The 128,379-nt window shown below is 37.0% G+C and overlaps 1 protein-coding gene across 5 annotated transcripts; it reads right to left on the reverse strand.

Moving 5' to 3' along the window:
- Positions 1-43,442: 43,442 nt before the first annotated feature.
- RBM26 (RNA binding motif protein 26) lies at positions 43,443-91,421 on the reverse strand. 5 transcript variants are annotated; one of them, XM_041419922.1, is made up of 22 exons: positions 90,929-91,421; positions 80,266-80,384; positions 79,512-79,648; positions 78,512-78,600; positions 77,702-77,940; positions 75,615-75,875; positions 73,233-73,472; positions 71,628-71,768; positions 71,106-71,246; positions 69,981-70,092; positions 69,045-69,204; positions 67,484-67,648; positions 63,914-64,045; positions 62,862-62,933; positions 59,620-59,748; positions 57,404-57,478; positions 56,587-56,757; positions 55,124-55,228; positions 52,431-52,640; positions 50,600-50,686; positions 47,626-47,739; positions 43,443-44,277 (listed from the first exon to the last, which is right to left on the reverse strand). In XM_041419922.1, exons 1-22 carry the CDS (start codon positions 90,997-90,999, stop codon positions 44,188-44,190), a joined length of 3,060 nt encoding a protein of 1,019 aa, XP_041275856.1. In that variant the 5' UTR covers positions 91,000-91,421; the 3' UTR covers positions 43,443-44,187. The 5 variants fall into 5 exon arrangements, with proteins under 5 accessions (XP_041275856.1, XP_041275853.1, XP_041275857.1 ...); XM_041419919.1 differs by having other exon boundaries at positions 71,601-71,768; XM_041419923.1 differs by having other exon boundaries at positions 77,729-77,940; positions 90,929-91,420.
- Between the last annotated feature and the right edge of the window lie 36,958 nt (positions 91,422-128,379).

A 128,379-nucleotide genomic window follows, 5' to 3' on the forward strand; every position in this document is an offset into this window, starting at 1 on the left:
AATGAAAGCTGTGCACATTAGAGCTAACAAATACATGGCCAGAAATTTAGGAATAAGTTAGCTTAATTTGTGGCTTTGTAAAACACCAACAAAAGATGCAGTTCAATAGACAGTATAATGCCTTGTGAATTTTACAAATAGCTGTGATGCAGATAAACAGAAAAATGAGGCAGTCAGTAAATAAATTATCAAGTGACAAGTTTTTGTTTCAGTGCATTTTTGGATTAAATAGTTTGGTTTCTTAATTTGAATCTCTTCAGTGAAAAATCTTTTCAAGTCTACCTGAAAGGAAATATTTTGGTTTTATTTTTCAGCCCAAAGTAAAATAAGAGGTTTGTTATCTCTTTTTTTTTTTCCGCTGCCCACTTATTTGGCATAATAAAACCCTGTCATTCACATTTATTCCATTAATTTTGCTATGATTTTATTTTTTAAATCCCTTCTATTTTTCCCAATATTTGTATATCCAATGTTGAAACTATAATCATTGCAGCAACACGGTTATTCCAAGTAATTATGTGAGTCTGTTTCCTCATGAAAAATGACCCCTCAGGCATATGAAAGTTAACTGTGGGCCCTTAAGTTTCATTATGTACTTCTTGTCTTACTGTCAATTTGGAGGTAAAATTAAGAGCTGAAACAGATCTCCTAAATCCTAACTACAATACCAAATTCCTTTCCATAAGCAAAATACTTGATCACCCCTCTGAGTCTTAATCACGTAGATATAAAGTATGGCCTGATGAGCTAATAAGAAGCTGAGACTATTTTTTTAAATTATTGCTTCACTGCATTTGAAGACAGTTTGGTTCCTAAATCACATAGGTATCTTGGCAAAATTATCCAATTATTGCAAAATAATCCAACATATTTTTTGTGGATAATATTTAATAGAAGAAAAAAGTCCACAAAAAAGTGTTACAGTTCCAGATCATACTTTTAATGGAATTTGTTAAATGAAAGCTCTGATGTTCTGTTTATTTCAGTGTTTTCAGTCTTCCACTGAGATATTAGAAGTCAAAAAAGAATCATCCTTTACTGAGTTCCCAAAGATTAATTAGTTAAAGGTTTAGTTTGGTTGGTTTGTTTTGTTTTTTTCTTTTTCAAAATATTCTTCTGTCTTGTTTTGATTCCTGTGTATTCCAAACATATTCCAGTTGCCAGAGAGTTAAGCACCTCTTGCCCATACCTACTCAATGCAAGGTTTCAGCCTTAATAATTCTGGCTTAAGTTGTTTCTTTTCTTTATGTCTAGGTCTGGAAGACATCCATTCATGGACTTCAGCAGAAGCCAAGTGGCTGTGCAGGGATAGGCATCTGCCAGGATGAGCCCTTTGTGTCTTAGTTGCTTCAAGCTACCTTCACGGTTTGCTCAAGGCTATCTGGGTTTTATTAAAAGAAAAATCTAGGCCTTTGTCACTGATCTGTGCTTCTCTGCATGTGTTACCTAATTGCTTACTGTTCTAATACATGGAAAAAATATCCTTTCTCAGGGAAGCTTTTTATCCATCTGTTATCCAAGGATGATGGTTTTATCCATTAGGGGTCAGGACATAATCTGATACACATTTTAGAACAAAGTGCAAAAGGATCTCATCCAAAATACCACTATAAGCTTTCTGTCAGCAAACTTTTCCCGGTCACTTTTGTCCTGTACATGTACCCACTGGAAGTGGCTCAATGAAATATTAAACCCTAATATTCACGGTCTGTCTCTCAGGGACTGATATAACAAAAAGTAGATAGGAAAAGGTCTGGAGACTTTGTTTTGTCCACTGCATTGTTGCAGTATGGGATCAGCTCTGTTCACATCACTCCTGATCACATTTTCTCTAATATGCTCTGCAATGAGAAATAATCCACAACAGATGCACACAGACTATCCAAGTGCTTCAAAATCCTTTACCATTAAAAGCTTTTTCTGTTATGAATGCAATGCATCCCTTCTTTTCCTGGTCACATGAATGTGAAAACAAGTCTCTTTTTTCTCCCTGAAAAATAATTATATGAGAATAAAATTCATGTTCTTGGAAATTCCTACCATGTCCCCACTTGAACTGTTGTTCCTTAGGTGGAACAATCACAATTACAGAAGTCAAAAAGCTCTCTAAATCTCTTCTAATTATTGAAACTCACTGCACTTCTTGCCTTAACCCATATCTGTCTTGCAATACAGTATCTGGTAGCAGAAAAAGTTTACAGTAGAGGCCTTATCAAGGCTGTCAAGACCAGAAGGATGTACTGATGTGTCTTGAAAGCTGTGCTCCTATTGATATATCACATTGCAAGCTTTGTCTCTTTGAAAGATATTTTCAATCACATTTAGTTTGTGATCTATTACAAATCCTAGTTTATATGTAGTTTTCAAGACCTTACACAGAATGTTGCTCTTATTCATCAAAATAATTCTGATTCCTTACTCATTCCTGAAAGGCTTTTTCTGCAGTAGAGTCACACACAGGGTCTCATATACCAGGATACAATTTTTAATGTCCCTTGACAAGTGCAACTGCAGCGTGGGGAGTCCATGCAGTTGTGTTAAGCCTTCACAAGGCTGTCTTCTTGCTGCTCTAACTGCTTCCTTTGATGCCTGTATTGTGAGGATCTCAGCTTGATGGCACATCATCTCTGCTTTCAAACATGTTTTCAAAGGGACTTTTCCTGCTGTACCATCCTGGAAGAGACACTCTTCAGAGCTGTTGCAAAGGCTTCTTGTAAGTGTGGTCACTGTGAGAAAAGCCACACAGTTGCCTGATGTTAGTTGTGTTGAAAGGGAGTGCTGGATGAGCAAGGCTGCTGCTGAGCTTGTCTCCATTCTCTCCATCTTTGATCTGAATAAGAAGCATCAACTAAAACTCACTGGCAATCTGGAAAATAGTGAACACACACTTCACCCTGCTTCAGAGAGCAGTAAACAAGGAATGGCAGAGTCTACCTGTGCTGCTCTTCATATCAGCTGGAACAGGGTAATGTAGGTTTGGGGAAGCAGCTGCAGCATAGAAAACATATTAGCTTCCCCATTGCTTTTCTTTCAGTTTCAACTCTGCATCACAGAGGTGAAAAGTGGCTTCTGGTAATACCAGAGAAGAAGAAGGAAATAAATCCAGACAAGTACAGATTTGGGGTTTGACACAGTTTTAAAATCTACAATGCTGGACTTGCTTTAGGACAAGATAAGAGAGAATTACTGTACTCCCAGATAGTCAAAAAGTTGAGAAAATGTAAAGTTCAGTTAGAAAGTCAATGTTTCATTTCTGAACATTTTACAACTTTAAAGTTAAAATAAAAGTCAATTTTAGGGAGAAGATTGTTTCAAGTGCATGGAACTGAACATTTTAAGCTTTTAGAGACCAAGGAGGATTCCTCTCAAATTAAATCATTTTTTGAAAATGAGACACATTGCAAACAATGTTAGTATCTTCAAATTGTCCTTCATCTCCCTCACCCAAATTGCCCATCATAAAACTTCACTCACATCTTATAAAGAAGACAGTAAGTATAAGGAGTTAAACACAATAAAAAGCAAAAAATCTTCAGCAAATGGAAAGGAGAGTGATGTTTCAACTTTTGCTCCCCAAATAAGGAAGGATGTAGACTCCTTTGGGAAAATGACTAATGTAGAAGGAGCAAAAGACTCTCTTTCCTGGAATAACAAAAATACACATATATTTTAATCTCTCTTCTGGCTTTCATAATGCAACTACATGCTTTTGACTCTGTGGTGCTGTCAGCAAAAATTAATTTTAAAAGTAGTACACATGAGTGACTCCAGCCTTTGCCTTAATTTAGTTTCTCACTAAGAGCCGAGATAAGACACAGCCGCACAGAAGCAGGATGGACGGCTGTACACTATATTGTAGGAGACGATAGTGCTGAATTAATCATGTTCTAGCTGGAATTTGCAATTCTTTCAGAGATGCTCAAGACAATATAAAAAATTTAGTGGTAACAGTGAAAGTAGGTAGGAGGTTGTGAGGCAGAAAGCTTCAGAGGGCACTTTAAATGTGAAAGATGCATTACAGTTTCTCACACATGAACAAGATAGCATGCCTTACTAAAAATATAATAAATATGGAGTGTATTCTGCCAGATGCAGCTGTGAAGGGAGTGCTCTCCCAGTCAGATGTAGCGAGTGTGATTGACACCCCCTTAGCTTTGCTGTGATATGACTAAATATGAAAACGAACAGCCTTGGAATGATGTTTGCATTAGGAACAACATACATTCTATTCCTCTCAGAAGCCCAGCAAATATATCAGAAGTTTTGGTACGCATACTAGAGGAGTCAGTCTGTTCCTCAGTCAGGAGTTCACTTTTCATTTGCTTTTCTGCTTCCCCCCTTCTTTTCTTTCTCGTTGCATTGTCTCAATGCTTTCTCCTACTACAAACATCAGGGGAATTAAGGGAGACGTAAATTACTCCATTAGTGGCTCACTGCTGATCGTCTGCTGCAATTTGAATAAATCAGTACATGCCTGGCTGCAGCAGCAACAGGAGGAAGAGACAGACGTGCAGGCTCCCCCTCCATCCTTGCAAGGCTTTTCAACTCAAACACAAGCCTGCACCACTCACTACTACAAGACCCCTTACCTTGCTGAAAGTAAAATGCAAAAGAAAAACTCCACTTTAAGTTTGGAAATAAATAACTAGTGAATTTTCTTTTCCTTGCAAATACACTGCAGTCAGTGTGTCACAATCAAGTGTAGGAAGTTCCTGTGGGAGTTCTCACAGCAATCATAAACTCTTCTGAGGGAAGAAAAGATTATGAGCCACCTGATCAAAATTAGTGAACAAAGTTCCCCCTTGCTATCTGAATGCATGCTTTTGAGCCAGGGCCTCTGGTGAGAGTCTGTATAAGCTTCTGAATGGAAGGAAGGACCTTTCTCTCTCTTTCACATTGTGGGTTCAGAGATGTGGGGGAAATGACAACTTTTCACCAGGGAAACCCTGTACATAACTTTTAACCTTGACTCTAAAGTGGACTGTGGTTATAGAGGCAAATCTAAGAACTGTGGGAAAAGCAGCCAAAAATATATGAGGGAAACTTCTAGAATATAGAGGATGACTATACAGTTAATGCAAAGGAGCACTGTGAGATAGTGACAGTGACGGTGTGAGTGAGACACAGCATACAGTGTTAAGGAAACAATTTCCAAAATCATGATTTTGGAAATTCCTGAATGTCCAGTAGCATCTTCCTATTTCTGGTTGCAGGACCTTCTTTTGCAATTGAATTTTTCTGAAAGATCAAAACAGAAATTACACCTCACACTTTAGCTTGAGAGCCAGTGGTCTGGGAAACAAGCGGTGCCTTAAAGGATTCTTTTGGATCTCAAAATACCATCAACGAGCATCTGGAGTTAAAAAACACCTGTGATACTGCATTGGTGCAGTCTACCAAAAAAAGGTAATACCTCTAGTCTTCTTTTCACTCTACTATTTTTTTCTGGGAGAAAACATTCCAAAACCAGTACTCTTAGAAATGGGAGGCTGAAAAAAAATGCTAATTTTTTCACATTGACCACTTTGGGCTCTTTCTCTTTTCACCCACCTGTGCTGTTTCCGGGGAAAAATAACCTGAGAGCCCACAGGTGTCCTAAATGTGTCTTTAATTGCCAGTAGTCCTGTAAGCAGATCATTTAAAGAGCAGAAAGGTGAGAAAATGAAAGTACTGGGCAAACAAGTTGAGCCTGTGCTGAGTTTAGTAAAATATTTATATCTATGTTAATTACAAGGGAAGACAATATTTTATTGTGTTACTGCTCAAGTCTCAAAGATTCACTTTTGAGTTACCTGAATCTGGTGATTGTAACCACTTAATAGAGTGGGTATTAGTAACTGTTTCACTATAATTGGCTCATAATTTTTCAAATTCAATTTATGTATGAAATTTCATTTAACTAATGGAATTCATTTAATTATAGATTATGTGAGGCATATATGTTATTCTAAAAAATCTAACAATTTGTAACAAAGATTGATAAGATTCAAAAGATCTCGCTGGATACATTTTCATTATAGGGTTCACAAAGTAACTAATAAATCATGAAAATTATTTAAAACTCTTTCTTTTCTTGGAGTATGCACACAGTTAAGTATTGCAAAGTCAATCTTGTCTATAAGGTTTTTACCCATTCCAAAAGGGACCAATTTCTGTGGAAAATCAAGCATATTCTCAGCTTCTGAACTGTTATTTGTGTCTCAATAGCTTTGAACTCCTTTCAATGTTTAAAAATATTAATCTGCATTGGAGTATATTAGTATTGCTTTATAAGTCTTCAGATTTTAATAGACAAAATGGATGCCAACCTGGCAAATTCATTATGTAGAGCAGGTGGTGGTAGTTTAGTGAAGCAAATTTTAGCATCTTATTTTAAATGTCCTGCATATTATTATTTTCTAATTTCATACTATTGTTACTAACGATATACATTGGGGAGAATTTTTCTGGGTTTGGGTCTCTTTTTGTTTTGTAGATAGTTCACCTTGACACACGAGCTGATCCCTTTGGTTATCATGAACTGCAGAAGCAATTTTTTAAGCTGGATTCCTTAGGTCTCTCCTTGTGCAGTAAGAGAAGGTGTGATGACAGCATGAATAAGCAGCTGCTGTTTATTACAGCTTTTACCTGGTTAGTGCGGGCATGTTAAAAGGAGGAAGAAAAGCCCTGTGCAAATTGTCCTATCAACTGGTATTAAAAGGGTGAGGCGAGCTCCAAAGCCAGGCAGTTATGACAGGATGTTCTTGAAAATGCTCTATTTGAAAATAACTTTCCAATATTGCTAATGCTTATAAAGAACAGAGGTAAAGTTATCTTTATCCACTGGGGTGGCTAGGAAGGGAGAAGGATGAGGTCTTACCAAGTAGGCAATAACTCAGTGGTTTACTGTGATGGCTGATTTGTGTGTGTGTATATGAGAGAGAGATATTTAATGTTAAAATAATTGTAGAATAGAATATTCTGATGCAGTGTCAAATCTTCTGAAGAGCCATTTTGAAAAAAAATGTTCTAACTCATGAGTATTTCAATATTTCTTTGTAAGTTGCCAGAATTTTTCTTCACATAGCTAAATACCATTTCATAGGTGGTTCCATTTTTTTCCTAATCAATTCAATATTTCGAGGTTCCTTCTAAAGTGGTCAGTAGTTGAATTCACTTCTTTAGCTGAACAATCAAGTACCCCCTGGAGATCCTTCTATAAATTAGGGTCTTCTTCCCACCATTAGTGTGAGAATAAATTTTAAATTAAATGCTGCAAAGCGTGTACATGTCATCTAGGCTACAAAACTGTATCAGTGTTGATGGATATTAGTGCATTTTCAAAAACAGAAAGTAAGCATTTCCATCAATTGCTCTCAATACAATTTTGCTTACTGAGTAGTACTAGCTGTCTTCTGTGGCTAGGATAGAAAATGTTCCAAGAGGGGAAACAAATTCTTAGTACTCTTTTCTTCTGTGTGAAGGAATGCAAATCCATGACTGGTCAACGCAAGTTAAATTATTTTCAACTCTAGTAAAATATATGTTTTTTGTTTATAAAATACATTATTTGTTTGGGACAAGGTCTTAGATTCTCTTGTCTTTGAGTACACTGAGATAAATCGGCCATATTCCAAAACAGTATTATCTGCTGGTATGTGAAAATGACAAGCTCTCTTTTTTATCTTTATTAGGATTTTACATCATTCTAATTACAATATGGATGCTAAGAGAAAGTAAAAAGCAGGTGTTTGTGTTGATGCATATTAAAATTGAGATTTTTTTTTTTTGTTTTCTTGTATGAGAGAAACTGTAAGGGCTCATGCAGATCCACTACATTTTCTTTCTTCCCACTGAAACACCTTTCTGAGGAAGCAGTCCATATACATGTCCCTAAAAAATTGTATTGAGCAAAAATTATGTTAACTCTTCAGTTTGGCTGTTGCTCATGTATTATATCAACATACATTGCAAATTAAACTTTATACGATTTGGAATTAATGCCAAAATACCTTCAGCCATGGGTGAATAGATTTTAAGCCTTCAAAACCTGGGCTAGGGAAGGAAAAGGCCCCAAATACCTTTCTTGCCAATTTCAGTATTGGTGAGATACAGAGTTTCTACTACTGGATTGGACTGTGTAGCAACTGGGGACGGAGTGGATGAGGAAGAAGCCACTCTCTCCTTAAAGACATTGGCCAGAGTTTTACCCAGAATGGGGAAAAGATTTCAGCTGCAGCTGGCGTAGGCAAATCTGACAGGGTCTGAAAATTCTGTTTCCTCTCCCTCACAAAGACAATAAACAGAACTTTGAAACTGTGTTGGACTGTGTGACATCCTCCTCTCAACAGCTTATAGCTCAGCTAATTAGAGATTAATCTCTAATGGTGGTTGTACAGTAAGAGTGATTTCTATTAAAGACATCTTCTTGTTACCGCTCACCTGCTTTGGCATTTCAAAAATTTCAGATTTTCTATAAGACTGGATTCTACCGTCCATATGGTAATTATCACTTTGTCTTTGCAGAGATTATTATCTGGTAAAGATGGGTGGCATGCTCAAGGGCACACCTTGTGGAAAAATTCTTTAGCTGAATACATGAAAACATAAAATGATGGAACAGCAAAAAAGGAAATCACCCAGAGAGAATCACTAATCTAACAGTTATACATGCATATAGAAAATCTAACATGATAATGGCAAAGTTAGTTTGGTGGCAGTTTTGCCTCTTTTACTGTTGCCCAGGACTCTTTCCAACTGTTTGTGGCAGATAATATTTGTGTTTGATTTTGGTTTAAAGAGAAAGTGTTTTTTTATTAAAGTGGAACAGCCATGTTGTCAAAGGGATATATTCCAGCCTGGGAGCAGAGTTTACTTGAGAAGCTGAGGCTGTAGAGCACCTCAAAGGATGCCTCGCTCTTGTGACAGTGACAGCAATCCTTCTGTCAATTCCTGTTAGCCAATGGCAGAAAAACATTTCTCTTAATCTGAGTGGCAGAGATAGAAACTCTACTTTTTAATTAGGAAGTATCATACATGCAGACACAAGTCTGGGCAGGAGCTCTGTTTACAGCTGCTTCATTTATGCTGCTGCCCCTCATTTCCCATTCTGTTTGTGTCTACTCTCTCGTCTTGGGTTGACCCTGATTTGAGGTATGGGGGAAAGTGAGGTTCTTTGTGGAGGCAAGAATAAAAGTTTAAATTAAACTAGGCTTGAAGTTTAATTTAAGTTTTCCATTAAAGAATAGTGTAAGAACTCAATTTTATGCTGAATACAATAAAATACCTTGATTTTAGGAGCTTAGGAGAAAAACAAGGACATGAAAAGATACACTTGCAAAGAAAGAATCTGTCCTTTTTTGTGGTAACCTATTGATTAGGGCATGCATCCAGAGTGTGAGAGATCTGGACACCAGCTCCTTCTCCCATTAATATTTAATAATTATACAGAAGGAAAAAGCAGCTAAAGAGAAATTAAGAACCTGGCATGATTGCAGCGGCAAGACAGACCCTGGGGCAATGGGAGACTGACAGTCAAATATTGCCACACAGAAGAATGAGTTGAACCTAGGGCTCTTATACCCTGGCAGGTCCTAAATGTCAGGTTACTGAGTAAAGGAGGAACATTTTTTCTGCTGATATATCCTACCAAGGTTTACCAACTCTCCTCTCTTTCTTCACCCTTGTTTACTGCAAGGCAACAGGTCAGGAGAATGCTTGAAGAGTGAGACCTACACATCTGACAAAGAATTAATGAAAAATAATATACAAGGTTTATAACATTACCTCTGCCATTGCTCAGTACTGATAGAGAGAGTTTTCAGAGGTGTGTAGATATATTATAACAAAATTAACACCATTAGGATTCAAATTAGTACTGTATGTTTCATGGAAAATGAGTTTATAAGAGTTGGAAAGCTCTCAGCTAAATTGAAATAAATCTCTTTAAAAAACCCAACTAGACAGAATATCAGCAAAATAACTAAAGATAGTATTAATTCAGAATTTAGGAATGATAAGCATTCACCCATTCTTTTGTATAAATATGTGTTCCTATATGTATATATTGCTATGTTTTTTTATGGCATATATATGCTTTCAGCTATGGTTATTTTCTTTTTTCTGTTAAGTTTTTCACAAGTGGAAAATATTTTTAGTTAGAATGTCTTTCTCTTATATGCAGTATATTCTGTTCTATATTATCAAGCAGGATTGTTAATGAAAAACAAATTAATGTACATATTTAGACTTACAAATAAACAGACGTGATCGATTGGTTTGAGAGTATCCACAGCAATCCTTTTCCTCCTCTATACCTCCTTAAACTAAATTTGACTCCTTGGTCAGTTCCAGACACAGAGACTTCAAAACCAAACAGGGGCAAACTGCTCAGAACCTCACTCAGATCCTGAGGCAGAAATCACCTAGCCTTGACTTAATAGTAGGGTGCAGAGAAAGCAGTCCCCTTAAGTTAGGTAGCTGTTCCCAGCCTGCTGGAACATTAGGTGCACTGTTTCCTCAGTGGGAAGCAGTGGGTGTATTGCAAGGTCTCAAAAAGCAGAAGATTATGTCCAAATTTGGATAAATGTAAGGTTCTTTCCTTTGGGATCCTTTGAAAACATCTCCACCCTTTCACTGACATTAGTGAGAAATGAAGCTGCCATGGCTGTAGGATTAAGCCACTCATACTATGGTTTCAGGCAAAGTTAAGTGTCTATGTTAAGCAGATTCTTTTTCAGGTTTTGTCTCTACAGCTTCTGCAGGTAGAGTCTGGGATACAAATATACACAATTTTACCGCATAATTATTTAGATTTTGTGGGCTGATGCTAGAGTCAAAGCTGTCTGCATTTTGCTATCACAATACCTTTCAGAGGAGACTATAAATATGCATGAAGATGGAATGAAAATTATCTTCTTTAGGTCAAACATTCATCTAAATTACTTGATTTTGAGATTTTTTTTCTCAGAAATCCACCATGTAAATCCACTTTTTGTTTATACAACTAAGGATGCCTATGCAAAATAAAATATATGTTTCATGTATTTAAATTTTAGGGATGATCTGCCATTCTTTATGGGACTTTGCAACAGTGCTTTTACAAACTGGCAGCCTCCCCTACCTCCTCAAGGAGCAGACATTTAAAGAAATTCCAGGCAAACAGCAATAAAAGTGAAATTCTTCACGAAGTACTGCTTTATGTGCAGAAAACCAATATACATGAAGGGGTTTCTGATATCTGTAGTTTGGATTTTGCCCAAACATGGGCCAAGAGGAAGTGGACTGAAAAGCAGCCCAAAAATTTGGAGCATGGAGTACAGGATGTTACTCTTTCAGAAATACGTTCTCTATTTGGAACTACAGCTCAGAGGAGGGAATGCTTCTATTATGCTGGTTGAACTCCTAATTTACAAATCTGTAGAAATTTGGATCCTGCAAATACTTGTGCTCTTGCCTGCTTGATTTTAAGCACCAGCAGCACAGCTGAAATCAGCCTACCAGCACGCCTGGGGCTCAGGTGACAGAAGTTCTTTGCAGAGCTGGGCACACTTGCTGGCTGAGCCTTTTAAGTGAGCCAGTATATAATGGTGGTGTCAAGGGAGGACGTGGGGCACTGGCAGCAGCAAAGGCTGCAAGTAATAAAAAGTGCTTTTCTAATTGGCTGCAATAATGTTTAAATTTTCTAATAAATAACATCCACACACGTCACAAATAAGCCCTAGGTGAATGTTCCAATGGAGGTATTTATTTGGAGCACTGAACAGATTACATTTACAGAGTTATACTGCACAGCAGGGAAATCACTCTACATGGAGTGACAGGGCAATGGTCTTATAGCAGTCCCCTTCACAGCAAAGCACTTAGGCACGTGAGGATCGATTTCAGTAGCAGCTCAAGCTTAGTATTATGGATGTCTATTGTGGAGAGGTGCAGAAACCAAGCAACCTTTAGGAAAATATTTATAGGATCCAGGTGGGGTGTGATAAGCCCAAGTTCAAGTGAAAGAGGAAGACTGATTGCTTGCTTCCCTAATTTTATGCCCTTGCATTACAAGTATAACTGTACAAATAACTGAGTTTATTTTTTTAATGTGTTAACAATTGCATTCTACAGAAGAGAAAATGTGCTTTGTCAAGAGAAATATACTCACAACAATTAATTCATTTTTTAATTAAGAGGTGTTATACTATTTTGCACCTTAAGCCATGCAGCTGCTAGTGTTTACTGCATCTCCCTGTATATGTGTGTTTGGTCCTTCCATCAAAATATTCTCCTCTGAGTATTTCTTTTTTTCCTGTTCTGTGCCGGGATGCATGAGGGAACAAGATGAAACCTGACTAATATTGTTTGGTAATATGGTTGTTTGCAGTTTATTGGTTCTCTGGTGGATTTTATTATAGCTGCTGAAGTTTTACTCATTAGTTTAATGGTGGTTATTTTGCAGATTTCTGTATTCTGTATTTTTTATTGAAACCTTATTCACAATACCACAGTGACTTGACTATGCTCTTCATGATGCAAAATTTAATTAGATACTAACTAAGTAAGTGGTCCATTAAAATATTATTCAGATTGTTCAGGGAAATATTTTGGTAAACATTTTCTTTGGAAGTTGACTTTTTGGTAAGGGAAATGGAAACAGACAAATGAATGCTGCTGTTTATTTTGTCTCTCAGCATGCAAAGGGTGAGATAGTGTGCATCTGAATTACATCTCCATTTGCAGTGGGAAAAAGGACCTTGCCATTAGAGGAATCATAGCATCCATTTATTATGCAGTTCAGGTCTAGACTGCCTATACTGCAGTCCATCAAAAAGTATTTTAGGGGAAAGATGCTCATAATGAAGCAGGGAGCTCTACTGTTTGAATGATGATGATGATGATGCACTGCAGTTGCCAAAGCCACATAATACACATTGCTGGAAAATGTCCCATAAAAAAATTCGAGCTGGAAATAAAGATATACATTGTGTGTATTTAAGTATGGCTCCGTTTCACTAACAAGAGAGGCTTTAATTATACATGGGTTTTCACAAACAAGTTAGTTCAGAGAGTGTTCAATTCACAAAGGTCTCTTTCTCTATACTCTGGGCTCTCTGTTCTAAGCAGTTTTGCAGCTATTGAAACAGCTGCACAATTTTTGATTTGGTCATGGATACTTTTAATGTGCACATAAAATGAAGAGGAGAGGGAGGGAACATTTCTTTGCCAGCTCTATGCAGAAGAGTGAGCCAGCTTGGTATCTGAAGAATACTGAAGGGGTCTGTGCTGACCTGATGGAGCCAGAAATCAGACCTCCCTAAGTCACATGCACAGCTTTGATGTCAAGCAGTTTGCCAAGTGGCAGTACATTCTTTGATGGCAAAAGGGGGTGAGAGAGACTTGTTAAATACAGAGGTGAATGGGAAAAGTTCAACTGTTGGAAGGTGAGAACAGCATGTGAAGTAAAGGAATTGGCAAAAATGTCAGATATGCAAGGGTAGAAAATTTCTTTCTCTAGACAGTGTGCTGAAACCTTTCAGACAGAGATCTGTGGTCAACACTGTGCCTCATCCCCCAAATAAATTATTTATTTCAGTACCACTAATCTCCTTTCTGCCTTCAAGGACTCCCTAGTCTGAAGCACCAGCTGCTTTCTGCTGAGATGTGGCCACAGGAAAATGCAGTCAATGTTGTGGTGTTCGTACACATGCACAGTGTGGAAATATTACTATTGAGCAGGTACATTTAAACCAGTGCTACAGATAAAGGGGACACCCAAGCAGGAGGCAGAGCTCCAACATAGAATTCTACCAGGAACTAATATTCTTTGATGCTACCATTTGGCAAATTAATAACTCTGCCCTGCAAGAAGTTCATCTAAGGGTTGAACTAGGATAAGGGACAGGGACTTAGGGGAATATGGAAGGACTTCAGCATTACTGATGGGATTACTATGGAAGGACTTCAGCATTACTAATGGGATTTTTTTGTCCTATGTTAAAGGATATGTTACTAGCTCTAAAAGGAAGCCAAACCCAAGTGCCATTCAGGGTTCCGGATGGGAAAAATGGCCAGGTTCAGGAAAGACAAAATGGTCTCAAGATACCATATAGCAGAGACTTGCTTCTCAGCGAAGTGATCAGTTGGTCTTCTTGTTGGTCCAAAACCAGCAGAGTAGATGATATCTCATTTGCTAAGAATTTACATCTTCAGGTTCAACTCCTGTGTGAATTATCTGTAGTGTCAGGACTTGCATTGCAGCCTTTCAGTCCTCTGGGGAAGGATTAGAACCCCTGCAGATTTCTATAACCATTTCATTCTACAACACTTGTAAAAATACAGCAACTTATCAAACAGCATTAAAATTGGGTAGCATATTTGTAAACTATTATCATGAAGAGTGCAGATAGGTATACATACATTCCTGACAAGGTGAACATACGCAAATGATGACAGAGCACAATTGTTGCTTTGATTTTTTAAGATTTTCTAAGCCTTCTGATGTTTGTATTCTTGTAGCAAACTTTCTCACACACTTTCTGTAAACAACATATTGTTTTGCATTCTTTTATGGAGGAGAAGAAATTTGATGGACTGTTGGTTTGTCCAGTGTCATTGGAGAGGTGGCACTTTCACCCTCCAATCCACTGTCACCTTTAGAAATCTATAAATGTTGGAGTCAGAAAATAAACTTCCCTTTTTCCTGCATTGAGAGCAACAACGTGTCTGCGTCATGTTATCTCGTATCCTATAGTAACACACAATCATGTGAGTTTCATATCCTTGGGAAACCAGATGAATTATAGTATTTCATTCTAAAAAAAAAAAATTATATTTGTTGATTTGAAAGGCTGAGAGTTCTAGCTCTTTGAAAAGTAGCAATAAGGTTGTAATAAATGAAGAATTTTGGAAATTAACTAGGTATTTTAATATTTTCAGACTTTATTTTTGCCCCATATTGCTAACTTTGTATTCTCAGCCCATTCCAAAACTCCAGTGTAAAAATTAAATGTAAATCTGAAAAAACACATGCCCCAAACCCTCCCTACTGAAAAAAAAGAAGAAAAAAGAGCAAAATAATCTTATCTATGGATGCAGGTTCTAGACAATATTTTCTCTCTCCCATTCCAGTCTGTGGCACTTAGAGTCCATGGGAGATCAGGATGCCTTTCTGTCAGAGAGGTAGAATGGACAATGCAGCCTTCCAATGTATTCTCAATTAGATGGACAAGGCAGCATCATTTCTGGAGAAAGGATTTTCCCCATTTCCCTTCCCTGAAGTGAGTGTGGAGACAAACAGCATCTGTGGGAATTTGTGCCTCATAGATGTGAGAGCTGTTGAAACTGTTATGCAGATCCTAGAATGCATTCTTCCTGTGAGAACTAGATTGGATAGGGAAAGGAAAAAAAGCATTGCAAGAGATGAGAGTGGAATAGGTGACTACTAAGTCCCTGTTATATATGTCACAGTCATTTCCTCCCTCCCTCTTTCCTGCACGGAAACATGTTTAGTCAAGTGTCACTTTCACTTGCAAAGAGAGAGCATCAGTTTTCTCTTGTGTTGCACTGTTTCAGGTTTCAGCAGTGCTTGTGTTGTGCTGCTTTTAAATGTTTATATTTCATTCACAAAGCTTAACTGGGAGTTTTTCCTATCTTATTGAACCTATAGATAGGAAAGTTCAAAAATGCTAGCAAATTGCCATGAGGAAGTAATTTTTAAAGCATGAGGCACCAGAAATTGTCTTTTGAGAATCAGCAGTCAAGGACCACAATGTATGGTCAGTGATATTGTGTTTTCATTGCACTCAACATAACAGTGTCCGAGATAAGGGATACCTGACCTCATCTCACTCTCTTTTGATGGAGTTAAAGTAGGTAATATCAATCCTTTTATGTTTTTAAGAGAAATGGAGCAGTTGATGACACTAGAAACAGCGTCTATTGTAATGTGTTTTGGACAGGTTTTAAAGCATGTGTGATGCTGCAGGTCACATGCCTGAGATTCCTGCTCGTGATTCATCAATGGCTCAGACAAAACCGTAGGATCCCAATTCCTTCCTTCTCCTTTCTGCATCCCTCTTCCTTGCTGCCAAGCAAAATTCTTTGTTGAAGACACTGTTTCTGGTATCTAATGCTGCAGATGGGCATTACTCTGCCAAACTTTCATATGCTGAACTGTATGACAAAAGTGTCTTTCCTTTGAGTTATGGCTCAAAGCAAAGAGGTTCAAGAAAGGATGCAGCAATAATGATCAAATGAGAAGTTGTGGAAAACTCAAGGGTGTTTCAATTAGAACTGGGCTCCCTCCTTAATAGAGACGGCCAGGTATACCTTTCAAAACAAAAAAAATTCCAAATCCATAGTGTGTAACTCACCTTGTACCTACTACAATACACTTCACCAGTGAAACACTGGCTGTATGCTAACACGTTTTCTTCAGAGTCTGGAGATGGTTCTACCATGGGTTGGCCCAAGACACTTCTGCAGATGCCATAGCTACACAGATTATGTTGGTCCCTGCAGAGTCTGCCTGGCTCATCCTACCTGAGTAGCTTGGGATGCTATCATAAAACACGTTCCCAGTGAAGTCAGTATTAGTTAGTTACTTCCAAGGAGTAATTTTGATGCTTTTACTGTTTCAGTACTTCCCAGTAATAGCTCTTCCAAAATTTCCCGTGGAAGAAAAGAAAGAAGCAGGAATTAATTTGCAAAGTCACTGTGCTTTTTAGCCAGTTTCTTCTAAATATTTTTGATCTCAAGAGGCGGAGACATGGGAAACTTTTTCTTACCTCAGTAAGTCAGTATTTTTCTGTGGAGTCAGGGAAGTCGACACTGGCATGTAACCATTTTGGATTATGAAGCTTTGCAAGCACACGCTTGTGGCGTGCCCGTGGATCTCCTTTAACACAGTGCCACTCAGTGATAGGGATGCAGCATGGCGAGGGAGAGGAACCCAGATTCCATGAAACGGCAGACATCTGCCATAAACCAGCTCATTTATTTTCACTCTGCTGGGGGTGGGAGCACAGGGATTTGTTTTGGTTTCAACTGGATTTGGTTTGGTTTTTTACACAGACAGTTTGGAAATAACTTTTTGCTTCCAGTCATCAGAGTTTATAAGGTTATTACTCGTTGAAGTCAACATGTCTCTAAGGTTAGAGCCTTTCACTTGTATATTTACACATCCTCTTCAACGTTTCAGACATCTCTCTCTCATGCTTTGCCTGCAGTCTATTTTGTTTTTTAGTTGGACCTGAGATGTAGCTTGTTGAATCTGATCTAATAAAATGAAAATTAGCCTCAGAACTAGGGAACAAAAACTGGGCTCCTAAATTTTTCTTGGTTGTATCTTGAGTTCCAAGATACATTCTCTAAATTTTACATTTTGTGAGCTTTCCAAGAGCATGAATATCCCTTGTAGGAGGTACTGCTAGTGATAAGGTTTCCCTTGCATAATGATCTCTGACTGTAGGTTTTAGTTTCATTACAAAATTTCAGAACTCCAATATTACTGATGATGACTGGGTAGAATATATTGTCTCTGTCATGAATTTGACAAACTCTATATTAAAAATGTTCCTTCAGGAGCTTGTTCCCCATTTTTCATGTGGGAAATCTTTCTTATGGTTGCTGTAATCAATAGAAGAAACTATTGTCATCAGTCACGTACATTTATTATGAGAAAAACTTATTTTATGACATGGCTGAAACTCTGATTTCCCCCATAAGTGGCCTGATCGGCTTCTGGACCTTGCTTTACTGCCTTAATTTCCATTCTAAATGTAGGCTTAGACTGTCTAATTGACTCTTATGACAGAAAAATTATATTATCACTTAGAAGAAGATTAATATGGAAAGTTACCTAAACTAATACTACAAGTTACATTTATGTTGTCTCACTAGTGAATATAATGAAATTAGCTATCAAGTTTTTGGGTAAGTTCTGTCTTTTTTCATAGTTTTAGAAATGATAGTAGTTAAAAGATCTCTTCTACTTGTGATTGCTTTGTACTTTCTCACCATTTACAGTAATAACTGCAAAAGCAAGTGGTGGAATGTGAGGTCTTAACCCATATTTTATGGGTCACAAATGGGCTCTAAACCCACTGGAGTCTTGCAATTTCATCTAGAGATAATTATTAGATAATGCCAGCAGTAAATTATTTGCTGCTCATATACTTCCTAATAGTCACTACCCACAGGTAATTATTTCACCATTTTAAAGAGAGAGTACATTTGAAACTATTAGCTATCACTTTTAGGAGCTGTACACACAATGAGCAAGCCATTGTCCCAGCGCTGCAATCCAGAAGAATCCTTACCTGCATGGCATTGCTTCCTTATCTGTGATGCATCTCATTACATTTGCTCTGGGTTCACACAAGTGTGAAAGAGGCCAGAATTTTTGTCCTAAATGCACCTTTATCTCTATCAAATACCTGTCAGGTTTTTGGTTCATAAAACCTGTTTTGGTGCAGCTGACTTCTTCAGTCAGACTGATTCTCTTGCTTAATATGGTAAGAACGCACACAACACAAAATTTTCTGTCCTGAGGTAGAACTCAAAGGCTGAAAGACAGGCCATGAAGCCATTTTGATGGCATAAGTATACAGAGTTTAAACTCCCTATCTTTTGGAAAATATTGTGAAAATAAGGATTGTCAACTTGTTTTTTTAGAAAAACCTAACTCACTTGGTGATGGTGTTAATTTTACTGGAGGATAACTAACCATGTCATCCCCTGTAACATACATGCAGAGTAGACTGCACTTTACTTCTAATCAATTCCATATTCTATTTGCTTTTCCACTCCAGAAACCTCAAATCCACATTTTCTCATTCAAATTATAGTCAATACAGGCAACTCAAATTGTTTCCACACTACCACAGATCTGTCTGCCACATATAGAGTTGTTCTCTTATGATCAAGTAATTTAAATGGCATATTTAACATAAATTAAATTAATCCAAAACACACTCTTTACCTCCACGAAAGCAAGACTGGAAAGAAAAATACCAGGACAGCAATTTCACTGTTTATGTATTGTGCTGAAAGCTATTCATGAAGTTGTTTTTGTCTCTAACAAAATCACTTAGAAGTAGAATTTCAGGGGTGGCATTGATTGAAGCAGCCAGTATGTCTGTGAGCAAAGGTCTTTGCAGAATTTTTTTAAATATCTTATCATGTTTAGTAATGTCATCCAAAGGAGGGCTACAGAGATGGTGAAGGGCCTAGAGGGGAAGCCATATGAGGAGTGGCTGAGGTCACTTGGTCTGTTCAGCCTGGAGAAAATGAGACTGAGAGGAGACCTCATTGAAGTTACAACTTCCTTGTGAGGGGAAGAGGGGGAGCAGGCACTGATCTCTCTGTGGTGAGCAGTGACAAGACACAAAGGAATGGCCTGAAGTTGTGTCAGGAGAGGTTTAGGCTGGCTATCAGGAAAAGATTCTTTACCCAGAGAGTGGTTGGGTTCTAGCACAACTTCCCAGGAAAGTGGTCAGAGCATAAACCTGACAGAGTTTCAGAAGTGTATGGACAATGTTTTCAGGCACATGGTGTGATTCTTGGGGCAGTCATTTGGAGGGCTGGGAACTGGACTTAGTGATCCTTGCAGATACCTTTCTACTCAGGATATCCTATGATTCTATGATCCAGACACCTCTTCCAAGCAAAATTCCTTTCTGTAGATACATCCTACAGCATGATGCCTCTTATGTTTTTTGTTACGGTCTGGAATCCCTCAAAAATAAAATAAAGAATCCTCTGAAAAGTCTGTGGCATGTGTAAATCATAAAAAAAAAAAAAAAAAATTAAAAAAAAAAAAACCAAAAAAAACCCCAAAAAAAAAAAAAAAAAAAATTAAAAAAAAAAAAACCAAAAAAAACCCCAAAAAAAAAAAAAAAAAAAATTAAAAAAAAAAAAACCAAAAAAAAACCCCAGCCTCAACCCAATGAAACAACACCTGTTTCAATTCTGATTACCAGTAACATTGGCTGAGTCACATTAATAAAACTATACTCATTTCTCAAACTGAGGCTTGAGGGTCTCCCCTCTACTGAAACCACCAAAGCCAGTTCTCTGTTAAGTGGTTTTGGGAGACATGAAACAAGTAAGTCCCAAATCCAGAGGAACTCTATATCTGTATCACCTCTTGGGTTTTAATTCCCCCTTTTTCAACAAGATTCACTGCTCAAGCAGATACCTCTTACTGAAAAAGCTGCTGGCAGATAGAGGGGACTTGTTAGAGCACTGCTTGGAAGCTCACAAGGCACCCTGGCATGGTATCTGTGTTAGCATCTCTTTCATGAGTTCTTAAGTCATCCCAAATTTTTAAAAGACCTGTCATTGTTTCTCAAGTAGATTAAAGCATCATTAGATTTCAGGCTACCAATGCTGCCTTGTTCATGAGTTAGGGGATGTTAAACACCACTAAAAATTGATAACAAATCAAATCACTGCCTAATTTACAAAATACAGTCAACTGACACCACATTAAAAGGCTGATCAGCCTTCAAAATTATTGCAGTGTGTTTATTTTTTAGATCATTTTTAGTCTTTGAAATGTCAAACATAGTGATCTATCTGAGCTGCAATTGTGGATGAACATACACAGCACTGTCAAGCACTTGGAGAAGAGTTGAAAGCAATTGCACATGGATTCACTACAGAACTTACACCGTTTCTGCATAAAATACCTGAAGAACAATGTAACCAACCACCCCAGTTCTGCTACTTAATTGGTTAAACTTTTGAGAAGAATACACACGTTTTAGCTAACATTCATTCAGGTGTGCAGTAAAGCCAGGGTCATCATACCTGCCCCCTCCTGACCCTTTTGTTGCTGAAACTTTTGAACATACAACCCTTATCTCACATTTAGAATCATAGAATCATAAAAAGTTTTGCATTGGAAGGGACTCTAAAGGTCATCTAGTTCAATCCCCTTGACATAGGCAGGGATATCTTCCACTAGACCAGATTGCTCCAAGCCTCATCCAACCTGGCCTTGAACATCTCCAGGATGGGGCATCCCCAGCTTCTCTGGAAAACTTGTTTTAGTATCTCACCACCCCCACAGTAAAGAATTTCTTCCTAATATCTAATATAAACCTGCTCTCTTTCACTTTCCATTTCCTCTTGTACTGACACTACATGCTCTTGTGAAAAGACCCTCTCCAGCCTTCTTGTAAGCCACATTCAGGTACTGGAATGTGCTCCAAGGTCTCCCTGGAGACTTCTCAAGGCTGAAAAGCCCCAAGTCTCCCAGCCTGTCTTCATATGTGAAATGCTCCAGCCCTCTGATCAACTTAGCAGTTGATCTTTTCTGGACTCATTTCAGCAGGTCAATTTTTTTGTGTTACATTTCTAATACAGCTCTGAAGATTTGCATGGTAATACATTTTTAAAGCAGGGGCCTAAACTGAGTTTCCTAGAGCCATATTTGAGCTCCCTAAAAGAGCTGAGCTTCTGCAGCCAGAGAACCTGGCTTACAAATAAGGCAAGTATGCTCACCAGTTCTGTGTACACAAGTGCTGGGAAACTAATGAACTCTGGGAATATGCAGGCCAGCATATGGGCTCTGTAGAAACTGTTACTTCTAAAAGGAATTTTTTGAACTACTGATTGTTACTGATTTTCTTGCCCAGGCTTATGATGTACAGAACCCATGGTTCAGAGTTGCAAGAATGAAGCAAACTTGTTATAGTTGAAGCAGTGGTTTGGGTTTTGTGTGCTCAGTTCTGAGAATCCTCTTCCTGCTATAGCTGCCCCAGCCAAACTTGCTTCCTTCCTGTGATGCTGAATTATGTCAGGAGCAATAGACATACAAAATGTCTAATGCTGTTAAACTAGAAAAAGGAAATTTTCCCGAATTATGGAAACAGAAGAAGCACCCACAAAAAAGCTTCCTCATAGATCAGCTGAAAGTCAATCAAACACATGACACAGTTCTATTGGAAACTAAGCTTCATTAGTTCTGGTACTTATGGTACTACTTGTTTTTAATTAAATTACTAAATAAGGGATTATGCGCAGAGACTGCACTGATACTGTAATTGCTTCTAGTGATGAAATTCAAATTTCAGGCCGTGAGCTTCTGTATACAAATGGATTCTTTATCTAGCCAGAATGTAGAACTGCAGCCAGTTACAAATAAGGCAATATCTTTATTCACAGCAAAAGGGCTGTTCTGGCATTAGTGCTATGATTATTGTGTGACCTCTTCAAATAAACATGCATTTAAGGATGCACTCATATCAGTGCATGAGTAATAGAGAAACTAGAGCTAAACTTGTATAGTAATAACAGCCATCAGTTTTCTTCGGTTATTATTTGAGTATGAGACATAAGTATCCATTTTAAAAAATTCAGAGTTTGCAAAACTAGTAAGGAGTGGCATGAGCATATCTATTCTGACCTGTATAACACTACCAGACGTAGAATTTCAGTCAGTAGTTTCTGCATCGTGTATAGTAATTTATGGTTGAATTAGAGCACAGCACTTAGGAAAGAGATGCAGGAAGAGGAGGTATCCCGCCCTTTTATGTTCTCAATGCAAAACACGCAGTGAGGCAGGTTGTTCCAAAGCTGCAGGCTCAGGAGCTGAAAATGCCTGCCTGCAAGAGAGAAGCATGGACACAGACATCCACTGGACAGAGAACTGGCTCAGCCTTGTTCTTAAGAAGACATCAAATCTGAATTTAAGAATGCCATAAAACAGTGAATTATTGTCTAAATTATCCTTGTTAAAATTTACCCCAACAGTTTGAAGGGCTTTCTGTTTATGTAGAATATGTTAAGTCACTGCCTCATCTTTTTTAAAAAACTAATCTAAGAACTACTTATATATGTCCATTAGGATATATTCTTCAGTTTTGTGTTTACTTTGGCAGTATATTATATATATATATTATATGTATACATATATATATACACTGCATATGCCATATCTACTGTCGTGCAACTAAGCATCCAGCAGCTGCTCACTCACCCACTTGTCCTGCAGTGGGATGGGAGAGAGAATTGGAAAAGCAAAATCTAGAGGACAACCATGATTAAAAATAAAGATGATTTAATAAGTGAAAGAAAAAAAAAATCACAAAACAAGTGATGCAAAGGCAGTCATCTTCCACCAGCAGGTCCATGCTCAGCCAGCCTCTGAGGAACATTTAACTACTTCCCAGTTTTACTGGTAAGCATGACACTATCAAATACCCCTCTGGTTCATTGGGGTCAGCTGTTCTGGCTGTGCCTCTGATGCCTTAAGTTTTAGCTTTTATATTTATATTTTATAGCTTTTATATTTATAGGAGGTCTGTACTGCTTTAATGTATAACTCTAAAACTCCATAGCCTGTCAGCTACTGTCTTATGATTTTATTCAGACAAAACAACTTCTCTCTAGGCCCTAACTTCAAGGACACCCTGTTTTTCTAGACCCCAAAAACGTAAAAAACCAAGGATAGCAGAGAGGAGAGAGGGGGACAAACAGGAGAATGGGACTCTGCTACCTGAAGCTGCAGTTGGACAACTGGCTTCTGATATGCAGACGGACCAAGCCTATATCTGTCTGAAAAGCATGTCTTATCCATCTTGGGTGTAGTCACGGCAAGACTCTTGCATTGCCCAAGGCGTACCCTGTGAAGGCTTTTAAATAAATACCTGCCTTATTCTGTCTAGCTTCTGCTCTAGGTAGCCTTCTTCAGGCATCACCTCCTCCCATCCTCTCACCTACTCTCAGCCATCTCACTGGTGGAGAGGACAGTGAGGAACACAGAAAGCCTTTGAAGCTGTTCAAGTACTGCTCAAATCAGTGAGTTATACACACTGCTTTGGTCACCAGTGTAAAGCACAGCACTACATGAGCTGCTATGAAGAAAATTAACTCCTTCTCTTATGGAAGAAAAGGAAGCTGGGATTTGATTTCTTTGGTTCACAGGGAAATGATATCCTGATCCATGTATCTGTGGAGTAAGGCTGCAAGTTGAAGTACCTACAGCAATAATGCAACTTAAATTGCAATGGATAATACTGAAGCTGAAGAAGAACCTACCTCCAAATTTTGAGAATTATATTTCTTCTGCAACAAAGAATAAAAAAAAAAATGAAATACCACTAGTATTGGAGGAAGAGTACAGATCAAGAAAGCATCTATTCCATTACACCTCAGTAAAGGAAAAAAAAATATTAATCACTTTTCTGATTGCAACCACATTTTAAGATGGTTCTAGGAGAATTTTTGACCATTTGTCTCCTTGGTTTTTTTTTGTTTTTTTTTTTTTGGGAGGGACACCATTTTTACCTACAAGTCCTGTCTCAATCTCTGCCTGCTTCCTTAAAAACGTCTGTTCAAATTCTTTAAGTACATGGCTCATCAAGATACTAGTCTATGCTAGGTTATGTGATAAAAATCTCATCTGTACAGGCACAAAGGTGCACAAATGAGCAACAGTAAACTGGTATAACCAAACTAAAGCCCTGCCTAGCTACCTCCAGCCCCATTACAGAAGAGATGTCAGCCCCAGGGATTAAGCCCATCACAACCAGTCAGGGGAAGCAGATCTCCAGAACACCTTTTAGACTGAGGGAGATCACTTCCTGGGGACATGGGGCATGTTATGGGATGCAATAGAAGAGTGGTTTGGGATTTCTCAGGACCTGCTGTGGGATGGTTCCCAGGGTAGGAACCAGCTGGTGAGTAGGCAAAGTGGCCCAGGAGCCAGGGGGTATCTAAGGATTAGACCATGGGAAAAGCTGGCTACTGGAAGAAGCACAAGAGTCCTATCCAACTGCTGGACAGATCTTGTGGGCTGGCTGAGAGTGTGGGTGTACGTGAGACAACTGGAGAAAAGAGGATTCAGGGGCAATTTACTGGCATGTCCAAGCCCAGCTACTGGAGATCCATGTTACATACATATCTGTAATTTTCCCAGAAGCAAGCCTTCATCTTGATCAGCCAGAGAACAGGATGAAGTCACAAGTGCCATTTGTATTCACATGTGTCTGCCTGCGATGATCTGTGTTGTAGGACAGGTATGTTTGTTTATACACATGTATTGTACACACACATTTGTGCATCTGCCTACTGGGAATACATTCCAGCTTCATCACTGGTCAGAGCTGGGCTCCTGAAGTTGTGTCTCTTTGGGAACTTCATATCTGGCAACCTCTATGAACCTCTACTGACATTTTGACACACGTTTTACAAATATTGAAGACTTCTGGATTACCTTTGATTTAAAGATACTACACGCACACAAGCACAGCAGCAGTTACCATTTTGTTCATGTTGAAGGGTTCCTTTTCATTTATCCCTTTACTAATGCATGCCCTTCTGCCATATCTATGTATTTTACTTTGAAAAGCTGCCAACTTACTCTCTGAAAATAGAACTTCTTTCTCTATGTTGGTAAAGCTCATCCAAGTTCAGAGATATCTTCTGCCAGACAGGTAAGAAATTCCACTGTCACTGCTGGTGTCTCCCTTCGCAGCACAGTGATGGCACTGCATGTGGAAGGAAAGCTGTTGAAATCAGCTGTGCACAGCATACACAGATCCCACCTATTTTATTATTCATATTAACCTCAGTTCATTTTAATTTTATGTGAGAGTTTTGATTCAGGTATAAAGCAATTTTTTATTATATAATATATTTTATTATTATTCTTCCACCTTACACCCTGAAAGGTCCCAGAGGCCTCCATTTCTACCATTTGACTATTTGCAGTGTTTCAAAGTAACCATAGGGTGCCTGTCCTTTTTAGCATCTAATTACACTTTGTAAGGGCTTGATTACCAAAATGCATTAAACAATAATTAGATAAGGATAATTTACATCCAAACAATAAAGTTGAAAAGAACAATATAACTGGTAATTGGCCTTGACCAAGGTAAATAATGTCCTCTTTTTTATTTACATTTGCTTTTCCCCATAAACTGCCTACTGGGTTGTACAGAAGTAAGAGGCTAGCAAAAATCTGAATCCCCATCCATCAGTATTAATCTCACACTTTACTGAGGCCCCATCCATTTATCTTTCCGACACAAATTAGAAATTCAAGAGTTTTAACAAATGAGCCTGCAAATGTAAACTTATTAGGCCATATATTTTTACTACACACTGTGCAGTGCCCTCCACAAAGCTGTCCCTTCAGAGAGTGTTTTCCTATTTTGTGTTATTGATGGCAGCTAACTAATCACATTTTTAATGTTGTCTTTGGGGAGGGCTGTTTGAGTGAATGTGCAAACTAAACTACCCAGAATAAATCTACCTTATTAAATGCTTGAAATTATGTGTCTTTTACGATAAAGAAACTCTCGAGCATTGTTACATTTGCTAACCTTCTTTTTTGTAGAAATCAAAAGACTGGGATTAATTAAAATAATACATCAAAACATGGGTTTGTACAGAATGTGTCGGCGTGTGAGAGAAAGGCCAAGAAAAATTGGTTAATTGGTCTCTTCATCCCTTTTCTCTTTCGCTCCATTGAAAAATATATTTTAAAAATGCTTTTAAACTAACCTTTGTTAGCTAAATGTTGTCATTATTTATGCTTATGGAGAATTTAGTAGTGAACAGATCAAAATGCAAACCTTGAGACACAGCCTTTCTGCAGTTGTCACAAGAGTTTTTCAAAGCTCCTGCATAGCAAGGAGATTCTCTGAACAAAGCATTTCAGATTTTACAAAATCTGATTATTTTACTAATATTTTACTGATTATTTTACTGAATTTCTGGAGGTTTCTGTTAAGTGATACATTTAGTAATCTATCTGGTTTTCTAAGGCATACTTGCTTGTATGCCTTTAAATTTGTATAATTTTAGAGAAGACTGGAATAGGAAGGGACTGATTTGAATGGCATAGGTTTTTCTAGAAGATAATGTTTAAGATCCTTTAATACACACAGATAAACATCTTTGACCAATAGCATTCAAGCTGTTTTATCTCATCATTCTTAACATTTAACAAAATTATGTAATTACTTTGAGAGCCCTTACTGCTTTGCTAAAAGATTGGTTAAGTACTTTTAACCAATGATCAGTAGAAATGCTAATTGCTTTTTCATTACTCTCTTCCAGCAGCAAATACAATTCTTATCTTTAAAAATAAGACCTATTGTCTGTTTCAAAGATTTGAGTAATGAAGCTGGTTTGGTTTGTTGAGGACTTCTAGAACTGCTCAGTGTAGTACATTTCATTACTGAAATGATTTTTTTTTCTATTCCTACAGAAAAGGCAGAGAACATTTTCTCATTTTTCAGGTAGATAGGAAATGAAACGGAAAGCTAATAATAATAGTTTTATAAACCAAGGCAGAGAATTTAGTTCAGTTTGCTTTACGTATATAACAGTCCAGTGCCTACTTCTGCCCTACTCACCATTTGAAATCGGATTTCATTTGTAACAGACATTTTATAGAAGGGGTTCCATGAAAGTTAAAATTATGCACCACAGTTCTTGATGCCAATCCAAAGAAAAAAGATCTTCAACACAAGACAAGAGAAGCCTTGTGAAAGCTATACAAATTTAGGCTTAGTTTTCTCTGGTTTTGCTAAAATATTCCTGGATGGTGCAATGGACCAATGAGTCATTATTTTTCTTTTCTTACTGTTAGACCTCAGATTCTACAGTACTTTGCAATTAATAAATTATTTGGATTCCTTATATCAACATTGTTTTTACATTAAATATATGGTTTTGCAGCTGTTGTCACAAGCAATTTGCTTATTGGATGAGATCACATTGTTAGCAAATTGCTTGAAATTCTGTATGTTTTTTTTTTTTTTTTGTTATTAATATGTACCAACAGAGAACCCTGTAGATAACACTACAGTAGGAAAATTATCCAGCACAATTTCACAGCAATGAATATTCTGCCATTTCAATACAATATATATCCTATAAATAGCACTCTAATGGATATGAAATTACAAATACTGTTATGTTGTCGAAACCCTATGGCTTGTGCTATAGAGGAGGTCAGGCAAGATGATCATAATGGTCCCATTTGGCCTTACGATCTATGAATTTCCAAGAGTTATAGGTCTAGTTTAAGTGCACCCTCAGCATGAGTTGCCTTATTATTTAGCAGAAAGGGGGAAAAAGTAACCTTGTTCATGCTTATTCTGTAATGCAGTAGGTCAACACACATTTTACCCATAGGGTAAATAAGTTTACTTTTTTATATAAAAAGAACAGGCAATTTAATATATCTTTCCTTGTACGCACCCCAGACCACAAAGATGTGTAACCTGCTAATCATGGCTGTGTGTGCTTATTCTTTTGCATTTAGCTATGGTCAAGAGCTGAGCTCATGGGAAGAAGGTCATCCTTGTATAATAAAATATATAGGGAAAGATGGACCAGCTGTCTCTCTTACATGCTGATGAAGTTACTTGCAATCTAAAGCAAAACAAAAAGCAAGTTAATGGAAGTTTGTTTATTCCAACATCCAACCAAAGAGACTGAGCCAAGGAAAAACCTTTATTTACCCAAGCAGATCTGGGAAAATGAGAAAATCTCATTCTCGGGTACTTAGAGAAGCAGGGGAGACTGTTTCTAATCACGTATCAATAGATATCTAGCAGAAGGATAAATGAAAAGTGCACATTTTATTACAGCTGAGGGAATATGGCAAAACATTTTTCACTAGTACTTGTTCAAAATTTTAAACACATTTATTTCCCTCACTCTTTCACATTTCTCTCACTTGCCTAGAAAACATTTTATGGATAAGGATATAGATGGATATAGAACTTAAAGAAATTCTGTAAATTAGTTTCTGAAAGGATAAATGAGACATTTACATCAAGAACCAAGTTCAGAGACCTGCATATTCCCATTTACTTAGGAGACAGATTAACTTAATGAAGGAAGTTCAGAACGTAACTTCCATTTTCAGAAACTGCCTTTAAGCCCTACTGTCATAGGTATTTTGACTGTAAAACTCATCCTCAGAGATGATATTTTGTTTTCTGGCTATTTCATTTGCTCCTTTCCATTCTCTGTTTCTCACACTACTTCAGAATAAATATAATAATATACATAACTAAGTTCAGAGAAAGGCAGAGGAGGTAAAACAAGGGATGAGGATTATCTTTTTAATGAACACAAAAAACCCAGGTTTTAGCAATAAAACTTCCATGCTTCAAGAAATTACATCAGAAACAAAGCAAGACATTATTTTGTATTATTTTCTGGTTAAAATCTGAGAAAGTAATCTTATCCATATGCATACTTTTTATACTTAATTCAGTTCTACCAGTATTAACATATCTACGGAATTTTCAGATCAAATCATTGCATGGTAAGATGAGATAACAGTTTAGCAATAAACATTAGCCCTCCTGGTGAGGAATAGGGTAACAAAATTTTTTATTCTTCTCTTTATATGAAGAAAATTGATTTTTAAAACACAAACCTATTCCCTTGAATAGATAAATATTCTTCTGCCTCTTTGGTCACAAAGATATCTCAGGATATTTCAGTTATTGGGATGTGTTTTCTAAACGGGAGAAGCTGGGAGGGAATATTAGATTCACTCTGGATATCTTGTTGAAGGTTACTCAGAGTAACTTAAAAGATGTAACACCATTCTGGAAATATTTTTGTTCTGGACCAGGAGCTGCTACTTCATTGATTTTCAGAATCAAACCTGTTGGCAGCATAGTTGCAGTTTTTCAAGTACAGAATTAAGTTTTTTGTTAATTAACTTAAATTAATTTCTTGAATTTTTGCTGTTTCTCAGTTTGATGCTGTGGGCTTGATATGCTAATGAATAGTCTCTTCTAAACACCTGTATTCCTCTTTTCCAAACATTTTGTTTTGCAAATATGATTTATGTATTTAGTGTAACTCATTGGCAAACTTGAGAAGGAGGGCAGGAAAGGAGGTCAACTTTAAAAAGCTGTTAACGAGGAAGGAGATAAAGTAGTATGATGTGGAGGAAGGATGAGAAAAAGGAATCTGATAGTATTCTAGTGATCACAAGCCAAACGTAGGAGCACAGAGTACAGCACAAGTTATTTCTCCAGGTACATTTTTAATTACAATAAAATTCAGTCTCCACAATGAGGAGAAGGACAGTGTTCTCCAACATACTGATTTGTGAATGTCAATCTGATATTGCTGCAGTTAAATACACCAGGCTTTGTCAAAGGTCTTTAAGAGTTCAGTCCATTTAGCCTTGTGAAATGAAGGCTGAGACAATGTGACAGCTTTTGATGAACATCTCAAGGAAGTAAACATCAGGAAGGCAGAAAAGCCATTCAAAACAAAGGACACCTAACTACAGATAACCTGGATGAAAGTCAGTTTAGGTACAAACTTACCAGAGAAAGAATTGGGAATATATCACAGTTTTAAGATATATCTTTGATCAGTTATAGATTACATCCTACTACTACAGCTGTTTTCAGTGAAATTCACTTGACACGAAAGGCACTATAGGGACTCCTACCCTTTCACAGACACAATAAAATGAAATAAAAAAGGATTTTAAGCAAAAAAAATTTCAAATTTATTTTCTTCAACAGTATTTCAGTATAGCTGCTGATGAATCCTTTTTTCAATTGAAAGCAATTATTTTGATATTTTAGAACTTCTAGAAAAATACAGATTTTTGTTTTATATCTAAATACCAGTTTTTCCTATTAAGTTGTTTTTAGAAGCCTTCAATGGTCCTAACAGATTTATATTCACTATGCCCATGTTATCATCCACCTTCTTAAATGACAAGAGCTATGGGCATTCAGAGTACAACCAACCAATGACAATACCAAAGGGATGGATGATTCAGTTTTGTAGATGATTCTATTTTTTTAATAGATAATTGTTTGGCTGAACGTCCTCTCCCCTCACTAAAAAGCAACATGATAGTCAATTGTTTGAATTGGTGATCTCTTGGTGTGAATCATAAGAAGTGTTTACAGCTAAGCAAAGACAAAGTATTCTGAATTAGAAATTCAGCAGTTGTAGATACATTTTGAAAGCAAAGTCAAACCCCAGAATTTTGAAAAATCAAAATAATAAATAATAAATAATTTGAACAATACTTCATCCATGATCTTTCAATGGCAGTTCAAAAATGTGTCTTAATTTCAAATGAATGCAGAACCTCTGTAATAAGCTGCCACAAAGTACTCAGAAATAAGAATATAGGTTTTTTACTATTTCAATTTCAGAAGAAAATATTAGCTTTCATTTTGAAATAATATACCTCCCTCCTCTATACAATTAAAAGCAACGACATTTTCTGGGTTTACAGAAGGACAAGATAAAAATGGCAAAATGCAAAGGCATATACCAGTAATAGACTGCAAAATCAATTTAAGAAGTGCAACTGCAGTTGTCTTTCCCAGGTTTTTAATTATGTGTTTGTTTGCCATGGTGGCCTAATTTAGTCAAGTAGATGAGCCAACATTAAAAGCTGGTAGGAGAGGTAAGTAATCCCCAGGGTGGGCTGCTTGTGTAGAGAGTTTAAAAGCTACATGTACAGAAGCAGAAGCCAAGGCAAATTTGAGAAGGGGGTCCACATGATAAACAGTGAAAAGCCAGCAAATCAAATTTTTCACAATTAGTTGAACAACAACTGTGACAGGTTCAGCGCTTAGCATTTTCATTTGTGTGCTCAAATTTGGTTATCCGTCCTCTTTTATGCAAATGTGATGTGACAGGAGAAGCTGGGAGCACTCAAGCAGGCCGATCACTCACAACAGGAGCTAGGTCTGTACAGCTGAGAGGTCTGGATTAAATGGACTGAGTGCTGATGGATAAATGACATAACCTAGGCTGAAAGCCTCATGAAGTGATTTAGAACTTCCACAAGATGATGCCCAGAATATAAATTGCATCTTATTCTCAAATGTAAAAATAGAGGAAATAAAAACATCAGAGTCTGCTAGTAAATAACCATACTTATAATCTAGCTAAATCCTACATGCTTGTTGACTACTACAATAAGGAACTTGGGAAAACTCTAATAGGTATCTCTAATAATTACTTATACACCAACCTTGTAACTCTACAACTCACTGTGATGTTTTTGTGCTTGCATGGGAGACTTGGAAAGCTGATTAGGCAATTAAATAATTCAATCTACTTTGACAGATGGGAGCATGGCTGATGAAATGCATGCATAGACACAGAAAATATTTTTACAAGGTACTTGCAAGTAATTTGGCAGCAGAAATTATCAGGTCAGAGAATTCCATCCTACTGCAGAAGGTATAATACTTAAGGTGATGTATTGTGTCAAAAGTATACTTACACATGAAGGGCTAAAGGATGAATTATCTGTGTAGAGCTCCCCCTCTGCCAGTCTATAGGAAACAGAAATTCTAGAGGAAGGCATGCCAGAAAAGAATCGCAGTTTGCCCCTTCAACTACACCACTGCATTATTGTCAGGTTAATTTTCAAGACTCTTGGTAATACTCAGAGCTTGTTCAAGAGACCTTCAAACCTTAGTAATGATAGGAAAGTTTGTATAAAATCACCTATGTGAATTTCAGCTTGAAGATTGCTATAAATTTTCTTTAATAAGGTTTCTTCTAACTGTACCTCACAAGACTGCAATGTATTTTATACCTTTCATTAAATCCAGTAGTTACTATGCTCTACAAAATTTTAATTGTTAATTGCACTTGTCCATTAGCTAAAGTATTAGGATTTTTATTTTTGTAGTACCCATTCCCTCTTTCAGTTAGCGACATTTATCTCTGGAGAGGATGGATTCCTTGCAGAACATTGTTGACAACTGTCACTGCTTTTGGAAAGAACAGATTTTCCTCAGGGCCCCTTCATCTACAGCGGAAACAAATCATATTACCTACTGTTAGACTAAGCTTGGCAACTCAATCACACATGTGAATCTTGACACATCTGAATTACTGAAACAAATAGGTCCAGCATACATCATAGGCACCAGAACCCTTTTGTGGGTGCCACAACTATTATGTTGTTAGGCCACAGCACCTCAGAGACCCAGATCAGCTATCCCAAGACAGAGCTTTTCCAGCAGAGAATGTGGATACGGTTGTCCTGTTTCAAAGCCTAATAGTGTGTGTGAGACTTGTTCCATGCCAGTTGGCCTCAGCATCAGAGAATGGTCCCAGCCATGTTTAATTTACTAGTATGTATGTAGACCAGGAGGCTGAGTACCAGCATTCCAACAGGGAACAAGACACTGAAATAACCTATGTCTCTAGTGAGTTCTACTAAAAGCAAAAGCTATAAAGACATGTGATAGTGCTGGATACAAAGCAACTAAACCACAGCATTATTGCATGACATGAAATTATTTGGAAGCCACCACAGTCTACCACCTTGCAAGATCTTTAGGCAAGTTGCTATAGGCAGAAGTTGCAAGTACATTCATGGGCTTTTCTTACCATTCATGTGGCTGTTGGGGTGGAAGAAAAATTCAGAAGGTCCTAGGATACCCACATCAATCTAAAATATCATTTAAAATTCATGCAGAGGGTTCCTAACACATTGTTCCCATAACCACTAACCAATACTAAGAGAGGACAGAGAAGACCATTCTTTGTTCAGACATTTAGAGGAAAACAAACAAAATACCGAGTTCTTCAAAAGCCGATGTGTATTTTTGCAAGTAACAGTATATATGGTATTTGGGGATATTTTAGAGATTTGAATGTGGATCCATGGAGATAAAAGTAGATAATTACTCTTCATTGTGATTTTTGAACCCCAATTAAGACTGAAGATTACAGTCTACCTTTCCTTCCACATAAATATTTTAATTTTGAATGGTTTTGATTATCTGATTTTAGAAAGCAGACATCAAAGCATAGACAACCTCTGTCAGATAAGACAGTACTAGGGATGGCTCTTAACAATTTTAAGGTTCAGAACAGTTGCAAAGCAGTTCAGAGAAAGACAGTCATGACAAGACCATTTGTTCTTTGTGCAGCTGGAGAGATATCTGAAAGGAGTTAGGTACTGAAATTCTTTGCACTGCAAAAGTGTCCACTGCAAAGGTTGAATTGACACAAGCTCCCGCAAGAGTTTAGACCAGTACCTTTTGTCTTACTCTGCATTCAGGATAATGAAAGAGGATTCCCTTGTTCCATGACAATAACTCAACATCATACAATTTGTTCACTCAGCCAACAAGTTAAACAGCTTAACAAACAGGAAAGTTCCATTAACTGACTTGTTGATGCTATCCTACCTAACTTGGATGAACAGGTTTGAACACACAAACACCCACTGACTGGATAAGTAGTCTTTCGAAAGAGTAACTGACTGTTGACACAACATACTCCACAGGGACTCATAACAAGGAACACTAAATTCTGCAATCACTATGCCATGCAGAAGTAATCACTAAAGTGAGGCTTCTCTTTACTTCTAGATATCTTGGATGACACTCTAAAGTTCCAAATGAAAGCTTCTGTGAAAGTACTAGTCAGAATCAGTATTTCCTGGCCCTATTCTCTGGATTTACCAGTATTTCCCAAATCTTTTACAGCATGGCTTGTCTGCAACTAGACTACCCACAGGTGTGGCAGAGAGAGGGTAGACTGCAGGAAAGGAAACCTGCAAATAAACAATTCTTTGGCCAAGAACTTGAAACCTCAGCTTCCATCTGCCTCAGCACCTCCTTCCAGAATTTTAATATTCGTAGTTTATTTCACCAACACCCAACAAATTTAAATAAAGTCAGCCTTTCTACCATCTAACCTAATTTCAAGTCCTACAGTGCATGGTACATGCCTACACTTTTTCTTCTCACCTGCTAGGTTCCCTAACTAAGGTCCCTAAACTCTGTCAAAATTGCCTTTGTTCCCTGCCAATGGTTTAGCTTTTCTACACAGATTCATTAGAGAAAATGATCTCTTTCTGCTCCAACCTAGCCTCAAGGCTGCTTCACCCAGCTGGCACAGCTGAGTTCTAGGAAGTACAAGTGCAAGCACAGTGGTTCTGCTGCACAATGGTGAGTAGAGGAGAAAACTGTTGCTGCATTAGCACTGCACTAACATAGAGTCACACAGCATTTGACACAAAGATACCATACTCACAATAAACTAAATGAAGGTCCTAAAAATCAGACAAAAATCAAGGTTTTTCACACCTGTTTTGGAGGTGATCGTTGACTGATCCGAGACTGCCTTGCCCCACCAGAACCACTGAAGGATATGCCAAAAGGAGTCAGAGTTCCTACAGCAAAGTCCCTGTTTTTAAAGCTATTAAGAACACAAATGGGTCCAGAGAGTCAGCAGGGCTATGCAGCCTTCAATTTAGCGGGTCACGTCTGAAGCATAGCATGTTCTGTGCTTGTCCTGAGTCCTGTGCGAAGTTCAAGGTTTCTGCTCTCAACTGCTCTTCTGATCTTCTGATCTTCTGTGGAAGAACTTCAGCTTCTACATTCTGCTCACTAAAGGTTTTTTCTGGCTCCTGTGAATCAGGGGAAGAGAAGAGAAAACCAAGAGTTGAAGCCAAACACAGGTAACCAAGAAGAGCACAGTGGAGTGGGGTTTTTTTCAGTGAATGTAGCATGGCTTGAAACAGAACCATGGGATGAAGAGGTCTACTGATATCACCTCCTCACTCCTGTCCCAGCATCCCCCACCAGTAACATCTTTTCAGTCATCAGGTAGATTAGGAAGGTAATTCATTTGTACTATCCCATTTTAAATGACTACATTATCACTCAAATACTTGCTGTGTCAAGCACAGAGCATGGGCAGGAGTGACCAGCCATGGTCCTTTCTGATCCTGGCACAGAACAAGACTATTTATAAGAACGTTTTTCATAACCTAGTCCTGGCCACCAAAGAGTTAATACTGCTCTATCTAGAAAATGAATTCTTGAAAAACACTATAAAGTTCAACAGTGGGCAGAAATTATTTTACAGAAAGATTCAAACGCTAAAAACTAGCTCAGTATTTGTTAATTCAGGGTGACTCCAGAGAGTAATTCATAAGCTTCTAAATTAATATTTTTAAGGAGGTCATAAAATGTGAACTTTAGTAACTGCTACAGCCAATCAAGGTGCCATCAATCTTGCCTTAGACTACTAACACACTAGTAATTACCTACTCAAATTACTTTGAAAGTTTAACAAAAGCTTATCTACAGATAGTATTGTAGCATGATATACTGCCATCTTAAAAATGGTAGTGTACTGAATTCTCCTGGTTAATCTTTTAGTTATTTCAGATTCAAATTTCTGCAACTTATTCTCTGTTTATTCTGTGTTTTCCTGGTAAGCTGTCTTCAAAAAAATTTAATATATGGTGGATTTGCAGAGAAGAGCCAGTAAAGAGCAAAGACCTCAGTATTTTTAGAAGAGAAAGGATTACAGAAAACAAGGATGGAAAAGAAAAAGTACTTACTTTAAATTCACTTGAAAGGATGTTTGGAGACAGCTCAACACAAAAACTGAAGAAATAAATATATTTTAAATTATTTTAATATTCTAGTTATTAGAACATAAATTTAGTGAAGACATGCAAATAATATTGTGGGAGTTCAACAATACAAAACTGCACATACAGAGAGAACTAACCTACTGAAATTTAACAAGGTCTAATATGACTTACATTCCTTAATTTTTCATCATATATTGACAGGTAAAAGTGCTCTATATCATTCTGTTGTACTGCCAACATCCTTACATTACTTCTAATAGAAAACTTATTTTGTAATTCAGGTCAGGCAGTAAGTCTGCTGACCAGCACTTTGCTTATTCCACCATAAAGGCTACAGTTATTGCTTTTTGCTCTTTAATCTCACATTTTTCAGTAACAGAATACTCTCACAGATAAATTTGGCTACATCACATTAATACATCTAAATACACAATACACAGGATGTTGCTTTTGGGAACAAAGAATTCCAAATCCTAAACAAGAAAAGGTAGTTTTGCACAGTAATTGATTAAATTTTACCACTGGGGGGAACAAACAAAAACAAAACCACAAACACCCCCTCCCAATAAAAATCTAAAATCTCCACCCCCAACCCTGAAACCAAATCAAACAACAGAAAATGAACAAAGAAACAAAAACCCCCCCAAAAAAAAAAAACAAAACAAAAAAAAAAAAAACCCCAAAAAAAACCCAAAGAAAAAATCCAGCTGAAGTAGGTTGTAGGACCACCAGAGTACAAATTTCTGAATATTGGAAACAAATATTCACCAATTATTGACTTAGTATTTTAAAAAGAGGCAGATTACTCCACAGATACCAAATATGTACTTTTGGATGTAACAGCAAAATCAGATTTTTAATCTCTCTATAGAAAGATTAACCCATTTAAAATGTGTTCAAGTACATAAGCAGTTATGATTCCATATCCAGGTCCATTTCATTACTAGAGCAATGCACGGAAGCAAAGTTTTCAAGTATGAGCAGCTAACATTTGCTTCAATGTAAGAACTTGTTTGAAAGCTAGTCAAGATTTCAATTACACAGGTAAAGAAAGTCCACCTTTCTGGACATCTGTACAAAATTCTATGCTGCAGGAAAGTTTTCTAAACCTGCTTGCTTGCTGCTTACTGGATATTTCTATTTTTGTGTTCTTGACAAAAATTCTAATTCTACTTAACCTTACAAAACTTTTTTTCTCTTTGCCTAATGTGAAGGACGGTACAATAGGCAAGTTTTGAAAACAGCACCAATGAAAAAGTTGGAGATTGTAGAACTATGCAAATAAATAAATAGTATCCAAACACTCTTCTCTGTTTTCTAAGGTAAACTGTTACCACAGAGAAAGTAGACAGAAAAATATAATTAAAAACGGTATTAAAAATACTCTTTGATTTCCTATTTAATGGGTAGAAAGATCACATGGGGATGTATCACATTTTAAACATTACCTAATCCCTCTCTTAGAGCAGCAGTGGATAAATGTTCATAGTCTATCAGTTCAGAATGCAAAGAAATAATCATGATAAATAAAACCAAGTAATTTTTACAACCAGAATTCCTCTTCTCACAATCACTTCTGGTAAGTAAGGTTTCCTTCTTTAGGTGAATTCAAAGACACTGACTCCTTGGAAGTCTTGCAGCATTTTGTGATGTTCATCCACAGGTGCTGATACAGCGGCCCCCTTCAAGAAAAAAGGAGAGCATATAATAATCTCCACATAGTTGATTTTGTGAGTTAGGAAGAGTGTAAAGAAATCTGTGGTGCTTCAGCACTTTTTGACATTGCACTAATGACTGAAAGGGAATAGAAAACAACACAGAATGAGTTACATACATGTATTGCATGGTGTTGGCCTATATATGATTTTTGTGTACAGTGCACCAGTTGGAGGAGCTGCAGTAATAATTATTTGATGTATTTAAGGTGAGTCTACCATAAAGCAAATATAACTGGCTACAGTGTGGAATTCATCCAAACTATATTAGGCTGGTGATTTCTTTGGTATTTTGTATGAAAATCCAACGTTGTGTGCCATTTCTGTCCACCTCCACTTTCCAGAAATAAGTTTTACCTTTCCCTATTCCAGAGTGCAAACACGTTTAAAAGATTAATTCTTATGAAAAGCTTTGACAAACAGGACGAAGTTACCCAAAGTTTTCTATAAGTTCAAGTGTAGTCTATCAAACCTAATTCAACTCCCAGAGCAGAAAAGGCAACAGATACATGCCTATTGCAACACAGAAACATTCTTCTATTTTATTCAGATTTAAACACCTGGAGTCATGTTTTATCACTGGTAACTAAATCCAGTGAGATACTTTGTCTCAGTTCACACACACAGGATTTCTGCTGACAGAGTAGAGATGTATACAGGTTTTTGCAAGAAATGCAAATATTAGCATGAGAACTGAAACAGGAAAAATATCACTGAAGTGTTAAAATGGGAGCACTTTCCAGCTTTTGTTTCACTTGTGTAGCCATAGTGCCCTCTAGCAGCCGAAAGAGAAAATACAAGGCTTTATCCCGAGAAAAAAACCAAAAAAACCCACACAGGAAATCAGAAGTGTTTTTTAGTGGGGTTTGGGTTTTTTTTTTTTTTTTTTTAGCAGAAAAAGGACAGTTTTTAAATGAGAGGATGAACATTTCTTCATGTTAAAACAAAGTACTTTAACAGAAAGGACACTTCTCCTATCTTTTCTGCAGCAGAGCTCTGCAGAACTGGGAAGCTCTATAAAAATGAGGGGTTTTACCCTAAAGGCATTTCTGTGCTTCAGTAGATCTCAGCTACACTATACATGCACTAGCAACATGCACCTGACTTCAGCAAAAGCATATAGATTCTTACATGTGTAGATCAACACACATTTTTGTGAAGTCTTTTTTTCTCTTTGGCTCAAATATCTTTATTGCACAAAATTTTGTGCAAGACAAAGAATAAATTATGACCTTTAAAAGCTAAGAAACTTTTGTCATTTCCCTAGAGAGCAAATTATTGGTTAGAGAAGAGTTCATATGCCTTAGAGCTGGGACATTTCCTGTCTGGCCGCAGACTATCACAAAAACATTTTTGAGAAGCTAGTGTTTCTTTTCCTTTTGAATTTAAAAGAACACTAGGTTTAACAAACAGACGTCATTCTTCAGCAACTAGGAAAAGAACACCTGCACTGTTGAAGTTCTGGGGCCTGTAAACAACATTTCTGATTTCCAATTATCTTCTCAGCTTGTCAGGAAGAATTCTTAACACAATTATTTTTCTCCCTTTTCTTTGCAGATATACAGAATACACTAGATGATATCAGAAGATGATTTTTTTAAAGAAAATTTTTATCCATCAAATTATTACCAAAAAATTTATATACATCTGTAACACAGAAAAATAAAATAGTGTAAAAGAGTAAAAAGGCCATTCTACCCTCTCTGTATCCAAGAGGTCAAAATGAAACAAACAGGTCTACTGTAGAGGCCTTTCAGAAAAATGGGTTTTGAAGAGTATATGTCTCAAACTTCTTTCTTCTATTTGCTGATAAGGAAATACTAAAATCCAGTTCGTCAACTAGACCAGACAGATTTGCTAAACATGGTATTCCAATCTTCGGCAGAGAGAGGTGAGAAACTGAATTAATCCGTTCTCCTAACAAAGCAGGAAGAATATTGGAATTCAAGAATTAAAACTATAATATCAAAATTGCTACATTATACCACAGGGTCAGATGAGATGATTTTCAAAGACATCAACTGGTCTCAGGATTACAAGCTTACTGCAAGAAGAAGAAAAAAATGTTAATCTTCACTCAAACTAAGAACAAAGTACAATCATTCAGTTAAGTTTTAGCATTAACACATATAGAAGGATTTTAAAAATAATTTTCTATTAGAAAAAATAGATGGTATGGGTGGTATAGGTAGTATGTTCTTGAAATCCTTCTCATTAGAGTTCCCATTAGATCTCAAGAGAATTCAAATAAAGACTGAAATCACTGAAGTCTATTTTTGTTGTATTTTTGATGTCCTCAGAGTTAAAACATGGTTCAGAATAAAACATGCAGAGGTATATTTAAATAAAAAATACTTATTTTATAAGACTGCAGTATTTAGGTACCTGTGTAACAAGCACACTAGTGCATTTATAAAGGTCTATGATGACCTCTTTACACAAAAACTGAAGGTTCATCTTCCCCAAGGATAAGTTTACAGTTATACTGGCTCATTAGAGAAAGACGAAACTTTCTTCTTTTGTCTTGATCAAGAAATTTTACTTCATCTGACTTAACAGGTTCATTTTAAAGTAACCAAGCGCTGTAACATCAATACAGTAAGATACAGCTCCACTCAGAATAGTGTGATATGAAAATTTTTTCTAATTTCTTTTCTCAGAAACTCCTCAAATTTCTATGTTCCAGTTGCTCTAAATTTAAATATTTTCACTGTAACTTACTGTCCTAGTTGTAATAAAAGATAAGTAATACAGAATTAAATCTATTATCTTCATTAGCTGCAACATAAAAAAACCCAAAGTTGAATTAGAGTCAATGAGGTGTTTTATTGAAGGTCTCTACCCCTCTATATTACTTTGTGCGTTTGTACAATTGTAGTGTATGACTGGCCTTAAGAGAAAGAAAAATATGAACAGTACTGGCCTCAAGTATTGTTTCAAAGATTTATTCTTGTTAATCTACTGTTTTGTAGAGATTGTAATATAGTCTGAATTACTCATTGTCTTTACTTCAAATGTTTTGTAGTTCAAATGTAGTTATAAACAATACTGCCATTGAACTGCATGTCAGCTCACATCTTACTCAAGTCCTTTAGCATCCAAGAGGAAAATAACATACCTTCTTAAATGTTACGTTTTATTCCATGGAAATTTTGAAAAGCTGTACTGAAGAAAACCAAGCCAGCAGGATGTTTGGTTTGTTGACTGAAACAAGGATGCTGCTCCAGGTGACAAAAGATTTCACTGTAAGCTACGTTAATAAGGATCTGACTGAACTGAACTGACAAGCATTGGCTAAGGTAGCAGCAAAAAGATGGAGGGAAGAGCAGAACTAGACCAAGGAAGACAGAGCAAGCCAACAAGAAATCAAATGAAGGAATGATTTCACAATGACAGAAATCTGTATAGAATCCATTCAGATTGCAACTGGGACACTGTTTTCTTATCTTGAATGACATACAACCACGTACTGGTTTTGACTGGGGTTGGTTTTAAAGTGACAATAAACCGAGCCATTCTGATCCAGGTGTTTTTCAACCATTCAGAATGTCACAAGGTAATAGCAGGGAACAAAATACTCACCAGTAGAAAGTTTGCAGAAGGAAGGTGATAGAAAGAATTTTAAAAGGTTCCCTCCTTTGCAGGGTGCAAAGTTTCAATGAAGTGAATCTTGGATGGATGCATTACCAGGCTGAATTCAAAACAAGCAGGCAAACTTGGAACCCAAATTTTCAAATTATATGATACAGCAATTTCAGATGATTTGTAAGAAGCATCCATGTAATAAGCACACTTATAGTTGCCGTTAGCTTGTGTTGAGTGACTGCAGTGAAAAGGCAGGTTTGAGCAGCAAAGCACGCTGCACGAACACTTTATGGAGCATGGACAGTGTTTTACTGCGCTGTACCTGCTCTGTAAGACAACACACAAAAAATCTCCACATCATGGATTGTCAATCTGGCACTTCAATTGTACTAAATTAATTTAAAAAGTAGGAAAGCTTGTACTTAATTCAGTTAATTGGAACAGCTCATTCAGAGCACGGGATAAAAAGGTTCTTAAAATATTTTATTTTGCCTGAAATTCAGTGTAAAAGGAAATCAATTTCCCAAATACAATTCCTTATGGCAAAATTTAGAACTTAGTGTAACAAGCATGGCAGTCAATTGTGACATTTCAATGTGAAACTAGGACTGTACAAAAATTTAAGTGCATGTTTTTTGCAACAAGATATGCATACACATCAGGGCAGAGGGGAAAACCAAACCAAAAGCTCAACAAAAAAAAACAGGATCCAGTTCTTGAAATCCCTTCAAATAACTGAAAAGCACAAATAAAAATTCTACAGCTTAAGCTCTTCTCTCTAGAATGCTACTACTTCTACTTTCCTCCATTCCTACTTTGGAATTGAAGAAAAACCAAAACAACCAAACAGAGACACGACTTATACCAGTTCTCCCTCTCTTTTCAGCAAAAGACAAAAACATGGACTAAAGAAAACACCCTATTAACTGAAGTACTATCACAAAATCACAGAATATTCAAAGTTGGAAGGGACCCACAAGGATCATTGCATCCAACACTTAAGTGAATGGTGGTACAGGCTCATATCCATCTATTTGATAAGTAAGACAGTGGTTTTAGGATGCACTCGTTAATGAATTAATGGGGGGGAAATACTAAATCAAAACAACAGCCCACCCACTCCCTTCCGAACAAAAACAAAACCCAAGAATTTAATACTTAACAAAGGGGTTTCCTTTTGAAACCAGTCCAGCAAAACGCCACTAAGTAGAAATAAAACCAAGTCTTTCTGAGAGGCCCTTTACTGCAAAAGCGTAGGCAGTTTCCCTTCCTAAGAAGAAACTCATATACCAGAAAGACCAGCTAAAAAGAGCCAATGAAGATTTTCTGTAGAGTACACTAACATTTCACGCACTTTTGAATGGTGAATATGTGCTGTAGTGTGAACACAGGATTTTCCAAGTGTTACTTTTGAAAATAAAAAATGTAATCATAAAAACACAGGAATATTAAAAGGTATTAGCTGTGTACTCAATTTTTTAGACTATTACCTAGAAAGTATTCAGATTCTCTTCACATATTTTTCTAAATTATGTTTCAGTACTGCATGTTATTTTTGTGGCATCAAACTTTCTTCTAGAGATATATTTTAAAAATTCCTTATTGTTGAGAGTATTATTCTATTCAAGATTTGACTTGCATCACTTTAAATTCAGAACATCCAAAAGTTTTTATGAAGAGCACACCATGTGTTAATGTAGATAAAACACGATTGAGATTGGTTTTATATATTCAGTATTATTTTAGTGTAAGTGATAGTGATTCAAGCTCCTTTTGTGAACATGGGGGTGGGGGTTGCCATCTGGAATGGTCTTTTCTCTTTTTTTTCTTTTTTTTTTTTTTTTTTTTTTTTCTTTTTTCATCGTGAAGGACCATTGCCTTAGCTTTTTTGGTTATTGCTTTTTTTTTTTTTTCTTTTTTTTTTTTTTTAAGACCATTCCATTTCTTTATTTTTTTAACATCTTAAAGTCATAAGGACTTATATGCAAAGCAGTCATACACTTTATCATTAAAACCCATAGGTAAAATACGTACACAAATCCAACAAAAGGCTAGTACATAGTAAAGCCTAAGCATACTACTATGCAATATTATGAATACATAACTTTAGAGACTTCAGTTTAGTACTGTTATCTATTCATTTCTGAAAACATTCACAAAGATTTTAAATGCAAATTTTCATTCCGTATCTGGAATAGAACAAAAATTATCTATGTTATAACAACTTTTGGTCATTTGTGTTTGACCAATTCAGTAAATTACAAAGAACCCAAAGAATTCTGTAACTTTCTGTAGAACTATGTAATAAAAACATTGCATATGTTCCTAGTATGATGTCTTTAGCAATCATTTACTGAAATGTAACTCAAACATCAATCTCTCAAAATGTATAACCGACCAGCTGCTTTTTAATCTATATCTGAATCCAACTTCATCACAAAACCCCTTTTAATACAAAGATGCAGAAGTACATTAGGTAATACTAATGCAACACAGGTGCAGCTTTAGCATTGTCATTGATCAGTTGAATCATCTTCTCCATGAACGAGATTCATTCTCCTCTTCCTCTTCATCATCATCTTGAAGCAGTGAGTCATCCACCAAAGATTCTTCCTGAAACTTCAAGAGAAAAATATGACAACCACTATATCAAAAAATGTTAAAAATCAAAAGGCAAAATACAAATCTCTGTCACTTGCACTTTAATGCAGAAGAAAATTTGGTTGTGAATAGGTAAACATCAACGCTTTCAATAAAGTACACTGGATATGTATGTCTTATAAACATATATTACTAAATGGCAAATGAAACTTGTTTCAATAGACTTCAAGATGACCATGACACATGTACCTCATCCTTAAACAGCTCTTCTGATTCTTCAGCATATCATTCATGTCCAAGCTGCTATATTCCCATGAAACTTAATATGCTATACTGAAAACTAATGATTTTTTGCATGTTCACAGTATCTTTGCCTGTTTTCATCCAAGAGCTTAATCCACATATTCCACAGTATCAAAATTGCTGAATCTGGATTTTTTTTATTTTGAGAGCTTAATCAAGACTAAAATCAATATAAAAATTTAAACTAGGCAGGGAGACAGGTATTTAGAGAAATTCAGACAAACCGTATTAGTATATTCTCAATTCTGTTCCATAACATAGTAACTTGACAGACTACAAAGCCTTTGAATTTAAGTTGCCTTAATTTCTATCTACATATAGACACAGAGGTGTATATAAACTATCCTATCTTGGAAAGTTTTTGACGATTACATCTAACACAGCAAACTGCCACAGCTAAAGAAAGGACTAAAACACAAGGTTGTCCTTCCCTAGCAAAACTGCCCAGCTGTTAGATAGCAGCCGTGTTCTTTCTTGCCTATTCTTCGTGTCTAAGGAATTGTAGGTTTTTTGCTATAGTATTTCCAAATTCAGCAGGAGGTGTGAAGGTTGATTTGCAAAATTATGAAGTCTTCTGAGAGAGAAGAGACTCTAGGCTGAAGAAATCCTAGTACTAAGCCTTCTCTCTTTCCAGCAGGCTCTTTTACAAGAGGGAGAAACTATGTTCTTCATTACTCTTGCATACAGAAAGCAGTTTCAAAAGGAGCTCTGTTGACTCCTGACCTGTCTATCAATGCACGCCTGCATAGTCTGACCCTGACTAAAACACAGAAGCTTTCTGACAACACAGATTCTTTTCTGGTATTCAGTGAGCCAAAATACAACATTGCAACACTCAAAGAGGAGTAGTCCTGGGCAGTGCACAGTGCAGAACGCTACAGAGCACAAGACTGAGTGGTAGTAGAGATGATCAAAAAGCCAGGCTTCCACACGGGGGAACAATTACAGGGAGATAAAATAATTGAGGCGAACTATGACAGTGTCCCTGCATATTAAGTATCTTAAAGAAAGTGAAGAGAGAACATGTGGGTGGCTGATCCAATAGAACAATACTTATTCAGGACAGACACAGCTGAACACTAGCATTCCTTGTTACAGGATATTACAAATGTTACTCAGATTCTAAAGAGACCAGATAAATTAATACAATAAACACATGTCAAGGCCTTTCAACTATAAACTACAAAGACACCACATCTCTGATTCAAGAGGTCCCTCAACTGCAAACCCCTGATGATTAAAAACTTATCTCTACTTACACATTTTATATTCTTCTTAGGGATCAATTGTTCACTCAGTAGAGTCAACTCTTTTGCTAGGCACCCAGGTGTAGAACATAAGGCATCTAGGAAGACCAGATGCTTTTAGATTTAGCTGCCTACTCACCAGGGATTTTCTAAAGTGCTCAAGTCCAAAAGACTTTCCTCTTATTTACATAATGGACTGGGAACCATGTTTTGTTATTAAGAATCTCACTTGGCTGAATTATATACCTTTTTTTTCTTCTTTTGAGACAAAGTACTCACTTTCATTCAAGTCTTAAGCCTGCTACCTTCTCTAGCATAGGACTCAGCTGAACTAACATGGCATTACAGATATGGAATAATGAAGAAAAACTTTTTCATGTGCTTACAACTGCTGCTATAAAACAAATTAAGTAAGTAGCAAGCAGACAAAACCCATGAACAGCTAAGGGTTTTGATCAGAGTTCAACTCTTAGCATTTTCCATAAGAATAATTAGCTAAGGCAGTTAAAAGACAGATCTCTCTGTAGTTCACCTACCAATGAATACGTACATTCCTTCCTTTACTCTGCCGAAATGTTTGCCTATCCCTGCATGCCCCTCCTTCACTACACAAAAAGTCTCGGTAAATTGGTTACTCAATGAGACCTCTCAAAACTGCATCAAGACTCCTTGCATCAACACACTGCTGTTCATCTTCCACGGCAATACTTCCCTGAAGGAGATGCGACAAAATACCTAAGATGCTCTGAAGATTCCATAATATAGTCTCTTGTTCACTTACAGCTCATGACCATCTGACAATGCTTGAGATTTGTGTACATGAAGAAAGGAACACTCAGTAAACTGGAATGCACAAACATCTAATATGAGAGGTACCTATCTTCAACTGGCACACAGAAAATGAATGGGCATTTTTGGCAACAGGAAGCCAGCAGACAAAGTGACTTTCTTCAGGAAAAAACCAGAAAGCGAACACCACCAATGTAAGAAAACTAACCAAACTTGGTTGTATCAAATCAAACTTGTTAAGCTGCTTCTGTGGTAGATCAACCAAATGCCACAGGAAAAAGATGCGGACAAAATACTGTCATCAAGTAAGTCAAGGCGCATTTCCACTTCAACTTTTCTATGCCAATTATGTGAATACAGTTAACTGACAGTAAATAAATTTGGAAAAAGATTGCTTGACTTTATCCCCAGGTGACATTTATTTTTCTGAATTCACAAACCTAGGTATTTTGAGTGTAATGAGTTAGATTGCATCAATGCATATTGCCCCACTACTCCTACATTAACCAATTATTTAGACACGGCTTTAGTATCTCTTATGGACCAGGACGAAGTAACACTTAGAAAGGGTACTTTAGATGTTTGAGTGAAGTCCGAAAATGCTCTGAATTACTCTTTCAACCATATCTATATCTCTCTCAGCCATATCTATAATGGAAAATTAGAGTTTAAAATATGATGCTCTAAGAAATTAGGGCCAAAACGAGATGGCACAAACCCATGTTTTGGACAAAATCAACAATCTCTCTCATTCAAGTTCAAACCTGTGCCTTTCATTTTCTAGATATATCCTCTACAGTTTTTTGTTATCTAAGAAATGAAATATTTCTGCAAGCAAAAGCAAAATATCTAGACTTCCAATACCCTAAACCCCAAGAAATATACAGAAATCTACTTTCTGATATCAAAATGTTAGATTAAAAAGTAAAAGTATGAATCCACAGATTCATTTGCTTTAGCTTTGAAAAAGCTGTATTATTTAATCTTAGAAAAATTAAAATAAAAAATAAAGAAAAAGCAAGCTTACTTCTTCTTCATCAGGTTCAGCTTCTTCTGTTTCAATAGCTGACATACTAGCAACAGGCTTGTTCCATGCCAACTTTAGCTCTTGTCCTTTGAAACGAGATCCATGAATTGCAGCCTAAAACAAGTTTAACTATCTTAGTGACATGTGACTTTACAAAAGAAAGCCTAAGTTGCAATACATTCATATTGAAGTACTGTTACTAGGTTAAATGAAACAACTTCATTCACTGCACACGCAATTCAATACATCTTTTAAGGAAAATTATGAAAATACACTCAGAAGAAAACAAGCTTAGAAAACCATAAATCATTTTGGTAATGTGGGTAACATACTGAACCAACACCTTCCTGGTTTTTAACTATTATTTTGCTGAGTTCCTCACCTTTCAAAGACAGACACAAAACTGTTAATGCATAACTTAGTGGAAGAAGTAAGACATCCCTACAAATGATTTAACCTGTTTTTAAAAACCCAACAACCAAACAACTGAAAAAAAGCCCCTTTGTGATTACAATTTAATCTACTGGAAAACGTTCCACTTCCTGTAAAGCTATAACTGAAATGTAAAAATTTTTAACTTATGGGATATTCATGTCTTTCTAAGTACCAGCTGCATTAAGTGGCTGCTTTAGAAATACTACGTTCGAATTAAAGTAACATGAATGAGCATAAATCAGCATTAGCAACATTCCGAAATAACCGTCATGGTCACAAAAGATTTATAGTACAATCTGAAAGTACAGCATAATGTGAAATGTAGAAACAATTACATGTTCAATGACATCTGAACATGAATTGTGTGATATTAAAGTCCCCAGGTATAAATTTTAAATCTGTACATATAAATTTATGATAAATTTAAAAGATTCTATGCTTATTAAAATGCAGCTCAGGAGCTTTTTGTCCATGGTCTCATCACAATGTCACACAACTAGAATTTTCAGAAGTACTTATAAGTGACATTTAGGCCCAGAAATAACTTGTAATCTTTGGAAGAAATTACTACTACATAAAAATGCAATGTTTTACAACAGGGAATCTTCCTCTTCCTTCTAGGCTAGAACATATATGATCATAAAGCCTAGGCCTATTTTCACTTAAGAAGGTACAATATTAGCTGCGTTTACCTCACAATTTGACTACGCAGAGGTTTTTAATGATTACCTTCTACAACTTCTCAAATTACCAATCTTAATGCTTTAGTTGTAAACACAGGGATGCCAATGGAAATACATTTAATATGTAAAATATCCTAAAGAAAATACAAATTTTCCTAGATTTGACTGAACCCAGTTTTCATGAAATCTTCATTAAAAATGAAGGTGAAATTAGACACAAAGTCTAATCAAACACAAAGCTGACAATTACATGTTTTAATGCTCACTAAAATATGGACATCTCAAACATTGATCATGAATTCTGATCCTGATCCTTGCACTGAATCATACTCCATCTGGGAGAAGTAAAGACTTTATCTGGATAGTCCACAAAAACGGATTATTGTTCTAGGTGACCTATTTTTCTTTTCAGGGAAGCGTAACTTTCTCGCCACACTTAAGAGTATTTCTTACGTAAACTACAATGTCAAATATGAAACTGCAAAAGGAAGTGGCCAATACCAGGAAGCACCAGAACTAAAATCCCAGCTTTAATTCAATTCATTTTGAATATACTAATTGCAGCAGCTTTTATCTTTGAACAGAATTTTTGTTCACTGTTGAACTGCGTTCCTTCAACACAGCTGTACAAAACTGTTTTTCCCCTATCAGTCAGTATACACCATGTACCATTAACTGTATCTCCTTTTTTACAGAATAAATACTATCTCCATACAGTTAGTGCTCATCATTCCTATAGCTATGAGTTTCACAAACAAAACAGAATTCTGTGTTTCTGTAAAACATCTTTGGCACATGGATATCAAAATATCTAGCCATAAATGATACTCTAAGTGTTCAAAACTATTGTCCCCAGTGGTTAATGTGCATTGTAAATAGCAGTTTTTTCTATCACCTCACTGGTGTCTCAAGATGAACAAGAGAATAGTCTGGCCAGGTATGAAAACTGTGTTCAGGTAAACTCCACAAGATAAAATGTGTGCAAAATATAAACATAAACTGAAATCTTTCCATACAACCATACTGCAAATATGAATCCACTCTTTCTGTAGTCCCTACTATTTTCAGGAATATTCCATCCCAACAGTGACACAAGGATTTTAAAGAAGAAAAAAAAATTGTAGAACAACTGTGTTCATAAATTTGTTCAGGATCACATAATATACCTATATTATATGCCTATATCATGAACCAAATAAGGCAGGAGTATTGCTGAGCCAAATGTATGAAATTCTAATGATCCATATGTAATATACTGAATTATAACTTCAGTCAATTCTGGATTTTAGTTTCTGTTAGTTACTTCTGCAACTCTATGCTTCTGTAATTCCACAAATTCCTAAAAATATGCTTCCATAAATTTCCAAAAATATTCCATAAATTTCTAAAAATAAATTTCTAAAAATAAATTTCTAAAAGGGGAAAAAAAAAGAACCACATAAAATCCCATTTACACTACCACGGGTTTTCAGACAAAGGTAAACCAAACTGATCCCCAAGTAAGTATACAGGTTGACTGTGCAGGATGTCAGTGAAATTCCAGGTAGACTATGAGGGTACCAAGTCTTCAGGTGAAAAAACCTAGCAACTAAATGAAGATAAACCAAGACACCTAAATATAAATTCCTAAGTGTTTCTCTTAATTTCCCTCTAACATCCTGCACCTCGCTTTGCTATGAACTTAATTTCTTAAGTATTTCAGTACGATTCAGTTCTGACACTTTTGTTGGATTTACACTTTTGTGTCAATAGTTTTAAAATGGTTAACAGTATTACATTTAATCAAATACAGTAGTGTAACATAAACAGAAAGTATTTGAATGCCACAGTGTATTTTCAAGAAAGACTGTACTCACAGCTTCAGCTTCTGCTCTTGTTTTAAAAGTAATCACCGCATGGAGAGAAGAGTCATCTATCTGGCAATCTTCAATTTCACCATATTGCTTTTGATAAATAAACAAACAAAAAAAAAAGTTTAGTAAAATAGTTCTCCCACCCCTAAAAATTCAGTACTAAATAAAATGTCATTAAATAAAAAAAAAAAAAAAGCAGAAAACTGGAACAGTGTATACTTCACAGTCTTAATGCCTTAATGCCAGAGAACTAGTCCTAGCCAAGAATGCAGTTACTTGTACTTGCACTTCTAAACCAAAGTGCTCTTGTCTCTGGATTTCCCAATTCCTATAGGTATGAGGTAAAACTATTATAGAAATAGGCTGCTCTGCTGTAGTATTTCTCTTCTGATTAGAAAGAAGGGATCTTGAAACAATTACATTAGCCTATTATGAAACTCTTCCTCAGAAGTATTTCTACAGGAACTGCCGAAAAAGTTTGAAAACTTAACTGTGTTTCAGCATCTTAATAACATGACTTATCTGTTCCTGTAATGGCTGCGATGGTACTGCTACCTTTGACGCTGCCATCACTGTAAGCTGCTAAGACCAACCAAAAAACCACATCTGTGTAAGTGAACTGCACTGCTCATGTGCAGAGGGCTGCATCACATCACAAAACCAGAAATACAGCTCAGAGCATTTCCAATGGAATCTGAAGCAAGTTTAAAACAGCAAATTTGCAACCTGCAAAATGAAATAATTAATTTTTTTTCTCAGTGATATCCTACTAACACTGTGAATGGAATTATATTTGTTCATGTTTCTCAGGTTCTTTTTGATTAATATTTTGGCTTGTTAAAGATAGTCAATGTCCCATAAAAAGAGAGACAGGCCCTTGTTTGATTTTTTTTCTTGTTTTGTTTTTAAAGCTTCCTGCATGACTGCCTGACAGGAAATATTAAGTACACTGACTGGAGTAGAATTTAGTGGACTAACTGTCTCCTGGACTTCTCCTTTCAGAGAGGACCACGGCAATTAAATGTTGGGGAAAAAACCCCAAACAATTACAGCGGAGGGTGGCACAGATGGGAGATTCCCATTATATTCTTATCAGTTATTCCACAAAATAAAAAAATTTGCTTTTATTGTACTCTTTTTTTTTTAATGGAGGATATGGGGTTTTATAAATTTATGTTAATTTTTTACTATTATATTTGCAAAGAAAAATTTGCTAAAAATTATGTATGTCCATTTATCATTTTTTAGACTGAAAACAGAAAAAAAAGTAGAAAAATATCTGACTTCTTAAGCTTAAGTATATGATTATACAGAAATGTTTGGATGCCTTTTCAAAATGTATATATGACTGCACAATTTTTCGCTCTGACTCTTAAATTCAGAAAGTTGGGCAAAAACACTGAAAAATGTTTGAAGAAAATTTTCATTAAGCACTTGTTAAGGTACTTCAACAAAGACAGAATGACTTCAGGTACTGAAAGTTTGGCAATAAATCAAACTTTGTTCTCACCATTCCTTCAGTTATTTTATTTTTCTGTACCTAAAAAAACTGTAAAAAATTTACATTTGTCCTGAGCAAGTAAATATTACAACCTGTTTGTCTTTTTAAGAAAAAAAAAAAAAAGCCTTGTAAATGCCATGTGATTACAGCTACAACTAGTTGAAGCAACAGTGTATTTTTCCTGTTTTACCTTTTCCTAATGCATCCTCTGCATATCATGCTAAAGATTAATTCCTACATAGTATTTCCAGATGAACTGAATCAGGAGAGAACAAGTCATCCAATGGAAGGATGTCATCCAAAGGGAAAAAAAAGAGTGCAATTGTGACATACCGCAAAATGAGGCAGAAGATCTTCTCGGTCACTTTCGGTGAACGCGGAGATCTCCAGAGCCCTGGGCCGATGATCCACCACCGCGTGCACAGGAACGCCTCTGCCTCTGCCCCGGCCCCGGATTCCTCTGCCTCGGCTACGCGATGCACCCCGGCCTCTCGCGTGAACCCCTCTGCCGCGCACTGAAGAGAGAATCCCTCGCTTGGCAGCCTAAGATGTTTACACATAACAGTGACAGATTAAAATTCACCGTCTACATGTTTAGATAGAATTAACAAACACATATTCTGATGTTTCCTAAAAACACATCCCCAAGAAAGCCCCAGAAAGAGCAGTTTGCAGGTCTTAAAATAAATAATTAAAATACCAGAAGGTGAACATTTAAGTAACATTCAAAAGCTGATTATCTAAAGGTCATTTATTACCAGACCAATAATAGGACAGAACTGGGAAATCAAAACCAGGTATCAAAAGAGCCCTTATCTGTGAAGATTAACTCCTCATAGGAAAAAACAACTGCTGCATAACTGAAATTTCATTATCAAAATTTCTTGATATGGTGTCCAACTGCTTAATTAGTCTCTTTATCCGTTTGTCTCTGAAGTTTAGGCAAGACCTTTATTCTGACCAGAATTATTGCAGGCTAAGAGCTTTTGGCCACAGAATTGTGAGATGCGAACAAAGGCTTCTAAGAGGCATCTCCAAGGACAAAGTATTCAACGAACACTTGGCTCTAGGTAGTCAAAAACTGCCATTTCCACAGTATCTGTGTACACCTAAAGAACTAGCACATGATCTTCATGAACAATCAAAAGGCCGATGACAGGGACAGTCATTTAAAACATAATTTCAAAAAGTTACTTTAAGCTTTGAAAGACCACTTTCAGGTATCTAATTTCAATGTTTGCAGCAAGAAAATACATCTTTTTGAACTCAAATAGATCTGCCATAGGAATCAAATCACCACACTTTTAATAAAACCTACAGTGTTTACAAACTCAAGCAGCAATGGCACTACTTTAATCCATATCAGTGATGCCACCCATGAAGAGATAATTTTCTTATGGATTTATTCATTAAATTATTCAGATAAATTTACAACAGTATCTAGTTTGCTGTTTAGTTTTTTATAAACATAATGCTGAGGTGTTTGGGTTTTTCCAGTTTTGTTCTTTGTTTGTGGTTTTTTAATCATCTAAAAATGTTTAAATGAGTAATTCAGGGCATGCTAACTCAACAAACAAGCTGTAAACTATTTGGATTTTCTTTCAGTAAAGTCAGGGTCACCTGGAACAGAAAAACATGTTATGAGTCAAAGAAACAACACATTAAATATTGTGGGAGTCAAAGTCACAAGCACACTGTGTAAATACAAGTTTTTAAAATAATTTTTAATTCTGAAGAATCAAACAAACACCAAGGGGGAAAAAAAAACCTCATATCCCTCTTGTAATCTGTACAGGGGATATATTTCATGCTGTTCCCTGAAACATAAGTGTGCATTACTGATGACCCTGTTTTTCTTCATCTACTTCTGTTGGTATTTGCTAAAGGATTCAGAAAAGTCATTTAAATATTACTGTCCTGAAAGAGCTCTTTTTTACCTAACTCAAAATAAAAACAGACTTAGAGATGAAGAAGGATTAGTGCACTTAGCTATGATATAACTTTATCTTAAATGTGCACCTACTTCTCCTATTTTACATGTCATTCAATTCACTTATTTTCTGAGATGCAGAATTTATAAACAAGCTTTTAGTACACTTATATAGCATTACTCACTATCAGAAAATATACTGTTAACATAAGCTTTTGTATCATCTCTATTCAATTGGCTTGATTTATTAGCAAAACTATTTTCACAATTACCAAAGCTGCATAACAACTTAGTTTTAAAGTAAGGATTTAATGCAACTTGGCTGCACGTATGGGTGCTGTATTCATATGCAGTATACGTAAGACATGACCAAGCTTCAAGAGCAATTTAAGCGACACAGCAGCCCTGCTTAACAGTAAAAAGAAGTAAGATTATCAAGTGATTCAAGTACATACTGCAAGAAAGTGCAATATAACACAGAATAACTACCAGTATTCACATTTCTCAAAATTAGACACACATATGAAGAATTTTGTACAGCCATCTCAATTTTTTTTCAAATTAAATACTTAAAGAAAAAATCGTGTTTCTACATATTGAATACTTCTTCAAACACTGTATTTGCTTCTGTTAAGTTCTCCTCTTGAAACTAACACTCTGATAATATTACTTTTGGCACCTCGGGCTTTTTGATTAATCTCATTAAAAGGATGCTAACACTTAGAAACAAAAGATTAGGCAGTATTTCTTAACTTTTCTGGGTCAAACACAAAACGACCTTCAGGCAACAATTTAAAAACACTCCACATTCTCAAGAAAGCATTAATACCCACAAATCTATAAAATATCATGTCATCTAAATAGCTACAGAATTTAAACAGATTAGCAACTGCAATTAGAGACAACACTATTTCTCAATTCCACTGCAGAAGAGAAAGTGTTTTTTTAAAACATTATAGATAAATGTCTCCATCTACACGCAACTTAATAGTGCACACTGGATAAAAATAGTTCATTATACAATATGCAAGCTAATAAACATAAAGGAAAATATTTGATTAAAAGTTAATTGCTACAAAAGAAGACACAAACATACTTCCAGCTGCAGTTCTGTATATTTTCTTCTTAATTCAGTAACTTCCTCCCCAGCTTGCATCTTCTTGTATAAATCCAGTTCAGTATCAAGTAACTCCTTCTGCATCTAAAAAATTGTTATGAATATTGTTAGTTCCACAGTTCACATTCTCTACTAAGGACATAATTGTTCAATAAAAAGCTGCAACTTTGCAGGTATACTACTTATTTCACTGGGCTTCCATCTCCAAAAACATACAAAGCACAAGCTTAGGAGCCTTCATGGCAAGGTCAAACTTTCATCTGAGCTTTGTGATGTCAAACCTTTTAGACTACCAAGCAAAGCCAAAGCTAATGGAATTCTTTCTATGCATACAATAAAAATTCAAGATGTTATGGTGATGAGATGAACTAAAAAAAGATGAAAAAGGCAGTACAGCTATCAATTAATACAAAATCTATGATCAGTACTGCGATAAAGATCTAAGTTTATTACAACGTCATGATGCAAAAGCATGAATATGGTAGTTCTCTTCAGATCACAGTAAAAAAACACAGGAAGTAACAAGACCTTTGCTAACAAAAGACTGGTCTCTGATGCACTCAAAAGTTACCTTCCAGGACACAGTACCTTAAAAAAATTATTGAAGTTCAGAAAATATATATGAAGCAGAAATGTATCTCTGAACCCCAATTAGGCACCTGTTCACTGCAACCACTGAGGTGCAGGGTAAGATGTGACCATGAAAACTTAATTTGAAGTTCTGATCCAAAGTGAAACTTTTCTAATGGAAGAAGAAGGACCCAAACATTTTAGTGACATCACAAATGAAGGCTAATTATAAAAAAACTACAGAGGATTGTGAAACACTTTACATTTACACATGTTGATTCAAAACAACAGCATGAAATCTTTGCAAAGGCTGGATGTCATGAGATTAAGGTTTTGTGCTTGTGACAGTTGGAAACCAAGCATCACCACTGATAAAGAAAGGTGATTTTTTTTTTTTTCCCCCTGGAATCTTTAAAAGAAAAAAAACCCATCTTGATTATTCAACTGGCAACTTCAACCTCAAGTCCATTCACCCCCATTTACTGATTATCTACTGCAACCAGATGAAAAAATCCATTATCTGTATAATGGTTTTCCAAATTTTCAAAATTGGAACCAGTGTCTCTAAAATCCCACTGTGCTGCAATACATCAGTAACGTGACAAAAGAAGCGCTTCTGAAATTTAATGACGACCAGCAGTTAGCACTCACAGAGCAGCCAGTGACACTGGTGTAATGAAAACTTTAGAGGTTTATTATTAGTGGTCTTAATGAAGACTTCGCTGTTACAGAACTGTGCCAAGTCTGAAAAAGGAAATAACTCTTCCAGAATACACCAGTTTGGATTTTAAATACTGCTGATGGGACTACTTATTTTTATTGTTCTGAAACAAACATGTTAATTTATCAATTAATAACCAAAACCTGAGTACCTGAGTTTTAGTTTTCATGCTTTTTAAAGGAGTCCCTCCTACTGGTGATACACCTTTTAATTCATCCTTTAACTTGGTAATGCTATTAGTCAAAATTTCCAGTGTTTTCATGATTTCTGCTTTGTCTTCTGACTTCATGGCTTTATTCTTCTCCAGCTTTGAGATCAGCATCTGTCCAGTTCAGAAAAAGAAAAGTCTTTTTACTCAGCTACTAATACAGATCTGTTTTCCACTTGTCATTATAACTAATGGAAAAAAACAAATACTGCATTTCTTTTGCTTTGACCTACAAATCAACACAAAGGACTTTTAACATATTGTATAAATTAAAATCTTTGTCTGAATGTCTGATTCATTTTCAAATGAACATCTGATATTTCCAATTCATTTGGACAGATTTGTTTAACACACTTGAATTATTTCAAAATTTTATTCATCTTAAATGACACTTTGGCTTTTTTTCTCTTCCTAACCCTAAGTGCAGTCATGCATCACTTCCTACATAATTCTCTCCTGCTCTTGTCGAACAGAACTGAGGCCTTCCCTTCTCCCAAACGTATACATGTTGCTCCCAAATTAGGCAATATCAGTTAAAATTGGACATAAATTGCGTAAGTTTGTAGGGCTTTATTTAAATGAACTAACAGGATGAGTTAGATTAAAACTATAAACCTCAAATAGTATGATAATGCCATTCTAAGAGAATGCTTATTTTATAGGCCTTTTTTTTGTTCATTCTTACAAATTCTGAAATATTTTAAATTGAACTGAGATTTTATAACTGAATTGATGACTGTCTTTAATGATAGTATTTTACCTTCTGTGTTTCAATGTGCTTCTCCAAGATTTCTTGCTTCTTTTTCCTCACATCTTGTTGAAGTCGCAATGCTTCCTAGAAGCATAAAAAGATTACAGAAAGTTTCTAGACTTTGAAGCATTAATGCCAGAATAATACACTATACCTGACAACTCCACAGTAGTAACTTACAAGAACACAGAAAAAAATAGTAACAGGAAATGCAAGGTACTGATATTTCTAACTATGTTTTAGAATATAATATATCACCAAAATAAAGAAAGATCTAATTATCTTTTTTTGTTACATCTATGCTAGGAAGACTTAATTATTGCTCACATATAAACTAACACCTTATGCAACTCCACTGAAAGCTGAAAGGCAACATATTACACTACTTCAAGAGGTAAAGCATGCAAGTGTTTAAATGTGTGAGGCACAACTATTTTGAAAGCAACTGTAAATCAAGCCCATAAATTAAAACAACAGTCTGCAGAACCGTTACAAGTAGAAAACTTTTTTTTTTTCCTAAAATTGAAGTGTCATCCAAAGAAAAGCACCTCTTTTGTATGTGAGCGCTCCAACTGGGAATCAACAGTACAGCTACTCCATCTGCCAACAAAAGAACCTTGACCAGGCAATGGGCAAACCAAAATGAACTGAAACTGATCAGTAAGTGACAATACTGGACTCCGAATGAGAAGCAGGATGAGATGCCACCCCTGCTGTGCTCAGTGCCTACTAACAGTGCTTGAAAGAAAGCAGTTGCTTCTTGTTCTCAAATACAGAAGTCTTAGACAACAGAAAACCCTTAAGAGCTTTGATATCAACATATTTAATGGAGTAGTAGAGGAGAGGCAGAAGATGACCAACTGGTATCAACTGCAAGTGGAATATCCTATACAAAGATTGTAAATCCACAGCAGCCATAGAAAAAGAAATAGTAGTTAAGTTTCTGTATGTCTTCCCAAACACTGACAAATTCTGCTGCATGAAATGTTAGTTTTTCAATACAGTGTGCAATCATTTTTCTGAAGGCAAAGGGAAGGTAAGATAAGGGGATGAATGCGAAAAAAGCTAGGGAGACAGGAGGAAAGGAAGGGAGTCAATCCCACAAAATGATGTCTTCCCACAAGTACTAGTATATCACAACAGAAATCTCTGAAGGCAGGAAGGAGCACAAGATCACATGAAAAAAGAGCCAATCACTTAGACACAATTTGTCTTCTCTCAAAAAAACCTCTATAGCTCTTATGATGAGTCAACAATTTTATTACAAGGTTTTTGCCATTTTACAGGCATTTAGCATCTTAACTTGAAAGTTAAAGGCTCTAATTCTAAAAGTATGTGTTAGGGGACAAACATGAAATGAAATCTCAAAATCAGAACTGCTTTCTATAAATTCTGGACCAGTGGCAAAACTCAAATGCAGCTACAAACTGCTAGTTCAAATCACATTAGACAGAAATTAAAGAAATTTAGCAGTACTTGACCAAAATCTTTAAAAATTATACTGATTTCAACACTTACGTTTGTACGCAACCTTGCATTCATAATTTGTGGTTAAAAAACAGTAAGGCAAACAATGTCCTGTATTTAGTTTCTCCAAATGATAAGAACAAACCTGAAGAAGGAGTTTTGCTATGCTCTCCTGAAAATTCTAAGCAAGCCAAACTACAACTGAGTGACCTATTAAGTCCAAATACATTTTTGTTGCATTTCCTTTCTAACATATATAAAAAGGGAAAGCCTAGCACTATGTAAAAATAAAAGTGGGTGCAGAAGAACTATAGCTTTGAAACAAGAAAATTCAGAGTCATAAAATTCTCAGTTCTCTTGAAGAAACCATTTTGGTCACATGTACAAAATATATTGAGAATAGAGGCCAGCTCCAGAATAGTTTAAGAGAGAAGAACAGTGACTATACTATACTCCCTTTCACTCACAACAGACAATTCATACCTCAACGTGTAGATTCTGATTCCAGGAAAAAGTGTTTCACATTTTGAATTTCTACAGTTTTAAACCTGCTTACACTGCCTGAACATACACTGAAAAATAACAAAACAATGCTGAATTTTCTTGTAATATGTGGGGGGGGAAAAAAACATTATAGTGAATTTCATCTTGCAACAAGTTTCATCTACCATTCTTGAGATGAATATACATAGTGCTCTATCTCTAGGTCACAAGTTCCCAACCTAGGTCCATTTTAAAAAGAAGCATATTTAATTTACCTGTTTTTTCTTCTGTGCTTCATTAGAGTCTAGCACGGAAGTGGAAACAACAGGCAAAGATTTCTGTGCTGCCTTCAAAGCAGCAGGGTTGTACACAGTTTTTGTCAAGCCAGTAGAAGTAGATAAAACCTATAGGAGGAAATCATTTTATTTTTTTGCCAGTGAATTTCAATCTTTTAAAAAACCCGCATGAGTGCTCAAAAATATATAAGCGTCTTTTCTTTTGTCTCCTTTGATGATATGGAATATAAAAATTTGGTGTAGCAATTATATTTGGAGTTGTTGAAGTTAAACAATTTCTGAAGAGGCAGCACTACATTAGATATGTAAACTATCAACACCAGCTTACAAATCCTCTCCACTGAGATTCGGTATGCACTTCCAAGTTTCAAATACATAAATATTTACGTATTTGAGCATAACTAAGGAAACAGAAGATTGAGATTTTTACAAGAGTAACTGTTGTTTTTGTGTTTTGAAGTCCAAAATACAGTATTTCATGAATTTTCCAAGCAAAAGTTCAACATAATTTTAGAGACTAAGATCCAACGTAGAGACAACTGTTTCTTTTCATGTACAGTTGGTGCAAAGTAGAGCTTGCACAATCAGCAAGAAGTAGCTCAAGTACAAGGAAGTCTTCAACATTATACAGCACAGTAAGAGACTCCTATATCTCTCTGTTCTCTTTCCTACATTTGTAATGAAGTATGAAATTTCTCCATGACTTACTGAGAACACCGAGGACTGCTTCACCATCTCCCTAAAACATATTATGCACTTCTCCAAAATACCTGAAGTTTTGAACTATTCTGTTTTCTTAGCCTGTTCCTTAAAGAGTTTTCTTGGCATGCTAATATTGAAAACTCCACAGCTAAGTCCTAGAGATAATACAGGTACGATCTTGTCCACCTTGTTAGCAAACAGAAAAATGTATGTAATTGGTATGATTTCCAGGAGTTTAAAAATACTTCCTATGTGGAAAATTAAAAGTTGCATGCAGATTCTAGTGGTCACCATGCATTCCATAAAATAGCAAAATGCCCACCAACAGGAAGGGAAAAAAAAAAAGAGACAGACAAGAAACAGAAAGGCAGAAAAGACCAAGAACTTAGAAGAATTTACAACAGGAAAGGTTCATATAAACCCTTTGCACTTCAGTGTGATATTTATGCTATTTCTTCCCACTGTATAGTGTTTTCAAGAGTACAGAGTGCATAGGAAACAACAGCAAAAAGAAATCAACACATGTTATAGAAAGTTGGTACAAAACGCTCTAAGAAGGTCATTACAAAGATGAAGGATTTTTTTTCTAAATCTATTAAAAAACATTTAAGTATGCATATCTGAATCATACAGTTTCTATTACAAAGTAGCTTTAGCTTTAGACAGGCTACAAGACAAACAAACAGAGGATCAAGCAAAGACAAAAATATTGACACATTCCTTTCAACCTGAACTGTCTTCAGGGCAGAGTGAACCACATCTCCTCATCTCTTTTATGTAGGAGATGTAAAGAGAGAAGCCACAGCACCAACACAGAAAAGTCAAAAGCAACACTAAGGTCTTCTAAATTGCTTAATACTATTAATACTATTCAAGAGAAGCAATAGTGTGAATAGCATGAATCTCTTCACAAGTCCACAAACTTTAAGTCCCTATAGAGATCCTACAAGGTCTCACAATGACTGTTTTAGCACCTTTTCCTCCTGCTTTTTGGGAAGAACAGCTACCTTCTTTCTCACTGCAAAGTTCTTGTCAAACCGTGAACTCCATCAGATGCAAAAAATCCATCTAGGACATGACACCTCAGTTTTTTGACGGATGTCAGTAATTTTATTTCTAATGGTTACAGAATACAATAACTGCAAACTAAGCAAGGTATCTCCTTGTAAAGAGGCAGCAGTAGGTAAAAGTAAGTCAAATCAGATTTTAGAATCCTACTAAAAAGTCAAAGGAAACTGCTGTTTCACAACACATCCAGTGAACAGCCCAGCCGCTCAGCAAAATCACATCTGTACACACAACAGAGCAGAAAATCATTCTAGCATAAAATTTAATCTTTGCAGAAAAGTGTTTCAGGATAACTCAGCTCTTACACAATCAGGAAAAGAAAGTATTTCCATTCAAGCTGCAAGATGAAGCAGACTTCCTCAAGCACGTATTATGTATGTAAAATGTAGATCAGGAATACACAGCAAGGTATTTATCTTCAACTAATTTAGAGTACCAAGAATGGAACTAACCAAACTAACAGCAAAATATAGGCAAGAAGCCTTGATCAATGCATTTAGGTGGACTGCTCAGCTTGAAATGAATCAAAGATGCATTCTCTAATAAGACAACTAACATGATCAAGTATTGTTGCCTTTCTATGTCAAGCACCTCTGGAGTGAATTTTACCTGTTGGATGCCACTTAATCCATCAACCACCATAATGAAAAGGGGTGGGAGGGGATGTGTGTGGGGAAATACAGTGGATGCTTCATTTATTTCAGGTCAAGCTAACTCCCAATAGAAAAGATATACACCTAGACAGAGGATGCCTGTTAGGAGGCAAAATCCTGTCTTTCTACCACAAGTTTTCTCAAATGTTAAAACCTTTGGGAAGCCTATCCCCTGAAGTGCTAAATAGATCTGGAAACATGCATTACAAACTTTGCTACTATAGTGAACACATCAACCACTTGTATTCTGAAAATTGGAAACACTGGCCAAAATACATAGCTCATAACCACAATTCAGATGCACCTTTCCCCCCATACCTTTGTCCTTTCTATACTGATTAATTTCCACCTTTATCTTTTCACAAGTACTGCAAATTGTAAAACCAAATAAAACGGTAAATGTTTACAGCATCATCTTTTAAGGGGCACAGAAGCCCAGAAACATTTTATAGAACTGCTTTCTATACTGTCATATGTAATGTCAAAATTTATTTATTTTTAAAACTTATTTTTGTATACTTCTAAACATGTCAGGATTATGGAACATATCCAGTTCTTTTTATGACTGAATAAAAGGAACCTGATAGATTAAACAAAACCCACAAAATAGCAGCTTTTGTCCTTCTTACAATCATTTAGCCATCTGCTGAGTTTTGACTTATTATACTTCCTAAAACTAATCCTTCACAAATTGTTTTATTTATAGTTATGAAACAATATTGACACAAGGGGTTTGATAAAAAAATTAATTCTACTGAAAACATATATGAGAGGAGAGAATATGAGACATTTTCTTACCTTTTCAGTTGTTGGAGTAACTGGCTTCGACACAAAACCCAGTCTATCCTTCACAGATAATTTAGTCACATTCTAAGAAAACAAAGCATAATTATACTTCAAATGTACACTACAAGCACTAGCAATTTAGAAAAAATAATTAATAAAATCATAGACTTTTAAGCAACAATAAAAGAAAAATATTCAAACAATTGATACAATTAATTTTAGGTATTTGATTTTTCAGTTAATATACGTCTATAATTGGGTAGGACAAATACAAAGCCAAATTTGGAATCAAAGATTATCCTACATACTTTTTGCAAGAAGTTCAAGACATGCTGTCTGGCAAAGGATTATCTGCACAGGCCCTTTTAAATACACTACAGCTCTTGTGTTCTATAATCTCCTATTTGCAGATCACATCTGCATCAAATGCAGAAAGTTGTTGGAATTTGAATTACAAACGTGTTCTGATTTATGTTGGTCTTCCTTTCCAGAGGTAAAGCCAAAGCAGTGGCATAATGCTAATAAGAAAATGTTGCAAATATAATAAAACATTAAAGACTATTTCTAATGGGCGTAACACACCCAATTCTGTCATTATTCACATTATTCACTGTGGTACACTCTTCCTTTTATTAGGGGAGATGAGCAAATTGTAAAAATTCTTCTAGATACAGAACTTCATTCTCTAATGGCTTTAGGTGTTTAACAGATAAAATACATATATGTTAGAAAAAAATTAGCTTTTAGTTCTTTGGATAGAGACTCACTTTATTTTGCAATCTGACACCAGCAATATAACACAACAGTCCTCAAACAGTCTGAAAGCCTTTCAGCTTTCCTTTTTAAACTATGTAAAAAGCTACAATACTAAAAAATTAAGTACCAGGCTCAGGTAAAAAAGCCCTGAGGAAAACTGTAATAGGAAAACAACACTAACAATGTAAGCAGAAGCACTTTGAAACAGTAACTGTGTACTTGCACCATAGAAGTAACCGGTACATTCGTACACTACGGAACCTATTTCAGACAGACCAGGCAAATGAATTTCTCACTACAATACAAACCTGAGTGACTTCTGTGTTGGCACCCTGTGCTTCTGCAGGTTCAATATTACTCGCAGGCACTGGGCCGAGCCGCTCCTTCACTGACTGCTTCACTACAGGCAAAGTGGGCTGCTGCACTAAGGGCTGGATCACCTGCAACACCACCCCAGCCCCCAAAAGGCACAGCACAAGATTAACAACAGAAGGCTGCCACAGGTGTCATTCAGTTAGTACACAATGAAATTATAATGGAATTTACATTTACACTTCTTCCCTTCTATCATTCACCTGATGGGATAAACAAGCACTTCATTAAATTTATTATGTTATACTGAAAATTTGTGTAGTGTGAGTGGCAATAACATTCATTTTGTATTTACAGCTTACAGAAGTGACCAAACAACTGATTTATTTCTATTAATTACATTTACTCAGCCTAACTTAAATTCTACCTGTTAGAACAAAATAAAACGTAATAAAAAGGTCTTCTGATTCCTCTCACAACTCTTTCACCATCAGCTGTTTAGTTATGAAAAGAGAGAATACAAACTTGTATTACAAAGACTCTCACCTTTGACAGTGATACGTCACACTTTTAATCTCCTATGTGTTTAACTTGGACAAAATAGAAAAAAAAAGGATATAGAAACATGCAGTCGTGGGACTGAAGAAAAAGAAAAGAGAGCAGATCATCTTTGAATCTACAATGGATATACCCTGACAGGTAACACCTTTCCTTTTTTTTCTTTGACAAAAACATTCAACAGTTAAGACCAAAAAATATGCTTCCAAGCAAGCTTGTTGTCATATTTATAGCTCTCAGAAGGTCACCTAATCTATTTCTCTCCACTGTAGGGCAAAGTCAGTTATGCCATTACTGACAGCTTCTATCTATCTCGTTCTTACAAATCTCAGATGAAACCAGTCCTGTCACCTCTCTAGGCAAAAGTGCTTCAGTATGCTTTGGCATTAGAAAATGTTTTTTTAATATTTAACCTAAATCTCTTTGTACTGCCTTTTTAAGCCCAGAACTTCCTGTTTTATCTGCCTCAGATGTGGAGAGGATATTATTTTCTGCTTCTTGGCAGAAGCCTTTTATTTCATGATTTATTATAGTTGACTCCCATCATCTTTACCTAAGTACTTCTACCGCTCTTGGAAATTCTACAGCAAAGAATTTCCAAAGCAATCCTGCTGATAAAATAGCAATGGTTAAGCAATTGTGCTGATCAGATGCTACTGAAGGCACAATTTAAAAGTCAACTGACTTTACAGTGAAGAAAATTCAAAAGCCTGTCTTGGGGCCTGATAGACAAAATCTGGTTGGATGCCATTACAAATACAGGTGAAATTAATTAACACGTACTTAATTAACACAACGGAAAACAAAAATACAAGTATTTATAGTATAAGAAGAAGTATTAAATTTCCACACTATTCACAGATGTGATACCAAATATTAATTTCAATGAAAAGAGAAGTAAATATTCATGCTCCTGAAAGACTTATGAATACCTGTTTACTTACTTAACAATTTGTTAAATGTTGTATCTTGGTACAGAAGAACACAGAAGCATTGTACTTAAAATTTTAATTTCCTGTTAAAAGTTTTTCTTGTTACTGTGTGCCTTCTGTGGCTGATAACAGACTTCAAAATGCAGTCTCCTTACATGTGCTGAATGGCTGTTCTTGGTGAGGCAGGAACATCCAATACTGTCCCCAGGACTAAGGGGAATTCATTCTCAAAACAACAAAGTTAACTTGCTAAAAGTGGTGAGATTGGAAGCTGTTAACACCACTAAAAATTATGGGACTACTAAAAATAAGAACTATATAGATCGAATGTTTGTTTGGAAATACAGAGTTAATACTCCAATAATACTCTGAATAGCATAATCAGCAAATAAACTGATAGAAGAGAGCAAGCCATGCTTTGAGTAAGAGGGAATGTCCGTAGTAATGCAAATGATGTACTCCACTGCCCTCTTCTGGCTGAGATGAAAATCAAGCTTAGAAAATAAATACACATTTTGACCAGCACTACTTTAGACAAAGCATTAAGGATATTGATAAAATCTAAAGGATAATAACAGGGAAGATCGTGAGATAGATGTCATTAAAACCGAATTTTTGAAGACAAAAATCAGGGCATTTCTTACAAAGGAGAAAGAAAACTGTTAAAATGTTGTACATCAGGATTGCCACGGATAATCAGGTCACTGATTGTAAATGATGATGACAAACACCATCAAGAGAAAGTAGGAATTCTCAACTCAGAGCAGCAATTGAAAGAATCCTCTAACTAAAGTAATTCACATATTCAATCAGCATATATAATTAAGTGACCATTTCTTCTACAGAGCCTGTCTCATATTTTTGAAGTGCAGAATGTGCTGTTCCACACTGACAGCAAATCCAACAGAGCAGGATACACAGATATTTTGAAGGACTTGCTACACCACCCGCTCACTGAGAAGCCTCAATTCAATAATCCACAGAACCCCAATGAAGCCAAGGTTCCTCTTCTGCTTAAGTACAGCCACTACTGTACTGCTGACAAGTCTGATTTGACTTGACACAGGTTACAAATTTACCCTTCAAAACAGTAATTGCTGTTTTATTCTTTTTTATGTTCCCAAAGCTGCTACGAACACGACAACTTCCAAATATGCCTCTGCAATTCAATAAAAAAATGTAGATCAGAGTATTTCAGTTGTAAGGGACCTGCAGCAACCATCTAGTCCAACTGTCTCGTCACTTCAGGGTTGACCAAAAGTTAAAGCACATTGTTAAGGATACTGCTCAAATACCTCTTCGAGAGTGACAGGATTGGAGCCATTGGCCACCTTTCTAGAAAACTGGTTTCATTGTCTGACCACTCTCTCAGCAAATAAATGCTTCATGCCCACTCTGGATCTCTTGTGATACACCTCCAATCCATTCCCAGACATTCTATCTCTGGATATCATAGAGATCAGCAACCATCTTCCTACTTAAAAACGTCTCTGATCCCATCCTAGAAAATTAGTCTCTGTAATGCAGTTCTTCTCTTCCACTGTTGTTTGCAAACCCTTAGATCTACATGTGTATACACTGACGCACCTATGTGTAAACCAAATTCTTCTGTTACTTTGTACAATAATACGCATGCTCAGCACGAAGGGAAAGGGAAACGGAAGGAGGAAAACCAGAAGCTCATGGGAAAAAAACAGAGATGATCTTTCAGGAAAAGAAATAAAACTCTGCTGCCTTTCTTATGCTCACTCGAAGAAATAAAAAAGCCTATATTAATTAAAACAAGATAGATGTTATTCAGCAGAGTTTCATCAAATCTTGCTTGACAGGATAACGGAGTGGAATACAGCAAAAGTCATGGAAGGGCTTTCCTTAAATGCCTTTGGTCTCATCTTGCTAATCAACTTCGTATATCAGGTCAAAGAACTTACAACTGAAGAGTGACTTTTGGAAATTAATTACATGAAGTAGTCATTATTTCAAAGGAATTTAGTTTACTTGATATAAAGAGTCTCTTAAAAATGTTTTCAAGATTCTTTTCTACATAATATGCTAAAACAGACGTAGATCCTCTACCTTCTGTGTGGTAGCCTGGATTTGCGGTGCGCTGCCCTCTCGATGCCAATAAACTTTAATAAAACGATTATTTAATACTGCTTCTGTACTTGATATAGCTTTCTTCGCTTCCTCATGTGTGGCAAACTGAATAAGGGCACCTTCTGGATCACCCTGATATGCAACCTAAGATTTAAAACAGAAGAACAACACTTATCACACAGAGGATTCTCATTTGTGTCTAAATTCTCATTAAATCACTAGCTTTCAGGCTTAGAAGCTTACAATTTACACCCAATAAGTGTCATTAGATAAATACTTCCCATTCATGAGCCCATTTGAAAGGCCTGGTGTCAAAATCAACCTTTAGCTTATGCTAATAAACTTTAAGAATAGTTTAAAAAACCTCAAAGAAAGGAAAGCAAAACCCCCAGTCAACCAGTATTTCTGTCTGCAAATATGAGCAGTTGTTTGAAAGACAAAAGAAAGCATCAGCAAAGTAAAGAAAATTACTATGAAAAATGCACGGGTCAGATAGTAAATGCCCTACCTAAAATTAGAGCTAGACAGAAAGCTCATTTTGATTTCCCTCCTTTGAGCATTAACACATTATTTTAGCTTCAAAAGCCAAGACTATACCCTCTGCAAGAAGAGCATAGCTTGCAACCTCCATATACATATCTGTCTCTCCATAAACATCTGTGTTTTACTTGCCTTAATGAATAATACCACCTGCTAATGCACCCATATTCTCAGGTAAACTACAGAAAATATTAAGAAATACTTAACAACAATTTGGAGAGATTTAAAATCCCTCCACTGTTCAGACATGCACAGTGTTTATTCTGTACTGTATCAGTATGTACAAAAATATTGTTGCACTTCTTCATTCCAGCCCTCAGTGCAAACAAGAAAGGGTTTGGAAAAATGCATGGTAGCATCTGAAACTTGCTGACAATGAAGAATGGTGAAAGGTCACACTGAGTAGCTTGGACACTGGGCATGAAACAGTGACATTACACATGCAGCCTGCAATATGTAACATCAGCCTCAGTCAGGCCGTAGTTCTTTCTTTGCTTTCCTCTCTCTTCACTTGCTTATTGGGTGACTCCAATAAATCACAAAGTAATTTTAAGGGACAAACCATCATTACCATGGAAGGCAATTATGTCACAGGGACTGCTTTCTGGATGAGAAATGCAGGTTTTCTGTATTTACAATTTATCTCTGAATATACAGAGCGTTTATGACAGCAGATGCATACTTGATAAAATGGCTGAGAAAAACCCATGTGCAATCGATTTTCAGTGTTTTAAACGTCTCTTAAAAGTCTTATCTCTGAGGAACACATTTGTTCAAAATCTAAAAGATGACTAGAACATTTTAAGTTCTGCTTCTTCAATGGCAATATCATTAAAAACAATGAAATCTTATTTAAGAAACAAGTTAGGAAAGTAATAGAGTTTCAGGGGAAAAAAAAATAATAAAGAGTTTCAGTAAAAAGAAAAAAAGGCTTTCTTCTTTTAGCAAATACCACTACCTTTACATCAAAGCATACTGCTTTCTCTTTGTTGACTCTTACCTGCAAGTTGACTAAGTTTCCAAACTTACTGAAATGCTCATTAAGTTTGCTGATGTTGTTAAGTTCTGGAGGAACTTTTCTCAATTCAAGTTTTGTATTTTCATTTCCAAACTGCACTTTCTTCTGGAAACCTGGACTATTTGTTCTGTTAAAATTTTGCCTGCAACAAATAAAAAATCAAGCCAGAAATCCATAGCAAACTAGCAAACAGAATGTTAAATTGTAGATGCTTACACAGAAGCATGTATGTATGAGACATAAAGATCTGCAGACTTAAAAAATAATGCAATTTTAGAAGAGTGAAGAAGCGTACAGGACATACACCCATACAACTGCTATCTTCCCCACTGATATTCTCAGTATACCCCAGCACATAAATCTGTGAGATAATTCATATTTATTTGCTCATTTCAGTGTAATTCCTGACTTTTACATTGCTTCTCTCCAAAAACTATTTCCTAGCTATTCCATGAAACTTCCCCACTACTGTTTCAAATAACTATTACTTCAAGGCTTTCCTCACTCCCAGCAATCTCTTAAAATCCCTTCCAACCTTGCACCCTCTGTTTTTTTCTCAGTAACATACCTGGCAACTCAAATCAAAATAGTAGTGATAAAATTCACATTTCACAACTAAAATCAGTCATCTCTAACAACCATCACACTGCAGCTTCCCTGTTTCTTATATCATGCTAATTTTCAAGGAACAGATCTTAGTATCACTCAAAGCAACTTCATCTATCTGTATACTACCTTTGATAGAAGACAATCAAAAAAATACAGCTCACACTATAGTATGATTTACTTTAGTACCACCAGTGTACTCACAGTTTCACTTGCTTGCAATTTATAGAAATAAATGTATGTTTCAGATTACAGTAAAGTAGTTATTGAAATTCCAGCTCTTAAGCCAACACTGTGTTAACAGTCACTCACTTGTCAAACCAAGTCTTCTTTGTAGGAACTCCACCATCCCCTGCACCAATTGTTCTTTTCCTGGATTCAGCATCTACCACTATTCTCATACTACTTTTATTAGGAGGTTTTTCTGTAAATAGATGAGAAGATTTTACTTTTTTTAAAATTTGTTTTTTGTGCATTTGATTGTAAAAAAGTATTCTGCTCACACTGAATTTGCACTGAAAAGCACAATTGTTTATTTTGAAATTACTATGATTCTTGTTCTGACTGAATCAAACCTTGGTCACAGACTTCTTAACTATTAACAGATGTGACAGATCAAAATAGCTAATAGCACTCATTTTGTCACAGTGACATCACACATACAGATAACAAAAGAGGTGTGACAGAAGGCATCTGCCTCAAGATGACTGCGCTCTGATTCACAATGATTCACAATGTCCCATGCAATATTCTGAGGCTCATACAACTCCAGCTAACACCTCCATTCTACTATTAGATGACACACACAAAAATGGTCATGATAGGAAATGCACAGTACTCCAGGGCAGTAACACCTAGGAGCAAGATTTATGGATGGACTGGGAAAGGAGTCACTTTTGCTGAAGAACAGGAATCACACTGGGGGACTCCTCACTGAAAATACACCAACAGAAACATAGTAAGATTAAATAGAAATACATACAAATGCAAATAAAAACCACATTAAAAATGGTTTTATCCCTTTTCCATGCTTATTTTGTGTGCTGCTGCTTCTTCTCAGGACCACAGGAACTGTGAGGTTAAGATTATTCATGCATAAAACTGATACCAGATAAAAATGACTCCCTCCTCTCTAGAAGCAAAAATCATCCTGAGATTCGACTATAGAAACATTAACATTTTTCTGTACAGAAGTTATACAAAGTGACTACAGCTAAGGGTAAACTGTTCAATATTCTAGCAAGAGATTTCATTCTACCTGTAAAAATGCATACACAAAGCAATTATAGCCACAGTTCCCTAATCAACTAAACATCTCTTAATTCCAGAAGATTTTAGGAAAATGCTGTATTTTCCAGTATTCTCTGGGAAGTTCCTCAAACTGCATTAATTTCAGAAAATCAGCTAAACTAACTAAGTATAGCTTTGAGAGCATACCTCTGGGTGGAAGATCCATATCACCTGATGTGAGTCCTATCAAATTTGGTCTTTGTGCATGTACTCTATGTCTATACATAGGTCTTGAAGTATTTGTTATACTTGGAGCTTCTGGATTATAGCCATCTGTGTCATACGTTTCTGGTAACAAAGAAATTGTCTCATTAAAATAAATTGCAGTTAAAACCCTTAAGGTTTCAGATACAATATTTAATTTAATTACAAGATAGAGTTACAATAAAAGAGCTGTATAACCACTATCATAAAAAACCGTAATGCCAAGTTTCCTGCTTAAACACAATGAAAGTATTACTCTCCAGTCAAAATTCACACTTTACATACAAATTTTACTTCAGTCTTGAACTAAGTCTGGAAAGAAGAATGTTAATTTACTGTCACAATCTATACGACACAAACTTATTCTCCCAAACTATGACATTATAATCTCTATACAGTACAGTATAATATGAATCAATGTTATTCTATTTAGCAAACCTTGTGGGCAAAGCCTCAGTACTACACCTGCTGTAAAAAGAGAGGGTGGAGCAGGAGGCGGCTGGTGATGAATACCCGTGGTAACAACAGTAGGAACTGAGCTGGTTGCTGAGTTTGGGGGGGCATCCATGCCAGCAGGCTGCAATGGTGGAAGGGGAGGGGGTGGTCCTGTCAAAAACAAAGGAAAATGCTGTATTGATTTATTATCCACTACACTTTCATTACATTCCCTTCATGAGGAAACTGATCTGAATTGCTTTTAAGGTTATTTTAAAAAAAGGGGCTGAGGGGCACATCTGCAGACTTGATGCTGTACCAAAAATCCACATGAAACCACCCCCAACAGCAGATTACTCAGAACTTGGATTAGACAGAAAAGCATTTGAATCATTTAACATTTCTCCAACTACCTTCTTTCTACAAGCAAAATTTAATTGCTAGACCAGTATTCATCTTTACCAAATGAAGCATTTTAAAGCTCAATAAAAGCTGATCAAAGAAACAAATTCTATTTTTGAAGTAAAAAAGTATTTTTTAATATTACAAAAATATGCTATGATCACAATAACTAATTTGACTGAAATTATTTTTCCAAACACTCAGAAGAAACCTTCAACTCTAATGGAACACTTTTAAAATTGAGGGAGTTTTTTTGTTTGGTTGGTTTGACTTTTTTTAAAACAGGTAATGTGACTCTTTCAAAGCTAAGCAGTCAAGCCTGATCTTTAGTTTAATCATTGACGGGAGTAGGTTTAGAAAAAGTTATAAAGTGATACATCTGAACTTGTCAACCAGATCTGAAAATAGCAGGTACAGCAGAACTGACCAAACCAGAGGAAGTCACATTCTATATTAACTGAAATAAATACATTCATTCACACCTTTCTTAAATATATTATCAACAGGAAATTAAAACAGTTTAAGAAACTTCTAAGCAATATCAAATACCAATTACTCCTGAATAATTTTACTAAGTGGGACACCTTAGTTAGAAAAAAAAAGAGAGAAAGGAATAATCACATAAAACTAACATAACAACGTTTAAACCACACAAAGCAACTGAGCCTAAACTTTAACTACTTTATAAATGACAGTCAGGTACATGCTTTCATGCAATTTTTAGTGCTTCAGCTGAAGTACTTTCCAGTGAAACAGTAAACAAAGCTAAGACTTTTTCTTAGCAAATTACAAGTTTAGTTTTAAAATTAATCTCAAATTATATTTTCAGGTATAAATTTGATGTGGCCATGAATTCTCTTTACCTCTATTACTATGAATGAAACAGGAAGGATCAGCAGGATTTTCCTTTTTTTGACAGTACTCAATTTTGGACAACTTCTCCTATAACACTCAAGGAACTGAATTTTGCCATGTCATGCTTTTGCTTAAATACAATGAAAATATTATTTGATATTAAATAGTCACATTTAGTGTGCAGCATTTTACAACCAACTCTGCAACAACTATCATCAGACAGAATAATTTTGACATAAGCTATGCCATAGTAGAGCACAGTTCAACTTTACATAATACAGCTGGGATTCTTCAAAATGGCATTTTGCACTGTGTACAGTTCAAGTAAGATCCAGGCTTTTCTATTAAAAAAAATGGGGTTTACTATTTTTTAATTACCTGTTACAGGTGGAAGGCTAGGTGGTAAGGGGCCTGGTGGTGGTACTGGAGGTCTAAGGTTAACAGGAGGAGGACTGAGAATGGGTGGAGGGGGAGGAAGTCCAGGAGGAGGTGGTCCTTCGACAACAGGGGGTTGTGCTGGAAAAGGCAGAATGCCAGGAAGATTCACATCTTCTACCACTACTGGATCACTTCCATGATCAAAAGGGCACATGTCTCCTCTCATACAGAAACCCTTCTCTGAAACATCAAAAAAACCTGATGTTAGTATTCATCTGTAGCTCAATTCAGGGTAGATACAAGACATTCAATGTGTAATGTGGCAGTTTGTAAATTAAGAGCTCCATATACCAGCAGAAGTTTAGATTAGAAAATGAAATTGGCTGTTTAAATTTGTTCTTAAGAGTCAGCACACAGAGACATTGCAGAAACTTGTTAGGACGAAAGTGTTTAATTATTCTCAAAGAACTAATTCTGCACTGTATTATAAATGGTGAAAGCAAAGAATGAACTCTAGAGTCATCACATTAACAAAATCAATTTGTTTCTAAGCAAAAAAGTGCAGATGTTAAGATTGAGAAATCCCAATTATAAGTTAGAAGTTAATATTATGAAATTCCAACATGAGCAAATTCACTCATTTTTTTCCTCTTCTGCAATTATTTCAGGAAACATTATAAACATTTGCCATAGTTTCATGTGGTTACATAAGAGCATAATTTGTTATTTACATATAACATATGCATTTGTAAATATTAAATATATATAAATAAAAATTAATACACATTCACTTATTTTCTTTTACACACAAGTGAAACATAGAAGGAGGTCAGAGGAGGGTCACAAAAACTACCAAATGCCTGAAGCACCTCTCTTACAAGGAAGGGCTGATCAGACTGGAGAAAAGAAGGCTCAGAGCAGTCAATTTAAGTACTCACTCCAGCCTTTATGCTTTGAACTTTTTGGTGGAACCTGAGGTGATACGACCAGGGGTCACAGTATTAAACTAAAACATTGTAGATTCAAAGCAAATATCAGAAAAAGAAATTATTATTATTATAATGAGGGTAGTTAAACAGTGGAAGAGGTTGCTCAGAAAAGCTGTGGATGCCCCATCCCTGGAAACATTCCAAGATCATATTGGACTGGGCTCTGAGCAACAAGGTCTCATTGAAGATGACCATGCTAACTGTAGGGATGCTAGTCTAGATGACTTTAACAGGGCCTTTCTAGCCCAGTTCTATTATTATCTGTTTAGCAACAGTGTCCACAGAAACAACACCAAAACACCAGTCAGTGCAATACACGGAAAAGGCTGAAACACCTTCTGGTAAAATAGGAAGAAAGAAGAGTGCCCACTTCCTCCAAACATGATGTGGGGAAGCAGCATGTACTACCTCATCTTCAGGAAGAGTTACAGAGTGCTTTAAATTGAAATGTTAAACAAAAACAGAAGCTCAGCAGAGGGTAAAGTTGAAAATTTGAAAGTGCATATAGGAAGAGCAGTATGATGGAAACATGTAGCCACTCAAGAGAGAAAACTTCAAAACAAAATGACACATTCACAATTCCACTTGTTCCATATTGCTGTGATGTACACTGGCAAAGCTATTCTTTGCAAGTACAACTCTGCCAACACTTTAAAAGCTCAGTTTCTCATTTTTTTTACTTAAAAATTTGAATCAGAGTTCTGAATGTAAACTGGCCGAAAACTTAAACTCCTCATTGTGGTATGCAATAATAACAACAATAAAATCCCTCAGAAGCAATTTTACAGGAAGATTTCAACTCTCCTGAGCTCACAGGTTGACCGGGCTGAGTTTAGTTAAGGCACTTGCCAGCTGAAGCAGCCTCTTGTGTGTATTTTGGCACAAGACATTTAAAATGAAAGCTTCTGACAGAGATAAGTGAAAACCTAGCCAGTTTTGAGAAACACCTACACAGAAAGAAATGAGCCTGGGAAGTTTCAGCTCTAGACCTTTCTAGTTAAAAATTGTCTGTTAGGATAGAATGAAATAGGATGAGATCAGTAAAGTGCCAACCATTGCCAAAACCACCAAATACAGGATTTGGTTGGAACATGACCTAAGACAGAAAAGCTGGGTAAAACTGGATTTTTAAAATGAATTTTTAATATACTATTTTTAATTTATACAAAATAGTCCCAGCAAGTAAAAAAAATAGACAAACACTAAATGAGCAAGCTGTCTGAAGTCACTAAGAAGTGGTAACATAGTAAAATTTGCAATCAAGAAGTGTGCAATAGAAAAAACCCACTATACTAGAGAAGATCAGAAAAGGAAGGGTGAATTACCTCAATCTTTTCAGAAAGAGGACAGAACCATAGCTGCAGGAAGCAATTAAAAATTAATATGTACTTACCATCATAATCTCTACAGCGTTTCTTTGGCAGCGGAGGTCTTCCATACGAGTTGTGGTCCAGCTGCTCTTCGTGGAACTCCGACCAACTTTCAGTAGTGTTATTTCCATGATGAGCAGGAGCAATAACAGTAATAGTACTGCTCAGTGTAGGGACAGGGTAGTGGCCAGATGAAATATTTGTCACAGAAGAAACTGGAGTATAATTATTCTCTAAAGGATCTGTTCTATCCATGTCATATTTTGGCTTTCCTAAATCCCTTTCTGTAACAAAAAAATAAAAATAAAAATTATACTGGATAATTCCTTATCCACCTTTTCACCAGAAGCAGCCACTACTCTCTAAGTATCTTTACTTCACATCAACTCAATACATATACACAATAATAGAAATGTTTTACAGGTTGCCCAAAATGTCTGTGGAGTTCCCACCCTTGGAATTATTCATAACCCAGCTGATCCGTAGCAATCTGCTCCAGTTTATTTGTTTTGATAAAGGATGCTAGACTACACCACCTTCAGAGGTCTCCACTAACCTCAACTATTCCATGATTCTACATTCCAAAGGTTTAACCAGAAAAATAATAATTTGTGAAGTATATAGCCACGCCCTGGGCAATTTTAATAACAGATATACCCACAGTACAGCAGATACACTATCTAACTTCAGGCAGAGTACATCTTCTTTAGTGATGCATGTAAGAACTTCAGATGTAATATTTTTTTGAATAAAGGGAAGCAATGGCAAGAAAAGGGTAACCATGGCTTGAAAATACTATAAAAGTTACAAAGCTTTAATGTTTCAATACAATGTTATTGCTGTGTCTTCATTTTATTGATCTTCCTTTTCTGTTGCACTCAAATGCATGCATTTATTGCATGCAAAGCTTTGCCTTAAGAGGTGAAATAATAATGCTTGACAGGTATGGAACACTCCTGGGCAGATACAGCAAGTAAAATGACCTTTTATTCTGAATACATACAAACTATTCTCTTCAATTTCTAGTATTGCCGCCAAATAAAAATTAAGTATCTCAATTAAGACAGATTAGTTATGTTATGACATAAGTTAACAGACCTAAATAATTCCACATTAAAGGAACATTATGTAATATCTTAAAGATGGCTCATCATGTGGGTAAAACAGGCTTTTCTTCATGTTCTAAGAAAAAGAAACAAACCTTTCACTATGAAATATTGTCCATAAGGTACTGTCATTTCGGTTTGTGTATATAATCCTGAAATTAAGATTTAATCATGCTGTAATCTTTTAGTTAAACTGCTGCATGTTATTTAATCTGCTTGTTAAAAAGTTGTCTGGAAAATAACCGCTCTCGTATTTTCAGAAATCTGCATTTCTAGTTTTAAGGCTGGGTTACCAAGGCCTGTTTTACAGAAAAAAAAATAATACACAGGAGAGTTCCACCAGACTATTTTTCACCTGTACATTGTCTAAGACAGGACAAAGACATAAAATTACTTTCACTGCTCTTTTCCAATTTACCATTAAAAACTATTGAGGGAAAAGGCACTCTTTTCAGCTGAAAAAGCAATCCCCTTTTCAAAGAAGTTTAATTCTACAAACTACTGTACTGAAGCATTGAGTCCTACGGATATGTGCACAAATGCAAGTATCTACTGTAACGATTTCAGCCTTTCACCTATGACACTAAAGTGGGGACAAGACCAAAAGAACTGAGCTGTACTGCTCTGCTTGACCAATCATTTAGTGCCAAACAGCCAATTTCTTTGCCACTTCCACCTTTATAGATCAGTATTGATTTCTGTGTCTCCCTAAACCAGATTCTGAGTTTCTTGAAACTTAATGAAATGGAAATAACTCGTATTTTTCTGCCTCTCTCGCAACAATGCTTAGAAGTGGCCAGCACAGCCACGTCAATACAAAGATATTAAAGAAGAACAGAGGGTAAAAGAGGAAAACAAGAGCTGAGAACACAATCACAAAAGCCCGATTTCCACAGAAAACAAAGCTAAATTTGAATAAAGGAACAAGAACAATAGAGGAAATTCTAGTACATTTTGAACACAGTTTTCAAGTTTAGTTTCTAAATTTTGTAGAAAACATTCACCGTATTTTAGAGACCAACTGTTGGTACCTCTGCTTCGCGTTCTGCTCCGGCTTCTGCTCCGGTCTCGATCACGGTCCCGCAACCTCTCTTTGCTCCAACTCCTACTTCGACTCCTGCTGTAGCTGCGACTCCTCCCTCTCCGTCTGTTGTATCGATCCCTATAGGAGTCTCTTCTGGGAGGATTTCGGTCATAATCCCTCTTCCTAGAACGTTCATCTTTTTTCCTTTCATCGCGGCTTCTAAACATGACATATTAGAGGTTAATTACAAGAATTATGAAGCTGAAATTTGAAATCTTTACTTAAAAACTTTAAGAAATGTCAGTGGAAAACTAGAGAAGAGCTACAAATTGTATATAACTTATGGCTACTCCTTTCTTCTCAGAAGGATTTTAAAATTAATTTTGCTTATTAGTTTTATTTTTACCACGCCTAAGATTTTTAAAACATATATTAATTTCTGTTTCAGCCCAATGCTGCATATTTCCCAAGTTGGAAACACCAATACTCATTGAAGGGAACGCTTCTAAATCAAAATTCGAACTCAATATCAAGCAGAATAAATATTGCAATACAAATCACAAATCTAGAACCAGAATTACTCTTAATAGTCCAAGGATAATAGCTCTGCACAACGTGAGAGACAGGTTACACTTACACACACTCACCACTTAACTACATATGTGTAAAAGCAATAGAAGACTTCTTTTTAGGCTTACTAGATGACAAGACACAAAGTATTTAATTCAGTAAAAAATCCAAATTCATCTGATTACTGATATAATACAAGAGGTTAAACAAAATTTTTTACCTGGTTTCTCTGTAGCGAGAACTTGACTGAGGTGGGCTGTGATTTAATCTTCTAGAGAACTTTTTCTCTCGCTCTTCCTCTTTTACTATCTGAATTCAAAGCATATGTATTAGATCAAATTATGAGTACACTAAAATGCAGACTTCTACATAACCAAATAAAACCAAAACATCTGAACACCGAGCAATCAGCAGTAACATTAAAATTAAATATTTTAGTCTCTAACATAGTAAGAGAATCTTCATAACACGTTTGTTTCTATTTCTAGGAATATTCAAAACCCTGTTTGAGAGAAAATAAAATAATCTTTATAGTGCTACACAGAAAATACAGCTGCTTTTACTGTAGGTAGACAAAAAAACCATATTAAGGCTTTGGGAAGATTTGAGAAGGCATGGATATTCAACAACCAACACCAAAGCCTTTTTTTCATCAGCAGGTTATCTAGTTCAGTTCACACTTAAAACACTTTCACGCAGGCAAACTTGGGCTGCTATTGAAAAGCACAGACTTACTCTTCTGCTCAATGAACAACATAAACACTTGTGACAAAATGATGTTATCTGGATTGAGCAGCTGAAGGAATGAGAACTGCAATTTAGAATGGTGGCCTGGATTTATGGAGCATTAAAGAGCAGCACAACTACAACAGCATTTTTGACCAGAGAACTAATGCAGGCCATACTGCAGCTCCTGCACTACTAAATAATCTCACTGACCTTTGCCTCGGCACAACATCCTTGGATTATGTTTGAAACACACACTTGTGTTAGAAAAATCGTGCAGCAGTGCTCAATATGCCAAGCATAACTCTTGTGACTTATCGTAACACTGTCATGTGATTATTAATAATATTATTAATAAACATAAATTATTAATGATATTGATTATAATAAATTGCTAATAACTACTATTAATAAACACTATGAAATTGAACACATAAGCAAATTACATGAATGAGGAAAAAAAGATGCACGTGTAAATTAAAATCAATGCCCACCTCTTCCTTTTTTGTCTCCTTTTCTTGGTGCTGAAAAAATTCTACTTTCAGGCTTCCTGATGATGGCTGTTCTGGTGGAGGTAGGTAGCTTTTTGTATTCACAGCATCAAACAGTTTTTCCACAAATATCTGAGTTTCTAAAAGTAAAGAACATACAAATATCCATTATACAAAACCACGGTTAACACTTGCTTTAAAAATAAATAAATAAATAAATAAATAAATAAATAAATAAATAAATAAATAATAGATAAATAGATAAATGAACTTTTTCACAAAAATTTTCAATTCTTGAATTATTCAATGTCTCTTAATAAAGCATCCAGAAAAATATTTCTGGCATCTATATATACAGAGGTTCAATACTTGCCCAGAGAAGCTGTGGATGCCCTAGCCCTGGAAGCATTCAAGACCAGGTGAGACAAGGCCTGATAAACCTGGTCCAGTGTGAGATGACCCTGCCCAGGACAGGGGGCTGGAACTATAGGATCTTTATGGTCCCTTTCAACCCAATGATTGATTATTCTATGATTCTGTGCCTCTGTGAGTACTCACAAAACATATACGTAATATATGTGTGCTAACATATACACCTGGGCTTTTTAAAATTACTTTATCAAAACTGAATTACAATCTACAAAGTAACAAAGCTAATAAAGAGATCAAAGCCCAATTCTATGGTAAAAGATTGCTTGAATAAATGGAACAAGACAGAATTTTCACTCAATCTTAACTGTTATGACACAGCCCATACCTTTCTGAAGAAATACATCCAGCTGATCAACACACAATGCCTTCAGTTCTTTTTCACTTTTATCCTTCTTTACCAAAGCCAGAACATATTTAGCTAGGGCAGATGGATCTGCATCACATCTGCAAATAGATTAGTCAGAAAAAAAAAGGCAATTTAATTACAGAAATTAATGTCTGAAACTGGTATGAACAATACATATATAGGGCAAAATAATTTCCTACAAAAGCAGGTGTATTTTTCAAAACATAGTCCAGATAGGTAACATTTCTAAGTATCACTTTCTTTTTCAAGAGAACAACTGCCTAGAATATATCACAACAATACTGCACAGAGAACATCAGAGCTAACGAGAACAAACTGTTTAGTAAGAAACAGCCTCAACTACCTAACTGTTCTGTATTAAAAACAAAGACAATGAATATTTCCCTAACTCTCCAAAGATGGAATCAATAATTCTGAATGCAACACTGAGTAACTGTTATCTGGGAAAAGTCAGTCTATCCAATTACAAATTAATACAGTGATACAGTAGAAGTGATCTATACTAAAAAAAAAAAAAAAAAAAAATCAGACCCTTGAGTATTCTCTTAAACACACTTTAGAACATTCTTGTTACTACTTACATATGAACACCATGAAAACTGAAACTCATTTTTTCAGTTTCAAACTTGATTTCAAAAGCCTAAATTCATATATTGTAACAGACACTTCTGTAAGAGATACACTGAAAATTGAGGGCAATTTAAGGGATCATTATTCATTTGGCATCTGAATTCAGAATTCAACATACAATTAAATACAGAGAACCTCAATGCAGAAGTTGATGGTCTTATGGACATCAACAAAGAACTTACAATGAAGAAAGCCATGTATCCACATTCAGTAGAACATTATTTAATGTAAGTGGCAGATTTTTTTACAATGTTTCACAAAGAGGAATCTACAATGAACTTTGTGGCGGTGTTGTAAAGCCTGCCAAAGCAAGTGAGACTACTGCACAAAACCATTCATGTTTCAAAAAGAGTAACTAATTAAATAGTGAGACACTGTTCCTAAACAACTTAATCTCCTTATTTAGCATATACTAAAGGAAGACCTCAGGCCCCACAAAACAACGCAAGACTGAATGGATGCATACCATGTGATAAAGACAACTTTTTTGGGTGGTCGTCAAAGTTTTTACTAATGTTTTGAAGAACAAGAAGAAAAAAACTGCATTATTGCATCATAACTGTACATGCTTTCTAGCAAAAATAACCAATAAGAAAAATTAATCTATGGTCAGGGAGTTGCACCGAATACGAACATTACACAAATACTGCTCTAGTAGAGAGGTCCAACAGTCATAACAAAGGAGTCAACATAACATAAAAAGTTGCAAATCCCTTCCACCATGAGTAAGATACACATACTGAAGCTTGACTGTTAATCTAAATGTTGATCATTGAAATGACATTATTTTGGACACTGGGCAAAAGAACCCAAATCCCTAAACAAACATATCACACCACCTAATTCCTCTCACCAGAGAAACTTATCTCCTGCACAGCAAGCAACATCCCCCATGCAAACATATCTGCTAAGCAAAGGAAGCCAATCTGTCAGCACCTATGGATAGCCTGGGCCCAGCACAGAGAGCCCTGAAGTTAAAGGTCAGGGCTTCAAACGTAAACCAGCATCCTTTAGAAAGCAGGCAATACTACAATTTCATGCTGAAAAAGCAACTTAGGCTGCTAGTGAATGTACCACTGTATTCCATGTCAGTCTGCATTATTTATAGATACAGGAAATGGGAGTTCATAATCATTGCAAAAGAACCCATGGACACTAAATGAACAAAATGAAAATACACAGTGTTAATCAAAAACCAGGCTGCACGTTGACTGAAAATTCTTCAGAAATTTTTCACACCTAATTTGCTCCATTCAGGTCTAACAATTCTTAATCCAGAAGAAAACACAGTCCAAGCACCAAGTCAGTGCACAACCTGCCACAACCTCCTACAGTAAGAGCAGTAGGACTGCAACGCTGCAGGCACCTGAGCACATCAGCCAAGCAGATTATCTAAAAGCCCAGTGTCGAACAACACTCATCACAGGCTGTAATGAGGGTTCTCTCTCAGCCTTCAGCAGGCCCTAGGACCAGCATTTCATAATCTCTCACTCCTTGAATTTGAGAAGTTTTAAACTTTTTTTACTGTTTCTTCACACAACTTCAAGGGCACTTCAGATTTTCAGTACCTTCCCAGTTTCAAGCTGAATTGTGCCACGGAAAATTAATGTGCTGTTTTCATCATGACATGGGGAGAAGACAATTTTCACATGATTATCCTCAGTTTTCCTTTTTTCATTTTAATTTCCATAAACGTGGTTCTCATTCAATAATACATACAGTCAGCTACCACTGAAAATCTGCTACAACTTACTTAAATCACATGTGCACTCAAAATTTAGTGGAGGGAAGGAGAAAAAGGGGCTAAAAACCTACTGCTCCTAACTACTACAATGTGTTTTATTCTCCAGCTCCTACAACACTGACTGTACAACAACCTCATATTCAGTTTAAAGCAATTCCCCTTTCATAAGCAGGATAGAAACCAGAAAATCTCTGGAAAGCCACACAGACCATAACAAAATAAGCAAACCATAAACTATCCCCCCCAAAAAACAAACCAAAAAACCCACAAAACCACACAAAACCAACAAACAAGACCCCAAAACCCTAACAAACAGATGATGCTTAAAAATAATGAACAGTTAACGCTTTCATCCTCCCTGCCATGATGACTTCAGAAATCTCAGCAAACCTGTCCACCCCAGGACTTGAAGTAGTCTACCCAACTCCAAGATACACTTATGAAAATATTTTCAATGGAAATGTACTTTTAATTTGCAAAACACAGGATCACTTTCTGCTGTGCATTCATGCACGTGTTTCAACATTTGTCACCCTGTACAGCCACATATGAACAATGTAAAACAATCATACTGAATTCTACTATTATTATCATTCAGTGTACAGGGGAATTTCTACAACAGTAAGAATTTATGTACTTTCAATTTTGGCTACTTAACAAACACTATTTTTTTAAAATACTAACAGGCAAATTATTTCAAATTGACACTAATTAAGCAATAATGAATACAGTGAGTTTTGTGGCAGAGTGAGATGAAGATGCTTTTGTAAACCAACACTAGGATTTTATGTGCTTTCTTTTAATTTTTTAAAATTAAACTGCAAATGATCTCTACACAGATAGAGGGTGACATCCTTTTTTAGCTACTGACTTGAAACAGAAGTCTCTTCTACATCTGTTCTTCAAAGCTTGGGAAAAAACCCACAATTAATCTTTTCTCCACACTAATGTGAAGACTGTTTCTGTAGACAGTATCTTAAATAAATCTAACAAGTCTATAATATGATCTTTTATGGCTTTTAAAACTCTTGGAAAATGCCATTTTTTAAGATGATGCTAAAATTAAATTGCTAGCAACCTCAAGTGGTGGAAGAGAGGACTAACAGGTCTCACAAAGTAAAAAAATAATTAAAGTTTTGCCGCAAAAATTCTTTATAGCTACCAAGAGTTCTAGGTATAATCTTTAATAATTTTATTTGGAGGGAGCATTTTAAAAAAAGCAATTCCTTCCTACTTTTTCACTCAAACTTAATTCTGAAATATTCTGTATAAAATCTCCATCCACTGGTTTAGTCAAAATCCCCTGGTTTGGATTATGGGGCCTTGAGTTTTTCTGATAAACAAGATCTTATGTTCTTTAGTTTAACAGTATTTTCTCAGAGAACAGCAGCCTTTGTGTGTGAATAACACGCAATATGCTTGCTCTGTCTCTGTTGTGCTTACATGGATTTTTTTCACCAATTTTGAGCTAGCGTTGTCAGTTTTTCTAAACCCCTTTGTCTTGCATTTTATGCTCTTATAATCGACTTTGTTTTGATAACAAGTAATGTGAGAATAAAGAAAACAGTAAAGGCACCCATGCCAACGGCAGCACCCATGCCAATGGCAAATATACAGTGTAGCACAAGAATTTATCATACAATATATGTATCCTGCTATATTCTTGCAGACTGAAAGATAATAGAGAAAGATTCTTAACTGATACCTCAGAAAAATGAGAATACCATCAACACATTGCAAATACTCTAAGTTGCTCTAAAAATGAACAAAAAGTTTATATTTTCATTCTACTGCTGAATGATATACATTTTCAGTTATTAAATACAGGTTTGAATCCTTAGCTAAACTTGGATATAGTGTACTACATCAGTCCTCACCATAAACACAATTTGTGCATTACAAGTGTTACAGAACTTTATACATAACTACATTCTTATGACAACACCTGGCTACTAGAAAAATGGTCACATTCATCAAACATGTAGAAAAACATTTCTCAACTCTGATTTCCCTATCTTCATCCCCTCAACATACTGTAGGCACATGCTGCAAGCACTAATACACGTCTGTAATAACAAATTTCTCCTCCTGTTTTCACTTTTGTGTTTTCTTTAACAAACAAACACACACCAGCTGGCACAAGTACTCTGCATTCATTTCCATTGCAGCAAGTACATCCAAGTGTGCACTACCATTAAACACTACAGCATGTCTTCTTACACTCAATTTCAGTATATTATATATTCAGAAATATATATACATCATTATTTCTAGCAATGTTTGTTTTTACCTCTAGTAATACTTTTTTGCAGTCTGTACTCTTTAAGTAAGAAAATACACAGCACCTACTCCTCTCTCTTCAACAAGGGAGACTGCTCATGCAATCTTGCTTTAATAAACAGTATTGAATATACAGGCACAGATGGAAGAATTCTCTTGCTAGATCGCTACATGCTCTTCAGAGAATTATACAGATACCTCCAATTGCTACGCAACAGATAGAAGCTTCAAAAAGGAAAGCAATTCCCAACCAAGTATTTTGCTCAGTCACAGAAGGAACAGTACAATAAAGCTCACAGGAAAGTTCAAAATCCCATGTTTCTGACCTCATATAATGACTGTTGTTTTGCAGTCATTATATGAAATTACTATTTCAAATAAAGAGAAACCAGAAAAGCTGAAACTGTCAGGGTAAACTTAAGTTTTAATTCTTTTGTTGTAAATAATACTTGAAAAAGGAAAAGTAATTTGGCTGAGTCACCTCTCAGTACAGTATTTTCTTCTTATTTGAATACTCTGCAATTCATCAAACACTTTTTAACCTGCTTCCAACTCACTTTTTTTTTTAATATAAAATATGTTCTGAGAACTCACTTCTATTTTTCTAATCACACACTACTATAAGATGTAAAGGAACTACACAAAGGGATTTTTTCTTCAGTTTTAAAATTAATGTACAAACCAAAAAGATGCTGCAAATCCTGAAACTAGTTCCTTTACAAAATTTTAACTACTACAACACACTGAAACCTCAGAAGCCTGTCTGCAGTCCTCCAAGCAACAAATGGCGTTGCTCTAAAGGAAATAACATGTAGGTGCATGCCGTTTCTTGTGCTCTGATCCTGAGAGTTAATAACCTAAATTTCAGAGTCTGGTTTTGTTGCCTGAAGACCGACTGCTAAAATACTGCTCATCTCTTGACATTAACCAATGTGGACATGGCTGAGTTTGAAGGCCGAGAGAAATGCTTTCTACTTGCAGGGCTGAGTGGGTGCAGAAAGATGCACACAGCCTACTGGGCAGTGGAGCAAGCCCAATTCAGGCAGTTGCACCACTCTCTTGTTACTAAAAAAAAAAACAAACAAAAAAACTATAAAAAGCTATGGTGTAAAGTAATATGGTGTAAACTTACTTCACTAAGTAAAATGAACAACCAACTCATTCAGCAAGATCCAACTTTTACCTTGAGACACTATGGTGGCTGAGAAGCACCACTCTTACGACACTCACTTTAATGACTTCTCTAACAGTACTTAAAGCAATAGAAACACATTGAGGAACGCTGCAGCCTCCAAAGCTGCTATTCAAGCTAATGATGCCATTAAATCAGTTGTAAATTATTCTGATACCCAGATCTGACATGTTCATACAGCTGCAACCAGTAATTGGCAGCCTAGAATACCACCCTTAGATTCAAGACAGCTCTCATGAGGCAGAACAGCTGTCAGCTTGCTGGCTCTCCAACACCCATTCAATGCAGAAATGAAAACTCATCACAGTGTCTCTGTGACTCGCAATGCAGTTAAAGGGGTTTCACTTCACTGCAAGAACAGAAAAGGTTTCCTGTAACAAGGAATAGTTTTCTCCTTTTTACTTTCTGCTTCCAACTATACCTAATACCACTCTTTAAATACTAACATAATACTTTTACACAGAAGCTTAGCAGTATTGGCACTCTAGGCTAGGAACCTTGATTTCTCAAATACAGTAGCTCTCCATGAGTCAGGTGAACAGACTACCAAGTTTCATAGCAGATGCAGAAAAATAACTAGTGTTAAAAACTACCTACCACTGATGTGCATTTGTGCTTTATTTATCTTAGTTACAAACAGCTTCACACAAGGTGTTAATAAAGTAAGTGAAATGAACAGACGTGCTTACTGCTTCTGAACTTCTAAGGAAGTTTTATGGAAAATGAGAGAAATGTCATGGTGGCCCAATGAGTGTTACCGGTAGGGTGACGCACCACATGAAATAAATGACAAGGTTTTTCATTGAGCTTATTTCCATGCTTTCAATGTCCTCGCTTATCAGCATATTCCTTACACCACTGTTAAACAGTTTTTATTTGCTACCTTTTGTCAGTAACCTATGAAGCCAAAAAAAAGGGCTGAAAAGCTTGACAAACAAAGAGCAGTGAGGGCATAACACCAGAGGACACACATCAATTACCAAAAAAGATTCCAATGATATACTCAAAATATTCTTTAAACAATTTTCATTTTATTCCATCTGATGCAAGTCATTACCACATTCACTTACAGAATTCAATGAAAAATACCTTTCCATTTCAATGAGGTATGCCTAAATACTGCACAAATGTTGTAGGCATTTCATCTTTTTTTCAAGTTTGATTTAGTACAGGAACAAACCTTCACAAAAATGTAAATACAGTGAAGTGGAAAAAAATTAGATATGGGAGCCTTAATCAAACTAAACGTAAAATTCAGCAGGCCACAAATATTTCAATTTAATTTATTTTACACAAAGTAATTAAAACCAAGGAAACTTTCCAGTGTAGAGAATTAGGGCAAGGGGGAGAACATTACAATGTCTTAAAAGCGAAATTGTGAGTATTGCATTAGTACAAAAAGCTAGGTTTTTTTCACAAGTAGAGATTCAAACAAATTCAAGGAAAAAAAATTAAAGAAATCCCTACTTGGAACTTTGCCAAGCCAGATCCTGATATTCCAGCAAGAACCATATACACAGTTTATAGAGTATCTGGAATGGACTTGCAGGAAAGAAACTCATCACAATTGACAGGCTCAGTGAGTGCCTTGTTAGTATAGAAATCAGAAGTGACAGGCAGACTGTTATATTCCAAGTTTAACACTTTCCAATACTTGATAGAAACCATGCCATGAACAAGAAAGTGTGTAACACTAGAAACTTAGCTCACTGCTGTCTGCAAGCAACGAGGATGACTGGTAACAAATACCTTCTTTACAGAGCTGACTGGAGTTGAATATACAAGACAATTCCAGTCAAACACACAGTAGCCACAGCACAAAAAGCCTCTTGCCACCCTATCTGTACTGGTATTACATTTACATGGCTGCATCTGAAATGATTCTGTGTGTATATTTAGCAATTCTGCACGAAGAGTTATTTCCAAAACCACAAAAGCACCCTCTTCTTGAAGAGCTGCAGAAAGCTCCTACAGAACTATTACCCCTAAACGGAGCTGCACTGTGCAAAGGCTCCAGCATGGCAGCATTTGCAATTTCTGCCTCACTGCAACAAGACAAAACTCACATAAGGCCTTTTTGTAGGGATGATCACCAAGGCTTTGCCAAAGGCATCAGAGTAGTCCAAAACAAACAAACAAACCCAGCAACCTACCACTAACAAAATTCCAAATCTTACATCCTCCACCATCTCTCCCCTTCAAACATTCTTGTCTATGAGCAGTGTTTCCCAGAGACTCCACGTGAAAGCAGTCCAACAAACAAGCAAATCTCGTCCAGTCTATACAATTACGTAACATGCTTGTTTCATTAGATTAGGAAGTCAGCGTTTTTAGAATGTTTAAAGATAAAATGAGACAAATTTTGTGGCTATTGCTATATTTTAATTCTGAAACATTATGTTTGAGATGTACCTGCATTATGTCCCTTGGAACAAGCTATACGTCCTGATTAAAAAAGGCTAGCTCCTCGGAAAAGGCAGCTTGGGAAGTGCAGCACGTTCTAACTATTCAGCTCTAGGTAACTAGCACATAAATATAGATCTAGACATTTCTGTATAAAATTATTTCATGTTTTTTTCTTAAATGCACTTCTCCCCTTAAAACCACCAAGACACCACCTCCACAATAGCCTAATAGTGTCTTAGTGTAGTTAGCAGGTTAAGTTAACCACGTTATCTTGCAGCTAAAGGTGTGAAAGACCCATTAGACAACACTTGGCACTTTTGTTTCATTAACAGGAAAAGACAAGTCAAAAATCATTTTTGCGTACAGCAACACCTCCAGAGGCTCAGCAGTTAGCGCCTCACTGTACTAGTAGTGCAACAGTTACTTTAGAAGTAGCTGCACACTGAAATTTTCATCAAGCCAGAAGCTATGGCTGTAGGCACACACTTGAGATAGCTGACAGCAAAAGCATCTCCAGGAGTATTTGACTGCTACGAAAGGACAATACATCTCCACCAATTCTAACATCTATTCAACAGTAGGTTACACAGGACACTGCAGAAAACTGAATGACAGTCACGGCTGGTTTGTTTCCTCCCAAAGCTAAAAATGCACAGAACTCATCATCCTCCAGACCAGCATCTCCCTAGCTCTCCAGAGTCTTCCAAAACGACAACCACATTTAACCTAACAGATACACACCGGTCTTCTTAGTGGAAAAAAAGCAGAAAATTGCACTGATCACGAAAGCTGAAAATCTCAATTTCATCCTTTAATTGCTGACTATTACTAAGACAGCTCATGGTTTTTCAAACAAAGAAACATGGACCAACCTGAGTCTGTTCCAAGTCTCTAAACCAGCACACTCTAAAATACTGTCATCAAACTGCTGACTGCCATTAACAAAATAGTCATACAAGAGAGTACCCAGAAAGTAATAGTGAGAGGACTAGAGGGAAATCTATTACCCCACAACACAATATATTGCATTATACTGACCCAAGATAAAAAGTACTTCACCTTCCCCAAACTACAGTTTTACAAGATGATGCCCTTTTTTCTCCCCAAAATAAAAACCTTAAACGTCAAACCTTTTACAATAAAGACTCAGTGTAATTTGCTGCAGGCCTAATTCAAAGACCACTGAAAGTAAACTCATAGTTCATGTCTTTCTGTGTGGTCTGGATTAGACCCTATGGAAAAAAGGAGAACCACCACCTCCCCCCCACCACCTCAAAAAAAAAGCCCCAAACTAACAAAAGAACAACCCAAGTGAAGCTCTCCTAAAAATGTCCCAGCATTTTGTAACTTTTTCAAGTTATTTCAGCATAAGCCCTACAAACTGCATCTGCACATACAAATACTCAACTAATGGTTATGGAAGCAATAAAGCAATTTTTGCTCCCCCATCTGAACTCGTCAAGAGTAAAACCTACAGTGGGCAAACATCTCAGCACAAAAGTTAACACCAGACTGAATTCAGAAGTTCTAGTTCATTTAACTCAAATCAAACTCCAGCAAATTTAATTCAGACATGTTAAAATAGTGGTCCAGAATGACTAAAAAAAGTGCATGCTTTCATACACAGACACCATGCTTCCAGAAGATAAACCTTTAAAACTAAGTTCACACTTCAGCTCCACTAAAATACCATTCAGAGAAGGAAGACGCATTTGCAGAAGAGCCCCACTCACACGAATGCTATCCTTAGAGGGCACGCACGTATTCACAAACAGGCAAATTATTCTCTGGGGCTCCTACTCCCAAGTCCTCTACTGATGCAATTATTATTTGGGTGAAGGGAAACCAGACAGCGTCAAATACTCCGAATAACCAAGAATGATGTGCGACGAGTCTGTAGCAAATGCTACTGGGAATATCCCAGGATCCCGCTGGACGTCCCAGTGGCACCTGAGCTCTGTCGAAGGTCCCTGCACAGGGCGGCGGGCCGTGCTCATTGGCGTGGCCTCTCCGGGGGCTGAGCGCGGGGCACAGCGAGCTGCACACGCACACACAGCGTCTCCCGCTCTCCCTGGGCTACAAAGGGAAAAGGAACGCGGTCGCTAGGGGGGGAAGCTGCATCCTCCGGAGAGAGATGGTCCTACCTCCCTGCCGAGGACGGCGACGGGAGAGCGGGAGAGCGCAAGAACGACGCAGCCCCTCACACACGGCGGCCGGAGGAGGATAGGAGGATGCTGAGAGGGCATCTCCCGGGATGCTCTCCCGGGACTCGCCAGCACCGCGTTTCCCGCCCCTGCGGAGCCCCATCTTCTGCAAGGGGAAGGTTTATTTCGAGGGGGAGAGGGCGAGGAAGGGTCGCGGTTACTCACATGGGCTCCAAGGTTTTGCTGAGCCAGGATTTCAGCGCCTCGAAGTTTTCTATGATCATTTTAACCACCATCCAGAGCGGCCCGGGCCCCCCGCCTCCCCGCCAGCAGCAACAGCAGCAGCAGCAGCCCCGGCGGCGGGGTCCGCGCCGCTCGCCGGCCGGCACCCCGGCTCCCGCCGCGCCTCCCCGCACTCCCCGCCGCCTCCCGGTTCGGCAGAAGCCGCCCGGCACGGGCCGGAGGCCCAGCGACACGGAGGGGGCGGAACCAGTCGAGCAGCGGCTGCTTCCCGCGGGCCCCGCTCTCGCCGCTCGTCTGCCGGGGAGCGCGTCCCGGGCGCTGCGCGGGTCCCCCCCGGCGGAGGGCGGCGCGGCCGAGCGCGGCTGCGGTGCGGTGCGGTGCGGTCCGGGACGGGCGGCCCCCCCGCCGCCCTGAGCCGCAGCGCCCGACACAGCGAGCGCCCGAGCGAGCGGGTAAGATGGCGGCGCCCCGCTGTCGCGAGAGCCTAGAGTCTCGCGAGGCCGGGCGGCGCGCGGGGGCTGCCGGGAGGCGGGGCCGGGCGGGGAGGCCGCGCTGCGGGGGCGGGAGAGTTTTGTGGGGCCGGGGAGCCTTCGGAGCCTACAGGCGTGCGGGTGCCTTGGCTGGGCCGAACAGTGCTCTAGGGGCAAAAGAAATACCACTGTGTATTCCCGACTGGTGTCTGAAATGCGCATGTACTTATTTTGTTTCTTTGAAACGCTGATAGCCTTACCTAATATGATCAGAGAGCGGGTGAGGTTGGAAGGGACCACATTGGGTCACCTGGCCCAGCCTCCCTGCTCTGGCACGGCCATCCTAGGGCACATTGAACAGATCGTTCTTGAATAACTCCTTTGAGGGACACAACCTCTCTGGACAATCTGTTCTTGTCCAGGGTTGCCTGTACGGTCAAGAAGTTCTTCCTCAGATTCAGGTGGATCTTCTGTGCATCAGTTTCTGCCCATTGCCTCTTGTCCTATTGCTCAGCACCACTGAACAGAGCCTGGCTCCATCCTCTCGGCACCCTCCCTTCAGATAATTATTGATAAGATCCCTTCTCAGCTCTCTCTTCTTGAGGTTGAACAGGCCCAGCTCCCTCAGCCTTTCCTTCTAAGAGAAATGCTCCAGCCCCTTAATCTACAGCATCTGGACCTGCTCCAGGAACTCCATGTCTGTCCTGTACTGGGGAGCCCAGACCTGGACACAGCACTTCAGATTTGGCCTCACCAGGCCTGAGCAGAGGGGCAGAGCCATCTCCCACAGCCTGCTGGCAATGCTTTTCCTGATGCACCCCAGGATACCATTGGCCTTCTTGGCCACCAGGGCACACTGCTGGCCCAAGGACAACCTGTTGTCCTTCAGGAACCCCAGGTCTTCCTCAACAGAGCCGCTTTCCAGCAGGTCACCCTCAATCTGTATTGGTGCTAGGGGTTATACCTTGTAATAAGCCCACAGCTGGACACAGTTGCCTCCTGTCCCTGGCCTCCCACCGGCAGAGAGCAGCCCCCCAATCTCCGGGGCAGCCGGGACTTGCTGCAATAAGGAACCGCACCCTGGACAAGCAGGAAGGGAGGTGCAGCCTTTATTCCCTCGGCTCCCCATATGCAAATTCCCATAAATGTTTGGAACTGACATGAAAAGAAAAGCATCCAGTTTTTTTTGGTTTTTTTTTTTTTTTTTTTTTTTAAGAAGACGTAGGACCAAAACAAAAGTGCTTGAAAATATGGGAGTTGGCAACAAAGTTCCATGTCTTCCTGACACGGGGGGTTCCACCTCCTCAGGGTGCACCTGGCAGGGGAGCCCAGCCCACATCGCTGCTTGGACACCCCATGGACAGCGGTGGTGGGAGCACACAGGACAGCTCCCTGCACTCCTGTTCCCACCAGTGTGAGACCTTCCTGTGGAAAGTTATGTACGTGCTGCTTTCTCTGATACCTGGGGTTAGCCGAGCACTGAAAGAAAATGTTCAGTCAGATTGATCTGCGCTTTCCAAAGATCTGCATCCCACCTGAGCTCCTGAGCCAGGCATTCTGCACAGGCGGCTCACAGAGGCAAGTGTTTCATGGAAATCATTCACTCTGCCTTTCTTGGGGTGACTTCTGAGCTGCTTGTTTGGTGTTCTCAGAGGGAGAGGAACTTCAGGTAATTCACTGTCACCGAGACAGCGAATGAGAGCTGGAGGAGGCCAAGCCTGCCTGCACACAATTATTTGTGACTTGATTGTCAGCTTTGAAAGTTTGTTGAAGACTGGAGAGTGTGGCAAGACAACCAAATAAGCTGCCAGCTTAGTAGGTACTTTGGTGAGGACTTCCCAATTACAAGATACACTTCAGTTTCCCTGCATAGTGGAGAATGAGCAGCACATCCTGTCAGTAGACAGAAAATCACTAGAGCCTGAAATTTTCTGGAGACTGTTCTATAAATGTGAAAAATCCTCAACTCACAGTCACCAACTTGTAGGTTTATTCCCCGTGAACATGTAAAAAGCGTCACTAACCTTGGGATTCTGATGGGTCTCTGAAGGGACGGGCACATAGAGATTAGACATCGTGATAAGAATCTTAATTTGTTTTTGGATCTGTCCCCTCAATCCTTTGCAAAAGGCAGTGTCTAGTGAAAATAATTTAGACATGCACTGCATTCAGACAAGCACTGCAACTACCTTTGATCCTTGGGTATACAACAGCCAGGAAAAAAAAACAGACTCTAAGGCTTCCCCACATAAATGGATGGATATAATCACAGTTACAACTTTTCTGATATTTCATTTTCTAAACTGCTTTTTCAGCCATTTGGGAGCACAACACTGTAAATCAAAGAAATTAGTGATCACAAAAAGGTTTTCACAAATACATTTTATGCACTGGATAAGACTTGTCTGCATGTGGTAATTTCTGAACATTTTTGTGTTTACAGAAGTGTGCTGTTGTCACACTTCTGTGGTAATATTCAGGGTAACTGAAATAAATTAATTTATTAATTAATGCTGACATTCCCAGTTCTAGAGTTTGCAGATTTGTAATCTCAAAAGCCTTATAAGTATTCACATCCCACATTTTCAGAAGTGACTGTAATGTTTTGTAACATCTTTCGGGCAATGTTAATTTCGTTTCACAGCTGGAATTACAAGAATACAAAATAAAATTCTTTATTAGATCTGAGGAAACAATTTTCTCTGAGATATAAAGTGTCTTCTATGTATCAGGTGGTTTCTATTTAAGATACAAGTACAAATTCTTAATAGCAGTTTTTAAAACAAACATGGAAAAGGAATAATTTTTACTTAACTCAAATTTCATTCACATGTGAAATCAGTACTCTAACTAAAACAAAAATCATAAAGACCATGTTTCATTTAAGGCAACATGAGATTCTGTACAAAGGGTCAAAGTAATAATTAACTTCTACAGTGTCATAATTCTGTGAGACAAGTTTTTATTTCTCCTGTTGGTGTTCAATATAAAATTCACAAACTGTAAAGGCAAAAAAGGACATACTGTAAATTTCGTCCCTACCTGTACAAAAAAGCCCTGAAGGAGATAACAGGGAAAAAAAAGAACAGGCCGACCAGCTAACCTTAGGTTTCAACAATTTAACGCTTTCATTTAAGAAATCAGTTACAGCTGATACATGATAGTGATATCATGTATATGACCTATGGGTACCAAACATTTATTAGGAGCTAAGTAACTACATAATGATTTCAAAACGTTGAAAATTGACATATGTGTTCTGTGGATTAATATAAATGTTGCATTTTAACATCAATAAACCCAAAATATAAATAAACTGTTATGAAAATAAAGTAATACAAGTCTAATTCTCTTAATTCATGCATCATCGGTTCCTAACAGCTCTTTTGGCTTATGAAAACTTTTGTTAAGTTCTTCAGACTAGTATAGATGCTTTCATGTGTCATAACTCCCAAAGTTCATAGGTTTGGTGTGCATTTAGTTTGCAGTAATCTTATCTAACTCAATGAAGTGACCTTTGATGTCTAAAAACAATGGGTTGTATTTATTCACATTTTTATTGGATCACCTGCTAACATGAGAGCTGAATGTGGCCAGTGAAGTTAGGAGAGATCGATCCTTCCTGACATTTCTTGAGATTTTATTTTGGCTGACTCCTCTCCAAAGCCATTGAACTTATGCTCTTAAGCAATCTTTGTCAATGTGTAAAGCTGCAATTTTTAAGTGTTAAAGATTTTTATTTGAAAGCTGACATTTTCTTACCTGTCCGTAGATGTCTTTTTAACCCAGATTTGACCCTCTTTTTTTAAATACACAAAGCAGCTGTAGAAGAGAATAACTTTCAGGCACATCATCCATCTTTTTGCCGAACTTATACTACCTTCATTAGTCCTTGTTTCTGTCATACAGAAAAAAAAAAAGGTTAATTCTTCTTCTTTTTTATTTGTTTGTATGGTTTGGTTGTTTTGGTTTGGCTTAGGTTTTTTTGTTTATTGAGTTTATTTTCTTTTGAAGACAAGCCAGACTGGCCTATGTCATTAAAAAATTCTTCAATCTATGCTTCTAACCCGTCACCTTTTTATTTAGGAAAATGCAATTGCATTTGCAATTGTATTTAAACATTCATCTCTGACTGGAGGTTTTCTTTTAGTATTAAATGTGACTCTGGTTTTGCGTAGCAGGTATAACACACCAGGCTTGGGGCTCCTAGTGTCTGTTTTCTCCCAGAAAAAGCATTTTTATGAGAAAACAGGAGCTCCTGATTTCTCCCAGAAAAAGCATTTCAGCATAGACCTCAGGTGTATCTGACCTGATATCAAGTGTTCCTTGTCCCTGAAATTTATCACAAGTCCTAGCATCAACACACAGGCTAAAAGGTAGGGCTGCTGAAACTGGATGGCATCAAGATGGGTTGATGGAGCTAAACCATTTTCTATGTTGTTCAGATTTTTAGTTTGTACTGTCATTGAATTTTGGGGCTTGCCATTAGACATATATCTGTACTTGCACTGCCTTTAATCTCTGTAAAAGGATCAAACGATATTTCTCCTGATGTTCCTTGTCTATGGCGAGTTTCATTTCTGGAGGCATCAATATGAGTTTTGAGAATCATTGCACAGAATTGATCCAGATCTGAAGACTCCCGCTTCCATCCTTCACAAACAGAAAATGTTCATCAGTTCTTGAGCATCTGAAAGCTGAGGCACTTTTGCCTTTCCCCATGAATACTCCTACTAGTGTTTCCATAGGTATAACAAAGCAGGTCAGCTTTGTAATACTCTTACTTGATTGTGGTCCAAAAAGATCAATGTTTATAGGAATGTTTAGTCCTTTGTTTTTTTCCTATTGACTTCTGCATACTGAATTTAACCAAATAGAGCCATTGCTACTTAAAAAGCAGGGTCTGTAGAAGCTCTCAGAGCAGATGATCTGTAAGATGTAAATTAACATTTAGAACCTTGAAACCAAAATTTTAATTAATAAATAAGCTCTGGACATTAGACAACTTCCTTTTCCATAGTCTTTCTATACAACAGCTCTAAACTTTGGGATTATATACCTCTCCGGCTTTCTCTTGCTGCAGGAAGCAGATAGGTGACATTGCTGGAGAAAAAGGATCTATATGGCCCTACTGAGCAGGGGAGGATTCCAGAGGTGCTTTCCAACCTAAACCACCCTGCAATTCTATGAAAGGCTTTGTGCAGAGTGTCTCAAAGCCACAAGTGTTTGAAGTATTTGTAGCTGGTGCATGTAGCATTTAGCTTGAGATTGCAAGTCATAGGATAGAGCATTGCTTTTTTGAAATGACCTAACAGTTGTTCGACAGGTTTCCTTGAAAGCCAAGGTTGCAACAAATTGCTACCATCAGAAGTCAAACCTACAAATTTTGTGGTTTTAATTATTGTTTAAATACAGAGACCAGAAGTGGGATATTTAGTTGATATTTAGCAGAATGCATCACGCTTCTGAAGTCACACTATTCTAAGTGTGTATTGTATAACTCTGAATGGCTTTGTGTTTTGAAAAGTAGGAAGTGTTGGTTTTGTAAGTCAAGATGCTGGTGTTTTAGAACCTCGTCAACTTGTACTAATGCAGGGATAGCTTGTTGTGGGCTTGCTCATTAACTTGTACCAGCACAGAGGCAGGATTGCGCCACTTTGCCAATAGCAGCAAAATTAACCTTAGCCCTTGCTTGTGCCTGTGGAAGGATGACTGAAAAAGGGACCGGGGTGTAATTAATACCTCCTTCCTTTTCTTCCCAAGTTGCAGAGTAGCAGGAAAGGAAAAACATAGCTCATAACTCTGCCCCTATGACACCAACCAGTAGAACTTCTTCTTCCAGAAATCTTCTTAATGGAGTCTCAAGCTACTGTGTCATTCTGGTTTGCACGAGCCAATGATTACGGGGCAGAGCCACGCCTGAATTTATGCCTGCGTGTGGGCTAAGAGGCTACCCACATTCCCCAATTCCCTTGGGCAAACTGCTTGAAGAAGGGGTTGAGGCTGGAGGCAACTGTGATGCTGCTGATGGTGCTGTGGTCTCAGCTGTCATGTCATGAAGAACATATGGTTGGGATTTACTGCTAGGGAAGAGAGGCTGCCTCCCTAGTAATTAACTTGGTCCATCCCAGATGTCAATGATTCAAAGTCCTGTCTGCAGTGTGTCTTAGACGCCACCTAATGTTCTGCCCCAGTTTTGAGTCACACTACACAGTATGTGGACAGTTGATTCCTGGAGTGGCAGATTTTCGCTTAGTGCTGTCTAGTGTATTTCTTTATTTTGTCCTTCCTGCTACCCCTTATGCCCAGCTCATCTTCCTATTAAATTGAACAAGAGTAGAGGAAAATTGTTTTCCCTAGTTTTTGTGTTTTTCTCTCCACACTGGAGAGAAGGCATTCTGAGTCACAGTATGAACCTTATTGCCTCTGAGATGGCTCAGCTATCTAAGAGCATAATAAAATTGTAATGAATGAAAAAGTAATCTCAAGTGCTAGAATGTACTTTATCCATTTATTGTGAAACCACTAATTTATTTTTAATTATAAATGAATACATTTTCTTAGTTAAGACTGAAATAACCAGTCATTATTAAAGGCTGTTGAGAAGCCACATGACTAATCCAGCAAGGATGACTTCATCCTACAGATTAAAGAGCTCTGTGTTGAATGTAGTAGAACCACTCCAAAGAATTTTAAAGGATACCTTCTGTCATATTTGAGGTGGAAGTTGTATTGTTCACACCACCTGTTCTTCTTCATATTAGACTATACATAATCATGTATGGTGATGCAATAAAGTCTTGGTTCTATGAGTTCTATAGAAATATACACATAAATTGCTCCTGAGAGGATAAAGCTGTCTTCTTTTTATTTCTGGTACTGTTTGGTTTTGCGGAGCTGCTGGGTTTACAATTACACAATTAAAAAGGTTCTAATTTTAGCATGAAAAAGGTTATTTAAATCTTCTTTGTGAACAATTTATTAGATAAACTGTTATTTTAAAGATTTCAGATTGCCCACCATGGAGATCAGGATGTCTGTAACTAACTATTCTTAAAAATTACCTGCAGTATTACAAATACTGAGAAAACTGCTGTTGTCCCTTGTGCAAGGCATTTATATATTTTTTAATTATTGATCTTGGGAAAAACTTTCAAGAAACTTGGAAATAAAATGTTTTAAAAATAATTTTAGTTTCCATTCAAAGCAACTTCTAGTTTTTGTCATTGAGGAAGCTGAAACAGTGCAGTGTTTCACATTTTTGTTCTTTCTGACAGGCTTCAGGCCCTGATGTTATCCTGGTTAGCATTTGCCCAGGTCAATGTTGCTGCAGAGCCAGGAGAGGGAGCACAGACATTGCCGCTTCCTGGTTGTGCTTTTAGAGGTAATTTGGATTATGTTCAGAGGAAAATCACTAAACTTGTTTTAAGAGGAAGCATTGTGGAATCCTCTTTTTCTACTTTTTTTTCCCTCACAAGTTTTTGAATAATATTTAATTAGGGGAAATTAAAAACTGGATAGTTTTATCCTATAATCCTATAAAGAAAAAAAAAAAAAAGGAAAAAAAGAAACCACAACAAAAAAAAATTAAAACCCTGCAATTTTTTATGAATGGCTGGTATAGTATTTTAGCATTTTAGAAACTTTTAAGGAGTATTTTTTGCATTTTATTCTGCAGACACTGAGGAAGGTGAAGTTTACCGGAATCAAAATATAGGAGGAAAACTTGATTCACTGCAGCCTAATATTAGAAAGTGTCTTTCAGTGTGTTTTCATAGTTTTAGTCTACCTTCAGATCATATGTTTACTCAGTAATTTTCAGGTATTAAAAAGATTATTTTAAAGACACAAAGGATACATAAATTCTCTCCAACTTTTTAATAGCAATTGTTAGAATTTCCCGTATCTCTGCTGTCATAATTTCCTCGATTTCTCAGTTATTTCTCATACCACTTAGATATTCCTGACTTTAGAGACAAAACCATCCAAAAGTGCCTTGTTTCCCCCTAACAATAATTTCTACTAATTTATCAATTGATATAGGAGAGTAGCACTGCTTTCCTGTAGCAGAATCTGGGTGAAGCTTTTCTAAGAATTCCCTGAATAAAATAAAAATGCATAATCTGTGAGATGGCTTTGTGGTGCTGAAAAAATATTCACTCATGTCTTTGGTTTGAGATCTGTGTCCAAAGAGAATTGACAGCATTACAAGGATGACATCTTACAAGTCAGGCAATGCCCGAGTGAAGGCTGCCCATTGTCCTGATGGCCAGCTCTGTCATTCAGGGCTACAGACTCTCTATCCCAGGTGCTCAGGGAGCAGGAGACTGGCTTCTCACCCAGACTGCATGAGGCCACATGCCTGGTCACTTCATAGCTCTGTGTGTCTCCCCATGGCTGCTTAAATACTCAACAGATAAGACCTTATCACCTCTCATCTGTGTATAGAGGACTCACAGAAGAAGTGATGATAGGTGTAGTAACACAAATTATAATCATCTGGCCACACTGATTACAAAATGGTGGAGTTTAAAATTTGCAGTGTAATGAGAGAAAAGGTCAGTGAAGTCACGACCCTGGACCAGAAGAGAGCAAGCTTTTAGTTGCTGAGGGAGCAAGTTTACAGTGCCCTGCCTTTTGAGGATGCAGGGCTTTCTGTGAGAGCAGGTCGGTTTGGAAGAACCGCCTTCTGCAAGCCCAGGACAGGTAATACCATGGTATTGTAAGTCAAACAAGTGGGACAGAGGACCATTTTAGGTGAACTGGGAACTCCTTTTGCCTCTTGGGTGGAAGAAGAAATTGTATGTTCTCTGGAAGCAAGGTCAGGCTTTGCAGGAAGATCATAGAGCTGTAGTTCTCATGTGTAGGGAGAAAACACTAAAGGCTAAGAGTTGAAATTGGTCAGTGTTGTGTCAAGACAATAAAAATGGCTTTTTAAAGTATATTCATAGCAAGAAAAGGTTTAAGGAAAATACTGAACCAAAACTTGATGAAGCTGGTCACGTATCAAATGGTGATGAAGAAAAGGCAGTAGCATTGAATGCTTTTTTTGAGTCAGTCTTTAGTATTACTGATAAGCCTTGTGGTGCTGAGTCACTGAGTCACAGGGTTGCAGGAACAGTGGTTCTCCATTTGTGGACACCAGAATTTTAAGGGACCAGCTGTATCAGCAGAGTGTTCACAAATCCATGGGACCTGATGGGACTCATCCCAGAGTTCTCAAGGTGCTGCTGGATGTTATGGCAGGACCTCTCTTGACCATCTACCAAAGGTCTTGGATGTCTGGGGTGTCCCTATGACTGGAAATTGGCCAGTATTATTCCCATCCACAAAAAGAGCAAGGGAAGATAGAAGCATTTTATTCTACCCTCAGTTTCTGTAAAAAACACTGTAGAAGATTATACTGGATACCACTGAAAGGCATTTAAATAATGTAATCATCAGTCACAATCTACATGGACTCACAAATTGAAATACCTATTTAACCATAGTTTGACATTGTTCAATGACAAGGTCATCCAGCTCATGAATGAGGAGGATACAGTGGATATAGAGTTCTGCATTTTAGTAAGGCTTTGGATACTGTCCCTCACAGCATCCTTCTGGACAAGTTGTGCAGTTGTGGGATAAACAGTGCACGGTGCACTGGGTGAAGAACTGCCTGAATGACCGGGCTCAAAGCGTTGTAGTGAATAGGTGGTATAGCAATACAAAGTAAATGAAGGTTTCCCATTCTTAACAATTTTTCCAGAGTATGTTTACATTTTCTTCTGCAGCCTCTGAGGAAGGTAAAGCCTATCAAAATGGATGAAACTTACCAAAATTGACAAATCACAGTGGATGAAGGGAAGACAGTTATGTTAAATGCTGATACACAAAATTTTCTCGGAAGCTAATCTGAAACTGAACTACTTCCTAGAATAATCAATAAGTGTACAAGGATTTTCTACCTGCTGCTTATGCAAAGTTCTGATGGATTTTCAGATATATTTTTACAGAAAAAATGCTGCATTTCTGATACAAGAAATCTAGTTTTGTATGGAGTTTTTTGTTGTTTTTGTTTGATTTGGTTTTTTGTTGATTTTTTCCCCTTTAGGAAAGGCAGAAGTTGAAAATCACTATTAATACTGTTCCATAAAACACTCCGGTCTGGTCCACAATGGTTTGTTTCCTGCATCCAACTTCTGATTCTTAGCTAAATACCTTTTTTTTTTTTTTTTTTAACTTTTCCCATATTGCATCATCGACCCATCGTGTATATCTCGTGTATATGTCATGTGGTGTGACAGAAAAACACCTCTTCCAAAAACTCTCCTCTTTTCCCGCTAGAGGGAGGGCTCTCCCAAAATACTCATGGGAGACCGTTCCACTGACTGAGACTCTTCTACTCTAAACAGACGTTTTTAGGAATGTTTAAGTCTAATGGTAAGGCATACCCTGCAATGAAATGATATGTAATGAAATGTAAAGAAATGAAATTTCTGTGAGGTTTTGGGGGGCAAAAAAAGAACTGGATAATGGTATTTGCTCTTTATTTATTTTTTTTTTCTGTTATGTAGGTATGTGTTTTCTCAGGTTTAATTTAAAATGTAAAAAAACCCAACAATCCTATGCACATTCTGAGGAGTGATGCTGACAGAATTTTAGATATATAATTCTTGGAAATGTAAGAATAAACAGAATTTGTACACAAGTATTTGTGTCTTCATTATCAGCCATATTAATATGTCCACAAAATTGTTGGCTCGATAAACCTTGACTGTGTTACAAATCTGAAGCCAAGTACTTGTACCAGCACTCAGTAAATATGTTGTCCAACTAAAAATAGAAATTACTGTCACCAGCAAAGGGTATCCACGAGGGAATGATATATACTATAAATATACTAAGATAGATAGGTATTAGTTTAATCTAATGAAGTGTATGTAAACAAACCCATGGAGAGCTTCCTTTGAATGGAGGAAGTAGGATGAAAAGAAAAGGAAGTTCAAGGGAAACTGCTAGATAAACTCCTTCATATTATGCCTTGATTAAAAACAAAAAAACAACAAAAAAGTTTCTTGTAGGTTGTGCAGCTATTACATTAAAAACTTGTACATTACTGTCCCTACATAAGTCAATCAATTTTAGGAAGAATTTGAACAGTAATGGGATTTCTTCTATATTTATCTTACATCTAAAAATATCAGCCTGTGGTTTCAAGTACTTAAATTTTCCACCTGAGATAGAAAAGGGACAGATATTCAGAGGGTGATTGCTTAGTTTTCTAAATGTGGCATTTTATCTAAATTGGGCACATTTATAATTCAGGTGAGGTTCCCAAAAACCCATTCAAAATAACTGACGGCATTTTAAAATTTAGGCCATGGAGTTAGAGATATGAGAACATTTTAAAAAGAATAATTTATTTGTTTTCTATATTCATTTTATGTTTTCATGTTGATCTGTAATCAGGAAGTCATGGCTAGAAATCACTTTGGTATTCATGGTGAGGAATACATTCAGTGCCGGTAGGTCGGGGTGCAGCTGCAGTTCAAGGTGCAGGTTGAACTCTGGGTGTTGGAGCCCCAGCCAAGAGGCTGTGAACTGCTGACCCTGTGCAGAACAGAGGGCACAGGGGCCTGTGGCTCAGCCAGGTGACTGGGAGCTCAGGGACACTCAGCTGGAAACCCCAGACTTTACCATGCACCGACTGTGAGGGTATGAAAGCCCAGGAGTCCTTTGTTCAGGGTCTGTCCTCAGAGGCACCAGCTTGGCCTGCTATTCTGTGATTGCACCATGATTAAATTATTTTAGGGATCCAGATGTCTGAGATTCTGCAGTGGAAATCCAAGGGTTGAGCCAGTATGGAAACCTGGTCTGACTGTGTGAGAGTGGGGTGTGTAGGGTGTCACGACAGCTCCAACCGCTGTCAGCTCTCTGAAGCTGCCCACTGTGAAGGGACCTCCGTCCCACCAGTGACAGCCTCAGGTGGTGGGAGTGTGACTGCCAGAGTGACTCCTGGATGGTCAGACAAGGAAGTTTCCTTAATGTTCAAAGAGCTTTGGCAAAACTCATACATGAAATTCTATCAGAAGCTTTAAAAATATTGGTAATAACACAGTCACAGGTTACAACAGGACTTCTACAGAAATAATTCCTTTAAATCTATTTGCAATGAAACATAGACACAGACACACAGAAAGGGATATATTTCAGCTCCAGAATCTGACTCCTGTCAACATTTATTGCCATCTTGTTGGTTTAAAAAACAGTGCTCCTCACTATTTATTCAAGAGGGTGTTGAAAGGTGTGGATAGATACCATGTCAAATTAGGAGAAAGTAAGAGGAAGACCCAGCTCTGCTGACTGAGGAGGTCTCAGCTAAGGTATGCGAGGAAAATACCAGCTGGTTTTGAAGTCCAGTCAGATTTAAGTGGGTTAAATTAATTAATGTATGACTCTATTAAAGTAAATTTTTATATGGAGTCAGTGGGCAGTTTCAGCTAAATACATGAAATTACTTTGGAAGAGATAATCTAATTTTTCTTTGGCAAAAGTTATAAAGTTAATAATTTATGACTTAAGTGGAGTATAGTTAATCTCCCCACACATACACACATACAAAAACTATTTTAATAAGTGAAATTAAAGAAGTAACATCTTAGCATTAAAAAAAAAACCCTGCAGATATTTTCTATTGATTTTCTCAAGGTTATAGCCCAAGATTATTTGGGCTATATATAGACTAGCATCTATGTAGCCAAAATAATCCAATATATATTGCATAACTGTTCTACAGTAATAATGAACAGGATAATCAATAAGAAGAAAAGACAAAGGACTTTCATATAGTTAGACAATAAACAGGTTGTTGGCCAGATATACTGTCTATACTTGGCCTTTTTACACTGTAATTCTGGCATCTTCTACAGGTAGAGGTAGAGGTCATATTTCTTTGTTATTTATTGATCCTCAAGTGCATGTCTGTGTTTGTGCAAATACATAGAAAGTAGCTGTGTTCATCCCTAAACATTGTCCAAAACTTTAGCTACTGATACTTTAGGCATACACAAAGCAGTGAAGTACGAGGCCATCATGGAGGAAGAGAGACAGAGTGTTACAAGGAGAGAGTTGAATGAGGAAGAAGGGTTATTTGGTCCATAATATTGCAAACACCTCCATGAATATCAGTAGTACAACCTATAATAAAGTTATCCATCTGCATCTCCTGGTGCTCAATATACAGCTGTGTCTGCTGCCTGCTTTGCAGCTAGACTCTGTCAGGAAGCAGCAGCCCTGGGACACTCTGGAAGGGATGGAGGGGCTGGCAGGACAGCAATTCCCACCACCCAAACAAGGGGAAAAGGGGAGAGGTGGTGATGGGAACCAGGTCAGCCAGCAATCCAGGCAACTAGATATGTCCATAGGGATGAGGCAGGAGTCTGGGAAGTCAAGTGTGTGTGTGGGGATTGTGTCTGTGACAAATTATTAAGGTCAGCTACCACCCAGTGATCTCCAGGCAAGCCTATAGTGGTGAGGAAAATCTAAGGTCATGGTTCTGGTATAATGGGCAAGTGGATCAGAAAAGGATTCTTGCAACCATTCAAAATAATGATACATGGTTGGGGTTTTTTTTGCTTTAGTCAGCATTTCATCTCAAGTATTGAAATACTGTTGTTGCCAGCAACATGGCAAAACACTACGTTGCTGTTTGGCAAAATGCTACATTGCTGTTTTTCTATTTGACTGTTCCTATTTTTTGAAATACCTACAAGTCACAGCTGATGCTGAGAAGTCAGAATGTCAATGCTTAGCAAAAGGTTGCAGTAGAAAAGTTTAAAAGCTGAACAGAAAATAGCAATATTAGCCCTATTTTCCAAGTGAGAAGAAGCATTCACCCAAAATTATACAAGAAGACCCGAACTTTTGTTTCTCAGTTTCTGTGCAAGACAAGTTTTCTGTCCATCATTTGGCTGATGATTGGTCCAGGTTCCCTGGTTGTGACTAGCAATTGTGCTGGAAGTGACCATGACACAGAACTGGAGTCAGTACTAGATTTCTTTTCTCTGACCAAACTGGGTGAACCATTTTCACAATGGTGTGTGACTACAATGATAATGTTTGCATTATCAAACCCAGGAATATTTTAATATTTCTTAGGGAAGATGCACAGCCAGCTACAAGGCACAGGCAGATTGTGGCATCAATTTCTTATTCATTTGTGAGGGATGGAAAGAGGTGCTGAGACTAGACAAAAACCAGAGACCCACAGTGCCCCCATGTCTGTTCTGTTGGGTTCAAGGCTGCACAGCATGGCCCCAGCAGGTCAGACAGACCAGACATAGAAACAGAGACTTACATGGCTCTTTAGATCTTATCCTAAGCAGAAACACCTTTTGATTTGAGGTTTTTCCTGCCACCACTTACTCCTCAAGTCCCTTGTTTTCCCCTGTGTTTAGCCCCTTCCTGCTGCACACACAGATTGGTGAGCTACACAGAAAATTTATGACACCCCATCCCCAGAAGAGTTCAAAGCCAGGCTTGATGGGGCTTTGAGCAGCATGATCAGTGAAAGGTGTCCCTACCCACAGCAGGGGGAGTTGATCCAGATGGTCTTTAAAGATCCCTTCCAACTCAAAACATTCTATGGTTTTGAAAATACTGCATTCAGTTTTGGACTCCCTGGTACAGGAAACTGAGGCGAGTTCAGTGGAAAACCATCAGAGTGGTTTCTCACAGAGCGGCCTGTGAAAAGATGCTGTGGACAAGAGCTTGTTCAGCCTGAAGGAATCATGGATTTGGGGGCACCTAGTAGAAGCCCTCACCTGACAGTGCCTGGGGGAAGGTGAGCAAGGAGTTGAAGCCTTGTTCTTCCCAGTGGTGCATGGTGAGAAGAGATGACAAGCACAAAGTGAGACAGACTGGACATAAGAAAGAATTTTTTCTGCACGAGGACAGTCAGGCAGAGAAGCAGGCTGTCCAGCAAGGTTTTGCCATCTCTGGCCTTGAAGGTGGTCAAGACTTGACTGGACACATGCTGAGCAACCTGGTCTGACTTCAGTGGGCAGGAGGTTGTTCTGGAGACTTACTGAGGTCCTTTGCAGCATGAACTATGCTCTGTGTTTATGATCTGTGTCTCTGTTAGTCACCTTGGTCTCCCTTTATAATTAACAACATTTCTAGGGAATTATTACTTGGACCCAGTTATTATGAGTATTTATTTTAACTGAGAGGAATGGTGCTATACAACTGTTTCTTCACTATGAAAACAGTTCACACTCAGATCTAATTGTCAAGACATTAAATGTCCAAAACTAGGTCAGATGGATCCCATTTGGGTGTATGTGCTCCCTGAAGGGCCCAATTAGATTCCAGGGAGGGAAGGAAGGACTTATTTCTGTACAGCATTAGAGCAGTTAAAACACTTGCTCCAAAAGAAAGATATCTGAAATTTGGCTTGCATTCCTCAAATCCTTATATTTTGATCCAAACCTCTTTGATACCCAACTAATAAATGTGTAGAACATGGAAGTTTCCATCTTTGTTAATTCTGTCTGATTTTTTCCCTTTTCCGTCTCTGGCCCCTTACACCTTACACCATTGCAGAGGCCATGCTCTCTGCCTCTCTCTTCCATGGATGCATGGCTTCTTCCTGAACCAGCCACAGGGCCAGCTCTATTCCTCAGGGAATGGTATGGCTGCTGCTAAAACTAGCTTCTCTTGGCACCAGAAAAATTATAAATAGCTGCTTTAGGTACTTCTGCTTGGACTTTGCTTTATGGCAAAGGGACACAATCTGATTTTTAAACTGAATTATTTAAAAATATTTTTCTTTGTGTAATTAGTCAATAGGCTAGAGAAATAACATTCATGCTACCACAGCATCTTGTCCTTTTTACCAATATAATAGTAATTCAGCATGAACTCTTTAATATATTTTGTAGCTTTATACGTAGACATAAAAAACAGTGGCATGTTCATCTATGTTGCTAATAATGTGTTGCCAACAATATAATTAAGTACATCAATAATTATCATAAGGATAATACTGTTAATTTTTCCCCTGAAAACTCTATTCAGATTATTTGTATGAAAAAGGTTAGTAGTTTTCCATCTATTTCAATGTATGGATCTACTACACAGGAGAAAAATATCCCAAAGTTAAGTTTGCTAGAAGTACCCTTGCCATCCTTGCCTATTTTTATTACAAAGGGTCCATAATTCTGTGGAGTGTCAATACCACTCTGATTTCTAGGCTTCTGAAAACCATGCCTTTAGCTTAATAATACCCATGGTTTTTCATGCCTTCTTAGTGTTCAGTGCTTTATGACCTTTGTTTTCATGTATATTCATTACACCAAGGCACTTTGTGTTGCTTTTCTTCTATCACTTTGCACATTATTACCATTTTCTTTTGTGATCTGAGCATCATCTCTGCTTGTAATAATTCAAAGCAAGAATGTGATCCTGCATTTGAAAATTTACATCTTCCTAACACAACTCCTCCTTCTGTGTGGTACATTTTGTCTTCAAACATTAGCGCCCTGAGGCACATGTGTGACTGAACCTTGGGAATGTGTACTTCCTTTTGAAGTTTGTTTGCATTGCTAATTCACAACAGGGTGCAAGTCAGGATTCCTGAGCACAGAAATAAAGACTGGCTACCATTCTTTTATTTTGGCATCTCACTCACAGATATGTACATTTTCTTCCATAATTATTGGAAACTGTAGACTTTACACATATTGATAGATTTATATTGTATTAGGCTATTACAGAAAACTCTAACTTAACCTAATCTTTTTTATTATTGTTACTTGACAACTTTAATGCTGTTGCAAGGTCTTCATTGGAACACCTGCTGTACACAGGAATCTTTCTTTGCTAACATGCTTCAGTTATTTGCCTGAAGGCCACTGCAGAAGAGTCACATTTTCTCTTTAGGAACTGCAGTTATCATTCAGTAAAATCAATTACCATTACGTCACCAGAATTTTTCTTTCAAATGTTGGCTCTTGATCATAAGTGGCCTAGGGCAGACTTTGCTAGCCTAGGTTTACTTTTTTCATGCTTGTGTTTTTATGATTATCTAGCTAGGATTAAAAGACTTCTCCTCCTCCTTTGTATTTTTCTTGCAACTGTGGCAGGTTAAATTACTGAATGTATTTCCAGCAGACAATTGAAAAAAAAAAAAAAAGTCAAGACTTACAGGTCAGCCTTCTGCTGTTTTTATTCATGATTTTTACTGAACTCAGTCCAGTTATTTATTTTGAGCAGTCTCTAGATATGCAACTCTGCAGTTTTCTTTCCATTAAATTGAACCAGCCAGTACATTTTTGTGAATCTATGTTGGACAACCACCTACTTTAATGGCAGAAATTAAAATAAATGCTATTAAAATGTGCTTTCATACAAGCCTGTTATGTTTTTCATTAAAGGCCTGATTATTAAAACTGATATTCATGTCTATTTATTAAAGAAGGTATTGTTCAAATATGCAAGCAAATATGCCTATGCCTCATGTGTAAAAAATATGCTATCATAACATAGAAAGTGACCTTTGATTAAGGCACTCTCGCTTGTGAAAGTATGACTGTTGACTATTTCAGAGAGAAAAAATGTTTAGAAACACAGATTTCAGACTCGCTAAAGACTTGATAAACAGTAAGCTGGAGTAATTAGCTAGATTTTTTCTGTGTCCATAAAGAATAAAAAACCCCATATTAGATTCTTGCTTGTTTAACTTTTTAGAGAAACAAATGCTAGTGACTGGGTTTGCCACTTAATATTCCATTTTGTGTTTTGATGAGTTAAATTTGAAAAAAAAAATCATGGTTGTATGAGAATATGTAACCATTATTACTATTTGTAATGATGCCTTTCTACTTTTCTAGGAGTTACTATTTTTGTAATTATGTTACTGCAGTCAGGAACAATAATATTCATCTTGAGTATTGCATAATATTTCAAATGGAATTTGGAGTCTCACAATCCATGTACAGTCCTTTGCACAGCCTGAACATGAAGATGAAAAAATGAGAATCAAGATTTCTGTAGTTCTCATTACGTGAAGTATCTTTGTTAGTCTGCTTGACCACAGTATAACCTATAAGGAAGTTTTCAATATTATAAAACATAAATTATATAACATATATAAATAAGATCTTTATATGCTTTGGGAAAAATAATCTCTGGTTCAGTTCTGCTTATTTCACTGGCATAATGAAAGGATGAATTTTACTCTGCATGTCATCTCAGGGCAAAAAAAAGAAAAAGAAAGAGGAAAAAAGGAGAAAAAGAAAAAATAAAACGAAAAAAGAAAAGAAAAGAAAAGAAAAGAAAAGAAAAGAAAAGAAAAGAAAAGAAAAGAAAAGAAGAAAAGGACCAAAAACCTCTCTGAAGAACAGAGAAAAATACAGTAAATATTTCCCAGCTCCTTTTTTATCTGTGTTTGTACAGCTGATGTATTGAGGCAACTCAACTGGAGATGTGAGCGCAATAGGCAGCCACTCTAATAATTGTACCAGATGCTTAAAAGCTTCTCCTCAAAGTTTTGTTAAGAACATTTTTTCCTTTCTCTGAGATATCCTAAGGCTTTCTCAATAGGAAGGCAGTGCCTTTTTGCTTACTTATGGAGGAAACTGAAGCCTTAATCTTAGCTTTTGTTACTATTTAGCTGCTCTCTTTTACAGTAGAACACAAAAACATAGTTTTTCTTCTAAAAGTCCAGAAGTAGATGTTTTAGACAAAATACATTTTTTTTAATATCAAACCAGGAGGAATAGCAGCTCCTTTTATGAATCCTTGTAGTTTCCATTCAAATAGAATTTAAGAAATCTCCTTAATTAAATTTTTGTTTAAAATTATTTAATTCAGTTTGAATCAACCTTTCAGATTGTAGTTATCAGCTATCATATAATTAGTCACATCCTCATTGCCACTTTGGGGCTGTGGTGGACTTATGTAAGGTAGACGACTGTTCTCTTTCTCAGATTTTCTAAATATTGGAAATATTGGATAGAAGGAATCTCAAAGCAATCTGAGGTCTGAAAGAATATCGTTTTCTTAAAATGTGTGATTAGACCCTGATACAATCCTTTAATGCCCATCAGATAATGGAATTTTCCTGTCTCTGAGTTTCCTTTCATATAATCCTGATGGCAGTTCCCTTCTAATCAGTCCCTCTGTCCTTCCATGACACAGCCCCATCAGTAATCTCATGTCACTCACTCATGCTGGGCAGTGCCTGGAGATATTTGAGGAACTAAGGACATATTTCTGCTTAACAATGAAACAGAGCAATTCACAGAGGTTACTTTGTACGAGTTGTCTTTGAAAAGTTCATGATGTTTTGCCTTTCAAACCGAATAACTACTTTTTTTGTTTGTTTGTTTGTTTGCTAGAAAGCTTAAACAAGCATGAAGGGATGTAAATACTTGTCTAATCTTTCTTCCTTTTTAAATAGCTTTCATCTTACCATGATGAATTAAATTTTTTACTTTTAAACCAGCATCACAATCTGGTTTTCCTTTTCTTTATTGATTTGTTACATTGTGAAAGCTCCAAGTTTCAACTACCGCGTGACAGAGATCAGAAAAAAATTACAAACTCATGGAAAATAAGGTGAGGATTGACTCCCAAGAACTACACATACCAGTGTTTTTTACCACTGTTACTTATTTCCAGCAGAGGTAATCACACTGATGCCAGTGGACTACTCAGAGTAAGATACTTTTTAATACAAGCAAGAGGATCATAGTCTGCCAGCCTAAAAAATACAGTGCAAAGAGCAAGACTGATTCCACAAAGGACTGCACAATCAAAGTCTGACTTTCACAGGTTAATATGTTAACATCCTATCTGAGAAAGTGAGGTGCTGAAAAGCTGGAAAGAACATCCTAATCTAGTGGGAAAGATATTGTGGGAAGGTCTTTTCTCACTGATATTAATATAAATGAGCCCAAGTGGATTAGGCTAATCTTTAGCAAGCAGGAACAGTGAAAAAAGCCCAACCAAATGAGAGGCTCTGTTTTTAGAAATCTTGAGCACCTAGCTCAATTTCAAAATACTGGAGATAATCCTCAGGCACTTTAAATTCGTATGATTAAACTGAAAGTGTAATACCTAGGAGAAGTGCCCAGCTTTCTAAACAGTTCCTAGGCATGGTATGGGGAACAGCATGGGTAAGGGACCTTTCCCAACAGGCAATTTAGGTCAGACCACCCTGTTCAGGACAGCCTAGTCACATAGCTATGGGGGTGAGGGCTGCTCCATGCCAATTGCCTTCAGTGCCAGCAAAGAGTCCTTGGTACATTTGATTTCTTAATATAGCCCAGCAAGCTGATGTGGAAACTTCCAGGTGCCTGATAATTTAGAAAGTTCGATTGCTTAAGTTGAATGTATGGATTTAGGGCCTAATTATAGATGTATTTTTAAAAATACATTGGCCTAAATAACAGGATGAGTACAGGGCAAAGAGTTCTTCCTTAATGCAGGAGGAAACTTGATGGCTAGGAGACTTGCCAGCTGGATCACTCTTTCTGAGCACTGTATTGGCTTTCCCCTCCTCTGGCTGCTCAGTAAATGCCCAGAAATGCTCCCTCCATTGCCCATTCTTTATTATTTAGGCACACAAAAAGACTTAGGTTATTGTCAACAAATTGCTCTGAATAAAACAGCAATACTAATTACTTGACTTTGATTGCTTATCTTCCTTTGCTTTCTTTGTTACAGCAATGCATCTTCCAACAAGTCATGTCTAAAAACTGATTGATAAACTAACAAGTTTCAGGCTGCAAATATGTAAAATATATCCTCATGTTAAATGCTCAAAGTTGGAAGAAAAAGACACTGCACAGACACTTCACTCTTTGAAGTACACAGCTTCTTTTGGATTCAATTAACCATGAAAATATCAAAGGGATGACTTACAACTCAGTATTTTGATGTTCATCAGTCCTCAGATTGCTTTACTAAGAAAAACAGTGGCATAAGTGTTGTACAGTAATGCATTACACGCTTCAACTTTCTTTATTCTGTTGGTATTCTGCTGGTACTGTCTCAAATAATTAGTTCTGTTAAAGAACACAGAATCTTCAGTGGTCCTTATGAGGAGATGATCCTTTAAAAACTCGAAGTGGAAAACTTTTCAGGGAAAGTGAAAAAATCAGCCTATTTTATATGAAATTGACACTAGAGTGTATCCTTCCTTTTGAACCTATTTATTCTTTCAAGGTCTTCTTGAAGAAAGGACCAAAACTTTAAAGGAAAATTATGTTCTATATATTTATGAAAAATGAAATTCACTGACCCAAATATAAATTGGTAATTAATTTTATAATATATTGAATTGTCTTTCTTAGTCAAATGTTCCATCTGTAAAAACAACAAAAAAACCCTGTTAAGAATATTGTATATGAGAAAGTATTTCAAAATTAATTTTTGGTACTGAAATTATCTGAAGAATAATTATAAGCTTTCCATCTTTGTCCCCAGGCCTTAATTTACTCTGTCCCCAAATAATTCTCAGTTAATTCTTGTAGTAATTTCAATTGCTTTAGCTCACTACTATTTGTGTTTACAGGCTGCTGGCTAGTATAATTTGTCAGATTAGAATAAAAAGTTTCTTCTTGTTGCTGTTGTTGATCTCAAATTCTTTTGTCCAAATCCAATAGCTCTTTTCCCCCCCCACAACCTATGTCTCTTATTTCATAACCAAATTATTAGCATATCTAAAAAGATGGTGGAACTCTTCTGTAGTTGTGATGTTCTGAAGATTTTATCTTATTAAACCATTTTTTTCAGTAGTTAATTTAAAGAAGCTACTGTGTATCCCGGAGTACTCTTAAATTGATATACTGAAGAGATTTCCTTCTTTATCTATATAGTACATTTTTCAGCTTCCAGCACCTAATTTTATCATTCAAATATTTTGGGAGTCCTAATTTTTCATCAAAACCCAAGGCTATTTTACAGAATGTCACAATATGCCCTTGCCACCAATTTTATAAAATATACATATTTAACAGCATTTTTCATGTTCTTTTTGAGTAATCGACAAATATAAAACATTTGATCCCCTAGCAGTAGCATTATTTTAAATCTCCTACTGATGTTGCCTTCTCATTTCCTTTGATTTTGGGATTGTGTAGTGAGGATGGCATTAATGATAGAGGTTCTGAGATAGTCTTTCAAATTAATCTAATCATACTTTCTCCAAAGTTGTTATGTCTAACTGTTCATCTGCTCCACTGAGCTCTAAACCTAGCTTGTCAAGTCTTTTTGTTATCTTTTGCATTTTATAATTAATCAAGAGATTTACCAGCACGTCATTTTGCTGTTTCCAAGCAGTCTGATTTCTTCTCATTAATTTAAAAAAATATTTCTGCCATATTAGTTTCCAGAAAAAGCTGTTTGCTTATGAGATAATTAAGAAGCTTACTCAAACATTCTCTCAATTTTTCTGTAACTGTATTCTTTGAAATAAAAAGATATCAATTTTCATCCTCCATCAGATCTTCTCCACTTCAGTGACAGCATCTTCCATACTTCCCTCTGCCCCATTCCATCTCCTTCAGAGCTATATAGCCAGTGATTCTACCACCAGCCCTTCACTGATTTGGAGTTCTGAAAAGGAGAAGGAGGCAGTCTACATGAGTAGGGTGAAGCTTATGGATAGAAACCAACTGCTGATCATCTTTAAAAAAAAAAAAAAAATCAGGGGTATCAAATAAAGGTGGTGAGGGTCAGATTTAAAAAAGAGGGAAAAAACCCAAAAAGAAAAGGAAATACTTCTTCAGACAATGTAGAAGTTTTGGCCATGTGACACTGGAATGTTGAAATGCCATGGTAGTTCAAAAAGCAATGAACTGAAGGAAATTCTGTGTGGACTGTTATATATAAAGACAGTGCATACACTTTGCAAGCTACAGACTGAGCAATTATTCTGGGATGTGTCACTGTGTGCTTGTCTTGTTCTTACTCCCCTCTCTGAGCATCTGGCAGATTTTGGGAGCCAGATCGAGGTAGTCAACTTCCCTTATTAGTAGTCTGACAGACAAAAGTTAAGTTGCCACGAGCTAACATAATAATATTTCAAAGCAGCTTATGAACTCATAATTTTGAATATGTGAAGCATATCTATAAATTCTACATATCTAATATAGAAAAAAGTCATTATGAGTAATGCAAGCTACAGATATCCCTCAAATATTAAATGCTTGGGAGGTAGAGACTATTAGGCCAGTGTAATTACAATCCATAGCTTTTACTTCTCATCAATACTTAAATGCAACCCAGATTCCAGGAAGGAATGTTATAGAACCAAATGTTATACACCAAGTGCAAGGTGTTGCACCTGCATCAGGACAACCTCTGGCATCAACACAGGCTGGGAATGAACAGATGGAGAGCAGCCCTGCAGAGAAGGGCTTGGGGGTGCTGGTGGCTGAGGGGCTGGACATGACCCAGCCATGGGCACTCACAGCCCCAGAAACCAAACCTGTCCTGGGCTGCATCCAAAGCAGCGTGGGCAGCAGGGACAGGGAGGGGATTCTGGCCCTCTGCTCTGCTGTGGGTCAACTGGAACCCTGCATCCAGTTCTGGGGTCCCAGCACAGGGAGGACATGGACCTGTTGGAGTGAGTCCAGAGGAGGGCCTTCAGCATGATCATGTCTCCCATGAGGAAAGGCTGAGACAATTGGAATTGTTCAGCCTGGAGAAAAGTAGGCTCTGCAGGTACCTTATGGCAGCCTTACAGTGCCTAAAGGGGACCTAAAAGAAGGCTGAAGAGGGTCTTCTTACAAGGACATGCAGTGGCAGGACAAGGGAGAATGGCTTCAAAATCAAAGAAGGAAAGTTTAAGTTAGGTATTTGGAAGAAATAGTTTACTGTAAGGGTGGAGAGACACTGGAACGTGTGCAGAGAAGCTGTGGGCACCCCATCTATGGACGTGTTTAAGGCCAGGTTGGAGGGAGCTCTGAGCAATTTGGTCTAGTGGAAGGTGTCCCTGCCCAGGCCAAGTGGGTTGGAATGTGTGATCTTTAAGGTCTCTTCAACCAAAACCAATCTATGTTTCTATGCTACTTTATTATATATTTTCCAACAGAGTCAGATTATGGCTAGAAAAGAGACTGACAGCTCAAGTCCTGGCTGTTCTCAGTATTCTTGATCTCTTGCTCTACCTTTTCTAGAGTTTACTGTTATTTTAATTTAAAAAATATGTGTGGAAATAGTGTTAAGATTTCATGACAGTCCATCCAAGAATAGAAATTAGGCAAGACCTGTGGGGGAAAGTCTTTAATTTAATAGATAACTGCTAGATCAGGGGAAAAAGGCAGGCATAACTGGTTATTTTTTCAGGATATTCTTTCTCTCTACTTGCTTTTCCTCCTTTAATAACTGCATAATTTCAAATCCCCATTATTTTTCTGGGCATTTTTCTTATAATAATAGCACATTGTTAATGGATATAGTTGCAGATCTATCCAATATTTTACTCATCTGCTATGCCTTTATTGTCAGCATGTTTCTGTTTCATTTACTAATGATTTGTTTCTGTAAAAAATTAAACCAGTCTGTCTGTTTTTAAACTTTAAGAAGTTTAAAAAAATTATTTCAGAAAGATAATGTTATAAATTAAAAAATGAACTGCTACTGTAAATATCTTCATTTCTTATGAGGCTGCTGTGTGGGTTCACTGAGCAGAGTGGGGAGAAGGAAAATAATCAGACAGAAAAAATACAAAAGGTTGGCTCAGTTGCTTTAAATTTCAGTTGCTATATTAAAGGTTGGCTCAGTTGCCCTCTGGTTTCTGAGGTAGATGCTTTCAGACACCACTAAAAGCTGAGGTACCTCCTAAGTTTGGTCAGCACTATAAGGATGTCTTGATTATCCCAGGGAATTTCAGATGAGCCTTACATAGAGCCTCAAATGATGGGAAAAGGGTGGGAGTGGGAGTGGCTTGTTTGTTTGTTTGTTTGTCTGTTTTTAATCTAGCATTTCCAGTTGATTTGGTAACTTGTGTAGCACAACTAAGCAAAGGGAGACAATGAAAGGAAATAATTGCAGCCATCCAGCCTTACTTTCCCAGGAACTGGGGCAAATCTAATCACTGCCACAAGTTATTTCACGGCTATGCTTTCTTAAAATCCAGTAGTCTGTGTTCTGTTCCATGGGAAAGCAACTCTGTTCCAGAAAATAATATTTTAAAAAAATTTTGGAGCAATATAGCAGTTTGATAACACGTGAGTTTATTTAATCTGGATTTATGAATCATGTTTTTAAAGCTACTTCCTTATTTTGAGCATATGAAAGCAGTTAAGGACATGCAAAGTATCTGGCCCTCACAGTTCAAAGACGTTTAGTTTTGCCTTGCTTATATTAAACATAGGAAGTTCCACTATTGTGCTACTGTTACTTCCAAAATGCAGTATTTTTTTATTCTAGACTTATTTTAAAATAAATTGCAATGACTCACTGAATCAATTATTTATACTTTGCTGAAGTGACAACATGTTATTGTACTAATATACAGGAAAATATAAAATTGTATTTGTTCCTTAGCTTTGGACACAATGGCATTTTTAAAAAAAAATCAAATACTAATGTGTACTTTGGCACAACATTTTCAGCATTTGTGCCTCCCTCTGATAAAGTGCAATGCAAGACCTTTCATCCAGCCTCTGTACAGACAAGGACACTGCTTCAGAGGAATGCCAGACAATGTAGTAGCTCTCTGAGGTAGCCAGGGAAAACAGTTTCCCTTACAGTTAGCTGCTAGAATAATCTTGCTTTTATCATTTTTCCTTTATAAGTAACCAGTTTTGCTCTCATTCAGGTGAATGAGTGTTTTTGCAGGAAATCTGCTTTTGTTCCATAGAAATTTACAGGAAGGAAGTGGTCCTTCAGGAAGACTTAATTTCTGTGCATTTATGAATTTTCTATAGCAAGGTTTACAGCAACAGCAATTTCACTACATTTACCTGCAATTCAGAAATAACCTTAAACTCTCATTGCTGTCAACTACATCTGCTTATTTGTCTTTAAATCATGACAGACATTTAATATCCTCCTGTCACCTTAGTAAACTAACTCTATGTGTTTTCCTAAACTTAAATTTATGTCTTATTGTATCCATTGCTACCCTCTTGAGGGGATAACTAGTGCTGAGGGGCTACACATTAGATGCTGCTTCTATTTTGCTCTCATAATGGGAAATGAGTTAGTTTGTACCATTGACTATATGTTACTATGAAAGAAAATTAGATCTTGAACTTTGAAGTAAAAAGAAGAGGAAATTGCAGCAGATTTTAGTGTCTACAAGAGATATTGAATCATAAACTATTCAAAAGTCACAAACAATCATTACACTTTTTCTTGCACACTTCATTTTGTGCAAACAGGGAGTTAAGACCTGCAGCTTTTCCTGATTATCGTGGACATAAATACGTCATGGTTTGAAGGCAAGTACTCCAAATCTTGAACTCTGCATGACATTCAATACAAAGTCAACATACTGTTATTTATTTTTCTGAAGAACCAAGTTGGAGCACTTGACTATGAATATTCACCTGTGGTGTACATAGTGCAGTATTTAAGATATATTCTAGTTAGCAATGTCCATGGGGATTGTGCTTGTGTCCTAAGTATTGATAGATTTCTGTACTGAAAATACAAAGAATGAAAGAAGCCTAATCACCACACAGTGGTTCGTTTTTTCCCCTACTCATGCTGTTGGGAAGTAAGCCAGTCACTAACTCCTGGGGCCATCCATGGACTGACTCATTGCCATTTTTGCCTTAGTCATTTGTTTTTGTAGAGACAGTATTTTTTTTCCTGATAGAAGTATTTAATCTAAATTTTTCAGATTTATGAGCTCTTATAGCCAGGCTGTGAGATGATGATCACCTAAGCCAATTCTAATGGAGTTTGCAAATAGAAGCACTAAATATAATTATGTGCTTTTAGTGGCAACACTATTAGTAGTGAAATGAATTAGCAACTTGATCTATTTGATATATTAATTTGCCAGCCAGATTTGAACAAATAAGCCTCTTTATCTTGAAAAATAGAGGATACTGGCACTGATTTCCTGAATTTTATCACTATTATTCTCTCTGACATATGAATCACTATACTTTTCAGTAACATATGTCAGGTATAATGTTTAGAAATAGCAGAGTAACAAGTTACAGCGAAGATACATACTACTTTGTCATTTGTTAAATCTGAACTTTGTACCCTGGTGATAAGCAGCCTTCTCAGAACTAGAAGAGGTTAATTATGTGACAGATCGCTAAACTCCCATGAACAAAAAAAAAAAAATCCTATTTAAGCCACACCTTTTTTTCCGGGGGAAAAAAAATCCTGAAAAGCTGTATTTTTTCCCCTCTTAGCTCTGGTCTTATGAACATCTGGTTCAGATGGAATTAAGGGTCTTCTAGTTCATTCAGACATCTGGTACTAAAAATATTCATGACTTCATATGATTCCAATTTTTTTTTGTGTCCATTGGCTTCTTTTGCTAAAAAATATATGAAAAGTTTATATGAGGGGAACTTTCCTCCATGTGAGTTCTTGCTCAGACTTATGACTGTATCGCTAAAACTGCTGAAGAAGGAAGAAAATTGAAGTTGTATAAAAGCATTATAACTAGACTGAGTCAGACAAAAAAACCCTGCCACAAACATTTAGACCAGCATACTCTCCATGACACCAATCCACAATTACACATTCGACTATGATTTTACATCAAGTTCCACAGTGTTTCATTAATCCATGTCTAAAGTTACCAGAGAAGCCCTTCCTATAGGTAACCAAGAGAACAGAATTAATGTTTTACAGTTGAAACAGATTCTCCACCCTGGGAGATATTCAAAACTTGACTGGGTAAGGTCTGAGCAACCTGACCTTACTGGACCTGCTTTGTGCAGAATTGGCCTAGCTGACCTTTGCATGTCCCATATAAGCTACATGATTCTGTGACTGATTGTTGTATTTAGCCTCCATGAATTGCCTGCTAGCACCTGGCTTCTCTTCAGTTGTACAATGAGAATGTCAAAACATACATTCTGTATCTTTTTGATGGCACACAGGATATAGCTAGATGCCTGTATATGAGCTTGACACCGCACCTCCTGTTACAGCCTGTGGAAACCAAATCAACAGAGTTGGTAGCTACATCAAATTTTAAGAATCTAGGCCCACAAACTTGGTCCTCCACAAAATTAGTACTGATTTGTTGCATTTAAATTACAGCTTAGGTCACCAATTTGGTGCAATACAACTTATACAGTTTATGTGAGTCACTTACATTTTATACAGAACTGTGAATTTACTGCTAGTCTAATTCATGTCTTGATAGTCTAATCAAAGAATTTTTATTAGTCTCAATATAATGATACTATTAAATTTAATTCCAAACATTATGGTTCATCCCTATAATCATAGGGTGAAAATCAAAATATGTAAATTTTTTAGTAATTGTCCCTTTCTCTGGTATTATGCTCACCCTTCCAGTGTTAGTCTCGTGACACAGAGATCCTGTCCTAAAGTTGCTGGCTTCTGTCCTGGGGGAGTCTGGGTGTGTCATGGTAAGATGTCCATGGAAGAGATGTGATGTGGAGGGTTTGTTACTTCTCTTTACCAAAAATATGATGTTGGTATTGATGGTTTTCTCCTCCTCTTGTGTCTTCTTACTGTCATAATTGTGTACTTCCTAACACAATTTGCTTGCTCCTTACTCATTGGTTCACTATTCCCTATTACAACAAAATTTACTATGTACAGTATGTTTTAACATATATCAGATACCTGTTTTTCCTCTTTTTGTCACCACTAAACTGTTTACCCATCTGCCAAGGTAGTATTCTTTTGGCAGCCAATAACTGTCTGCTCCCAAGTTGTTTACAACCAGAGGCCTCTGTTATCAACCTGTGTCTCCACTGTTAAGGCTGTAGTTATCACCCAATTCCTGTACATCTCTGCCCTGTGTTTTTATTGTAGCACCATCACAGATCACTAGAGAAAGAAAAATTATGTGCTGTATTTACTATTTATAAAATATATGTTGTAATATACCTTATACCATTCAACTGTACAAAGCTAAGCAAAGGCTGAAACAAATCAGGTACTGTCAGCTGGTTATCAGACAACAGCTGTTACAGCTAAACAAATTAACCTCAACCTTCAGGCAGTTCAAGGCAAGTCCAGATGAATCCTGATATGTCGTAATAATTGAGTTGTCAACTTAAAACACACAGAGCCTGCGACTTATATTGGTACTGTATGTGCTGGGCTGTAAGGCTGAAAAATCTGGACAGATAGCTCACTCTGAGCAGATGCCTCATTTGAGGCACCCAGTCCTGCCTACAACATCCTGAAAAAGTTTTGAATCCTGGTGACGCATTTCTTGATCTTCAAGGAGAGTGAATTATTAACATTTACTTTACCTAGTTCTGATACTGGTCAGATAAACTAATGTAACTAAAAGTCATCCTGAAAGGCACATGCTTGGCAAAACTGTTTTTATATGCAAATACCATGGTCTTATCTCAGATGCCTTACCTCAGCAAGAGCTCATAGATCAGAACAACTGGTATATTCCACATTTGGAATCAAGTTTTCTATCACTCATAAGTCTTATGTCCCAATAAACCAAACAAATGCCACATTTCTGCATGACTGGGATGTCTGTCACAGAGTGAAAGTAGTTGAGACCAGCACATCCTGCCAAGTGGACATTTGTGTGCTGAGTTAAACATTCTGTGTTACTTGTTGACGCCCGAGTTGAAGTCCTGTTCCTGTAGCACTTCCTGAGTTCTAACTACAGCTGCTACATGTGGAATCACTTTTACTGAGATTCTGGCACAATTCCAGTTGGAAATACCAGAAAAAGATGCTGTAAAACACTGTGGGTCCCATTCAGCTCACAAGTCCTGACTTTGTTTCAATTGAAACATGGTATGTTAAAGGCTAGGGAAATTGGTATAATGCATGCCTGAGTATGTCCCTCAGATGGAGTTGGGATATGGTAAAGGGAAACTGGACCTAGGAAAGCAGTCTTAGATCTCTAAGTATTGGGAGCAAAGGACTATTTCTTAGTTCTAGTCAAACTCTCTCAAAGTATCAGCCAGCATCTTAGACAACATGGTTTCTCCCATTTGCTGGTTTCCAAGTTTCCAAAGGTTTTTGCAAATTATTTTTCACCTTTTTCTCATTCTCTGGTGCCTACTTTTCTTTATGAGACTCAATATTGCCTGCAAATTTTCCATTTTCAGTTCCTACCATCTTAATAGCAATATTGTCAGCACATGACCCAGCACTTCTGGAAGATCTCACTGAAGAGCTTTCCAAATTACATGGAAATAACCTCACTTAATTGTTACTCAGTGTACTTATAGACTTATGGCTGGAACATGCCATGGTCCTGATCTCCCGTCACTCATTCTCTTTTTTGAGATATGCACCTGGTTTTTAGTCTGTTTTTTTAAAATTTCTGCTTTGGCCACATTACAGAACTAGCATGGTGGTTGACGCTCACGAGGGTCTCATCTCCAAGAGAATATGGCTGGCACGTGAACACATTTCCAGAAGCACAGGAGACTTATCTGCTGTTCAAATTCTTGAATATCCTTTCCCTCTTTCATCTTTTCTCCCTTATTTTGTGATGAGAAAAATTAGCTCCTAAACGTCCTTTCCCTCAACTTTCCAGGTAGAAAGGGCTAATCAAATGAGATATACAAATACAATAAAATAACGCACAATAAAATAAAATTGCTCCAACATGGAAATAAAGTACCTTCTGCTATTTTTTTGAAAAACACACCCTTATTAAAGATACATTCTGCATACCCTGTGGGTTACCTGTAATTTCCCTCATCTCATGCATTTCTTTTTTATCTCTGTATTATTTTAGGAGCTCCTTGCTCATCCATGGTGGATTTCTGCTGCAATTGTTTGATCTCCTACTTTTCGGGATGGAGCTTTCTTAAGCTTGAAGGAGGTGATATTGGAACTTAAACCAGCTCTCCTGGAACCTTCTTCTATCTAAGGTCAAGGGTCATATCCTATGTTCTTGGATTATTCCAAGAAGTCCTCTGAAGAAGTTGGAGTCTGAGCTCCCACACCAGGCTTGTGGTCCTGACTTTCACCCTTCTTCCTCCTCTCTGGATATTCTTCCCCCTGTATCCTTCTGGATCCTGTTACACCAGTGGTGATATGCCACTGCAGGCAAGGATGCTCCAACTTTCATATCCCTGACCAATTATTCCTTGTTTATAACTATGAAGTCCAGAAAAGCACCTTTCATTCTGGCTCCTTGAGGAGGTTGAGAGAGTTGGGCATGGAGAAGAAAGGCTGAGGGGAATCCCACCAATGTGTATAAATACCGGCAGGGAGGGAATGAAGAAAAGGTGACCATTTTTCAGTGGTGCTCAGTGACAAGACCAGGAGTATGTATCTTAGAATGATATTAACAGCATCATCAAACTGCCTTTTTTCCTCCACTCACTATAAAAAATACCCAGATATCTGGATCCAATGCAGACATCTGTGACAGAAACATTTAAATTTAGGTGAGCTAACTGCTCTGTAATAGAATAAATTGGGGCAACACAGCTGACAAATATTTCAAGATAAGTGTTCCTCCTTTCAATTAGCATGTGCAGGATCAGACCCTTACTGAGCTGCTTGGTTTAGAGCCTTTCTGCATATTACCAGAAGCAGAATTTAAGACTTTCAAGCATAGCACTGCTTTCTCTGTCTCCAAACTGACAGGAATGCTGAAATATCATGCCTGAAGCTACCTACACATACCACACAATGGAACAAAAGTTAGCATCAGTGGAAATCTCCACTGAAGATTATTTCTCAATATTTATTTTTCCTTTCTACCACTGCAACCCTGGGCCAAATCAGATGTTGATGGACACTTCCACTCAGATTCACTGAAGGAGGCATTTTTTCCAGAGAGCTACATACTTCTCAAAACAAGAGTATGCAAAAGACCTGAGCAACTTTTAAATGTTTGCATATTACTACTTCCTGAGTAGTGACTGAATAAAATTTAGGCAACTGTATCTGAAATAGCAGAGTCCATTCTAACAATGGGACACATTGTTGTTTGACTGTTAGCATGCTGGAGCAGTGAAAAAGAACATTTTTCTCCACGTTGAAGAAAGTATCTGTTGAGGTAAGTGATCATATTCACATGCTACCTAAGCTTATGTGGTTAGCTAATAGGTAAAATCTATGTACATCAGAAATCCTCTGAAAGTCATTTGAAGAGTCATTTGAACCAAGAAACAGAATGCTTACTCAATAGGAAACTTGAGGCATGGAGCCTTAGCCAGAATTTAGGCTGAGTTAGCACAAGCTGGCTAGGTCTGGTTGATGATCTGGTGGTTAACAACATTTCTGTTACATTTTGCTCTATTTCTGTTTGTATTCTGCCTTATGTTCAAAGGAGACTAAGCTGGCATTACAAGGAGCCACTTTAACAGCTCAACAGCTCTGAAACCACTGTGTGGTTTTTAATGCAGTTGCATTACAAACACAGAATAAAAGGGGGGAGTTCATAATAAAAGAGGTTTATAATTTATGCGGAGCTATATTTTATGCAGAAGAGAATCAATTTGGGCACAAAGCCTGCTCAAGAGCTGTATCTATGGGGAACATATACAATGATGAACACACTGAAAGTTATTTAGAAAAACCCACTAATGGTACTGTGCAGGGCAGTGTCACAGCACATCTGATTTGAATGATCACCATAATTTGGAAAACTGAAGAGATCATTTTCATCTTATAGCTTTTTCAAATAGATCTTTATATTGTTCTATAAGCGTTAGGAGAAATGCCAACACTTCAGACTTACTGATCTAGCAGTAAATTATTGTGAATATATATCAAGCTTCCTTCTGTTCCTTTAGGACAGAGACTATGCTTTGCAGTTAGCACTTACAGCAACATTGGCACTACAAGAGCATGGAGTTACTTGTGTATCTATTACTTAGTCTTTCCTTTTCTAGTTGCGTAAGAAAATTATTTTCAGGTAACATCAAGGCCTTAACTGGTTAGATTTTGTTTTGCATACAGCCGATTTAATATCAAAGTAGCTTTCAGATAACTGGATTAACAAATATTTGTATAAAATTTTTCCTAAGGAATACATGCTAAAACTGTTTTCTACTTAATCATGCCTTATTGATATTACAAAAATGACAAGTATTGCCAAGATCAGAACAGAAATTTCTTGTCCAAATAAGACTTCATAACAGCATTGGATTTCTTCTTGTAGCATGCATCTGTATTGACTTCTGATGCACTAAGCCTACAGACGTCTGTATTTTCTACCGTTTCCTCAATTTTTTCCCCAACAGATTCAAGGGTTTGGGGATTGCTTTGTTGTTCATTGTTTTCCAGCTGGAGGTATTTTCTCACCTATTTCCCACATTCCTTCACAGTTTGGTGTATGTTTACATTCTTTAATCTGTATTTAAAATTTACTGTCATTGGTTTTATCGACTCTGACTGACTTCTGCACATTCCGTTCAACCTCATTTGTTAAATGAAAACTTCAGAGCTATAGGGGGATTTTTTTTGTTTGTTAAACATTGTGTATTTACATAATAGCACATGTTAGCGACTGTCAACGTCAGGTTTTTAACATCAGATCTGTAGCTGAAAACACACTGAAAAGTTAGGCCATACCAATTTTAGAAAATTCTAGTTACTTCTCAGCTTTTGACATTTGTGGCGTGTTTAGGTAGTGCCCACCATCAGTGTTTATCACACACAAATATTTCAATTATTAGATTTTATTACAAAGGATTTTTAAAAAAATAGTTCTAAACGCATTTTTAAAGAAAGAATCTAGTTTTAAAGTGAACAACTTCAAACTGGCACACACTCGTGTCTATTCCTGTCATTCTCCTGCTTCAAACTGACTTCTCTCATGTACATGTGCCTCTCCAAAAAGGTGGGACTTGGCAGGTTCTTTTTCCTCATCGTTAGACCCTCCTCTGTCATCTGTGTGAAACACCAGCAGCCTTTGCATTCATTTTTCATTCTCAGTGCGTCACATTATATGGAAATATGACTTTTAAGAAGAATCTACTCTGAGAGAAGCACACATTGCCTCAGCCTTTATTTATGGATTCTGTACCATTTCTTCTAGACTCACAGCTTTCACTGCACAGAACTGGCTAAGCAATCATCTTGCAGTGGCAGCTCATTATGCTTTTTTTTTTCTCCTCGCAAAAGCATTGAGCTGTACTGAAGAAGCTGTACTGCTGCTAATGTGAGCATTGGCTCCCTGAACTTGTCTGAAGCCTTATTAAAAGATGGTGTTCCTTCACTTCTGTGGTGTCCTGCTTTAACTGTGCTTGAAGTCAGCAAAGGCAATTAATGTAGCCTGTAAGGGAGACAGCAGAGATGTAGGAATCTAACCATGCTACCAGCTTAGACAAAGTACAGCTGTGGAATGCACAGCTGTGTGGAGCTTGTCAGAATACAGCTGAGCTAGTTCAGAACTGTCCCTGTGACTTAGCAGAAAATAGCTGCAGCAGTAAAGAGATCCATGCAGGCTGCAAAATCTGTCCTAGACCATGGCAAATATTTGAGATATTTTCCAGCCTGAGCTCTGTGTTGCAGTAATGACTTTTAAACCTGGTTGAGACACATCTGCATGATATTTGGCATATCCAAAGGCCAGGTTTGCAGGACTGTACACATGTATATACACACTGAACACAGATGATGACAAGGTGATTGAAAATCTACATTTGGCTACAAAATCTTAAAGTAGCTCAGTTCCTGCTAATGACGGCTCTGGCATTGCCTATGTTGTCTAAAAAAAGGAGAAGAAAACATGAAAAAAAAACCAAGCCAAAGTCCTGCTGTTTCTTTCTAAGAAATTCAGTCCCAGTGGTTTGTTTAAGCCAACTTCCTGCTTAAAGTAACTACCTAAGCCCATACAGAGATTGCAAATTTTGTGCAGTTTACATAACCAGGAACATAGAACTAAAACCAAACAGCTTACAAAAGGAGTTTGAAAATACAGAGGAAAATAAATACAGTCAATAAATTCACAGCCTGCTTTAGGATCAGTCTATGAGTAAATTAAGCACATTAATTTCATTAGATTTGTATTTGGGAAAAAAAAAACCCTATTTATTTCTCACTGACATTATATGTATAACGTATTAGACATTTAAAAACACATGTTAAAGGTGTAAAACAGATCTATAAAACCTGAAATTTTACTTTGTTTCCCAGGTTTTGAAAAGGTATGTACAGCTTTTATTTTTACATTTTTAAATTATTTATACAGTACAGCAAGTAAACTACTATAGTAACTTCTACATTTACTTAAAATAGTACAAAATTATGTACTATAAATGTAATATAAATATTTGTATTTAACCAATATAAGTATTTGGTTTATATATCTTTATTAAGATAAAATTCTTATTTTAGTTCTGAAAGCTACCTCCTCTGTAAGTTCCACAAAAAACCTTAAAAATTTGAATGAAGAAATGAAGACAAACGCTGAAGAAGAAACTGGTGAAGAAACGTAAAGATAAATACTGTGCTTTTTTATTTGCTGGCCATTGATTGAATAATGAACGAAAAACAAGATTAAAATTTCTAACAGTCCTTGCCTTTGTGTAATTAAGTTCAGACTTGTCTGAATTCAGATGCCATCCTTCAAGACAACTTTTCACAGAATTGGGCTTGTAAGAGCTGTTGTTGCCAAGAAGAATCTTTTCTTGGCTCATTTTCATGGTGGAACAAAGTTTAAACTGTTGTAAGTTTGCTGACTAACAGCAATTAAGTTTCTTTTTTCCTAAAAAAAAAATGTCTGAAGCAATACTTCCTTTTAAATGTAAATTTTAAACTATTTTGATTACATGCTATTTAGAGCACTATTTCTGTTTCTTTAAATACAGTTCTTTGACAGAAAAATATTCTTCAGGATCCAAAATACAGTCCTGACCATTACAGTCATTTCAGGCCTGTTAAGATTTAAGAAGGTCAAAATAAAAACGTAAATCTTAAAACTAGCATTCAAGGGTTTTAGTCAATAGGACAGTCCCCACAATTTGTTCATCTAAGTAATAAAGTCCTAGCACTTCTGAAAGACGCATTTCCTACTTTCAATATAAAATCTGTACAAGAGAGTACAGAAGAAATATGGACTCATGGGAGAGAGTCCAGCAAAGAGCCACCAGGGTGGTGAAGGGACTGGAGCATCTTTCCTGTGAAGCAAGTCTTCAGGACCTGGGGCCCTTCAGCCTGGAGAAGAAATGCCTCACTGGGGATCCCATTAATGTATATAAATACCTGAAGGGAAGGTGCTTAGCAGATGGAGCCAGGCTCTTCTCAGCAGTGCCCAGTGTCAAAACCAGGACACTGGGCCCACACAGAAACACTGGAGGCTCCCTCTGAACATCACGAATTTTTTTTACTGTTAGTGTGACCGAGCACTGACTAAAGTTGCCCTGAGGACTTATGGAGACTCAATTCTCAGAGATATTAAAAAACCCAAAAAGTCCTGGGCAGCCTTCTCCAGATATCCCAGCTTGAGCAGATGGTCTCAGAGGTCCCTGCCAACCCCAGCCATTCTGTGGTTCTGTGATTTTAATGAACCTTAGTGCTTACCAATTTCTTTGCATTATAGATTAATGTTATGCCATGGTCAAAATCTCTGGAATCAGACGGTTAAAATATACTGATAACACTATTTTGAAAATACACAAATCTGAAAGAAATGCATGATCTTTTTTTTTATATATTTTGATGTTCCAGAAAGAATAAGAACCAAAAGAAGGCATATTTAAAGCCTAAATTAGTCACATGGCCTGCTTTGTTACAAGTCTCATAACTACACTTATATTCCCAAAGTCAGACAAGTTTGGTCTCTGTAGTATATAAGCTAGACCATCCATCCAAAATTTGTCCCTGCATATGAAACTCCCT

The sequence above is a fragment of the Onychostruthus taczanowskii genome, unplaced genomic scaffold, assembly GCF_017590055.1.
Source record: "Onychostruthus taczanowskii isolate IOZ18803 unplaced genomic scaffold, ASM1759005v1 scaffold62, whole genome shotgun sequence".
Lineage (NCBI taxonomy): Eukaryota > Metazoa > Chordata > Aves > Passeriformes > Passeridae > Onychostruthus > Onychostruthus taczanowskii.

Excerpts from the sequence above, each read along its gene's own strand:
- RBM26 (XM_041419919.1), bottom strand. The coding sequence starts at position 90,999 with ATGGTGGTTAAAATGATCATAGAAAACTTCGAGGCGCTGAAATCCTGG. Across the intron at positions 75,876-77,701 it reads CAGTTGGTCTCTAAAATACG|AAAGGGATTTAGGAAAGCCA; the intron begins GTGAATGTTTTC and ends TTTTTGTTACAG. Across the intron at positions 44,278-47,625 it reads CTGAACCTGATGAAGAAGAA|TTTCAGGAAGAATCTTTGGT; the intron begins GTAAGCTTGCTT and ends TTTCTCTTGAAG.